Below are 142185 nucleotides of genomic sequence, written 5' to 3' on the forward strand. Positions count from 1 at the left end.
TATTGACCATTTAAAAATGTTCCAAATGTCTTTCAAAAAAAAATGTTCCAAATGTGGAATCTTACCATCTTTAGCAAAAAAAATAATTTTATAATAATAGAAAATAGAGATTAGATATAATATTTTATAAAAATTTACTAAAACTGGTAAGATTCACCTTTTAATTGTGTCAATATTAGACGTCCTCTTATATAAATATTTAAAATTAATGTAATTATTTTAGATTGGTATTTAAATAAGGTAGAATAATATATATTTTCACATATATTTGATTTAAGCTATTATAAAAAAATGATTTAGAAATAAGCTTTAATTTCTTCATTACACAATAACATTTTTTTTTGACACATTCATTACACAATAACATTTATGGAGTTGGACTTTTGCTAATTTTTATTTCATAATTAACATATTTATGTATAATTTTGAGAATGTTGTTTGTTCATTATCTTTTATGTTAAAAGGTTTTCTATAAAAATGATGTTATGTTGATCATGAGGGTCTAGAAATCACTTTTGCTTTTTAATTTTTTTGAAGGGAAAAATCACTTTTTTAATATTAACAAAAAAAGAAAGTAAAGGAAATCACCTTTTAACAAATAGAACTATACAATTTTAATTTCAAACAATAATTACTGTTTAACTTATAAGTCTTTTTTTTTTTACCAAACTTAGAATTTATTTATACCATCCTTAAAAAATTATTTATGTGAGGATATTATTAAGAAAATACTATATATTTATATTACTGTACTATATATTTATATTACTGTAGTAATACATTTTATAAAAACTCATTAGAGAGTCAAAATTACCTTTTAAATTCATCAGCTTGATTTCATTTTAATTTTTTTTTTTTTTACAAATAAACGATATTCATTCATTCAAATTGATAAGGTACACATATACAATACATATTCAAAGTCGCTAAAAATAACATGGATGAACTTCGCGAACAAACTCACATCATCCATGTTAATAGCATAAAACGCCAGAGTACATATGCCTACAAATATGATTATATTTAAGTTACCGAAATACTCATTCTTTCAAAAAAAAAAAAGTTACCGAAATACTCATGTTTTCGGATCTACAAAGTTCACAACGCAAAAATCATTTATTGAATTTGCACTTGATTAAAGTTAATCTTTCAACCTGAATCAAATAAACATTAAACACCATACTAAGACGCGGGAAATAAAAAATACACCGCGCAAAGACGGAAAAGCAAAATAAAGAAAGTCGTATTGCTAGCAAAAGAAATCACTTTTTAACATATAGAATTATACCATTTTAATTTCAAACAATAATTAAAGTTTAACTTATAAGTATTTTTTTTACAAACTGATAAGTTTTTTATACCACATTAAAAAAAATTATTTATGTAAGGATGTTATTAAGAAAATACCACATATTTATATTACTTTAGTAATAGATTTGATAAAAACTCGTTAGAGAGAGAAAATTACCTTTTAAATTCATCAGCTTGATTTCATATTTATTTTTAAAAACAAAGACAAATAAACGATATTCATTCATTAAAATTGATTGAGCACATCGATACAATACATATTCAAAGTCGCTAAAAACAAAAAGGATGAAATATGCGAACTAACTCACAAAATCCATTTTAATAGCATAAAATGACAGAGTACATATGCCTACAAATATGATTATATTCATGCCACCGAAATACTCATGTTTTTGGATCTGCAACGTTGATGACACAAAAGTCATTGATTGAATTTACATTTGAACAAAGCTAATCTTTCAACCTGAATAAAAAAGACATCATAGTAAGCCGGAAAATAAAGAATACACAGTACAAAGACTAGAAACCAAAATAAACAAAGTCGTATTACAAGCAAATTGTGTTGCAAATATACAAATCCTTTTTTTATAAAGAAATCCATATTATTAATTCACCTATTTTGAAACAAAATCGTTTTTGTTTAAATAATTATAGGAAAGGCTATTTGTGAAAGGGGTAATTCTTTTTAATAAATAATTATAATTGATTCAAATAGCCTTGCCTAAGAAATGGAGTGAAGATGCAGAAGTTTTTCTCTTTGGATGTGTTTGTTTCAAGTTTACCAAATTTATTCCTAGGAATAACATTCCTTGGAATATAAAGATGGGAATTTTATTCCAAGGTATTTAGGAAAAATATGTTTGGTTAACTTTATAATATTCCTAGGAACCATAAAAATAGGGATTATAATAGGTAACTACTTATAAATTTATTCCCATCTCCATGGGAACTTTATTCCCACCCTTTTCCTTGGGAAATTTTTTCTATTCCCAGGAACGTTTTATACCCGGGAATAAAATTTAGTAAACTTGTAACAAACATAGGCAAATATATTCCTATCCTTTCATCTCAATTTAAAGGGTATCAAATTATGGTTAAATTACGGTTAAATCACTGCCTTTCTCAATTGCAATCACTGTCATACACTTAGCATAAATTGCCCGTACTGAAGTGAAGAAAATAAAAGATGTAGACACGAATTCGAATAACAAGAATCAATTGCTGAGAAGAAATTGAGTTGAATGGTAAGGCTTCACCGCAGCAGAGATAACAAGAATCAAGTACGGACGAGATATAATGTGGATCTAGTGAATTAATGAGAGCCATTAGATGAAATAAAATAGACGGTTAAGATTCGGTGTCAACGAATCCGTTGACACCTGGTGTCAACGGATCCTGACTCTATATATATATATATATATATATATATATATATATATAGTGAGAATGACATTCTTATGTGAGAATGAGAATACATTATTAGCCCTTCAGATTAAAATAGAGGGCTTAGATTTAATGTACCAATAAAAACATCATGTGGACCATCAATTAAAGATACACGTGCTTCTTCTTCTCTTTCTCTATCCCCTCAAATTCCACAATGATCTATTAATTCGAGAGGTTCAATTTTACCGTCTATTTACGAGAGCCCCGTTAAAAACAAAGCTATGTATAAAGTAACACACCAAAAGAAAATTATATTTTCAAATACAAATAAGTCTCGAGTATTTTGATTGTAATCATAAAGTAATTCATTATATTATATGGTGGACAAAACAGGAAAAAAAAAAGTACAACAATGAGAGTCATCTCTAATGAGAGTTGTAACATATCTAAATTTTATTATGGGGAAAAAAAGTAACGATTCATTAAACCAAAAGGACATAAGATAATCATAATTCATAGGTGAAGCAAGAGATCCAACTGCTCATCATCATTTTCATTTGCATCATCAGCTTCAGTCACTGGGCTTGTAGGAATTGTATCCTTGAAAAGAAGTAGCTCTTTCTTTTCAGTTTGTATTGCTTCAATACAGTTATCAGGGGGAGTCATTGGCCTTCTCCAAACATCAGTGTCTCGAATGTCGAACATATGATGGCTCATTGATGTCTCACGAGCTGAATCCAAATTATCATTACTAGAAGAAAGAAACATGCTCATATCCTCAGTGTTAATAGGACAAAATGGAGGAGTTGTAATTGGTATCGAGCCATCATTCACATGAAATCTACTTGTATCAACACTTGGACGAGGATTGAAGTCATTACTGTTAATAGGACAAAATGGAGGAGGAGTTGATCTATTCCTAGCTTCACTGTCTCGAATGTCGAACACACGATGACTCGTTGATGTATCACGAGTTGAATCCCAATTAGTATTTCTTGAAGAATGAAACATGCTCAAATCACTACTGTTAATAGGACGAAATGGAGGATGAGTTGCACTTGGAATAGAGCCATCATTCACACTGTGAAATCTATTTGTATTACCACTTGGACGAAGGTTGAAATCGTTGGACAAAATAGAATTATTCCTCCGATTTGAACCCTCTCCATATGGAAGATATCGAGAGTTCCTTTGATTCTGAAAAATTGGTCTTGAAGGATTTCGAGACCAATTTGCAGAACCTTGGGAACCAACAACATTGGATGAGAAATTTCGAGCTAAGTTTTCATGATAAGAAGAAAGAAGAGTAGTGTTGGGTGAGCTCATATGTTGTTGTGGGCTACTTGTTAGACCTGAGCCTAAGGGCAGTGCTCTACCATATCGAGATGTTGTTATGAATGATGTAGTATCATTGGCAGAAAAGGGAAAATTCCTCATTGACAGAGTTGCAGCATCAACACTATTATTCCTCTGGTACCTCTCTGCATTTGACATGTCAAACAAACATTAACTTAAAGTCATAATAATAATAATAATAATAATAATAATAATAATAATAATAATAATAATAATAATAATAATAATAATAATAATAATAATAATAATAATAATAAGAACAACAATAAAAAAAATCTATTAGAGAGCCTCAAAGTTCTTTAACTTGCTTTCATACAGCGATTTCGTTCTTTACCTTTTCTTTTTCATGTCATTTTTTTTCTTCGTATTTTGATCGATTTGGTGTGAACTTTCAAAATTCAAATCTATGATTTTATTTTAATATGAGCTTTTGGTGTTTAAATCTCTAGTTCTTCACTTGTGTGTTCACATAAATTGTACACACAAATTTTTATTTTTAAGATATGAAGTTTTGAAAAAAGACATTAATAATAAGATTGATACCTTGGTTGAAATTGTTGACACCCATGAGACGACTATGGGGTCTTTGCAGCATGGTTTGTGGTGTTCTGAGGTAACCATTTGTTGATTGATGGTTACTGTGAGTTTGACCGTCATGCTGCACAGGAAGAGTAAAACCATTTGTTGATTGATTGTTGAGACCCGTTAGATGATGATTTTGGGGTCTTCGCAGCATGGTTTGAGGTGTAGTGAGGTAACCATTTTCTGATTGATGGTTATTAGTTTGAGTATCAGGATGAACATGACGGGTATTTTCATTGTTTTCAGTTATTTCTCTACGCAAAGCCCAAAAGTTATTCACCATGGCTATGAAAAATAATACTCTAAAAAGGTCAAGAAAATTCAGAAGAGACTATTTGGCTATATGATAAAAATTTCATAGTCCAGAGCTCTTTATTTATAATGTTTTGAATAAAGTATACAAGGAAGGTCATATAATATGAATGACTCGATACACGTAACGAGAGTTGGTGACTCGATACACGTAACGAGAGTTGGTCAAAACAATGTATACAAAATTATACATAAGTCAAATCATATTTTACCATTTTACACTGTCATAATATTCTTTGAATAAAACAGTGTATAACTTAGGTATACCGTCTACGGTTTTTGTTTTTATTAAATTTTACTCTGAATCAAGCTTGAGGCTATTAATTACCTTGTGTCATAATTATTATTATTATTTCAAGATAAAAATGCATAAAATAAAAAATAAAAAAGATGGAAAAGAAAAGTCCATGAGCAAATTTAGCAAAATCATATTAAAAAGGAATGATGTAAATGCAATAAGATTTTTTTTTTATTTTTAATTTTACTTCTAGAATTTTGTAATACCTTATACAATTTTAAGTATAGTCGACAGACCCCACAAACCAATACAAAATATTTTAACGTGTTTTGTCCTTACTCGCATGTTTTTCAAGATCCCTCTCATTCCGATGTAAGTTCAGTACCATCGTGTGTGTCTTAGCTTAGAAGCATCCTAAGAGACACTTCAGCTAGGTAGATGTGGGAATGGGCCAGACCGCTCGTCAGGGGCCTATGACCCGACCTACTTAAAGTATGTTCGTTTTAACTCGTTAAGTAAATAGGTTAGGCTCCGGCTTTACAAAAAGCTCATTAATTTAAATAGGTCAGACTAAGGTTTATAGAAAAGCCTACTAAGCATACCAGGTCGACTCATATATGTGTATTTGCATATACTCTATTATATGCATAAATTTTCTTCTTCTTATTATTATTATTATTATTATTATTATTATTATTATTATTATTATTATTATTATTATTATTATTATTATTATTATTATTATTTAAAAAATTAGTCATGTGTACCCGTAAAAAAATGAAAAACAAAATTAATTATACAATCAACACGCCACATCATCATTTTTGCAGGGGGGTGGGGTATTGGAGAATCTTTATTTTACCAGGACGGAATCTAAACAAAAAATTTTACAACGGAAAAACCGCAAATGCCCTATATTATAATGGGGTAAAGCACTATTAACCCAAAAATAAAATATTGAATCCATATAGACCGTACTTAGTTGATTTAAGTTCATAACGACAAATTTTCATAACAAAATGTTATAATTGTGTTGGCGATGTGAATCAAAGTAAAACTGAACCAATATAGATAAAGTTGTGTTGGGATTGAATTTCAATAACTATTTCTGGTATCTTTCCTCTTAATTGTTTGTATACTTTTTAAACTTTAAATATAACGTCGCCCTTCCTTAGGTGTACGTCTCCTGCTAAGGTTAACATCACGAGATCCACAGAACAACTGACTTTTGATGCATCGGTGGAAAAATAGCCGATTGTTTCTATGACATGAGCTCGAAAAGTTATACATAAATATAGACATACCTCTACCCACTATCTCTAAGGCAATTGCATAAAGAGACAGAGGATAATATCATTACAATAAAGGATAGTGTTTCTTTGGTGAAGGATGTGGTAGGGGGAATAATAGGTTGCACGAGGTGGAGGTGAGGGAGCTGAAGGTGTTGTAGGTAAGTGAAGGAGAAAAAAGGGGGTTGTGCAGATAGTGGCTGATTGTGATATAATACGTTGTTACAATAAAAAATTGTAGATGTTGGACTTGCAGACATTCTGATTGTGCCTACGAGTGGAGCAAAGGTCTTCATATCCTTTTCAAGGAGGGTCATGGGAATTGAATTTTTTAGCTCTTTCCTTGAGGAATTTAGTGTTTGGTATCCAACGTTGTCAAATCAGGAGAGATGCATTTGGTTGCGGTTATTTGGGGTTCCTCTGCATGCATGGATAATAACCACAAAAATGTTGTTATTACCTTTTAATATTCCCCTAATTTAATGATGTATTGAGTGATTGCATGACCTAAATCATCTAATATATGTCTATTTAGGATTTTATGAATTTTATTTAGTTTTAGATGTTAGGTAGTTATTTGGAACTAATAATGATTGTTATGGTTGATTTTGTGAAACAAGTTGAGTAATTGTTGTGAAGTTGTAAGAAGATGCAGTGTTGGAGTGTGAGGAGGATGGAAGAGTGAAGGAAGGAGGGAGAACAAGATCCAGTTAGTGGAGGGATATTTAGTGGAGGGATATTTGGTCATTCGTAGAGATGTAAGATTGGAGGGTGGGAAGTTGGTTTGATGCAATGTTTCGCAAATCGAGTGTTAACACTTCGAGTTTACCGAGTTTACGTTTTTAGGTACCAAAATCGTGTTAACTTGGAGGTAAACTCGATTTCTGGTAAAATCGGAAGGTTTGACAATTTTGACCGAGTTAACACTCAGTAAAATCGTGTAAACTCGACCGAGTTTTACGAGTTTACATCTATAAAAAAATTAAAAATAGGCCCTTTTTTTGGGTCCATTTTTTCAAAACTAATTCCTTTTCTAGCCCAAAGACTGAAACGTTTACTGAATAGTTACCTTTACGGTAACATATTTCTGAAATGAAACGTTTCTCTTTCTTTCTTCTCTGAGTTCTCAAACCATGAAGAGGGGAGCACATACCAGTTAGGGTTGCAATTCCATTGTGGAAATTCATATTTCGACGCCGGTGATTGCGACGCCGGTTAAGGTTGCGGTGGTGGTGTTTGTTGACCTTTTGAAGAAATTAACTAGTTTATTTTTTAGATAGTTTATTAACAACTTTAGGAACTTTGAAACTTGATTTTTTGGATGGTTTTATGGATGACTTAAACTTAAAGACTTATGAAACTTTGAGACTTGTGAAACTTTAGATATTTTGTATTTTGATGGTAAGTTGAGCATAATGTTTTATTATGGTAGTTTTGTATAATTTGTCTTTGTAATTAAGTCATATTTTACCCTATTGACTTATTTACAATATTATATTAGCTTATCTATGTTATGCATATAATAAATTTTATATAATTTTAATTTTAGGTAAACTCGTACGAGTTCTCGAGTCGAGTTTACCTAAACAAAACGAGTTGAGGTAAACTCTCAAGTTGCAAAACATTGGTTTGATGAGAGACTAGTGATGGTGGTGGGTGATGGAACCAAGACTTTATTATTGTCAGATGAGTGGTTAGATGGATGTGTGTTGCAAGACAAGTTTAGACGATTATTTGACTTATTTGAGAACCAATCGGTGACGGAGGCTGAGATGTCTTAATTAGGTTGGGGTGTCGGGGAGAATGGTTGGAAGTGGCACCGTAGGCTGTTGGCGTGGGAGGAGGAGCAAGTGGGGTTGGGGGGGGGGGGGGGGGGGGGGGGGGTAGTCTTTTATTGTCTACTATTTTGGTGTCAGGGATGATGGTTGGAAGGGGCACCGTAAGCCAACGATTTATTTAAGTCAACAATATTAAACACAATTTATTTTGAGATCTTTTAACGACGTTCTTGATAATATCCTAAGTTAGAGAGGAAAATAGATTATGATGATTTACTATACAAAAGCTCAATCACAAGTATTACTTTTTTTTTATATTTTTAAATTATGATCTTTATAATTATTTATTAAGATATTTTACATTCATATACCTTTTATTATAAATTTTTTGCTAACATATCTGAGTTGCAACACTCTGCACAAAGATATAAACCGAATATGAAAAGTATGTAAGCAACAATACCAGAAGTAACAACTAATATATTACTGACTATCACAAGGTGTGTAAAGAAGACATCATGCATGTTCCATGAGGGATCTACTGATTTGAGATTATATGATTACTCATATTTGAATGGAAGGTTAATAAATACATTGGCAAAAAAATATTCTTAGTGGTTACTGCAGTAGACAACCCGTGAAAGTGCAATAGTTTCGAAGCTTGCGTCGGAGTTTGGACGCAAGAAATGGTAATTGTACCATGCAGTTCCAAACATCTTGGACATACAGTCATTTTCATTTAATATACTCCAAACATCTGAGTATATCAATCAATTCCACCAAAAAAATTGCTTACTTTAATATTCTCTCATTATAAAATAACGGAACAAATGAAAGTTAATACTCCCTCCGTTTCAAAATGAGTGTCGCTTTAGCAAAAAAAAATTGTTTCAAAATGAGTGTCGCTTTCAGTTTCCAATGTAATAATAACTTTTTCTTTTCAATTGTACCCTCCAATTAATACTTTGCACACTACTTTCAAAGTATTACTTTTAAAACTAATCAATAGTTAATAAGGATAATTTGGTAAAATAATCATTCTCTTTCTTTTAATCATTGCATTTCTTAATATGTGTGTAAACACCTAAAACGACACTCATTTTGAAACGGATGGAATATATGTAATACATTTGAAAATTGGTCAAAGTTTCTCACAAAAAGAACCAAAAAAATTTTTGACACTTGTTTCTTACTCCCTCCGGTCATATTTATAAGAGAAATTTGGGTCAACAAAAGTTGATGTATCTAGTTAAAAATTCAGTCCAAATACATGAACTTTTGTTGACCTAACTTTCTCTTATAAATAGGACCGGAGGGAGTAGTATAATTGAAGACTAGAGGGAGTATGAGCCAGTGTAATTGATTGCAACAATATTGATAAATCACTAAGCTACTTTGGTTCACTAGTTCCCTCGATTGCAAAGCATGCCAATGCAAGAAATCGTTGATACATACTAGCCATCCTCAGCACTTGTAAAAGAAAACAAATTACAATGAAAATTACAATATAGTATACAACAAATAAATGTACCAGATATTATCAAATCAACAAGAGTGAATTTAATCATTTTAGCAAGGCTGGATTAAATCCTGTCACGAATCTGAACAAACTATAATATACCATTCATTGACAATTCCGCCCAGAAATCTAGGGTGTCGGTGATAAACATGGGATTTATAAGCAGATTATGTATGTCTTTGAAGGAGCATTTTTTTCTTCTGAAAAAACTACTCTGCTGGTCAGCCTTGATAGACCTTAAATCAAAATTTTATACACTTTCCACAGAGGAACTTGAGAAATGTCAATTTTTCAACAACTGGGAGTGTTAACGTCTCCATAGAACAAAAGCAAACAAGAAAATGACAGTCAAAATCATCCCCGCATATTTGATCCATTGATCAACACGGTTACGTCTCTCAATTAGCCTCAAAACACGGTTTGATATCCCCGCTGTATTGAGAACATCCAACGCTTTCCTATGCGCACTCTGCACAAAGATATAAACCAAATATGACAGGTATGTTAGTAACAATACCAAAAGTAACACTAGTAGATCATGAGTGTTAACATTAATGCTAATATGGAGAAACATGTAAAAATGCCAAAACCAACTAAGCTGATGAAGAACATAACATCTAAGAATTGAGCAGGGGCGGGGTGTGTAAAGAAGACATCATGCATGTTCCATGAAGGATCTGCAGATTTGAGATTATATGGTTACTCGTTTATGCTCCATCGACAAAAATTATTCCTAGTTGAAAGAAAAGGAAAACAAAATCGAGGAGCTAGTGGTTGTTTGGAACTGCAGTAGACCACCCCTCAAAGGGTGGTGGTTTCAAAGCTTGGGTTAGGAGCAAGAAATGGTAATTGCACCGTGCAGTTCCAAAAATCCTTTTTACATGTTTAAGTTGTCATTACTTTAGAAGCCAGAGCAACAAAACAAGGTAAAGTGAATGTGAGAGAGACATAAGGCAGAGATATCACCAACAATAGAATAGCCACTTATCAATTACAATATACATTTTGCTGGAAAGGACTACTTCAGTTCACCCATAACCCCCAAAAATAACAAACATGAAATATGATCCACCAGTCACAATAGAAACGAGACGACATTATAAGTAAACCTAAACGATAGCATAATGGTGATTATTGCCCTCCTAATCATCAATTCAAGCTATTAAACATATACTTTGTTGCCGAGTGAAAGCAGAAAATAGGAAGATACCTTCAAGCGTTCCCTTTGTCCATGAATAGATGAAAGTATTGTCTCTCCAAGTGCATTAGCATTTTCCAATTCACGTGCAGAATTGCGAACCGACAGCATCGCTTGCGTATCATCGTCGAATATTCTCAAAACATGACTAGGATCCCCGTTCTGTTTCACCATAATTAACAACAAAAATCATGATTTAGCAAAGTAAAAGAAAAAGAAACAGTGAATCGCTAAACAACAATCACATACAACTCTTCCCAGAAGCTCTGCTCTTTCTTTAGCTTCCATCATTCGTTTATGATTCCTTGAGTTATATTTCTCCAAACTCTCTCTTAACGATTCGGCTTCTTCAGCTATTTGTTCCACTTTCCTACACCAAAAACATCACAATTAGAACAGAAACATCCTGACAACTAGAACAACATGCAAATCATATAAAAACAGCTATGAAACACTAACACAAACACAACACTGACATGTTACCATCAGTAATAATTTAAGAAATTAACATAATTCAGTGTCAGACACCAAACACACCTCCAATCTAAAGTGTCGGTATGAAGCACAGATATCGGACACTCGTGTCGACACCAATAATAATTTGAGAAAATGACATGATTCAATGTAATCACATCTGTCAATGTAATGACGTCTGACACTGACACGTGTCATACACCGCCACACCTTCGATGGTGCTATATCTACCTAGAAAAGAATAGTAACTGCATTATACAGACACTCCCAATTTCACTACCGAGAATGGAAATTACAGATTATACACTATTATTTCAATATCCTTGAAATTTAACAAAACATAAGAACTATAAATTCTTCTAAAACATAGAGTCAATTGAAACAACGGCATCATAATTATCAGAGTTAAAACACCAAGATCCTAATAACTAGAATACGTGAATCATATAAAAAATAGCTATGAAGCATTGACACTACACTGACACCTAAAGGCATCATAATTAGAACACCAAGATCCTAACAACTAGAACAACACGTGAATCACTGACAACTCAGCATTAGTGATAACTTGAGAAATTAACACAATTCAGCACGCCTCCAATCTAAATTGTCGGTTCGAAGTACAGACATAGACATGGACACTGACACAACGATACCAATAATAATCTTAGAAATTGACAGGATTCAATGTAATCACATATGTACGTGTCGGTGTCAGACACTTACACGTTCAATAACACACGTGCGGCCGACACATCTTCGAGTAGACGTGTCGGTGCATTATACAGATTCTCAATTTCACTACCGAACATTGAAATCACAGATTATACACACGATTAATTCAATATCCTTGACATTTAACAAAACTTGAGAACTAGAAATTCTTCTAAAACATATAGTGAATCGAAACAACAGCATCATAATTATCATAATGATCAAAACTAAAATCTAACAGAAACGAAAATTTCAGTTAAAATTCCGTTAAGATTAATAATCGATACAGTTAAAGAGACAGAGCAATAGAAAAAGCGAACGATTCGCAAAACCTTTTCCAGAGATCGCGTTGAGATTTGGCGCCAATTGATCGCGAGAGTTGATTCATTTCGACGCATAGAGATTGGATCTGAGTAATGTCTTTGCTAACGGCGAAGGAGAGATCGGAGGAGGAAGAAGATGAGTTGGAATATTCAAGGCGTTCGAGACGTTCGAGTCCGTCGCGTGTTCGGAGAAGAAGCTTTCTGGCGGTTTGGTGAATCTCCGATAGCGTTCCACCGCCAACTTCCATGGTGGTTATCGGAGCAACGAAACAGAGTTCAGTTTTTGGAAAGGAAACGGGGAACGAAACGTGAGAAAATGGTTAATAATGTTTCAAATGAGAAGTTGATTTAACTAATTTCTCATAAAAAGTTACTTTACAATTTATATTTTTGTGTTGTTATCGAATGCCCTGTATCATTCTAAAATAAACAATTATTTTTTTAAAAATTAAATATTTTGATTTCTAATACATCGAATCAAGGTTTTAAATAACGGTCACGGTCAAGATCGCGATCACGTATATGATTTCACGATTTCGACTGTTACGGGTGTTGCGATACCGATTGCAGTTGGCGCGGTGTGAATTAATCACAACATTGCACAACTCTTACATAATGATAGTAATGTAAATAACTTAAACTATAGATAGATTTGGATTCTAAACTAGATAAGGAGATAACATTATGTGATTTATGATTAAATATGTACTAAAAAATATGATTTTCATTTATCTTAATTGAAAAATATTCGGATTCTATGTCTATTGTCATGAAAAACATTTTTTTTACGGCCGTAACGGTGTTTCGTTGTGATTTTTGTTCACTTTGTAAAAATGGTAAAAAAACGGTAACATTGGCTACATATACCTTTTTGCCACGGACTTTTTCTCGGTAACAGACCGTTTTTTAAAACCTTGCATCGAATATACATATTTTTATAAATACTTATTATCCACAAAGAGTGTCCCAATAGCACTCGTTAACATTTTTATTTTACAAAATGAATTTCATTCTTTTGTTATTAACTTTTTTTTTTGTATAACAGAGCAAGTGTGGGTTTGCATGGGGTGGAGGGAGTGGGGCCGAAGGAGGTTGTGGTTGGCGAAGGGGCTACGTTGAGAGGGGTGAGGGAGGGAGAGGTGGTGGTTCGGGTGGGTGTCAAGAAGGGGAAGGGGTCCTGTGTTAGGGTGAGGGGGAGGTTGTGGTGAGAAATGGAGAGGGGGCGGTGGAAGAAGGAAGGGAGACGGGGTTAGCTCGTCCTCGTGACCTTAATGGGGCGCATGTCAAGAATCTGGTGAGAATGTATAGGTCTCATAAGGACGACTTGAAGTGGGCTAGAAATGGTTTGGTGGGAACGGTGATCAAAGAGGTGGCTATACCGCTAATTCAGAGTATAGTGGAGGATGCGGGTTTTAATGACCTCAACATTATTCCTTTGGGAGGGGATAAAGTTTTTGTTCACAGTTTATCGTAGGCGAATGCTATGAAAATAGTGGGTGATGCAAAACAATTCTTTGATCATATTTTTTTCTAATATTGTACGATAGGATAAGAAGGTGATGCCTTTTCAGGGAGGTGCTTGGCTGAGATTGTATGGGTTACCTTTACATGCATGGAATGAAAAATGCTTCGAGCTTTGTGTTCTTGATTGTGGATGTTACTTACGTAGGGACAACTGCTCCTTGGGTAGGAAACTCTTTGATTTTGCTCGGGTATTGATTGCAACGTCTTCTTTGGATTTTGTGAACATGGTTGATAAGATTTTGGTTGATGGCGTGTTAGTGGAGGTTAAAATTATTGAGGAATGGAGATTTAATTTGGGAGAAGATGCTTTCCTGTTTCAAGAGGAGGATGGGTCTAAGTATTCATGCTCAGATCATGCAGAAGTGCAAGGGGATCCTGAAGCTGGTAATCATGTTGATATCTTGGTTGATAAAATTGTGGAAGAGTTAGCGGAGGAGGAACATAAAGACTTGCATAATCTACACGTTGTTCATTATGTGCACGTGGAATCGGAAACTACGGTGCGTAATGATTTCCAAGCTACTCCGGATAGTTCTGAGACCGTGTCGCATATGGCTTCCTCTTTTCCTTTTCCACATGCAGTTCAAGCTAGGGAGGTTGCTCCGCAAGTTCCTAAGAGTACTGCTCGTTGACCGTGTAGTGGTGCTCCAATAGACGGTGATGCAGAAAGGTTATAAGAAGTAGCGGTGCTTGTTTCCGTCGCGAACGTACCTATAGTTAAGGTTTGACTCGGCCGTGAAGAATTCGTACAACTTTATGTCCACCAGGTGTTGCCCGTTCCACTTTGTCTGGTCCATGGAGCATGGAGTGGCTAAATGATCATAATCATGGCGGCACGAGTTTAATTTTTTTCTACTAAAAAGAAGTCTAAGAAGCTTGTGACGTTGGGTGATGGTAAGAGTAAGAGGTATGGTCAAGTTCCTTATCGCAGCAAAGCGGTGGTATGTTGCGGAATTCGGTTCAGAGTCTGAAAAAAGTGGCAAGGTTACTTAGTAAGGATTGCTCGGAGGTTCTGAAAATCCTGAAAAAGAAAGTCCATAAGCGTCAGGGTAAAGATAGATTGAAGTGGTTGGTGGAGGTTGTCAATCAATGTTCATCAGATGAAAACTCTTCAACGTCATTAGTAAATAATGATTGCAAACATTGGGTGGTATTACATGGGAGTGAGAAGGTGGCGGTAGAGGATGTTTGGAGAATATGAAAGGCTATAGGTGTGAAGTTTAATGGAGACACTCATAATATGTTCAATGTGTTGTCTAGAGCGGGGAAGGGTAACATGGAGCTAAAATATGTAGAGGAGAGAGGGGGGGGGGGGGGGGGGGGAGGGGAGCGCGGAGGGGGGAAGAGAGTTAGTGTTGTTGTTCCATGTGGTGTGTGTGTTGTGTGTGTGTGTGTGTGTGGGGGGGGGGGGGGGAGGGTGGTTAATGAAGCTATTATCTTGGAATGTCAGGGGGTTGGGTGGGTTAGAAAAGTGAAGGGAAGTAACAAAGTTGTCTATATGTGATGATTTTTTTGTGTACATCTTTGTGGGGTAATTCGAATTTTAGTTCTCCTTTCGCTCCTATGCAGGGCCGTTAGGGGGTTTATTAACCCAGTGGGATAATTCTGAGGTGGAGGTGTGATCATCTGTTAGCAGTGAGCATGTTCTAATAATTGATACAGTTACTGAGACAGAGCGATGGAAAAAGTGAACAATCCGCAAAACCTTTTCCAGAGATCACGTTGAGATTTGGCGCCAATTGATCGCGAGAGTTGATTCATTTTGACGCATAAAGATTGGATTTGAGTGATGTCTTTTATTACATCGAAAGAGAGATCAAAGGAAGAAGAAGATGAGTTGGAATACTCAAGGCGTTCGTGACGTTCGAGTCTGTCGCATGTTCGGAGAAAAAGCTTTCTGGCGGTTTGGTGAATCTTCGATAGCGTTCCTCCGCCTCCTTCCATGGTGGTTATCGGAGTAACGAAACAGACTTCCGTTTTGGAAACGAAATGTGAGAAATTGGTTAATAAAGTTTCAAATGAGAAATTGATTTAACTAATTTCTCATAAAAAGTTAGTTTACAATTTTTTTTTTTTTTTGACGCAACGAATTTCATTTTTTTTTTCAAAATTGTTTAACATATTCCTTAAAGAAAACTATTCAATATAAAATGTTTTTTTTTTGACAAATATTAACATAAATTGTTATTTTGAGTAGTTTCTCATGAAGAGATTTTTTTTTTAAAAAAAATGTATGTGATTTGAATAACTTTTATCAACAAAAAAAATTGTAAAAACATGTTTTTTGAAAGAAAAAAAAATGATTTTTTTACGTTGAATTTATTTACATTATATATCTAAGCTAGTGAATGACAAAATTCTCACAAATAGCATTTTTAACAATATAAACCAAAAATCATATTATTTAATCTATAAAAAACTAGTTCTAAAATACAAGTGGTAAAAATTTAGCTTTGTAAATTTGAAGACAATTGTAAGTGTTATTTTAAATGATGATAATTTTGTCTCCGTGAGGTTAACTCAGTTTTTTGAATAATTGCACAATATATGTAGGGGCCACTTCTTCTTATTTAATATGTATGAGCTATAGCCAATAGGCCATTTGACACAAAAAAAAAAAAAACAATGATAATTTTCTCCTTCAATTTTTAGAAAAAAATAGCTAGTTGACCATTATTAATATCATTCTAAATCATTTCGATCAATTCAATTCAAAACAAGTAATAAGATTCCTATTAGAAAAATTATACTTGTAAAAAATGCAATTATAGAAATATAATAATAATATTATTAGTATACTAGTAATTGTGAAATCCTCTTAAAAATACTAATAATTGTAAAATATTCATTAATTTTATTTTATTTTGAGAAAAATATTAATTAAATAAGGGTTTGAATTTTTATTATATTTTTCAACTCTTTACTTTATTTATAATCAAAAGAAAAAAGTCTTAAAAAAACACGAGTTAAAGGAAAATTTATAAATTTTAAAAAAATAGGTAATTTATATTATAAGTCAAACTAATATGATATTGACCATTTAAAAATGTTCCAAATGTGGAATCTTACTATCTTTAAGGAAAAAAAAGAATTTTATAATAATAGAATATAGAGATTAGATATAATACTTAATAAAAATATACTAAATAATAGAATTGTGTCAATATCAGAAGTCCTCTTATAGAATTATTTAAAATTAAGGTAATTATTTTAGAGTGGATGTTAAATAAGGTAGAATAATATTTATTTTCACATATATTTGGTTTAAGCTATTATAAAACAAAAATTTAGAAATAAGCTTTAATTTCTTCATTACACAATAACAGTTATGGACTTGGACTATTGCTAATTTTTATTTCATAATTAACATATTTATATATAATATTGAGAATGTTTGTTCATTATTTTTTATGTTAAAAGGTTTTCTATAAAAATGTTGTTATGCTGATCATGATGGTCTAGAAACCACTTTTTTAATATTAACAAAAAAAGAAAGTAAAGGAAATCACCTTTTAACAGATAGATCTATACAATTTTAATTTCAAACAATAATTACTGTTTAACTTATAAGTCTTTTTTTTTTTTTACAAACTTAGAATTTATTTATACCATCCTTAAAAAAATATTTATGGAAGGATATTGTTAAGAAAATGATATATATTTATATTACTGTAGTAATAGATTTTATAAAAACTCATTAGAGAGCGAAAATTACCTTTTAAATTCATCAGCTTGATTTCATTTTAATTGTTTTTTCTAACAAATAAACGATATTAATTCATTCAAATTGATAGGGTACACATATACAATACATATTCAAAGTCGCTAAAAATAAAAAGGATGAAATCTGCGAACGAATTCATATCATCCATGTTAAAAGCATAAAACGCCTGAGTAGATATGTCTACAATATGATTATATTGAAGCCACTGAAATACTCATGTTTGCGGATCTGCAATGTTAACAACGAAAAAGTCATTGATTGAATTTGCACTTGATTAAAGCTAATCTTTCAACTTGAATCAATTAAACACCGTATTAAGACGGGAAATAAAAAATACACCGTACAAAGATGGAAAAGCAAAATAAACAACATCGTATTGCTAGCAAAAGAAAACACTTTTTAACAGATAGAATTATAGCATTTTAATTTCAAACAATAATTAAAGTTTAACTTATAAGATTTTTTTTGACAAACTTATAAGTTATTTATACCATCCTTAAAAAAATATATTTATGTTAGGATATTATAAAGAAAATACTATATATTTATATTACTCTAATAATAGATTTGATAAAAAACTCATTAGAGAGCGAAAATTACCTTTTAAAAAATACACCGTACAAAGATAGGAAATCAAAATAAACAAAGGCATATTACTAGCAAATTGTGTTGCCATTATACAAATCCATTTATTCTTATTTTTTATTATAAAGAAATCCATATATTATTAATTCACCTATTTTGAAACAAAATCATTTTTGTTTAAAACTACCCAAAAACTTTTGTTTTAATTAAAATTATGTTTGCTTGAAAGTATATATATTTTTAAAAAACTCGGCATTGACACAATGATCGATTAATTCGAGGGGTTCAATTTTACCGTCTATTTATGAGAGCCCTGTTTAAAACAAAGCTAAGTATAAAGTAACACACCAAAAGAAAAATATATTTTCAAATACGAGGTAGTTGTGAGTATTTTGATTGTAATCATAAAGAAATTCATTATATTATATGGTGGACAAAACAGAAAAGAAAAAAAAAATACAACAATGCGAGTTGTTACATATCTAAATTTTATTATGAGGAAAAAAAAGTAACGATTCATTAAACCAAAAGGACATAAGATAATCATAATTCAAAGGTGAAGCAAGAGATCCAAATGCTCATCATCATTTTCATTTGCATCATTAGCTTCAGTCATTGAGCTTGTAGGAATTGTATCCTTGAAAAGAAGTAGCTCTTTCTTTTCAGTTTGTATTGCTTCAATACAATTATCAGGGGGAGTCATTGGCCTTCTCCAAACATCAGTGTCTCGAATGTTGAATACATGATGGCTCGTTGATGTCTCACAAGCTGAATCCAAATTATCATTACCAGAAGAGAGAAACATGCTCATATCCTCAGTGTTAATAGGACAAAATGGAGGAGTTGTAATTGGTATCGAGCCATCATTCACATGAAATCTATTTCTATCAACACTTGGACGAGGATTGAAGTCATTACTGTTGATAGGACAAAATGGAGGAGGAGTTGATCTATTCCTAGCCTCACTGTCTCGAATGTGGAACACACGATGACTCGTTAATGTATCACGAGTTGAATCCCAATTAGTATTACCAGAAGAAAGAAACATGCTCAAATCATTATTGTTAATAGGACGAAATGGAGGAAGAGTTGCACTTGGAATAGTGCCATCATTCACATTGTGAAATCTATTCGTATTACCACTTGGACGAAGGTTGAAATCGTTGAACACAATAGAATTATTCCTATGATTTGAACCCTCTCCATATGGAAGATATCGAGAGTTTCTTTGATTCTGAAAAATTGGTCTTGAAGGATTTCGAGACCAATTTGCAGAGCCTTAGGAACCAACAACATTGGATGAGAAATTTCGAGCTAAGTTTTCATGATAAGAAGAAAGAAGAGTAGTGTTGGGTGAGCTCATATGTTGTTGTGGGCTACTTGTTAGACCCGACCCTAAGGGCAGTTCTCGATGTTGTTGATGGCTACTTGTTAGACCCGAGCCTAAGGGTAGTGCTCGATGTTGTTGGTGGCTACTTGTTGGACCCGAACCTAAGGGTATTGCTCGATGTTGTTGTGGGCTACTTGTTAGACATGAGCCTAAAGGGTACTGCTCGATGTTGTTGTTGTCTCGTATGTTGTTGTGGGCTACTTGTTAGACCCGAGCCTAAGGGCACTGCTTGAAGTTGTTGGTGGGTACTTGTTAGACCTGAGCCTAAGGGCAGTGCTCGATGTTGTTGTGGGCTACTTGTTAGACCCAAGCCTAAGGGTTGTACTCGACCATAACAAGATGTTGTTATGAATGATGTACTATCATTGGCAGAAAAGGGAAAATTCGTCATTGACAGAGCTGCAACATCATCACTGTTATTCATGTGATACCTCTCTGCATTTGACATGTGAAACAAATATTAACTTAAAGTAATAATAAAAATAAACACAACAACAACAACAACAACAACAGTAGTAGTAGTAGTAGTAGTAGTTGTAACAGCCCAGGCGGGTCCCGGCTAGGCACTGTACCCCCCGGCACTGTTACTCACAAGCTTAATCACCACCCCTGTAACACCCCGTTTTCCCAACGTAAAAATTTCATAACAATTATCAGAGTTTTTCATCACGAAACGGAATGTCACATATCTTTTCTTAAAAATCATAAATGGAATAAATTAATATTTATCCTTCGAAATTCAATCAACAATTAATTGATACTTTGCAGCGGAATTATTCATCATCTCATAAAAGTCTCATAAATCTTAGTTCAATAATAATTCTTAAACTTCAAAAGCAATACGTAAGGGAACAAAAAATAGTATTAAAATCCCCATCCCGTTACGTATCAGAGCACCTAAGGACACAGTGAGAGATAGTCACCCACGATCGCAACTAATCTTGATTACCTGCAAGTTACCCATACGAAGAGCAACATTTTCAAGCAGAAGGGGTGAGATTTCTCAAACAATAATATTAAGCTCATAAATCATAAATTACATTTAACAATATAAACATCTTATAATTTAACAATTATAATCAAATACATAGACATCATCATTTCATCTTAGCAATATATCATCATATAGCAGTCACAATCATCGTCACATATCATCATACTAAAAGGCATCACAAAGTAATTCGTTAAAACATCACAACTTAACAACTTGACTTGACAATGCATCTAGACTCGACTATGCAACTCTTAACGTCTTAAACCATCTTGAATCATCATGAAAATGCAAATGCATGTGGTACCAATCTAGGGCATAAGCCCTCGTCGCTTATGAGCATAAATATACTCCTAGGGCATAAGCCCTCGTCGCTATTGAGCAAAAGCTCCTAGGGCATGAGCCCTCGTCTCTGGTTGAGCAAAAGCTCCATCATCGTGGTTGAGCAAAAGCTCCATCGTCGTGGTTGAGCAAAAGCTCCAGGGCATGAGCCCTCATCTATAAATGAGTATGCATGGACTCAACATCTTACGTCTTAGAAACTTCATGAACATCTTACAACTCTTTGACTTAGACCGACATTTACATCTTAAATAAGACCAACAACAACATATGCAGTACTTATAAGGTCACATCATAACAACATCGTAACATAAAAGCATCAATGATAATCATAACATCTCAAACATCGTATCAATCATAAGCATCATAAATAATACATATAGTGCATAAATAACAAATCTCACATCATTAATAATCTTAGTCATCTTAACTTAGGCTTCCTGGACAGATTCTAATCATCTAGACATCCTTCCTTTCCTACTACAAGTTCATCTTAAAACTACGCGATCTTTAAATAGTAAAACATCTTTATAAGACTCATCAATTACACATCTTTACATGACACATCTTTAAATCATCTATCTTCAAATAGCACATCTTTATATAACACATCTTTAAATCACACATCTTCAAATATCACATCTTTATATAATTCTCTAGCCAAAATATAAACGAACATGTACATAAATAATATACAGGTAATCAGTCATTAAAAATCAGTACGGCAAAATATCAAATAAGTAACATCACGGTTGATATCGACTTTGGTAAGTAAAATTATACCACATATAAATTATCTTCAATCTTAATGAAGTTAGCAAGTGAAGGACCTGTAGGTATACAAGGCAATGACTCGGCATCTCAAACAAAAAGGACCTTAATTATATATAACCAAAAACATCTTGCTACTAAATATAATCTATCTATTCATAAATAAAAAGGCTGAATATTTTAGGTTTAGGGTCCACGTTCTTTTCAAAGCTTAGTTATGGATAATAAAGTTAAACCAATCAGGAAAACAATTCATAACATATGAAAACTCAATTATATCAAGCAGGGAACACTAATAATATAGCAAGGTTCATGTCAGATATTAATGAAGTAAGTACTTTAATATATCATGCAAGAAAGAATAGTCAAGCAGAGAAACCTAGTATTTCAATGAATAATATAGACTGTTCGTATCAATTATACATAACTCTAGGCATGGTTCAATTAATCCATTGCGACAAAAACAAAATTAAAATAAATAATGAACACTGCCATAAACGAAATAACGAAAGGAAAATCATATCATGAATTAACACAAAACTTCACAATTCAAAAATAAGATCATACTCAAAAGCACAACAAATTAGAACATGAATTTAACATGAATAATGAATTCATCAAAAGATCACAAATACAAGGAAAATAAACACAAACCCTTCACTACTCATACATTCATACAACCCTTATGGTGAATAGAGACTCCCCCCCTTACATCAATTCAACGGTTTTTCATCACCTAATCATCAATTCTCACTCAAACCCTAATTCTCATAATCTTACAAAACTCATCCTAAAACACGTTAGATGCAATCTAATGATCTACAGACTTAATATTAGTGAAAGATAGTCTCACCCTTACCTTAGATTGTTTTTCTGAAATCAAAAGCAGCGTTCTTCGTTCCTAGGGTTCTCTCTCTGAGTTCTCCTCTTTCTCCAAAAAACGGTTTAACGTAAAAACTTTTTCTAACCTTAGCTTCCTTATTTATAATACTAATCACTCTTCCTAAATCTATTTAGGCCCAATAATTTATTATTCTTTCTATTCTAACCTCCAATTCTACTTACACTAATAATTCTCATATTCTAATAAATAATAGAATGATGCCACATAATAAAATACTAACACCTCATATAAATAAATAAATCACATAAATAGACTCTAACTTAATAAAATAATTAAATAAAAAGGAGGGCGTTACAACCCCCCCTAGCTCAATTGGTAGTGGGAATGCATTGAACTAGTACTTAACCCCAGGTACTAGGTTCGATTCCCACGGGAGGCAAAAACACCACTATAGGGGGGGGGGGGGGGGTGGTGATTAAGCTTGTGAGTAACAGTGCCGGGGGGTACAGTGCCTAGCCGGGACCCGCCTGGGCTGTTACAGTAGTAGTACTAATAATAATAAAAATAATAATAATAATAATAATAACGATTTTGTTCTTTATTTTTTTTTCTCGTTATTTTCGTCATTTTGATCAAATTGCATATAAATTGTTAAGATCTGATTTTATATCGATAAGTGCTCTTACTGTTCAAATCTATTGTCCTTAACTCATGTTTTCGTATGAATTTTAGATTTGATCCGTGAAAGTTCACTTGCAAACTGACCAAAATAATACTAATAATATATAGTGGGTTATTCCTTTTACACAAAACCTTATTTCTAAGATATGATATTTTAAAAAAATGACATTAATAACAAGAATGATACCTTGGTTGAAATTGTGGACACCCATTAGATGATGATTTTGGGGTCTTTCTAGCATGGTTTGTGTTGTTGTGAGGTAACCATTTTCTGACTGATGATTATTGCGAGCTTGAGTATCAGGCTAAATAGGACGGGTATTTCCATTGTTTTCAGTTATTTCTCTACGCAAAGCCCAAAAATTATTCACCATGGCTATGAAAAATAATACTCTAAAGTAAGCTCAAGAAAATTCAGAAGAGACTAATCGGCTATATGCTAAAAATTTAATAGTCCTAAATGCTTTATTTATAGGCTAAAGTGCAACTTTGGCCCCCTATCTTTCAAAAAGTTGCGATTTTGGCCCCCTAACTTTGAAAACTACAATTTTGGCCCCCCATGTTTAGGGAAATATGCTCTTTTAACCCCCTAACATAAGGGAAATATGTCTTTTGACCCCTTATCTTTTCAAAATGTTGCGATTATGACCCCTATCTTTTCAAAATGGCCCTTTTTTTTGGACACGTGTTGCCTTCTCAGCAGTTTTCAAAGTTAGGGGGCCAAAATTGTAGTTTTCAAAGTTAGGGGGCCAAAATCGCAACTTTTTGAAAGATAAGGGGCCAAAGTTGCACTTTAGCCTTATTTATAATACTTTAAATAAAGTATACAAGGAAGGTCATATAATATGAATGTCTCGATACACGTAACGAGAGTTGGTGACTCGATACAGGTAACGAATGTTGGTCAAAACAATGTATACAAAATTATACATAAGTCAAATCATATTTTACCATTTTACACTGTCATAATATTCTTTGAATAAAACAGTGTATAACTTAGGTATACCGTCTACGGTTTTTGTTTTTATTAAATTTTTACTCTGAATCAACCTTGAGGCTATTAATTACCTTGTGTCATAATTAATATTTGAAGATAAAAATACATAAAATAAAAAATAAAAAAGATAAAAAATAAAAGTCCATGAGCAAATTTAGCAAAATCATATTAAAAAGGAATGATGTAAATGCAATACGATTTTTTTTTTTTTTAATTTGACTTCTAGAATTTTGTAATACCTTATACGATTTTAAGTACTGTCGAAAGACCCCACAAACCAATACAAATTTTTTCAAAGAGTTTTGTCCTTACTCGCATGTTTTTCAAGAAACTTCCCAAAAAGTCATATATCCAAAATTACTTCAAGTTAAACACGCTTAGTTGTGGAGTTTTTATGATATAGACTATTGAGAGAGAAAAAAAAGTATCGTGTTGGTATAAGTTGTACCAATCAATTTGTATAAATTATCCTTCAATCCAATAATTGCACAAACCTCGAGATCCCTCTCATTCTGATGTAAGTTCAGTACCATTGTGTGTCTCTTAGCTTAGAAGCGTCCTAAGAGACACTTCAACTAGGTAGATGTCGGAATAGGTCAGACCGTTCCTCAGGGGACTATGACCCAACCTACTTAAGGTATGTTCGGTTTAACTCGTTTAGTAAATAGGTTAGGCTCTGGCTTTACAAAAAGCCCATTAATTTAAATAGGTCGGGCTCAGGTTTATAGAAAAGCCTACTAAGCATACCAGGTCGACCCGTATATGTGTATTTGCATATACTATATTATATTAATAAATTTCCGGTTCCTTCAAATTTTCAATACCCCAATTTATTTATTTATTTTGTAATTTTTTTTTCATTCGGGATTTCCAATAAGTTATAAAACTCTTGGTATTACTTTCTTATTCCAATTCCAAAGAGCACAAATATTTTTTTTTGTATTACCCACTTAATCTCTTATTATTGTCATTTCCATCTCATTTCAAATTATAAAGTATGGAACCATATTAATAAAAAAAAAAGGCAATAGGTCATTTGTATGCAGTATATACTTATTAGCCTCTACAAAATGGATGTACACTTTTACAAAATTCTATTGAAATACAAGCAATGTATGCTTATAAAGGGGAAAAAAGGAGGTACAAGCTTTACAAAATTTTATTGACCTATTAGCCTTTTAAATAATATTTGTTTATTAGTCTTTTATAAATAGGCCAAAGGTTTTATTTAAAATCCTTAGCATTAACTTGACTTTTATAATGGCTAATAGGATAGACCGGGCTTAAAGCAAAGCCTTTGATAGACTAATAGGTAAGGTTCAGGCATTAGTTTTTAAAACTAGGTGTAACATATTTAAGAAAAGCTTGGCCTGACCCGACTTATTCCTACCTCTACAACTAATGGTGTTCGCGGTGCGATTTAGATGCTGGATTTACTGACATTCAGATTGTGCATACGAGTGGAGCAAAGGTCTTCATATAATTTTCAAGTAAAGGAGGGGTCATGGGAACTGAATTTTTTAGCTCTTTATTTGAGGAATTTAGTGTTTGGTATCCAACATTCTCATATTAGGAGAGATGAATTTGGTTGCGGTTATTTGGAGTTTCTCTGCATGCATGGACGATAACCACAAAATGTTGGTCATTACCTTTTAATATTCCCCTAATTTAATGATGTATTGAGTGATTTCATGACCTAAATCATCTAACATATGTCTATTTAGGATTTTAGGAATTTATTTAGTTTTATTTGCTAAGTAGTTATTTGGAACTAATAATGATTATTATGGTTGATTTTGTGAAACAAGTTGAGTAATTGTTGTGAAGTTATAAGAAGATGCAGTGTTTGAGTGTAAGGAGGATGGCATGGTGAAAGAGGGAGGGAGAATAAGATCTAGTTAGTGGAGGGATATTTTGGCCATTTGTAGAGGTGTAAGATTGGAGGGTGGGAAGTTGGTTTGATGAGAGACTAGTGAGGGTGGTGGGTAATGGGACCAAGACTTTATTCTGGTCAGATCAGTGGTTAGAGGGATGTGTGTTGCAAGACAAGTTTAGACGATTATTTGACTTATTTGAGAACCAATCGATGATGGAGGCTGAGATGTCTTCATTAGGTTGCGATGTCGGGGAGGATGGTTGGAAGTGGCACTGTATGCTGTTGGCGCAGGAGGAGGAGAAAATGGGGGCTGTGTAGTCTTTTGTTTTCTAATATTTTCTAGCAGGATTGTGTGAAACTGAATGCTGCAAGTCTCAGAAAATGCTACAAGAAAAGAATAAATGATGAGCCGTTTCCACTTCCCTACACCCGGTCACACAAACTTGCGCCTCCTGAGAAAGAATCCCACGAGCCACAAAATTTGCCATAGTTGGCAACCAGTTACGGAGAAGTCTCCATGCGAGAATAAAGACATCACTTTTTTATTATTAAAAAAAAGAAAGAAAAATAAATCACTTTTTTTAGCAAATAAAATTATACCGTTTTATTTTCAAACAATAATTAAAGTTTAACTTATAAGTTGTTTATGAAATTTTATTTATATAAGGATATTATTAAGAATTATGAACTATATATAATTTAATTTAAATTTTTTTAAAAGTCATTCATGTTATATATGTTAAAACAATGACGTGCTTTTAGTAAATTACTATCTTTCAATACGTTATTTTTTGATACTATTTTTTTTTTTTTTTTTGTGGTGGTCGGGGTTCGAACCCCGGACCTTGCATATATTATGCATTGTCCCTACAAACTAAACTAAGCTCACGAGGACATTTTATTGTTGATACTATCTTTCAATACGTTATATTGACTCTAATAGTATATTTTATATTAGAGAGTGAAAATTACCTTTTAAATTCATCAGCTTAATTTCATTTTAAAAATATTACTACCAAATTGTTTTGTCACTCGGTACAAATCCATATATTATTAATTCAACTATTTTGAGACAAAATCATTTCTGTTTAAAAGTACACACACTTTTGTTTTCATTAAAATTATGCTTGCTTGAAAGTATATAGTTTTAAAACTCGGTATATGGTCTAATGACCGATTCATTTGAGAAGTTCAATCTCATCGTCTATTTGCGAGAACCTCATTTAAAACAAAATTTTGTATAGACTAACTCACCGAAAGAAAAATATATTTTTGTATACTAATAAACCATGAGTATTTCTTTTGTAATCATAAAGTAATTCATTATGTTGTATGGTGGACAAAGCTACAAATACAACAATGAGAGCCATGTCTAATGAGAGTTGCAACATATCTAAAATTTATTATGAGAAAAAAAGTAACGATTCATTAAACCAAAAGGACATAAAATGTTCATTCACCATTCAAAGGTGAAGCAAGAGATCCAAATGCTCATCATCCTCATTTTCATTTGCATCATCTGCTTTAGTCACTGGGCTTGTAGGAATTGTATCCTTGAAAAGAAGTAGCTCTTTCGTTTCAGTTTGTATGGCTTCAAAACCATTATTAGGGGGGATCATCAATCTATTCCTAGCTTCACTGTCTCGAATATCGAACACACGATGACTCATTGATGTATCACGAGATGAATTCCAATTAGCATTTCCAGAAGAAACAGACCTGCTCAAATCATTATTGTTAATAGGACGAAATGGAGGAGGAGTTGCACTTGGAATAGAGCCATCATTCACAATGTGAAATCTATTCGTATTACCACTTGGACGAAGGTTGAAATTGTTGAATAAAAAAGAATTATTCCTACGATTTGAACCCTCTCCATATGGAAGATATCGAGAGTTCCTTTGATTCTGAAAAATTGGTCTTGAAGGATTCCGAGACCAATTTGCAGAACCTTGGGAACCAACAACATTGGATGAGAAATTTCGAGCTAAGTTTTCATGATAAGAAGAAAGAAGAGTAGTGTTGGGTGAGCTCATATGTTGTTGTGGGCTACTTGTTAGACCCGAGCCTAAGGGCAGTGCTTGATGTTGTTGTGGGATACTTGTTAGACCTGAGCCTAAGGGCAATGCTCGATGTTGTTGTCTCATATGTTGTTGTGGGATACTTGTTAGACCTGAGCCTAAGGGCAGTGCTCGATGTTGTTGGTAGCTACTTGTTAGACCCAAGCCTAAGGGCAGTGCTTGATGTTGTTGTGTGCTACTTGTTAGACCTGGGCCTAAGGGCAGTGCTCGATGTTGTTGTCTCATATGTTGTTGTGGGATACTTAATAGACCCGAGCCTAAGGGCAGTGCTCGATGTTGTTGTGGGCTACTTGTTAGACCTGAGCCTAAGGGCAGTGCTCGATGTTGTTGTGGGATACTTGTTAGACCTGAGCCTAAGGGCAGTGCTCGATGTTGTTGTCTCATATGTTGTTGTGGGCTACTTGTTAGACCCGAGCCTAAAGGCACTGCTCGATGTTGTTGGTGGCTACTTGTTAGACCCGAGCCTAAGGGCAGTGCTTGAGGTTGTTGCGGGATACTTGTTAGACCTGAGCTTAAGGGAAGTGCTCGACCATAACGAGTTGCTGTTATGAATGATGTACTATCATTGGCAGAAAAGGGAAAATTCGCCATTGACAGAGTTGTAGCATCAACACTGTTATTCATGTGGTACCTCTCTGCAGTTGACATGTGAAACAAATATTAAGTTAAATTAGTAGTAGTAGTAGTAATATTAATAATAATAATAATAATATTAATAATATTAATAGTAATAATAATAATAATAATAATAATAATAATAATAATAATAATAATAATAATAATAATAATAATAATAATAATAATAATAATAATAACAACGATTTCATTCTTTATTTTTTTACGTTATTTTCATAATTTTGATCAACTTGCACATAAATTCTTAAGATTCGATTTTATATCGATAAGAGCTATTACTGTTCAAATCTATTGTCCTTCACTCACGTCCTTCAAATGGACCAAAATAATACTAATAATTCATAGTGGGTTATTCCTTTGACACAAAACCATATTTTTAAGATATGACATTTAAAAAAAGGACATTAATAACAAGAATGATACCTTGGTTGAAATTGTTGACATCCATTAGATGATGATTTTGGGGTCTTTCTAGCATGGTTTGTGGTGTTGTGAGGTAAGCATTTTCTGATTGATGGTTATTGCGAGTTTGAGTATGAGGCTGAACAGGACGGGTATTGCCATTGTTTTCAGTTATTTCTCTACGCAATGCCCAAAAATTATTCACCATGGCTATGAAAAACAATACTCTAAAGTAAGCTCAAGAAAATTCAGAAGAGACTAGTTGGCTATATGATAAAAATTTTATAGTCCTGAACTCTTTATTTATAATGTTTTAAATAAAGTATACAAGGAAGGTCATATAATATGAATGTTGGTCAAAACAATGTATGAAAAATTATACATAAGTCAAATCATATTTTACCATTTTACACTGTCATAATATTCTTTGAATAAAACAGTGTATAACTTAGGAATACCGTCTACGGTTTTTGTTTTTATTAAATTTATACTCTGAATCAACCTTTAGGCTATTAATTACCTTGTGTCATAATTAATATTTCAAGATAAAAATACATAAAATAAAAAATAAAAAAGATGGAAAATAAAAGTCCATTTGAAAATTTAGCAAAATCATTTAAAAGGAATGATGTAAATGCAATAAGAATGATTTTTTTTTTTTTTAATTTTATTTCAAGAATTTTGTAATACCTTATACGATTTTAAGTATTGTCGACATATCCCACAAACCAATACAATTTTTTTAACGTGTTTTGTCCTTACTCGCATGTTTTTGAAGAAACTTCTCAAAAAGTCATATATCCAAAATTACTTCAAGTTAAACACGCTTAGCTGTAGAGTTCTTATGATATAAAATATCGAGAGAAAAAAAGTATCGTTTTGGTATAAGTTGTACCAATCAATTTGTATAATTTATCCTTCAAACCAATAGAGATCCCTCTCATTCCGATGTAAGTTCAGTACCATTGTGTGTCTCTTAGCTTAGAAGCATCCCAAGAGACACTTCAACCTGGTGGTAGATGTGGGAATAGGTCAGGCCGCTCGTCAGGGGCCAATGACCCGACCTACTTAAAGTCGTTTAGTAAATAGGTTAGGCTCTGGCTTTGCAAAAAGCCATTAATTTAAATAGGTCAACTTAAGGTTTATAGAAAAGCCTGCTAATGATACCTGGTCGACCCATATATGTGTATTTACATATACTCTATTATATTAATAAATTTTCGGTTCCTTCAAATTTTCAATACCGCAATTTATTTATTTATTTTGTAATGTTTTTTTGTCATTCTGGCTTTCCAATAAGTTATAAAACTCATGGTATTACTCTCTTATTCCAATTCCAAAGAGCACACACATATTTTTTTTTTTTTTTTTTGCATTACCCACTTAATCTCTTACTATTGTCATTTCCATCTCATTTCAAATTATAAAGTATGGAACCATATTAATAAAAAAAAAAGCAAAAGGTCAATTGTATGTAGTATATACTTATTAGCCTCTACAAAATGGATGTACACTTTTACAAAATTCTATTGAATATACAAGCAATGTATGCTTATAAAGGGGAAAAGTGGAGGTACAAGCTTTACAAAATTTTATTTGCCTATTAGCCTTTTAAATAAAATTTGTTTATTAGTCTTTTTTATAAATAGGCCAAAGGTTTTATTTAAAATCCTTAGCATTAACTAGACTTTTATAATGGCTAATAGGATAGACCGGGCTTAAAGCAAAGCCTTTGATAGACTAATAGATAAGGTTTAGGCTTTAGTTTTTAAAACTAGGTATGACATATTTAAGAAAATCCAGAATGATTCTCTTAAAGTGGCACCCAATCAAGTGTTTTAGCTGGAACTTGTGATTTTCCCTTAACAACCTTCTCTCTATTAACTATGATTTCCTTCCTGGGGTACAACCAATGACAATTAGTAACATCATGACCAAGGTTCTGACAATGGGAGCAGAAATCCGGAAGCCATTCATAGGCCACCTCCACACAAAAAGAGAAATCATCTCTCTCGACCATAATCTCATGAAACAGCTTCTTTGAAAAATCCATGTCGACTAAAACCCTCACATAGTGGCCGAAATTTCTCTTGGACGTAGGAGTATCAATGACCAGTGGAGTGCCAACCGCACTTGCGATTTCCCGGAGTGTACATTCCATCCAATATTCTTGCGGCAGTTCCAATAACCGAATCCATACTTGTGCATGAGTGTTTCTTTGGTTATGCAAATTGAAGTCATTTATCCATTCAAAAAGTCGTAAGACCCCCGTTTCAGATTAATTGTTCCCATTGCCCAAACAATGTGTAAATCAGTTTCGGAAGCGAAAAAGAATTCATAATAATTGAAATTCTAGCACGCAACAAAGATGTTGAACGCGATGTTAAGACATACAAGATGTCAAGGAATACGTCAAGACATCATGACAACACAGGTTATAAACAACAACGATTAAAAAATAAAGACAGAAGGTAAACAACACAAGTTGTTTGTTAACCCAGTTCGGTGCAACGTCACCTACGTCTGGAGGCTACCAAGCTAGGAAGGAAATCTAGTATCAATTCAAATCATACATAAAAACTATCTCTAGTCTACTAGCTTCTCACTTAATCACTACCCGTGCAATTTTTTATCTAAGACTCTTCCTAGATATGAAATCCCCTACTCACTTCCTCTCAATCACAATCCTAGTGATCAACTTAACAGAATAACTAACTTGGAGACATACTTCTTTACAGACGAATTCACTCGTGCTTACAAGCTTATGAGTGATTTACAATTTACAACTCAACTAATAGTCCAACTCTAATATCAACAAGATACAATAGTAGCTGTAACACCCATACCAGACGTATCTAGAAAGTCTGGCACGTGCGTTAATATTAGTACTGGATACATTAAAATATACAACAATTAAAAACTTCGAATGAATAATATTTACATCAAGTTACGTTCGTATAAATAATAATACAACACAACTCATCCATACATAAAAATACATCCTTGATGTCCATAACGTCCTGCAGCTTTACGAACGAACCCTTGAAGTAATATCCATTCGGCTCCGAACATGCATAAACGTCCTGCTTATCTGAAACAAATAAGGATTGGGATGAGACATAATGTCTCAGTGAGTTCCCCTAAATCCTAGGCTATAGGCAACCTCAAGGGGAAACCTACGGTCACCACGTGTCTACATTACAACCTGACGGTTGATTATTCGTGTGTGGGGACTTGCATACTTAGACGGTAGTGCATACTAGAGCCGTCATAGTCTTATCTTAACTTGTTATAGGCTTCTCATCTATACATGTCATGGCGGTTGAGGGAACCTAAACCGCATTGCTAAGCATACGTTTTACGTAACAAGGCCTAAACATAAATAACATAACATACTCATGACATGATTCTAAACCGGACGATTAGGGAAACCTAAGGTCGTCACAGACATAGTTTTCTTCACTTGCTCTATACATAACTTACTCTCGTCTAATAGCATTTCATGCTCTTGTTCTTGTTCTTAAACATAATCATACATGGGCTCGATCATGAGCATAAACATAACATAATCATAATAAACATAATCGTATCTAAGTTCATTCATTAGGTTAGCGTTGAACAAACAGTTATTATCTTGATTCATTTTACGGATAGTCCCGGGTGGAGTAACCCCGAGATCAATCCCATACATGACTGATGTACGTACATCGGACTCCCTCGGTGTCATGCGGGTCCCTTGCGGCTTAAACCATTCCCCTTAGGTCGAGAACCTCCCGTATCCCCCTGGCGTGGATAACGAGAGACACGAGCACCTACGTCTTGTTACTCAGTGACATGCGGGTCCCTTACGGCTTGAATCGTTCTCATCATGAGAACCCCTTGTATCCCCCTGATGTGGATATCAAGAGACATGTCACCTACACTTATTAGTCATAGTCTTGTCGTGCATATAAGTTAAACATATACATACTTGCTTATTACCTCGGAACCTTAATCGATCCGATTAACGGTAACTTATCATTCTAGGTCATGCTTGCACAAACTTAATCATGGTGGAGAGAAATAACTTATCAATCCACGACTTATACTTGTTCATGTGCGAAGAGAATATACTTCGCGTCTTATTATTCTAGAAATTCTTGCTATCTTTCTAGTTCTCGACTAGCTAAGCCGAGGCTCTACATTCATGCCTTTCCTTAGTTCATTACTACCCCATCATACGTAAACTCTCTTGTGCCATTATTGTTGTACATGCTAAGATTGCCACGATTAATGATGCAAGGATCAATTGGCGATGCGTGCAAAGTTTCATTAATTACTAGAGACCGAAAATGCCATAAACCTAAGTTTCAAGCCGTTTATAAATTCTATGATTTGATAAAGCCAAACTTGTTCCAGTAGAAAAATAAGTGAAAACAGTGAAAGAACACTTCGAAACGATCGCTACGGACCCCCACACGACTGCCCCCAAGCACCCGAACGCAGAACAACGCGGAGGTTGTCCTGTCTGGGGCGCCTGGCGCCAGGAGTGGGGCGCCTAGCGCTGGCTCCCTGTGTGTTGGCGCCTAGCGCCCTTGTACAGGCGCAGCGCTGCGATTGTTGCGTTTTCGGTGTTTTCGGCTACGGGTTTTCGCCATTTTCGACCCAAAACTCGTCCAATTCGACCCTGTAATGCATCAAACTCATACAACAACATGTATAGCATCATTTAAACATAACTCATGGCAATTTTTAACATATAATCAACTAGAATTGGCTTGGGGTACTAAAGTTTCATAAAAACTAAACTTAACATAAATCATTATCCTTCACAAGATTAAACAACCCCAAAGGTGGGTAATTGATGTAAGTTTTTCCTACATGTTATATAACTATGTACACGTGAGTATATATAGGATCGTTTCCACAGGGAGTTACGTTAATTATAAGCATTTTCACAATAGTTCACATTAAGGGTTTGGATATAATTTGTTTGTTTGTAACACTATATCCACAGATGACATAAAAGTAAAAACGAGAGGGTATCGAACTATTTCGCTTGCTGTATAAGATAACGAGCAAGCATAACAGCAGCAATCTCTCAATCGATTAACAGATTCTAGCTTTATAACCAATACTATTACAATCATTTCTACAACATCCTTCGTGTCCAAAGCGACATCGTTATTTCTAAGTTAGCGTTTAAACATTCGTGTCCAAATCCCTTAAACAATAACAAAGTCGATCGGATAACTTAATCGACCGTGTCCAGCCTGATTAAGTATCCGAAAGCATTAAAATCTTGATTAAAAGTAATTATCAAAGGTTTACAAACTTGTCAAGAGTGATATAACATAAGATAGATTGTTATTCTAGTTCTAGATTCAAGAGTTTGTGTCCAAATCATCTTGAATCTCTTTGAAAGCATTAAAAGCAAGAATAACAACAATATTGAATCATTAAGCTAGAACCTTATATATTAAAAGATCAAAAGATTACATAATAGCTTGATTGTTACCTCAATACTACAAAGAAGGTGATAGTTACACATAGACATGTAAACTAATGCAAGGAATGAAGGAAAGATGAAGATTCCATGCCAAGATCCTTGATGTCTCAATGAATCTAGGGTTGAATCTACTCCTTAATCACTTGCTTTGTGTTTCTCTCTTGGAAATAGCTCTAACCTCTCTCTAGAAATGTATAAAATGTTTTAATGGAATAGTGAATAGTCTAGAGAGAGGGAAAACTTGTATTTAAATGGGCTGAAAACGTGTAATCTCGCTTAAGCGAGATACATCTCGCTCAAGCGAGAAGCCTAAATATCCAACCATGGCCAATGAAGTCTTGCCACGTAGCCATGCTCCTTGATGAAGTTGCATCTCGCGTAAGCAAGTTATAACTCGCGTAAGCGAGGTTGCTTGAAACTTAAACCGCCTTAGAATCCTGCTTGAGCGATTTGGAAGCGAGATGGGAGCGAAATTTACAATTGTTCCCTGGAGAAATCTCGCGTAAGTGAGATGATCTCGCGTAAGCGAGATTCTAAAATCCACAAGCGACCCTGGAAGCGAGATGCAAGCGAAGGTTGAGCTTCTCCCTGGAGGAATCTCGCTTAAGCGAGATGACCTCGCGTAAGCGAGATTTGCTTGGTTCACATACTTGAGTTTTGGTCCTTGCTTGTCATTTCCTGCATAAATTGGGTAGAATTAGGCATATAAAGCATAAATGGTATAATTACAACAATTGATTGCTTTTCCGTAGATAACTTGCATAACAAGTCACTAAAAATGCCTCTTTTAACACATGAAATATATTACTTTTGAGCACTTATCAGTAATCTATCTATGGAACTCACCTCTAATGTTTGCACTTGATTCCCAAAGCCTCCAAGCCAAAGCAAACAAAACCCTAGCTTTGATTCAACAAACATCCAAGCCTTAACTCATCATCCCATCTTCAAATCATCTTTCTCTTTGTTTCTTGATCATGAAGAATCATGGCTCAACATAGCTCAACCTCCATTCCAACCCAAACCCTAACTTGTAGAGCACATACCTTAAGAAGCAAAGTGGAAAGCAAGCTTAATCCAAGTCATTTTAAGCTCCCAATATCTTGTGGGATCCATAACCTTTGATTATTCATTCATGGGAGAAGTTTGAGAAGTAGTGATGGAGTGGGAGAAAGAGAGGAATGGCGTGAGAGAAGGGAAGAGAGGAGGAGGAGAAGATATTTCTCAAGCTAAGAGAGAGAAAAGAATAAGAATTATGAGATAATTCTTGCCCAAAATCAAATAAATATCTTCTGGCGTGCAATTACCCTTTTACCCTTGCCTCAAACGTGTTTAATCTGACACTGATACTTTATCCGTAATATGCTGACATGTCATAAAATATTTACATCACCCTTATCTTCCATGAATTTAATTCCTCTGACACGATCAACGGGTATTATACCGATACTGACAAGCGGGATGTTACATTAACTCACAAATAACAAGGACATACTAAAAACCCTAATTGACTCTTTTGTGAATTGCGGCTTCAGTAGTAAATTAGGTCTCGAGTCTTCCTTTATATAGCCTGATTGCAGAATGGGCTTGATGCATTAATCGGGCCAGACATCCAGCTGAATCACAAAACTTCAGCACAAATATTCTAAAGCAGATAAGATCTTTCCTTAAATGTTGCAACAACATTCTTAATAAACACACTAAGTACAATCCGCCTTACTCTGCTTCTAGAACCTACACGCTTCTTGGTTAACTCTTCGCACAAAACAAATCTTCAGAGAATCTTGAGGAATATCATGGTTAAAATTAGTTTCCAAGAAAACGGAACAAGGCACGCTTTGATGTCGTACTAACATCTTGTCCGACATATTGCTAGAACTCTTGTTTTAACAAAATGCAGCCAATGCATGTCTATAGACCTAACAATAACCCGACAACGGTGTCTAAGGTCCTACATTCTTCCAATGTTTTTGAAGCTTGAGCTGAACGTCCTTTGCACTGTACAATTTATCCCCCTTACTGAAGACTAGTCTCCCATGAAGGTTCTACTTCGACCCTCTTCTCATATGGTGCTTGAGAAATTCGAATACTTACTGCCTCTCCTCGGATTGATGGTTGTGATAAATTATCATTCTTTGAGGCACTACGTGAAGCGGTTAGGGCCTGAGCAAAGGTAATCGGTGCAGTTGCATTTGAAATCATGACATATGAAGGCTGCACACGAGCGGCTATGGACAAGACGTGCCGGTGCTGAAGTCTCCGCCTGCCAATCAAATGGCATGACAGAAGTGTGCAAAAATCCCACCACAAACTCAATAATTCAATTGATGTAATCCACGAGTGGACTTAGTACACATGATTGCACTTCAATCTAGCAATATACACGGCTGATTGTTGAATTAAAACCAACACCCAATTCCAAAAAAAAGTCCAAAGAGCAAGCACGACGTGGAATTCCACAAGGGGATTGAATCACACCCCAAATGAAAACACAAGTGCTTAAAGTTTAAGCACTTGTGTTTTCATTAAACTGCTTTGACGTGAGAAGTTAATGGAATTGAGATTTGAGATGAAGAGTATTTGAAAGGTTGATAATTGTTAATCCACGTTAAGACGGTGAATCTAGATTAGAAATTAGGGTTACATAAAATTAGGGTTTAAGCTTGGTTTGTTTAGGATTATGTCATTTAGACTCCCCAACAATCCTAAGATGAAGAAGTCTACTCACTCATGTTCATCGTAGACATGGGGGAAGAAGAGAGAAAATAACAGTAAAGTAAAATTGCGAGAAAGAAAGTAAAGAAATAAAGACTTTTATTGAAAATAGAAATATTCTAAGCAAAAGTAAGGTGAATGTTTATGGTGGAGAGCTACTCTATTTATAGCTTTACAATCGACTTAGAAACTAAGCAACTAAAAGGATAAAACGGTAAAGCTGCAACAGGGTAACTTGGGCTTGAAGAAAAGCAACAAAAGTGGACTCTGGGGACGGGCACGGCCGTGCCACATGTTGGCACGGGCCGTGCCAAGCTTCTGGTAAAGGGGATTTGTATTTTTGCCCCGTATCTTCGTATTCTTGTGCTGTATTTGCTCCAGTCCTCTTTCTTTTGCTCCAAGGCACCTTCCACCATATATTCATTCCTAAAATAAAATAAAAAGCAATTTAAAGTAAAATATTCTAAAAGGAAATAAAATGCAATAAAATAAAACTAAATCTTTAATAAAACTAAACTAAATAATGCATTAAATTAGACTAATCTATGACTCATCAAAGGTTCAAAGCGGCACTCATGCTAGGTGAAGAACCCTAGTAGAGCGTTTGGATCAAGTCACCCGACACAAAAAGTTAAATACTTGCGGTTCCGTTCGGGTTGGATGGCTTCTAGAAAAATGTTAAATACTTGCGGTTCCGTTCAGGTTGGATGGCTTCTAGAAAAATATTTGATCTGATCCAATTTTATGTGATTTATTTGGATCAACTTTTTTTTTTGAGGGTTGATCAACTTTTGGATATCCAACTTACAATTTTGTTAAAAGACCTATTAAAATTAATATTATTAACACACGAAAAAATCATATGTTTAATGAAGATAATCGATTATGTTTGAAACATATGAAATAGTAAAAAAAAATATTAAATTTAACTAATAAGTATTATTAAAAAATAGAAATCAATAAATAATAGATTGATGCAATATATTATACAAGTTAAAAATACATCACTATCAAATTTTTTTTAAGGATCACTATCAATATTTATGTTTACGGTTTTTATGTTTACGGTTTGTTTTGGAAAATGAAACAAAAATCCAATCGGATTCAAGTGGTTGTTACAAAAGCGCATCCAAACACATCCAATAAATTTTGGTTTTGTCCGGTTTTCGATTTTTTGATTGGTTTGGAGTCTTATTTTTTATCGTTTTAGATGTGAACACCCATACTTTCAACATACTTTGTGCTCCAATGTTCACTCCCCACTCTGCCCAGGCTCCACATGTTCACCAACTTCCGCTTGATTTGTACCCTAACCACATCGTATTGGGAGAGGTCTTCTCTGACACCACATGTAACATCTATACAAATTTAAGCATTATCGACTAACTCCAAAAGGCAACACAAGTCTTTTTCAGCATGTTTTGTCTACACTCGCACACTTTCCTAGAAACTTTCTAAAAGGCCATCTATCTCAAAATTGCTTGAAGTCAAACATGCTTAACTGTTAAGTTCTTATGGTTTTATCTTCCAAAAAGAAGATGCATATATCTTGTTGATATAATTGCACACAGTAAAGATCCCTCTTATTCTGATGTGAATTCAGTTCATTCATGTCTTCCTTTTTCTATAAGCATCCCAATAGTCGGTGTGTGGCGTATGAGCGTAGTTGTGAAAGATTATTAGTCCACAAGACATGTCCAAATCATGGATCTTGGGACATTTCTAGGCAAAACGACACATGGATGAATCGAGATCACGTCGGTATGGGAGGAATTCTAAAGGTGTGCATGTATGAAACTAAATGGTTGAAGGATGACTTATAAAAATATATTGTTACTAAATATACTGATAAAATGACATTATTTTCGATAGCCCATTAAGCAAGAACTTCACATTAAGCATGCCTCACTTATATCAATTTAAGATGGATGACCATTTGAGAAGTCTTCCGAAAAGCATGTCAATGAGGAAAAGCATGCTGGAAAGACTTTTTATGTTTTATGGAAAATATCTTGGCAGCCATGTACCTCGAAGGAGAAGTACCCCCTAAGTTAACCATGATGATTGTGTTGAAAAACCCCTCAAATCCACTTGGTATCTAGTAAGTTATACGAAGTTGCAACTCTCTGCATCTTTGCAAACCATGTTCATAACTCATTCATTGTTCTCAATCACATTTTATCATTGGAGATCTTTAAGAGTTTCTTTGTTTACACAAATTTTATTGCTTTCAAACTTGATTTTAAGTGTTAATACTTTGATTGATTTATTTTATTTTTACGCAAACAAGTTTTTGAATCGAAATGGTGCAGAAGGCTACATCGCCTCAATTTTTGTAGGTTCGATTTTTTCTTATACTTTTACTTAAGACAGTTATACTTGCACTAGTTGAACTCAGAAAATATAGTAGTATTATCAGTGCTACTTCCGGTACAATAAAAACTCAACAATTAAGCACAACTTAGATCAATTTTAGGATGGGTAACCTTCTTGATTGTGTCCTAAAAAGCATACGAGTAAAAACAGAACACATTAAAGAGACCCATATTGATTTGTATGGTCACTTGACAATACTTGAATTTGTCTAAGATGTTATAGGGTGGATCTCCATTTATTTAGTAGTGTCTCGGTCCACAAACATTTTTTTTTTGAAGGATGGTCCACAAACATGTTTTTTTTTTCTTTCAATTTTATTCTACTTAATATTTTATTCTTAATATGAATATTAAAAATTCAGTACCCGTGAACTTAACTCAGTTGGCAGGGACATTGCATAATTTATGCAGGGGCAGAAGTTCGAACTCATGACATCCCATTTATCAACATTTAAGATGTGTGAGCTTCGACCACTGAACTACTTGACAAAAAAAAAAAATTCATTAATCTATACTTTTATACCATTATACAGAGACAACGCAAAAGATACAGGGACAACGCAAAAGTTAACTAATTTTTGGCCAGACCCTTTTGTGCACAAATTTACCCTTAGGAACTCAATTTATTTGAAATATATATTAAAATTCAATTTTTTTCCGGTAGATATTAAAATTCAAATCTATACCATAATTATAGAAAATTTGAAAACTAACTAACTATTTTAGTTGTAATTTTTTTTAAAATCAAATTTTAAAAACATAAATTTAATAATAAATTTAAATAAATTATACTATTTTGAAAGGCAAAGAAAAAATAAATATAAAATGAAAGGCAAATAGAAACGAAAATTTAAATAAATTAGTTTTTGATTTTAAAAAGTGTGGCTGCTGGGATTCGAGCTCCATTTAAATAAATTATATAACAAAGGTAATATTAAAAAAACTAATTAAACTGAGTATATTATCAAATATGTATACGACCAAATAAATTTTTCAAAATAAATGTCATTTTCAATTTTTAATGTAATATTAATTACTTTTTTCAATAGTACCTTTTAATTATTATTATGCACACTACTTTCAAAGTACCACAACAATTCTACTTTAATTTATAATGATGGAAAATACACCAATAGTTAACAAGGCTATTTTCGAAAAAAATATTATGTCTATAGACAACATTATTGTATTTTAATTTCTTAATATGTATGTAACAACTTTAAACGACAATCATTTTAAAACAGAAAGAGTACAATAAAAAAACAGTTAAATGGACAAATTTGCTATTGTCTTTCGCTAATATTACATACGACATAGATAATAATACTTTTTATAATTTACTAATTACCAATTACATGATCGAGTCCCCTCAAAAAAAAAAAAATTACATGATCGAGTAAATATATCTAAGTTTAGTCTATATGATCGTGATGTATGTTAATATCTGTTGATTCAATAATTAGATTTATTTTTCCGTAAAAAATAAATTTATTGAAACCATATTACATTTCATCCGGAGCAACATGATTTTCAAAATAATAATAATAGTTTTAGTAAAAAAAATAAAATATAAATAGTTAATGCTCATAAAATGCAAAAATGATTTTTTGTGTTAATGTAATTTTTTTTGGGTATTATATTTTTTAATGTTAATTTTTTGAGGGGCATAAATTTTTATTTTTTTTGAAAGGAGAGGGGCATTTATGTTTTTTTTTTGAAAGATGTATTATATGATCGACTTTTCATCCAAGATATAATTTGCGGTTATAATGAAATAATTTCTTAGACATATGCTTGTTTGTTACGTCATAAAAGAAGTTTATTTGTTTGTTATAACCGGGAACGGATTTTCTCCATTTCTTTTTGAAAGGACATTGTTTTTAAGAGAAATGTTAACCGGTGCCCTCAGACACCGGTTAAGGATACGAAAAAAAAGAAATTTTTTAATTATGCATCCACTTCATTCTAAAGTTGCATGGAAACAGTTCAATGTTATAATTTAGAGATATTTTTTTTTTGCCTTTTGCCTTTTTATCATAAATTTCAAGGTGCAAAGGTAAACTCCCATTTGAGATGAAAAACTTAAAACCCTAAGACATCAAAAAATCTTTTGCTACCCGTAATTGAATTGGGTGGGGGGATTAGTTTACTTCAAAATATGCATACACTCCATTGACGTGACAACTTTCAAGGTTAACGACCACATCATATCCTCAAACTGAGAAAACTAACAAAGGGACTAAAGTGACGGACACTTAACAACTTCAAGTCTTTCCTTTTGAGGGATATGATTGCCTATTCACTCAATCTTCTTATGTATGCGTAGTTGAATTTTCACAGTTATGCTTTGGAGATATCAAATGGTTTTTTGTTTGGTTAGTTAAAGAAATGTAAGGATTGATCAGTTAGCAGAGCATTTAATCAGATGCATTGCTGAATTGAGAGATAGAAAATAGTAAATTGGAGTTGAAGTTTCTTAGTGCATGAAATAACAGTGGTGGGATGGGCAAGTGAAAGGATGTACATTACATAGTTGGTGAAACAGAGAAGAACGGAATCAGAAGAACATAGAAATGTGGTTTGTTTTGGAAGGTGCCACCAGCTCAGAATATTATGTGACTTGACAAATTTTGGATTACATAGATGTAGATACAGAATAAAGATTAAATTGAACTAATTAATGTACATAAAGAATAGGGATATTAAAAAACAGAACTAACATATTTATACAATATAAGTTCAGATCCACAATTGATCCAAACATGTTCTTTTCTGCTCTGTCACATTTTCCAGTACACATCATCTATGTTTTTACCCAGAGGGAAAGGACACAGAGACAAGGTGACCTGAACATCAGCATAACCTATATTTACCTTAACAAAAAAAATTCACTGCCTCTTCGCTAATGTCTTCATTAGCCCTTTGATAATCTTTGAAAACCAAATCAAGTTCATAACTGACAGCACCACTGGTACAACAACAACTAGTATTTGCCCAAAGGGGTGCATCTGCTGAACCTGTTATATCATTGAATATTGGCATTAGACCCTCAGATTTACCATGCAGATTTTGCTTGACCGGAAATTACAAAAGAAATGAATGAATCATTATTCCAAATCCCAAACAAAAGAGTACAAGTCTACAGTATTTTATCACAAACATGTTACAAAAAAAGACCACATTTGACTTGAGTATAGTTAGAAAACATATACAAATATTTATCAAATGGTGGTCAGAGGATAAAATACGAACTATATGTATGTATGGTGAAGATCAAAGTATATAGTCATGTGACTTACCACTAATCTCTAATCCATGCATGTAAAATCCAACATTCAAGATTCACTCCTACCACATCTCAAAAAAACCAAATGGACAAAATATACTACTAAACTAAATGCTGTCCTTTGCACCTAAAACTTGTAGGCCAAGATCACCTAAAATTTGTAGGCCATGATCCCACTTTCTTCCCCACATGAAAACAACAAATTACTCCCCTATAGCAAGTACATCATAGAAATAGATGTTGAGAAAGTGATCTTGTAGGCAAAAAATGGATGCATGTTTTGTCAATTATCATAGAAGTAAATATGAAGTTACATTAACAGACCAAAATTTCAGAATAAAGAGTTGTCTGCTACAAAAGCACCAGAGACACAAGACAATTCTTAAACTCGGTGTGTCGGTAGTTATTACCTGATCAAAGTGCAAGTAAGCATGATAAAACATGTACACGAACAAAAGTATTCTGGCAACCTGCAGATAGTTTCGGTAAGCATGTGCCAGAGCGGAAGAATGAGAACTCAACATGAAATTTGATTCACAAATATGTTTCAATCTGCAATGACTTGACCTACCAGCCAAGCAATGAATATCACAACCCCATTGATGAGATAAGCTTTTGACCTTTTCATTCCAGCTACATCAAGATACCTTCATGAACAAAATACGGAAATCATCAACAAATAAAAGAAAAATCACGACATAATGGGAGTTCAAATTTCAGTGCAAGATTACCATCTCAAGTTGATTCCAGGAGTTGTTGTCTCAGAGATGAGAACCATGTATGTGTACAGCTGCCCTTCTCCACTCAACATTGAATAGGCTACTGCTACTAAAGAAAAGAGATGATGAATCACCTGAACCAAATATGAAGTCACATTAAATCATCTCCAGATGGGTTGCTATCAAGTGAACAATCTTAAATTCAAATAAGAGTCTTCAGCTAAATAAATTATGTTCATCGAAAGACATGATCCTTACATACTCATATCCACCAAGAGCAGGAAAAAACCAAAATATCATCCCCAAGTCAGCCATGAAGTAACCAACAGAAACCTGTTGCAATAAATAAAATAAAACGTAAGTAATACAGACTTCATGACCAGATGAAAAAAAAGTGTTTCCAATAAAAATATGAGCTACAATTCTTAACACATTAATTAAGTTTTTCTACAGTGGCTCTATTAGCAAAATGAAGGTAGTGATAAGTCCATATTTGATTTAAATAATTACTAACAGATAGAAAGAATTACTAAAAAAGGAAATTTTAGCAGAAAATATGGATATTAAGACAATGAGAACTACTACTATTTAAGTAGTCGTTATATGACCTTAAAATCGTGCATAGGAATAAAAATAATATGATACATTTGTAATAACATTTGATATTGCTTTTACAAACTACAATGAGACACCAGTATAATGAAAAACTGATAACAGCCTTTCATTCTAAAACAACTAGTAAATCAATTTCATTCATCACACATTCTGGATTCATATGGTTCACATTATATTAGTCTGGTTTGTTCTTCAGCATGAACCTTATTGGTCGATTGTTTTGCATTTATTAGTTGGTTTATCCAAGATATCTTTTTGGGTCTAATTATGTTAAATGTGATATTCTCTCTTTCAATTGTTGTAACTGCAACAAAGTTAAAGCTTAGTAAGCTTTAGCTTGAGGAGGAGTGTTACAATATAAGAAAATATCTTATAATATATTTGATATTATGTTAGAGTAGTTTACTTCCCAAGTTTAGTTTCTATATTAGAGTATTTTAGCTTATCACTTAGAATTAGTTTTCATATTACTTGGTTATTACTATGCTTCATTTCCTTATTTCCCTATTTGTTTAGATTGTGAGTTCATGTATTCCTAAAAGTAGGGGCTAGTGTGTAGTCTTTTGTACCAAGTCAGTGACTTGACAGTATCAAATATTAGGGGACGTAAACCTGGTTTGATGGCTGGGGTGGAGGAGTTAAGAGCAGCGTGATAAGGAGGTCGAGGGTTCGATCCCAACTCCCCGTGTAATGTTAACAATTACTAATAATACTGACATTGAACGTTTAAAAAAAGAGTCAGCATCAAGTTGATTATCAATGATATTTCATCATGGTCGTATTTCTTCTTATTATCCCCCCTAATTTATCTAAACTCATAACTTCAAATGTTGAAATCCCCTCCTCATTATATGTGATTACTACTATTGTTTACAAAATCGAGTCTTGCAAGAGATAAAGAAAAGGTAAACAAAATAAAAAAATACCAAGACCATTCTTACCCCCAGAGCAAACGTAGACAACGCAGAACTCCGTTCTGTAAGAAGTTCAGCTGACTCGCTATCAGAATATAGATTTGAGCAAAACACCAAGTACAAAGACATTGTTGTTATAAAAATGGAATGGATAGTTGACATAGCACTGCGCAGAAAATAGAAAAATAAATCATTAAAAAACTATGTCATCAAAAACAAAAGAAGATATTTTCTACTAAATGAAAAAACTCACTCACCGGTTATTCCACTCAATACGTTGGATTCTAGTGAGGCTGGAATAGCTCTTAAAATGGATAGTGCTAAAGAGCTGAGTAAGATCATAGACCTGGAAAAATAGAAAATTTAGATTTTTTTTTTTGGCTAATGAATATTTTGAGATATATGTAACGATAATAACAAATAAAATAATGATAGTAACCTTAAATTATCTTAGGAAAATACTACATAAAATAGAATAGTAATAGTGCGATACAACATACCATCTTGCAAGCAAAAATGCCACCAATAATGGAAGTATATGGAATCAGAGGGTCTGCTAATAAATATTCCTTCACAAACAAATTAGCCTGGTTCTGGTATGATTTGAATTTCATAATTTCTTTAGAAGCCAACATTGCGACACTATCCTTTTAACGAGAAATATCGTGATGTTTGTTCGCGCTTTGCACCTTTTCACCACTCACCTGTTATATATGAATAATTACAAGATTGAACCTCGATGTCAACCAGAGATGAACACAACTTGATTTCCTATGAAAACAACTTTCAAGTATAACAATAACTACTACAGAAGTTAAATAACAGGTAGAAAAGAGTCATATGAAATAAAATACATGTCAATTGTGTGACAAATAGGCAATGGCAATAAGTAACTGATTACGACTTTCTTATAGACAAAGCAAGAATATTCACAGAAGAAAACAAAAGAAATGCAGGTAATTTGATGATGAGATATTCCTTGCAGAAAAGGACATCATGATTCATGATCTAGAATAGAAGTTCACATCCAAAGTTAAATAATAAAACTATTGAAAGTGATCCTAATCCCAAATCAACTCTAAAAGGTTAACAACTTCCCAGAAAAAATCCAAACCTTCTACACCAAACAAAGATACTAAAAAGTTTATTTACATTAAAACACACATCTTTGCCCATTACAACACTCCTTCCTTCCTCTCAACTTAAACCTCTGTAACACCAACACTTGCAAAGGAGTGTCCAGTGTCCGACACGTGTAAGAGTCCACACCAATGTGATTACATTTAATTATATTAGTTTTTGAAATTATTAACGTGCCAGTGTCATTTCCGGTGTCTGTGTCAATGCTGCATAGGTCAAAACCTCTGAAATTAGTCAAAAGGATAAAAAATGCTTGACGCCCTTTCTACATACCGAAATTTCACCAACAACCCTAAAAACTCCATCCTAGATTCCAAATGTATATACCAAGCAATGTAAACAAAAAGTAGCAAGCAAGCAAGCAACATTACCACAGATCCACCAACTAAACCAACAGAAATAAAATTATCAATATCAGAAATGAAAAAATCACTCGTATCGAGACGGTACACGACAAAAAGAATATACCAATCAGTAATTAACGGTTTGTTCATTAAAATGAATCAAGCTTCAACAGTTATCAGTTACAGATTACGATTCACTATGATCAATATATTTAGCAATAATAACAGAATAACAAGGAAGTTACTATTGTTAATATGAATATGAGTAACAATTACGAAAATCAATGAAAAAGTTGAGATTAAAGTATGATTAGAAAAACGGAATCGTTTAAGGTATGAGAGTAGTGAGAAGATGAAGGAAAAGAGAAACGTACCGATCGCAGTGAGGATATGTGAAAACCCTAAATCGATGGGATTGGGATTTTGGGAATGGGAAGAAGTGAGGTATGGTGGAGGAGGAAGATAACAATAGCAACAGAAAACCCACAAACTATGATGTTTCGCAACCGCGTCTCTCTTTCTTTTACACTCTCATTATAGTAATAGTTTTCTATATATAATATTCATATTTAATTTCTATATATAATATTCATATTTAATATTTGAAAATAAAATTTAATTTATATGCACGGTCGATATAAAATTATGTGTCGTAATATTAATTAATAAATATGAGAATGCATATGTTTATAAATAAATTAAACGACATGACAACACAACACATTGTGTAAAATAATTTTACACTGATATTGTATATCAATTTAATTTTTTTATAATATTGGCAAAAATTAATATTTGATAATAATATAATAACATTTTGGATTTTATACCATTTTTTGTCAAAATCGGTTCAACTGTTACGTAAAAATAGTAGCTTTCGTATTCGGCAATTAATCTAATTTATTGCATTCATTTTCAATATATGATAATGTTTTGCTATTTTGGATTTTCCCTTTAGTTTAAAATTAATTAAAAAAGAGAAAGTGTCATTTTCTTTTAAATCCATCCATAAAATATTTGAGCCATACATAAGGTTTAACTTAGCTGATAATCATCAATATTGTTATGTTGAACATTTTGGTCCAATTTAAACTCTAAACTTTACAGTTGATTGACACTTCCTCTCCAACACAAATAACTGAGAAAAAATATATAGTCTATAAATTAAATATAGATTGATAAGATGGATTCAGGTGATTGAGAAAGGGATATAAAAGTCACATGATAAGAAGCCAAAGGAGGTTATATAAAAACTACATTGTTGTATATTACTGGCTTGATCTGAAAGTCAAGCATCAAGATTTGGAAAAAATATTCGAACTTCTGTCATCGATCTATACAATATTAACTTGGCTCTTCTTAATTCAAAGATGTTTTCCAAATATAAATATTCAAAATAATAATTATATTAAAATAACTAAGTAAAAATAACGAGTTTCAAAATTTGTTGTCACTCTATTTGAGCTTTGACTAGTTTTTTGAAACATTTGAAGAATTTTTTGAGCTTTGAAGAGTCATTTAAGAATGATAGTGACATGTTTATATATATTTTTGATAAATAGATTAAATCATAATAACTATTGAAAATTCATACAAATAGATGATCTAGATTTTGAATCCCAATCACACGTTAACAATTTCGATATTTTAAAATATAGAAAATTCTTGTGGCTTTAAAATGTGGTTGGAAGTAAAACTAATTAAAGAATTAAATTAACTATTAAATAATTAAACATAAAAAATTACGTGACACTAAATGAATAGTTGATGAGTTTTGTTGCAACTTGCAATGGATCCGAAAATCCGATAAAAAGGATTTTGAGTACTTGTTGAAGTAAAGAAAAGTAAAATCAGCGAAGAAGGGGGAATCTGTTGTTGAATTGCAACAGAAAAGAGTGTTTCATGCTTTAAATGTGACGGTGTACGTTTGTGCTTACAGCTTATGCAATCCTATAGCTTCTTTATCACGTGATGCTTGTGGTGACGACGAATGATCGCAAAAAAAACTAAGATTGGGAAATACATCATCAACATTTTATTCCAAACATAACAACTTCATAAAAAAAAATCTCATTACACCGGTGTAAACAAAACTAAACAAACTTTAGACATAAAAGCATGCGAGTTTAACTGGTACTGAAATTTCATTGTATATGAAGGCCAGGTGAGTTCTAAAAATTTTCATGCACTGGGCAAATTAATAAAGTTATACCTTTTTAAATATTCAAATGTCTTTTTTTCTTATATTTTTGTACTGAGAATAGCATAAACAAATATAAAATATATAATAAATAAACTATGATATCTTAATTTGTTGTTTTATGAGATTTAGTCTGGAGTTGTTGCAGTAAAAATAAGCTGTCTGGTGTGATGCGACACAACTTTATAATAGACATGCTTGCCCTGTGAATGTGATGCGATGCATCCTTATAAATGTGAAATCTTTTATAATAGACATGTTTTTGCCCTTACACCAGGGTCTAGAACAAGTGGTTGATGTGCAATGATGGTTGTGTTCTTTCATTTTACAAGGATCAGAATAGGAAACTTGGCTCAAAAAGAAGTGCATTGCCACAGTCTACTCAATTGTTTTCTCAGAGTAAATACAATTGAAAACTTTGTTCCTCTACATCTGTTGTTGATACATTTGACATAAGAGGAACCAAGGTTTAGATTTAGATCCACAAATATTTCCTCACTCCTTGTACTACTCTTCTCATTTGGACTTACCATGTAACATGTCTAGGAATAGACATAAATCATGTTATGTAGTGATCTAAACAGCTGCATAATGTTGACCTTATGTATCTGTAATGTTGATATTCAATACTAACATATAGAATAGACACAAACTTTGGTAGTCATACACGTGATGGGGAGTCTGAGGGAGCAGAGGAAGCAATGAAGCGCAAATGACAAGCACCCCGAGAAACCTTGACATCAAATCCTGAATCTTTTGGGTGGAGCTGTGGTATCCAGATCTCTCAGTGATCCATATCCTTAGTCTGTTGTGGCTCGTGACGCTCCTCCGAACTTCCTAACAACCCTCTAGCATAGAATATTGAGTTAGGAAAAACTAGGATCACATGAAATGCAGGAAGATTACTGCAAGCAATAAACACTAAAACCTCAATTTATAACCTGTATGCGGCATATTAATCACATTACATGACGTTTATGAGGATGATCCACAGGACCACAACAAACTCTAGTGTATCAAAAATCAAAGACAGCGAGTTCTATGTAGCACCGACACATGATGTGGTTACATTCACTTATTCCTTTTCTCAAATTATTACAAGTATTAATGTGTCAATGTTAGTATCATGTTTGATGTCCGTGTTTGTGTCATTGCTACATAGTGAGTTACACAAATATGCATGCCCAAGCACACACACACAAAGTGAAGGAAGCACAAGTATATTACTATCAAGTCGTTGAACCCCAACAAGTTCAATACTCCTTAAAGGGAATATACATCACTCTTAATTTCATCACAAATTATTTTGAATTCTCCTAAGCACAACCTGACCATAAAATTGTCTTGTCCTCAAAAACAAACATAAAGCTGTCAAAGAACCAACAATAGTAGCAGAAGCCATAATGAGAAAAGAAAGCATAAAACAATGAGTCCCAACACATATATTTCCTTCTTCTGATGCTTCTTTATCATAAATGTACCCAAGTACTCTTACAGAGAATATATAAGATCCCACTGGACTTGCTATAGTAATGGTGTTGAATATGCTACCCATATGTCCTACACCAAATATCTCAGAAGTGATTGTAGGCATTAAGGACCACTGAGAACCATAACAAATACCGACTAATATCGAACCGACATATAGAGCGCCCGGAAGTCCATAAGCAATCACTACATGACCGATGCTCATGGTCATCAAAGTGATCACCATAAAAAATGGTCTTGCCCATCCTCTTGTGTGTAAAAAATAATCCGAGACATAACCACCTCCGAAACGGCCGAGAAAATTCCATATGCTCCATAAAGCAACCAAAGAACCTGTTTCAAGAGTTGAATAGCCAAGGGATTCCCCTATTTGGCTCATATTATTAACCGTTGCCAGTCCTGATCCCATTCCACATGCCATAGAAACAAACAAAATCCAAAAGTTCAACGTTTTCATTGCTTGGAAAAGATTTAGATTTCCTCCTTGTTGCAAAGTCCTTTGGCTGTTAGTATCATCAGCTGGTAAAGGGTTGTTGGAGGAATCTTCTCTTGCAATTAAGTTGGACCCTTCAGCAAGAAAACTTTCTGAAGCGCTATTGGAAAAGTTATTTTCGTGTGCTTTAAATGTGATGCAAAGAAGTGAGGCAAGCAACACCATAAGAACAACAAATGTAAATATGCGAATCGATAATTGTAGAGTGAGGATATTCTCTAGGATTATCACAATCATAAGATATGCAGCAATAACTAGAGCCATCACAGAAAATATGTTGAGATACTTCTTTTCCGACTCTCCCTCATGATGAGTGTCGTGGATTCTTACAAACCACATAAGGATCAAAGTGTTAATAGGTGGTAAGAGTGATAGCATCAGCAGATATGACACAGGCTTGTTGTTGAATACTGTTCGATACACTTGAATTAATATTGCTCCACTTAGGCCTAGAAATCCCTACAATAAAGACATCAAATGCCTGAATATGAACATGATGCAATACCAGACACTAAACATTGAAAGCTATATGCTAAACAGTCTCATAAAGGCATTAGTTAAGAAAATGATGTAGAATATTTTCGTGATCCTAAAACTTCAATTATATCAAAAAAAACTAACTCAATGGTAATACCCATTATTAAGCAATCATAAAACTAAACACCCATCATCAACACCCAACTATTTATGCAACTTGATGTTGCTTATTTCCGCATTTCGTCAACATTGCATTTATTAAAATCATGAAATATAAGAAGCAAATTGAAAATAGATATTCAAGCATGTATATATATATGCAGCATATAATAGTAGTTCAATGAAACCTAAAAGAGCGAACACCATCATGTTGGTGTTGCGGGAGTTGGTAACACGAGTATCCCCTTAAAAAGAAGGTGAATTCTATTCATGGAGTCTCGCTGTTTGGGAAGCCACCCAACCCATAAAAAATCGTTTGTTCCGCTGCTGACATATGATCAGTCTTATAGTGGACCCCTTGAGGTGCCTACTGGGTTAAAGATTCTATGGTGGGTCAAAAACAAAAGAGTAAGGCCACCCAATTTGGTTTTCAAAATTTTGATACGGTAAATTAGTCCCGAAATTGAAGACCTCAATTAATTAGTTTCTATGTCATCTAATAGGGTCAACAATGCTAAGTTACCACAATATTTAGGATAAGCTTAGTTGTAAAAGGTTTCTAAAAATTGGTTTAGAACTTGTATTGAGCTCTATTTCTTAGTCCAAATTCATCAAAATGTTAAACAATTACTTTGCCATTTCTTAAATGTGGAGACTAACTGGTCATGACTCACTTCAAACTAGAGCTTCTATTTATATCAAAAACACAAAAGTTAACACTTGGATAAAATCTTAAGACATCTTTTCCATCTTAACAAAGATCTTGGATTCAAATCCAGCTTAGCCGGGATTAGTCTCTGCGATTGCGTGATGAGGATACCCGGTTAAAAAAAAAACACAAAAGTAATTTGTAAAAGTACTAATACTACACTAATAATCAGTAAACTAAACACCATCTACCAAAAAAAAAAAACCTATGATCATCAACACCCAAAAGAATTATGAGAAAAAGAGAACACCTTCAAGATACCAACAATGGTTCCACTATAATTAGGAAAGTTACGAACACCAGTAACAACGTTAGAAGTATTAAAGTAACTCTGAGCATGAGCAGCCACAAACATAAACAGACACATGACCGGCACCGGCACCGGCGGAAGGAGACCGGAGACAGCAGCCCACATAAGAAAATAGCCCAAGAAGCATTGGGCCGAGCCCAACAAATGAACAACCCACGGCCCAGTTCTTGTTCTCGTGGCAAGAAAATCGTATATGAGACCAGACAAGACACCGATGTTTGCTCCAATGTCTTTGGAAACAGAAACTATGTCGAGTGTTGACTGATCGTAGTGTTGCGTTGACTTGAGTGTTTGTGAGTAGATTGAGAAAGTGTAGAGTGATCCACTGGTGCATTGAATCCATATGCTTGCTACTGTTGATACCCACTTTGAGTTTTTAAGGTAGATATTCTGATCCATTGTTGTTTAAGGTTGTTCAAAATCAAATTTAACATGCATGACGATGCATCACTTTCCCTTTTCCTTATTAAGGTTTTGTTTTCTTATCTGAGTTTTGGATTTGTTTGTGTCGTGTCATGACACGTGTAATTTTGATACTATTCATTGGCCACCTGTACTAGTTGGTGTTGGATTTATATCAGATGCAGTGTGACGGAATGTAATACGTATTAAACAATATATTATGTCTCAAGGGAATGATAATTATTTACCCAGAACCCCAGAATAGTGTTTCAAGCAGCAGTTAATTCGGCTTATATATTTTTCTTTGATTGGTTAACTGTGATTTCTCTGTTTTGCTTTATGGTTATACAATTTCCACACTTATTACAATACCTTCATTTTCATATGCATTCTAACATAGGTTTTTGTTCTGATATATGTTTATCTTCTGAGACAATCTTTTAAGGGATCGAGATTTTGAGATGATTTGTGGTTGAAAAGTGTGAAAATTGCTCTTCTTTCAAACACTTTTGCTCGATCCTACTTCAAACTACAAAAATAACCCTAACGTGAGTTAAATCACGTTCCGAACACTAGCGTACGCTGGTAACATATTCTCTTTCAATCACTTTTCCATTCCCATACATTTTGGCTAATGCACATGATATTGACACACATCCCACTCCCACTTCATAAGCGGGTTATAATCTTCTTAGGAAGATGGCAAAATAGATCTAATCCAAACAAGACCAAGACAAAGACTTTCGGTATATGCTTGAAGTGGGAGTGAGATGTGTGTCAATGTCATGTGCACTAGTCAAGATGTGTGGAAATGGAAAAGTGATTGAAAGAGAATATGTTACCAACGTGAATTAACTCACGTTGGTGTTCGGATTTAATTCACGTTGGAGTTATTTTTGGTAGTTTGAGATGGGAATGAGCAAAAGTGTGACAGACTTGGCCAGGCCCAATTTAAATTGGACTCACACAGGGAACACACACAAAGGCCCTGCTCAACATACCTCCCTAGCTGGCAAACACCAGGTGATTTATAGTATCACACAATGATTGGTAGACAACACCGAGACTCGCGTCGCAATTCCCTCAATGGGATCACCATAAGGTACACACATTTTTTCCTCATAAACCTCTCACTCTACTTAATTATCATACACTAATTTGAGCATCGGAATGTTTGCGTGTACATCACTCCTTTTTATTGAGTCCGGATCTCTAACTACATTTTACAGAACTAAAAAATAAACAAAAACATAGGAGTATATTCTAAGAATCTAGAATCATAAGAGTGCACTCTAGAGGATATCATCACTTAAAAAATTCGGTCTGCAAAGCTCCAAAACGATCCAAAATATAATTGAAAAAGGAGGCAGCCTGCACTCCTTTTGTTCTTAGTCATACACATATGCTTACAAACCACATTAAGAATTATTGAATATAATTTTCCACAGTCCATACATGCACGATAATATAAAGACAACATTTCAACATCATTCCACAAAGTTCTCATCACATGCCATCCAGCAAAGCCATGACGTCACTTCTAAAATTCCTTTGACCAAATCACAACACAGATGTCATTTTTTCTAGGGTTAATTATGTTTTTGGTCCCTACAAAATGGCGACCTTGTAAGTTTAGTCCTTACTTAATTTTAATAGCATTTTTAATCCCTACAAAAAATTTCTGCACTCAATATTAGTCCTTACTCAATCCAAATTTGTCTAATTTATGCTTAAACTCTTAAGTTTTTCAACAATTTTTTACAGGCGTGTTAAGAACGTTATTAAAAGGTCATCCGAAAAAAATATCGCAAAAATTTGATTTCTACGTCCATATTTTTGTTACTTATATCTTAAACTTTTGCCGTTTTAAAAAATTCATATTTAATTTATTTCATGTTAAAAAATTATAGATTTTAGTAAATGAACCTTTCATAGTGTTCTAAACTTGTATAAAAAGAATCGTTAAAAAATTTAAGAGTTTAAGGATAATTAAACAAAATTTATTTTAGCAGGGACTAAAATTATAAGTAAATTTTTTTTGTAAGGATTAAAAATGCTATTAAAATTAAGTAAGGACTAAATTTACAAGGTTGCAATTTTGTAGGGACCAAAAACATAATTAACCCTTTTGTCTAAAGTATGTTTTTGGTTTTAAATCACAGTTCAACAGCCTGCACACTTGTAAAACCTTAATTTTACCGGACTTATCATCTATCTAAACATACACTTAAGTTAATTAAATCTCTTCTCTTCTCCCAAAAGTGATTTCAAAAGTATTATTATTTTTTTATTTCCAAATAGTCTAGTGACCAAATTCATATCCACTAAATATTGAAAAATAGACAATTGCTTATTCGAATTTACACCCCAGTACGTCAACTATTCTTCTGTCTTTTTACCACATGAACAATACTTACTGTATCGATTCTATCCATTCTATCCATCCATATTTAGAAAGTATGACAGTGATACGTCGATAAAAAAAGAAAGTTTGACAACGATACGTTGATAATAATTTAAAAGAAAAATGTAAGCTATCAAATGTAATGTAAACCATATATATAAGTAATGCTGTCATGACACGCCTTCAATATTCTTACCGATTTTCTAGAATCTCTACACTAATCAGTCCTACTGAATTTGGAGGTTTCCTATTCCTATTTCCTATATAAGTAAACAAGTATATCAAAGAACAATTAAAAAAAAAAAAAGTTACACAGAGTAAGTGTATATACTTTGCTTCAAGATGAAGAAAGCACAAGTGGTGTTTATCCCTTTTCCTGGTGTGAGCCATCTAGTTTCCACCCTTGAGTTCGCGAAGCTTCTAATCAATCGTGATAACCGTCTCCGAGTAACTGTTTTAGTTATCAAATTCCCACACATAACAGAAAATGATGTCAGCACTAAATTCCTTCCTATCTCAGATTCTCTCAACATCATCAACCTTCCAGAAGTTTCTCTTCCCCCAAACACCAATCCAGGTTTCGCTGCCATGCCTGCTCTCCTCGAAGCTAATAAGCCAAATGTCAAACAAGCCGTCTCTAACCTCACCAACGGAGGAGGAGAAAACGGAGTCCTTGCCACCATCGTTGTTGACATGTTCTGCACCACCATGATTGATATTGCCAAAGAATTTTCAGTTCCTATGCTCGTCTTCTTCACTTCTGGCGTTGCTTCCCTTGGTTTGAATCTTCATATTCATACCCTCCGTGAACGAGACAACGTTGATTCAATTCAGTTGCAACAGCAGAAAGAGTTAGTCATCCCGACTTTCGCCAACTTGTTTCCTTCAAGCTCATTGCCTGGTTCCGTCCTAAGCAAGGAATGGGAACCGTTTTTCACGAGCTTCGTAAAAGGCCTCAAGAATGCCGATGGCATTATAGTAAATTCATTTGAAGAGCTAGAATCACACGCGATTCACTCCTTTTTCTCTCATCCAGAATTAACAAGTTTACCAATTATATATCCGGTAGGACCTATATTAAGTTCTGAGCCCAAAACCAAGGAAGTCGTTGGTTCTGATATCATCAAGTGGCTTGATGATCAACCTCTTTCTTCGGTTGTTTTCCTCTGCTTCGGGAGCAGGGGCTGTTTCGATGAGGATCAGGTTAAGGAGATCGCACATGCTATTGAGAATAGTGGGGCGCACTTCGTATGGTCTCTCCGTAAACCAGCACCAAAGGGCGCCATGGCTGCACCCTCTAATTACACTCTTTCTGATTTGTGTTCGGTTTTACCCGAAGGATTCTTAGATCGAACAGAAGAGATTGGAAGGGTGATTGGTTGGGCACCACAAGCCCAAATACTAGCCCATCCAGCCATAGGAGGATTTGTTTCACATTGCGGCTGGAATTCCACACTCGAGAGCATATATTTTGGTGTGCCCATTGCAACATGGCCGCTCTTTGCTGAACAACAGGTTAATGCTTTTGAATTGGTGTGTGAGTTGAAGATTGCCGTGGAGATTGCGTTAGATTATAGGGTGGAGTATAACACTGGGCCTAACTATCTTTTGACTGCTGACAAGATTGAGAATGGAATAAGGAGTGTGTTGGATAAAGATGGAGAGTTCAGGAAAAACGTGAAAGAGATGAGTGAAAAGAGTAAGAAGACTTTGTTAGAGGGTGGATCTTCCTCCGCTTATTTAGGTCGTTTAATTGATTATATTATGAACCAGGTATGAAATCAAATTATCCTAGTACCCCACTTACAAAAAGGTCAGAGGCGCACATGTTATTTTTGTGTCCGGTGTACTCATCCTTATATATTGTAATAACTTCTACTCAATGAATGAAGCTTGTGCACAAATTGTAACAAAAAAACTTAAAATAACTAGTTTGTTATAAACATCTAACTTAAAAGATTGCAGGAGGTATTTGGCCTTTAATTTTTGTATGTAAAGACAATTTGGTTAAGAATAAAAATGTAACAGTAACACAGAAGAAGAGTAAATTTTATCAACACCGCTTTTCTTAATGATCCAAAAGATTTCATTAAAGACCTGCACAAATTGAGTACAAGATGTTCTCAATCCCACTAAAAAAGATGTACTATCAGATAAAACCAAGGTAATGCAAAACAGAGAAATTCTGAAATCAGAAACCAAAGATCCTCCCTCTAATAGAGTCTTCTTACATGTTTCACTTATCTCTTGCACTTTCTTCCTTACATCTCCATCCTAATACAACACACTCTTTATTCCTCTCTCAATCTTGTCGGCAGTTAAAAGTAAATCCTGACATTTATGAACTTCATTTTACAGAACTAAAAAAAACAAGAACATTTATTATTATAAGAAGCTAGAGCCATGAGATTGCGGTCAAGAAGAAATTATTGTAAAATATTCAATCCACAAAGCTCCAAACCAATCCAAAATATTATAGAAAAAAGAGGCAGCCTGCACTGCACTGCATTGTCCTTAGTCAAACACATGCCCACAAACCACATAGTATGAATTATTGTATGATTTTCCATGGTCAATACATGCACTTTAATTGTAGATGCTAAAATAACCAATAGCTGCTACCCATCTATCCATTGAATAATTTAAAGACAAACATTTAAATCTCACTTGACTTTCATTCCAGCCAGCAAAGCCATGACATCACTACCAGCCAGCAAGCTACTATTGATAATGTTGTTTTAGATTAAAAACTAAAATGTGAAAAAAATTCCAACAAGATAAATTATACTAATTCTTTTTCAGCACATAATTTTTCACGATCCATATACACATGACATATATAAATGATGATAAATGATACTGATTCTTTTTTTGGTAAATAAATGATGCTAATTCTGTACACTAATTCATCTTGTTCCTATGTAATAAAACATTTATATCAAATATCAAATTCATAGAATCACACACACACACACACTTCTACCACCAAAAAATAGAGAGTCACTCACAACATGAAGAAAGCAGAAGTGGTGTTTATCCCTTCTCCTGGTGTTGGCCATTTAGTTTCCACCCTTGAGTTCGCCAAACTTCTAATCAACCGTGATAGCCGTCTCCGAATAACTGTTTTAGTCATCAAATTCCCACACGCCACTGAAATTGATGTATACACTAAATCCCTTCCAATCTCCGATTCACTCCGCGTCATCAACCTTCCAGAATGCTCTCTTCCCCCAAACACTAATCCAGTTTCCTCCATGTCCGCTCACCTTGAAGCTCAGAAACCAAACGTCAAACAAGCCGTATCTAACCTCATTACTGGAGAAGAAAGCGGAGTCCTTGCTGCTTTCGTTGTTGACATGTCCTGCACAGCCATGATTGATGTTGCCAAAGAGTTCTCCATCCCTACACTCGTCTTCTTCACTTCCAGTGTTGCTTTCCTTGGTTTGACTCTTTATCTTCACAATCTGTTTGAACAAATAGATTCAACTCAGTTGCTGCAGCAGAACGAGTTAGCCATCCCGACTTTCGCCAATTTGTTTCCTTCAAACTCATTGCCTCGTTCCCTGCTAAGCAAGGAATGGGAATCGGTTTTCAAGAGCTCTGCAAGAGGCCTCAAGAATGCCGATGGAATCATAGTAAATTCATTTGAAGATCTAGAATCACATGCGGTTCAGTCCTCTTTCTCTCATCCTGAATTAACAAGTTTACCGATTATATATCCGGTAGGACCCATATTAGGTCCTGAGCCCAAAACCAAGGACATTGTTGGTTCTGATATCATCAAGTGGCTTGATGATCAACCTCTTTCCTCGGTAGTTTTCCTTTGCTTCGGAAGCAAAGGTTGTTTTGATGAGGATCAGGTTAAGGAGATCGCATATGCTATTGAGAATAGTAAGGCCCACTTCATATGGTCTCTCCGTAAACCTGCACCGAAGGGTGCCAGGGCTGCACCTTCTGATTACACTCTTTCTGATTTGTGTTCGATTTTACCTGAAGGATTCTTAGATCGTACGGCAGAGATTGGAAGGGTGATTGGTTGGGCTCCACAAACCCAAATACTATCCCATCCAGCCACAGGAGGATTTGTTTCACATTGTGGTTGGAATTCCACTCTCGAGAGCATATACTTTGGTGTGCCCATTGCAACATGGCCACTCTTTGCTGAAGAGCAGGTTACTGCTTTTGAATTGGTGTGTGAGCTGAAGATTGCTGTGGAGATTGCACTAGATTGTAGAGTGGAGTATAGTAGTGGGCCTAACTATCTTTTAACTTCGGACAAGATTGAGAAAGGAATAAGGAGTGTGTTGGATAAGGATGGAGAGTTCAGGAAAAAAGTGAAAGAGATGAGTGAAAAGAGTAAGAAGACTTTGTTAGAGGGAGGATCTTCTTCCAATTATTTAGGTCGTTTAATTGATTATATTATGAACCAGGTATCAAATTAAATTGTCCAAGTACCCACATACAAAAAGGTCAGAGTTGCACATATTTAGTTCCCGACAATCTCTCGAATAAAGAGCTGTTTAATGTGGTAAATATGCATCTATGTTTCACTTTTTATATTCTATTATGTTTGCATGTTTGGTTTAAAGTTGGTAATGTACATTTAAAGTAAAATTATATTTTGATAGAAAAATAGACTTTTACTTCATGTTTGATGCATTCCTTTGATCTGTTTGAAAACCAAATTAGACTTACATAATAACTTCTTCAGTTATGGAAATAGTTATGTAGGTTGATTGGATGACATAGTTTAGCATCCACCGATGAAATCTTGCATAATAATATTTTTTCTGCTCAATGGTACATTTACATCATAATTCATAAATATATATATGTTACAATTGAAGTAGCACACCTTCATCTAAGATATGGAAGTGGCACAAACCAGTATGAAAGTTCTTCTCCAAATTGAAGATGAAAGTAGCACAAATAGATGCACTTATTATAGACACAAAAGTGTGGCTTATTTTTCTATGAACTTATATTGTACTATGACCTGTTATTTTTGTGTACAGTGTTTCCTTCTATATTGTATTAACTTATTTTAATTTTTGTATGTAAACACAATTTGGTTAAGAATAAAAATGTAACAGTAACATAGAAGAGTCAATTTCATCAACACTGCTTTTCTTAATGATCCAAAAAGATTTAGTACACAATAAAACCAATGTAATACAAAACAGAAAAATCCTCAAACCAGAAACCAAAGAGCAATCTCAAACAGAGCTACAAACTTGCCTCCTGCATATACAAAACACAACAATTTCTAAGTTTGATTTTTGATTGTCAAAAACAAACATTATCATCAGCAGTTACACATTGCAACAGTGATTAGTCATTGGTTGTTAGATTGATTTATGTTGATAATTAAAACATAGCCTCTACCCTTTTTGAAAGTGGGTACTAGCATAATTTAATCTGATACCTGATTCATAATATAATCGACCAAACGACCTAGATAAGTGTAAGAAGATCCTCCCTCTAGCAGTGTCTTTTTACTTGTTTCACTCATCTCTTTCACTTTCTTCCTTACTTCTCCATCCTTATCCAACACACTCCTTATTCCTCTCTCAATCTTGTCGGCAGTTAAAAGATAGATAGACTCACCATTAAACTCTAACCTATAATCTAATGCGATCTCCACAGCCATCTTCAGCTCACATACCAATTCAAAAGCATTTGTTTGTTGATCAGCAAAGAGCGGCCATGTGGCAACGAGCACACCAAAATATATGCTCTCCAGTGTGGAATTCCAGCCACAATGAGAAACAAATCCTCCCGTGGCTGGGTGGGCTAGTATCTGCGTCTGTGGGGCCCATCCAATAACCCTTCCAATCTCTGCTGTCCTATCTAAGAATCCTTCTGGTAAAACCGAACTCAAATCAGAAAGAGTGTAATCAGATGGTGCATTCATTGTGTCCTTAGGTGGTGATTTACGTAGAGACCACACAAATCGGACCCCAGTATTCTCTACAGCAAGTGCGATTTCCTTTACCTGATCCTCATCGAAAAAACCCCTGCTCCCAAAGCAGAGGAAAACCACCGAGGAAGGAGGTTGATCATCAAGCCACTTGACAATATTGTCAGAATCAACCGTGCCCTTGGTTTTGGTCTCGGGGTTTAATATTGGTCCTACCGGAAATATGGGTAAACCTGCTAGATCAGGATGAGAGACAAAGGAGTGAACGGCATAGGATTCTAGCTCTTCAAATGAATTGACAATAATGGCATCAGCATTCTTGAGGCCTTTTGCATAGCTCATGAAGAAGGACTCCCATTCCTTGCGTAGCACTGAACTGGGCAAAGTGTTTAAAGGAACTGAGTTAGCGAAACTTGGGATGGCCAACTCAGTTTGCTGCAGCAACTGAGTGGAATCAACATTGTCTCGTTCAAACATATTGTGAATATGAAGATTCAAACCAAGGAAAGCAACACCAGAAGTGAAGAAGACGAGCGTAGGGACAGAAAATTCTTTTGCAACATCAATCATGGTGGTGCAGAACATGTCAACAATGAATGCAGCGAGTACTCCATTTTCTGCTGCTTTAGTGAGGTTGGAGACGGCTCTTTTGACGTTTGGTTTCTGAGCTTTGAGGAGATCCACCATGCCGGAAGTTATATTGGAGTTCGGGGGAAGAGAACATTCTGGAAGATCGATGACGTTAAGAGAATCATTGATGGGAAGGGATTTAGTGTAGACATCGGTTTCAGTTGTGTGTGGAAATTTCATGACCAAGACAGTTATTCTGAGACGGTTATCACGGTTGATTAGAAGCTTTGCGAACTCGAGGGTGGAAACTAGATGACCAACACCAGGTGAAGGGATAATCACCACTTCAGTTTTTTTCATCCTGGATATGCACTTACTCAGTGTGAGTGACCGTGTTTTCTATTGTTCTTTGATGTTTCTTTTTGTTGCATAGAAATAGAAATAATGTAGAGAATCATTAGTGTGATTATTGGTGTTTGATCATGTATGTCCTTGTCAAACAGTACACTATTTAAAATATACATGGTTTACATTGCATTACTTTGTTTTTTCAATTATCATTGTGTCGTGTCTTTGTATGTATTATAACCTTTTAATTAAGGATGAATAAAATGGATACAACTAAATTCACTTTTGAAGATTATTAAGTGCATGTTTAGATTAACAACGAGTTTGATGGAATTACACTGTGCGACTTTAACTTTAACATGAAATACACTTTAAAGTTTCAACAAAATTAATTGCGGTGTGATGATTTTGTCAATTCAGCCTAGGAGTGATGTCATGGCATTGCTGACTGGTCTAGGATGGCAATTATGTGGAATAAAAGTGAGGTGAGATTGAAAAGCTTTTGTCATAGACATAGTGGGAGATAGGTAGGATTGGTAGTAAATATTTACTGCTCACTAGCTTTATATATGGACCGTGCAATTTTTCATGGTGAACAAGGATTTGTAAAATTGAATTGTCACACTTTAATTTTTCATGGGGAACAAGGATTTTGAGATGATTTGTAGTTGAAAAGTGTTCCAAAACAATCCAAAATAAAAAGGGGCAGCCTGCTCTGCATTGTCCTTAGTCAAACACATGCCCACAAACCACATATTATGATTTATTGAATAATTTTCCACAGTCAATACATGAAAATAGCCAATAGCCGCCACCCATGCATCCATTGTCCCCATAATATAAAGACAAACATGTGAATCTCACGTGACTTTCATTCCACATAAATTGACATCTTATACCAGCCAGCAAAGCCATGACATCACTTCCAACTCTTAGATTCCTTACTTAGTCTTTTCTTGTTTGAAACTTCAATGAAGTTGACAAAATCAAAATACAAAATGGTTTTTGTTTAAATAGTACGTGGTGATTATACAAAACTCACCGTCAATTTAAACATGTATTTAAATTAGTGATTTCGGTTGTATTCATTCTATTCATCCTTAATTAGAAGGTGTGACAGTTATATACGTAGCATCGATAATAATTATAAATAATGTAATGTAATGTAAACCATATAGTATAGTACTAATGGTGACAACACAATTCATATAAAAAAAGAAAAGTAATGATGTCTTAACACACGCCTCTAAAATTTCTACACTGACTAATCCTACTGCTGCACTCCTATTTCCTATATAAATAAAGGAAAAAGATTGGTGAACCACTCTTTTGGTACACCCTTTTGGTACACCCGCTGATGTGGCAGGGGTGGTTTGGTAAATTCACGTGATAAGGGATAGTTTGGTAGTTTCCTTCACATAAGCTCATTCTTCTCCTCTTTCTATCTCTCTAAGCTCACTCTTCCATCTCTCCTTTTCCCTCAACAACTACGACCTCCTCCCACCGCCGCCTCTCTTGTCTGTCATTGTCTCCTCACAACCACCGTAGGCTCACACTCACGGCTGCATCATAATCTTCGTGTGACCCTGTTCCCTCTATCTGTCATGACCCTATTCTATCATCGTTGGAGATCACATCGTCGGAATCCGGTCGGAAACTGAATCTCTATGTTGAAGGTGAACTTTATCTTAATTTTTTTTATTCCATTTTATGATGTGGCTTTGTATTTAAGGTTTGTGGATTTTGGTGATTGCTCTCAAAAATTGGATAAACACTGATAAGTAATTAATAGTTATGAATTTAGTAAATTTTGATTTTGAATGTTTTATATTGTTAAGACCGATATCGGTAACACTAATAGGAAGATGAGTTTTATATGAATTATGGGGTAAAGCAAAAGAAGATGTGGTCGAAGATGTCTCTAGTCATGAAACACCAACCACAAAGATTTTTCCAAAATTGAAATTTGTTTTGAAATTAGTTGTTAAACCCTATACCCAAACCTGGTAAAGACCGAAATTTGCTTTGAAATAAGTTTACAAATTTTGGAAAGGTGACTCTGAAGCCTATTATATTCTTTCAGAGTTGGAGAATCGGTATAGTGTAGTTGCATTTATGTATGTGGATTTTGCACACATTTTAACCATGTTCCTGATTCTTGTTTTTTGTTGTATAAATTTTGATATGCAGGTATCCTATTTTTCTTTCTTGGAAATTGCCTTAATTTCATTTCCTTTGGCTATGCTGCTCAGGTATGTTTCCACGATACTTATTGGATATTTTTCCCAACATATGTAATTTTATGATTGTAGTGTGCAGTAGTTTTACATTATTTTGTTTTGTTGAAATATATTTAATGAAACTTTAAAACTTTGTAGCACCGAATCTTATGATCGAAGGCATGTTCAGTGACACGACACTGACACATGTGATTACATTCAGATTCAGTTATGTCATTTTCTTAAAATACTATGGTGTCGACGTGTCATTGTCGTGTCCGATGTCCGTGTCAGTGCTTCATAGCGTTAAAAAAAAGTTCATTTGATGCATGCAATGTAATGCCTTTCCTTCTGATTACCTATTCTTCTATCTTCTCCGCAGTCGCTTCTTGCAGCTCTGGGATCTGTTCAGTTTGTATCTAACCTCGCATTCGCTTACTTTGTGTTGAACAAAATGGTGACAGTCAAGTATGTCAAATTTGAATTGAGATTACTGTTTCATTTTTCCTTTTCACCAAAATTGTTCTACCAATGTAAGTTCTTGTGGCTTAAATTAATAATTGTCTTTTAGACAGGGTTTTGGTTGCCACAACTTTCATTGTTCTTTGAAATGTTTTTCTAGTTGCGTTTGGAAATCACCAATCACCTGGTATGTAACATATTTCATAGTTCAGTCAAAACATTGATTCTATGTTTCCTTGTGAAATCAATGTTCATATGTTAATTAAGCTGGTAGCCATATTAAGCTTCAGAGAAAATGTCAATATTATTAAGCGAAAAAATGTTCATTTCAATGGTGCAAACTAATTAATGTGACGGTCTGCTTGTGTTTCAGTATATACTCCAGAGCAGCTGACAGAGAAATATACCAATGTCGCGTTCCTTCTGTAGTCTTGCATCACACCGTTTACAAGTAATGACTAAGATTTAATTATTTGTTATTAGTTCAATTAAACAATTTCTTTCTTTTTGATTAAAATGTGAAATTTTCAGGCGAGGTGAACTTCTGCTTGCTATTTCAGGACATGACCTCAAACCCATTTGGGGTATGCTATTGCCATTTTCATATGTTGTGGTTTCAGGGGCTATAGGTTCATGCTCAGTGTTGTTCGCCAAATCGATGTAAGTCTGCTACTCTGAGACGTTGTCATGCTTCATGACCTTTGCAGTACTGACACTTTCGATGGAAAGTGTGTCCGGTGTCCGACACGTTTACACGACACCGACACGTGATTACATTTAATTCATTAATTTTTCAAATTTTTACGGATGTGTCAGTGTCTTGGTGTCCGTGTCAGTGCTTAGTAGTTCATGACACAATAACAATGACTGTGTACTTTATTCCTAATGGCAACTTCATTTTGGCAGTTCTAACCTCTTACGACTGGCTATGTCCAATGGCTATCAGCTGCACAGCTGGTTCACGTATTCCATGCTTCTTTTATTTCTCAGTACTGCTGGATTTTGGGTAAGGACTGATGGTAATTTCACGTCTATTTATACATATACATGTATTGCCTCTCCTTGCCACTGAGACTCGAAGAAGTTAAAATCAAACTATCGCTGAAAATTTATGAAAAATCTACATCTACTTTGATGAAATGGTGAAAATAATGACGTGGTGAAAATAATGACGTGGATGAGAAGGAGACTAATTGGAATGAAGAAGTTTGTCAAATATAGAAAATTATTCACATATAACTCATGTTATAAGTACTACATGTATGTTTTAGAGGATTTCAGTTTTCCTATTTCTGCAATTGATGATCATTGGTATGAAATTGAATAGCAGTTTCTATAAGTTTCTTGGAACAAGGTACATATATTAATGTGATTGTTGTTGGTATAAATTGGACCCGTATGTAATTTTTCATTTTTGGAGTTGTTTTGTGGCATATTTTATTTTGCATTTGATAATGATTAGTAATGTGTTTGTTGTTTGGGATCAAAAAAATTAGTTGATTGCAAGAAGACTCAATAACTAACACTTCAGGTTTTTAATGATGACATTGAGCAATATAAACGATTGGGAATGGAATTATAATATTACCCCTTGATCTGGAAGTACAAACTGAAAAGAAGCTTCAATTTAGGTTGTTGTTAATTGTCATGACTTGATATACCCAAGGTGAAAGATAAGAAAGATCTTGGAATCATGAAAGTCAAGGTCTTGTATTACCAGTTTAACAAAGAGGAGGGATTGGTTGTACTAGAAGAAAAGATGAAAAGTGTATGGGAAGGACCATAACATGATATAATGGCTCAAGAAAGAATGAGTGATTCTTTGATAATTGACAGATTTCTTTGTAATGTATTGACTTGGATGTGTAATATTAAGGTATTGTAAACATTCCTTATTTATTGTAAATCAATGGGAAATTTATCACTGAAATATCAAAAGATATAGATTCTATGTTTCTTGAACTCTTAATATCATGTGAAATAGTGATAAAGACAATTTGGTCATGAAAATAAAATGTGGTTACACCTTTGTTAAAAAATGGTTAAACGCAGATCATTTTTGGATAGTTTTCCTAAAGTCTGTCAAACAATGAAGATCATTCACCTCACTTTATTATCATTAAACAATGAGTAAATAGTTTAGACTCGAATACATATATCGCCTTAAAATGCCTTAAAATGATATTGTTTTCACTACATTTTATCACTTTTGATATTTCAGTGATAACTCGCCTTAAAATAATATTGTTTTCACAGGAAAATTATGTATAACCAAATATTTGAAGTGTGTAACCACAATTTTACAAAGGCGTAACCATGTTTTTTTTTCTTTCATGTGTTTAAAACTAGTCGTGAGACATACTAATTTACGAAAAAATGGTTACGCCTTTGACAAATTATGGTTATATTGTTCGTTTATTTGGTTATCTGTAACTTACATGTGCAAAAAAAAAAAAAAGCAATTCAAGCCAATAGTCAGTGAGACATTCTAATTTACGAAAAAATAGTGGTCACGCATATGTAAAAATGTGGTCATACAGACCATATATTTGGCTAGTTTTTCTTTCCCAGGTGTAAATAATATCGTTTTAGGCGAATCGAACGCATAATCTCATTTGATCACTGCACTAAAAGCATTTCCAACCATAAATAACCTGTTTTACAATCGGCAAGTTTATCACGCCTAAGGACGGACAAGTTCTAATTTATGAAAAAATAGTGGTCACGTATTTGTAAAAATGTGGTCATACATATCATATATTTGGCTAGTTTATATTACCCAGATGTAAATAATTTCGTTTTAGGCGAATAGAACGCATGATCTCATTTGATCACTACATTAAAAGCCTTTCAAACGATAAATAACTTCTTTTACAATCTGCAAGTTTATCACGCCTAAAGACGGACAAATTCTAATTTCTGAAAAAATAGTGGTCACACACCTTAAAATATGTGGTCACACAAAACATATATTTGGCTAGTTTATATTTTCCATGTATAAATAATCTTGTTTTATGCGAATCAAACACATAATCTAATTTGATCACTACACTAAAAGCAATTCCAACAATAAATAACTTATTTTACAATTTACGAGTTTATCACGCCTAAAGACGGACAAGTTCTAATTTCTGAATATTTCCCAGATGTAAATAATTTCGTTTTTGGCGAATCGAACGCATAATCTTATTTGATCACTGCACTAAAAGCATTTACAACCATAAATAACCTGTTTTACAATCGGCGAGTTTATCACGCCTAAAGACGGACAAGTTCCAATTTATGAAAAAATAGTGGTCACGTATTTGTAAAAATGTGGTCATACAGACCATATATTTGGCTAGTTTTTCTTTCCCAGATGTAAATAATACCGTTTTAGGCGAATCGAACACATGATCTCATTTGATCACTGCACTAAAAGCATTTCCAACCATAAATAACCTGTTTTACAATCGGCAAGTTTATCACGCCTAAGGACGGACAAGTTCTAATTTAGGAAAAAATAGTGGTCACGTATTTGTAAAAATGTGGTCATACAGACCATATATTTGGTTAGTTTATATTTCCCAGATGTAAATAATTTCGTTCAAAAGAGATAACTCATGGGACAATTATTGATGTCTTAATTTTTATTAAAAGCAATTAACTCCTTCAAAATAAGCTATAATCAGTTGATTGAAAATAACTTAAATGCTAATGACTTAAATTAATCCATATTTGTTCAGATGCTGCAAAATATAAAGACATCAAGTGTAATGAACTTAAAATTGCAGTGAAAAGTTTCAATAATGTTGATGTGAAAGAAGATCTCTAATGGATCAATTACACAGAATGAAGATAACAGAAACGTACAGAAAGAAAATTTCATGTACTCAAAATATCATAAGAATGAATCATGACAAAGGACAAGTAACCCAACCTTACAATCAATCCATGTACTCAAAATTTCATAAGAATGAATGATGTCATCTCTTGTTGAATATTTCCCTAAGTCAAGACTTAATATCATATCACCCACTATTGCCGTGAACTTTACTTTGTCGATTAAAAACTGAAGACAATTGTGTGATACTATCAAGAAGATGAGTGTTTAAATGATTATCCATGTGAGTACAACTAACATTGTAATTGAGCATTCCATACAAGAGAAGTGCAGACTTACACCATCCATTGTTAGACCAGTGGTATCAACACCTGAATGAAGTCCCATCATATATGGTGTAGGAGCATCAATATATTCTACTCCACAGTAAAACAGCAATGGAATGTATACATGCTTGAGAGAAAGGAAAAAAACAAACATTAGAAGCAGGTCAACAAAAGGTGTCAGCATTTTAGGAAAATAGCATGATAAATTACAATCAAATGTGATATGCATAAAGAAGCGGAATAGAAAATTTTAAGTGGGACTGCTAAACAGACATTTATCCACGCGATAAAAAATTTACTGGGGAAGGGGGGCCATAATTTATCTATTTGAGGACGTTTGCTTAAACATTTAGTTAGATATAGTGATTAAAGGAAGAAAAAAAAGACCATGAGCAATCAGTCATAACATTAAAGGTGGTGTTGCGATAAAAACAGGAGAGAACTGGAACTCCAGACTGGAGTACAGAAGTAAAGGATTGAATACCTGCCATCGGAATGGATAGATTAGGTGACAAATGGCCTCTGATGCAAGAGTTAGAAGTGAATACCTGCCACAAGAAAATACAGACTAAACAACCATTTTACAACTGAGTTGAATATACAGTCTAAATGACAAATCACCGAACAACTGAGATAAAATTGAGTAACACCAAGAGACTATCACTACTGGAAATTCACTTATCCTTTCATAACTTGTACGTTACTAATTTTCCTCTGGTAAAATTCCCATCAATAACAACACACTTCATGGCTATTTACTGTTGAATTCATTCATTGCAAAATATATCAAACAAACAACCTGATTATTTTAAGCTATCGTGAACATGTCAACTAATACCACACTTCTCAGTATAAGAATGGATCAATATACTAACAATCTCTAATCATACAATAACCGTATACCATGACCTCGTTCCTAAGGTTCACGACCAAGTAACTAGGTGTCTGCTTGAATTGGCTTATTGGAGCTTATCTGCTGGTATAAGCATTTGTCAGACTCTTTGAGATAGCTTGTGAAAACTACTTGACACAGCTTATTTCTATAAAAACTCCAGGATAACTTATGAAAACAACTACTTAGCTTATAAGATATTGGTTTGACTTTATCTTATCAATTGTTATAGAAATAGCTTATACACAAGTGTTTATGCTATAAACACTTAATTAAGTTGGTTATCCATAATCCAGATAGGGCCTAAGTTATTTAAACCATTTAATCTATGCAGAAAGCTTCTATAAACAATGTCTAACTTCCACATACACCAAAATCAAGTAGCAATTTAAGTTGAATAGAAAATGCAAGTACAGAATCATACCGGTCAAAACAATAGGATAACTCCGCGGAAACGTGGAAGGATCGTTCGGATCAAATCCTGAAGCATGGAACTCAACACCAGCCGGAAGAACACACTACAATCAACAATCACTCGCATTATTACATCATCTAAACTCGAAAAAGTGAAAGCATAGGAAGAAGATGTTTACAGTTGGAAGCTGAGGAGGTGGAGGAGGATAGAGAGAGTGAGTAGAAGGTGGAAATTGATCGAGAAGAAAAGGAAGATACATCCAACCAGGGCCATGGTAGCCTTTGTTTCCATCAATGGATCGAATCTCAGGACCGATTCCGCATACAACGAAGTATTCAAAGATTTTAGGTGCTGAAGCTTTTTCTTTCCGATGAGGGATTGAATTGAATGGAAGGAATAGATGTGAAATAAAATTTGTGTTTGTGCAAGAAATTGTTACAAAAGAAATATGTGTAATAATGATTTCACCCTGCATCAGCAGGAGAGGATTCGGTGGTGGTGGCAGACGTGAAAGAAAGAGGGAGTGGTGGTGGTTAAGAGGAGTGTGGTGGTGAGATAGAGAGAAGTGAGAGAGATCGATGGAAAAGGAAAAGAGAAGAGAGGGATGAAGGAAAAGAGAAGAGAGGGACAATTAGTGGATTGTGGGGCCCACTATACCACATGTCATTTTTTCATGTGGGTGTAGGAGTGGTATGCCACCTATGGTGGTATGTGTATCACCACTCATAATCAACAAGTATATCAAAGAACAATTCAAAAAACAGTAACTTACATAGAGTAAGGGTATATATCCTATGCTCCAAGATGAAGAAAGCAGAAGTTGTGTTTGTCCCTTTTCCCGGTCCAAGCCATCTAGATTCCACCCTTGAGTTTGCCAAGCTTCTAACCAACCGTGATAACCGCCTCCGAATAACTGTCTTAGTCATGAAACTCCCATACACAACACAATCCGATGTTAACACTAAATCCCTTCCCACCTCCGATTCTCTCAACATCATCAACCTTCCAGAAGTTTCTCTTCCCCCAAACATCGAACCAAGTTCCAGAATGATGGCTTTCCTCGAAGCACAGAAACCAAACGTCAAACAAGCCGTCTCTAATCTCACTAGTAGAGAACAACATGGAACCCTCGCTGCCTTTGTTGTTGACATGTTCTGCACCAATATGATTGATATTGCCAAAGAATTTTCAGTCCCTTCGCTTGTCTTCTTCACTTCCGGTGTTGCTTCCCTTGGTTCAAATCTTCATATTCACACTCTCCGTGAAAGAGACAATGTAGATTCGAATCAGTTGCAGCAGCAGACTGAATTGGCCATACCAACTTTCGCCAACTCGGTTCCTATATACTCCCTGCCCAGTTCCATGCTAAACAAGGAATGGGAATCCTTTTTTATGAACTATGCTGGTGGCCTCAAGAAAGCAAATGGCATTATAGTAAATTCATTTGAAGAGCTAGAATCCCATGCGGTTCAATCCTTTTTCTCTCACCCTGATCTAGCTAGTTTACCGATTATTTATCCTGCCGGACCCATTATAAACCCTGAGCCCAAAACCAAGGGAACAGTTGGTTCAGATGATATCATCAAGTGGCTTGATGACCAACCTCTTTCCTCTGTAGTTTTCCTCTGCTTTGGGACTAGGGGTACTTTCGATGAGGATCAGATTAAGGAGATCACACGTGCTATTGAGGATAGTGGTGTCCATTTCATATGGTCTCTTCGTAAACCCAAACCAAAGGGCGTCGCCATGGTTGCACCCTCTGATTACTCTCTTACTGAATTGGGCTTGGTTTTACCCGAAGGGTTCTTAGATCGGACAGCAGGGATTGGAAGGGTCATTGGATGGGCTCCGCAGACTCAAATATTGGCCCACCCAGCCACGGGAGGATTTGTTTCCCATTGTGGCTGGAATTCAATACTTGAGAGCATATATTTTGGTGTGCCCATTGCCACGTGGCCGCTCTTTGCTGAACAACAGACTAATGCTTTTCAATTGGTGTGTGAGCTGAAGATGGCTGTGGAGATTGTGTTAGATTATAGAGTGGAGTACAATGGTGAGCCTAACTATCTTGTAACTGCTGACAAGATTGAGAGAGGAATAAGGAATGTGTTGGAAAAGGATGGAGAGGTCAGAAAGAAAGTGAAAGAGATGAGTGAAAAGAGTAGGAAAACTTTGTTAGAGGGTGGATCTTCTTACAGTCATTTAGGTCGTTTAATAGATTTTATTGTGAATCAAATATGAAATAAATTATCCTAGTATCCACTTGCGAAAATGGTGAGAGGATATTGGTTTAATTTTCAATAATAATCGTCAATAAAACAATGATTAATCACTTTTCTCGGTGACGAGAAGGCTTGGTTATTCGCCTCTTTGCTTTATAAAACTTAGGGTTAATAGGTCTTTATCCCCTGTAATATAGGTCATTTCCGGTTTTCCGCTGTAAATTTTTTTTTATTTACCCCTGTAAAAAAAATTTGTTTTGATTTACCCCTAATAGGCCAAACAAAAACGAAAATTTCTTGAAAAAAAATTGGTTTTTGTTTGGCCTAGTAGGGAGGTAAATCAAAACAAAAAAATTTACAGGGGTAAATAAAAAAAAAAAATTTACAGGGGGGAAAACCAGAAATGACCTATATTACATGGGGTAAAGACCTATCAACCCTAAAACTTATGAATTGTGCACTGTTCCCTTCAATTGTTCCACTTGTGATAACGTTCCATTATTTGAATTCTGTAATTGTAAGGCCTTAAACTATACATGATTGATGTTCATAAAGGATATTCAAATGATGATATAATGGTGATTTTAAATTGCACCAATTTCGATCAGTCACATCGGCGACGGCTTGGCCTGCACACTGCAGATCATATTGCAGCTTCTTGATGAAGAACACTCTGAAAAATTCACATTAATATTTTACAGAATTCTTATTTAATGTCATCTTTGAATGGCACACTTGAGAGGCTGGAGTTGGGGTTTTCATTCCTTCTCCACAGCACCATTATACTAGATACCATGGTTGCAGTCATTGCGGTTGTGGATATTGCAGTCGCTATGACGCGCATTGCGGCGTGAAATAAGTTTACATTTACACAAACTATAAAAATATCTATTTTAGTATAATTCTTTACATATACCTTTAATTTACGGTGTTGGTAGGGAGGGGCTTGACATGTACTATTGTGAGGCTTTAAGGTCAGATTTTTCTTTAGATCGGAAGTAGATTTTGGATTTTTTATTTGAACGAACATGGCCAAGGCGAGTCGTTTGTGAGTCAATTTGGCTGCCGCAGTAGCTAAAATGGTCCGATGTGGTGCCTGAGGCCTTCATAACACATGATTGAAGATCAACCTGCTATTGCTGTGCGATGTTGTTGCAGAGGCTATTGCAACAGCAATATTGCAGCCGCAATTGTGGATGTGAACAATTTGAAACCATGCTAGATATTATACAATCTGATGTATACGCAACATTTTTAAGATGATGACTGCAAAACATGAGTTCAAATATATATTTTCCCTATGCAATTTTTGGATTTCCATTTCAAAAATCTTGATTAGAATTGCCTCAAAATGAAAAATAAGGCATCAAATAGTGTTTCAAGCAGCAGTTTCACTCTAACCTATATATTTTCTTTGATGAGTTAACAGTTAGTTGCAGATTTGTAGCTAAAGACCTAATATTTTTGGAGTTCATTCTATGACTAAATTTTCTGAATTATATTTTGAATATAAAACTATGTGTGCAGTAGTCTCTGTAGATAAAATTTCGAAATGGTTGATGAATAGTTTCTGACTTACTAGTATAAGGACCACTTGCTACCAAAATTTTAAGTTGTTGATTTGATTGTATCTGTTTACTATACTTGTGAACGTGTGTGTCAAGTATGTGTTTTGCATTATTGAGTATTATTAACTCGGAATCCATTGCAGATTATATATAATCAGCAAACACCAAAATAATATAGACACAAAATAGTACAAAACTTCTGCACCAAACTGAAGGTCGTTGATTGTCTTTGTACTATGATCTGTTATTTTTGTGTATGATGTACTTGATCCTTCTATATTGTACTAAATTCTACTCATTGAATGAAAGAATGTGCATACTCAACTTATTTCAATTTTTGCATGTAAACTCAATTTGCTGAAGACTAAAAATGTAACAGTAAATAGAAGAGTCAATTTTATCAATACTAATGATCTGAAAAGCTTCATTAAAGAGCAGCACAAGTTGAGGACAACATGTTCTCAATCCTACTAAAAAGATGTAGTACAAGAAAAGAAAGAACAAAAATTTGATTGATTGACTTATGTTGATAATTAAACCAATAGCCTCTAACCTGTTTTAAATTGGGTAGAAGGATGGTTAAATTTCATACCTCATTCATAATATAATCAATCAAACGACCTAAATAAGCGTAAGAAGATCCTCCCTCTAACAAAGTCTTCTTACTTTTTTCGCTCATCTCTTTCACTTTCTTCCTTACATCTCCATCCTTATCCAACACACTCCTTATTCCTCTCTCAATCTTATCAGCACTTACAAGATAGTTAGGACCACCATTTAACTCTACTCTATAATCCAATGAAATCTCCACGGCCATCTTTAACTCACACACCAGTTCAAAAGCATTTGTCTGTTGTTCAGCAAAGATCGGCCAAGTGGCAAGGGGAACACCAAAATATATGCTCTCCAGTGTTGAATTCCAGCCACAATGTGAAACAAATCCTCCCGTTGCCGGGTGGGCTAGTATTTGGGCCTGTGGAGCCCAACCAATCACCCTTCCGATCTCTACAGTCCGATCTAAGAATTTTTCGGGTAAAACGGAACCTAAATCAGAAAGAGGGTAATCAGATGGCGCAATCATGGCGCCCTTTGGTGGGGGTTTACGTAGAGACCACACAAAGCGAGCACCACTGTTCTCAACAGCAAGTGCAATCTCCTTGACCTGATCCTCGTCGAAAGAACCCCTGCTCCCGAAGCAGAGGAAAACTACCGATGAAGGAGGTTGATCATCGAGCCACTTGATGATATGATCATAATCAACGGGGTCCTTGGTTTTGGGCTCTGGGTTTAATATGGGTCCCACCGAATATATCGGTAAACCAGCTAGAATAGGATCGGATAAAAATGAGTGAACTGCATGGGATTCTAGCTCTTCGAATGAATTTACTATCACACCATCAGCATTCTTGAGGCCTTTTGCATATCTCATGAAAAACGACTCGGATTCCTTGCGTAGCACTGCACTGGGCAACGATTTTGTAGGAACGGAGTTAGCGAAACTTGGGAGAGACAATTCAGTCAGTTGCTCCAACTGAGTTGAATCAACGTTTTCTCGTTCAAACAAAGTGTGAATATGAAGATTCAAACCAAGGAAAGCAACACTCGAAGTGAAGAACACAAACGCAGGGACGGAAAATTCCTTGGCAACATCAATCATGTTGGTGCAGAACATGTCAACAATGAAGGCGGTGACATTGAGGTTAGAGACGGCTTGTTTGACGTTTGGTTTGTGAGCATCAAGGATAGCGTTCATAGCGGAACCTGGATCGGAGGTTTGGGGAAGAGAAACTTCTGGAAGGTTGATGACATTGAGAGAATCAGATATGGGAATGGATTTAGTGTAGACATCGGATTCTGCGGTTTGTGGGAATTTGATGACTAAGATGGTTATTCGAAGACGGTTATCACGGTTGATTAGAAGCTTCGCGAACTCTACGACAGAAACTAGATGACCTACAGCGGGAAAAGGGATAAACACTACTTCTGCTTTCTTCATCTTGAAGCACAGGACATGCACTTACTCAGTTTGAGTTAATGTTTTTCTGAATTGATCTTTGATATATCTGTTTTTTAAATTTTAATATAGGAACAAAAATAGATGAAACAGTATCATAGTAAAAGGAATCTTTGTGAGTGATGTCATGGCTTTGCTGGTTGGGTTGGGATGACAACTTTTGTAGCATGAAAGTGAGGTGAGATTGAAATGTTTGTCTTTTTATTATGCTAACTTTTTTGGTGAACAGAGATTTGTAAAACTGAATTGTTATTATCTAGTTGGAATTATTCAATAATATGCAGTGCAGGCTATAACTTTTTTTATTATATATGGGCATGGTAATGGATATGGACTGTTTTGGAGCTTTGTAGACCTGTATTTTTTTTACATGGTCCCCTAGACTGCAATTTTATGGTTCTAGATTGTTATAGTACATACAATTTTATTTTTCAAGTTCTGTAAAGTGATGTTCATAGATGGTCAGATTTAGTGGAGTTAGCAAAAATGCTGTGTCCATACTTATTTTATATATATTTGGCTTTTCAAAATCATTTTGTGTTTTCACATAGCTACTATTGATAATGTTGTGAAATTTTATCTAAGTTGAGTAATTGTGTAAGGTAGTTTTTTTTAGACGTAAAAACGCTGCTATCCATAATTTAGTGGGGTTAGCAAAGAAATTTGTTAGTTTTCTCAACACTAGAACTATTGATAGAAACTAAAATGTGAGAAAAAATTGATACGGATGAAATCACAAAATGATTCCAAAAGGCCAAATATATAAATTAGTATATTATCAGAGACTAAAAACTCATTAAAGATGAAAAAGAGGTAGCCTGCAATGTACTGCTTTTGTCATACGTATGCCCACAAACAGACTACATTTTATGAATCCTTGTTCACCACATAATTTCTCATCATCTATATACACACAACATATATTTTTATGTTCAATTTTTTACTGTGTCAAGTCACACACTGCAACAATGATTAGTCATTGCTTGAAAGCGTTGAAATATAATCTTTAATAAAAGAAAACAACAGAAAGAACAACAACTTGTTGGATTAATTTATGTTGATAATTAAGCCAATAGCCTCTAACGTTTCTGTATTTGGGTACAAGGATGGTTGAATTTCATACCTCGTGCATAATATAATCAATCAAACGACCTAAGTATTTGTAGGAAGATCCACCCTCTAACAAAGTCTTCTTACTCTTTTCACTCACCTCTTTCACTTTTTTCCTGAATTCTCCATCTTTATCCAACACACTCCTTATTCCTTTCTCAATCTTATCCGCAGTTACAAGATAGTTAGGCTCGCCAAGAAACTCCACTCTGTAATCCAATGAAATCTCCACAGCCATCTTCAACTCACACACCAATTCAAAAGCATTTGTCTGTTGTTCAGCAAAGAGCGGCCATGTGGCAATGGGCACACCAAAATATATGCTCTCCAGTGTGGAGTTCCAGCCGCAATGTGAAACAAATCCTCCCGTGGCTGGGTGGGCTAGTATTTGGGCTTGTGGAGCCCATCCAATTACCCTTCCTATCTCCGTTGTCCGATCTAAGAACCCTTCAGGTAAAACCGAAGCCAAATCAGAAAGAGGGTAATCAGATGGCGCAATCTTGGTGCCCTTCGGTGGGGGTTTACGTAGAGACCACACAAAGCGTACCCCACTGTTCTCAATAGCAAATGCAATCTCCTTAATCTGATCCTCATCGAAAGACCCCCTGCTCCCAAAGCAGAGGAAAACTACGGACGAAGGAGGTTGATCATCAAGCCACTTTATGATATCATTATAATCAATGGTGCCCTCGGTTTTGGGCTCTAGGTTTAATATGGGTCCTACTGGATATATGGGTACACCAGCTAGTTCAGGATGAGAGAAAAAGGAGTGAACCGCATAGGATTCTAGCTCTTCAAAAGAATTGACAATAATGCCATCAGCATTCTTGAGGCCTTTGGCGAAGCTCGTGAAGAAGGATTTGTATTCCTTGCGTAGCACTGCACTGGGCAACGAGTTTGAAGGAACCGGATTAGCAAAACTCGGAATGGACAGCTCTGTGAGTTGCATCAACTGTGTCGAATCAATGCTGTCTCGTTCAAACAGATTGTGAATATAGAGATTCAAACCAAGGAAAGCTACGCCGGAGGTGAAGAACACAAACACAGGGACGGAAAATTCTTTGGCAACATCAATCATGTTTGTGCAGAACATGTCAACAATGACAGTGGCGAGGGGTCCATGTTGTTCTCCAGTAGTGAGGTTGGAGATAGCTTGTTTGACATTTGCTTTATGAGCATCAAGGAGAGCGTTCATATCTGAACCTGGATCGGAAGTTGTGGGAACAGAACATTCTGGAAGGTTGATGACATGGAGAGAATCAGAGATGGGAATGGATTTAGCGTAGACATCGGATTCTGCAGTGTGTGGGAATTTCATGACCAAGACAGTTATTCGGAGGCGGTTATCATGGTTGATTAGAAGCTTCGCGAACTGTACGGCAGAAACTAGATGACCTACAGCGGGAAAAGGGATAAATACCACTTCCACATTCTTCATGTTGGAGCCCAAGACACACACTTACTCAGTGTGAGTTACTGTTTTCCTGAATACCTGTTTTTTCTTTCTTTTTCTTCCTTTCTTTAGGAACAGGAATCGATGAATTTGTGTAGAGATTTAGTACCATAATAAAAGAAATCTTTGTGAGTGATGTCATGGCTTTGCTGGATGGCATGATATGAGAACTTTATGGTATGAGATTGAAATGTTTGTCTTTATATTATTTATGGGATAATTGATGGACGGTGAAGGCTGTTTACTACTACCTATATGGACCATGCAAGTTTTTGTGGTGTACAAGAATACGTAAAAATTATCTGAAAAAAGAAAAAAAAATGTAAAACTGGATTGTTGTTATTATCTTGTTGGAATTATTATTCGATAATATGTGTGGTGTGTGGGCATGCGTATGACAAAGGACAATGCAGTGCAGGCTACCTCTTGTTTTTACTGTATATGGATATGGACTGTTTTGGAGCTTTGTAGACCTGTATTTTTGACATGTTCCTCTAGACTGCAATTTTATGGTTCTTATATAGATATGGATATGTGTGTTATTTTCCAAATATGTAAGGTCTTTGGCTACAAATTTGCAACTAACAGATTAATTGAAAATATATCAAAACAAGGACCTATATTAAAATGCACGTGAAAATGGAAGTTTTATAATAATAAGTGTGCAAACTGTATAATTATTTACTCCATTGTAAACACTGTTGCAGTTTTGGATGAAACACAAGATGTTTCCAAAAAGACAAAGAAAATTGCTATTTCAAGCGAAACGTTATCTCGCGAATACATCGCAAGTGTGTATTCCACCCAGCACCTTTTATTGACTTCCTCCTTTTCCAATTGACTTAACGTGAATTGTGGAAAATTCCAAGTTTTCATTGTTCCTTTTTAATTTGCTATGCTCTCGTGATGGTGTTGTTCGCTTTATATAGCAATGCTGAAAGACAAAATATATATAAAAATAAGTATACTATCGAGATTAAAACGCATCAAAAACATATTGCAAGCTCCTGAGACAATCTTTTCAAGGAATTAAGAATTTGAAATGATTTGCAGTTGAAAAATAAATCCTGACCCGTGACTATCTATGAATCAATTTACAAACTAGAAAAATAAAACCATGTTTTATAAGAAACTATAACTGTTCCACTGCACCAAAAAGTTCTATATCGTTTCAAAATTGAGACTAAGAGTAGTTTATAACAACAGCTCACACAAAACAAAACTCAAAACAAACAATACTTCTAAAATGCCATGTTGGAGACTTAGTCCAAAGGATCTTGTAAAGAAGACTGGTATACAAAGCTCCAAAACAACCCAAAATCTCATTGAAAAAAGAGGTAGCCTGCAATGTCTTCGTCCTACATAGTTTTTAACGATCCCTATCGACACGACATATATAAATGATAAATGATGCTGATTCTTTTTTTGGGTAAATAAATGATACTAATTATGTACACTAATTCATATTGATCCTATATGATAAAACATGTATATCTGTCAAACATAGTCACATAGTCACTCACACACTTCTAACACAAAAAAATAAAATAGAGTCACTCACAGTAAGTGTATATCCATTATCATGTGCTCCAAGATGAAGAAAGCAGAAGTGGTGTTTGTCCCTTTTCCGGCTGCGGGTCATCTAGTTTCTGCCCTTGAGTTCGCGAAGCTTCTAATCAACCGTGATAATCGTCTCCGAGTAACTGTTTTAGTTATCAAATTCCCACACACCACAGAAACCGATGTCTACGCTAAATCCCTTCCTATCTCCGATTCACTCCAGGTCATCAACCTTCCAGAATGTTCTCTTCCCCCAAACACTGATTCAGGTTCCTCCATGACTGCGCTAGTCGAAGCTCAGAAACCAAACGTCAAACAAGCCGTATCTAACCTCACTACCAGATCAGAAAATGGAGTCCTTGCCGCTTTTGTTGTTGACATGTTCTGCACAAACATGATTGATGTTGCCAAAGAGTTCTCCGTCCCTACACTTGTCTTCTTCATTTCCGGTGTTGCGTTCCTTGGTTTAAGTTTTCATCTTTACGCTATTCGTCAACGAGATAATGTCTATTCAACTAAGTTGTTACAACTCACGGACTTGGCTGTCCCGAGTTTCGCTAACTTGGTTCCATCAAAAGCGTTGCCCAGTGCTGTGCTAAGCAAAGAATGGGAATCGTTTATGATGGGTTATTGGAAAGGCCTAAAGAATGCTGATGGCTTTATAGTAAATTCATTTGAAGAGCTAGAATCCCATGCAGTTCACTCTATTTCATCTGATCCTGGTCTAGCTGGTTTACCTATATATCCGGTAGGACCCATACTGAACCTGGAGCCCAAAACCAAGGGCACCGTTGATTCCGATGACATCATCAAGTGGCTTGATGATCAACCTCCTTCCTCGGTAGCTTTCCTCTGCTTCGGGAGTATGGGTTCTTTCGATGAGGATCAGGTTAAGCAGATTGCACGCGCTATTGAGAATAGTGGGGCCCGGTTTATATGGTCTCTTCGTAAACCTCCACCAGAGGGCACCATGGCCGCGCCCTCTGATTACCCTCTTTTTGATTTGGGTTCAAGTTTACCCGAAGGATTTTTAGAGCGGACAGCAGAGATTGGAAGGGTCGTTGGATGGGCCCCACAAGTCCAAATACTAGCCCACCCAGCCATTGGAGGATTTGCTTCGCATTGTGGTTGGAATTCAGTACTTGAGAGCATTTATTTTGGTGTGCCTATAGCCACATGGCCGCTTTATGCAGAACAACAGACTAATGCTTTTGAATTGGTGTGTGAGTTGAAAATGGGAGTCGAAATTGCGTTGGATTATAGGGCGGAGTTTAATGGTGTGCCTAACTATCTTGTAACAGCCGATAAGATTGAGAGAGGAATAAGGAGTGTGTTGGATAAGGATGGAGATGTAAGGAAGAAAGTGAAAGAGATGAGTGAAAAAAGTAAGAAAACATTGTTAGAAGGTGGGTCTTCTTACGCTTATTTAGGTCGTTTGGTTGATTATATTATGAATCAGGTATGAAGTAAAAGGATATTGCTATGCGAGCAAGCCTTTTTTACCATTTTTTATAAGGGCAGACTTAATTGTAGCAGGCTGCAGTTGATCCCATAGCTTCTTTTGAGCAACAAAACTCATTGATCTTTTAAGTTTACTTTTTGGAATATCATTGTTAAATACAATTTTTTTGTTTTGTATAGCAGTTTCCAAATGATTCTGTCGATTTCAATCTATACATATGTCTCAGAGAAATACTCAATAACAGACTATATGGTTCCATCTCATTCTCGTCCACAGGAATCTAAAATTATTGAAAAGTTAAAAATAAGTCAACAAAGAAGTTCTGTACTGCATTGAAAAAATATACATTACTACTATTACTACTACTCTCTTCAACTCTCTGGTAGCCTGTGAATTCAAACCAGAGAGATGTGATGTTTTCTTCTCATCTGTAACCTAACTCTCTGGTGTTTTCTTCAACTCTCTGGTACCTTGTTATATTAATTTGACACAAATTTGACATTAAAATTCGACAATAACTTAGATGATTAAATACATGATTTTTAGGTGCTCAAATTCACTTGATATTCATTAACCACAATTTAGGTTCAAGTATACATTTGAAAATCGTAGTTTCTGACCTTCAAAATTGTGGTTAATTTCATTGAGTGGATATTACATTCATTAACCATCCATTGAACGTAATTAAACAAATATTTTAATTACGTTAACCATTTAATTGTTGTCGACTTTTACTTTCAAATTGTGTGTCGAAATACCATTTCTCCAGGGTTCGGTGCTCATTCTCATTTTCATTTCTTTTAATCAAAGTACAGATATTTCTCACCTGATGACTGCTCTGGACAACGTGGCTCGAACACAACCTTGAATTATTACATTGGTGCTTACCTGTTATCATATGTAATCTAATCTGCATTGGATTCAAAGTTTATGATATATAATTATTATCAATTAGATTAGATTGACACATAAGAATGAGAACTTGTGTAAAACAAATACAAGTTCATATGATAAATCAGTAAGGAGTATCAAATGCCATAAATTTGCATCAAAAGAATATCAATGCATGATACACCATTTCAGAGAAACAACTGATAACATAATTTTCTCTACGTAATTGACGGAGAAATTTTTTCAACAATTATTTCATTTTGCTTCTCTCAGCATCAAGACAAAATATCTTTTTTTAATATTGACATGCATTCCCACTATCAGCATGGAAAACCTTTTATTATTAATAAAATAAAGAATTTTGGTTTCTCTAACAGCCTCACTATTCTTTCCTATGATACAAAGACAAAAAAAATTCTATCTCACCTCACTTTCGTTCACATAGTTTTTGTCCCAAACCAGCCAGCAAAGCCATGACATCACTCCCAAGATTCCTCTTGCATGGTTCTTTTTTGGAATTAGACTTGAAATTGACAAAGTTATGACACGGCGGTAATTTTTTTGCTAAAATTATGGTGGCACAGTGTAATTCTATCAAACTAGCCACTGATCTAAATATACACTTAATTAATTAAGCCTCCTCTTTTCCTCGAAAGTAATTTTAGTGGTATCCATTTTATTCATCCTTAATTAGAAGGTTATGATACACATACACAAGACACGACGATGACACCTAGACACAAATAATAATTGAAAAAAATAAAATAAAATAAAATAAAGTAATGAAATGTAAACAATGTATATAAGTAATGGTGGTGCCTGACAAGGACATACATCAAACAGCCCTGGTATAATACTCCCTCCGGACCTTATTGTAAGAAACAATTGATTTTTTTGGTTCATAGAATAATTAATGTATCTTGTTATAAATATAAACTAGATACATCACTTACACAATGAACCTAAAAAATCAACTTTTTCTTATAATAAGGACCGGAGGGAGTATAATCATACTAGTTCACTATGAAAAATTGCACGGTCCATATATAAAGCTAGTGAGCAGTAAATATTTACTACCAATCCCACCTACCTACTGATATGTAGATATGAATAATAATTGAAAAAACAAAATAATGCAATGAAAACCATGTATATTTCTAATAGTGTACTGTTTCACAAGGACATATATTAAACACCAATAATCATACTAATAATTCTCTACATTATTTCTATTTCTATGGAACAAAAAGAAACATCAAAGAACAATAGAAAACACAGTCACTCACACTGAGTAAGTGCATATCCAGGATGAAGAAAGCAGAAGTGGTGATTATCCCTTCACCTGGTGTTGGTCATCTAGTTTCCACCCTTGAATTCGCGAAGCTTCTAATCAACCGTGATAACCGTCTCCGAATAACTGTCTTGGTCATTAAATTTCCACACACAACAGAAACAGATGTCTACACTAAATCCCTTCCTATCGACGATTCTCTTAACATCATCGACCTTCCAGAATGTTCTCTTCCCCCAAACTCCGATCTAGGTTCCGCCATGAATGCTCTCCTCGAAGCTCAGAAACCAAACGTAAAACAAGCTGTCTCCAACCTCACTACTAGACAAGGACAACATGGACACCTCGCCGCCTTCGTTGTTGACATGTTCTGCACCACCATGATTGATGTTGCCAATGAGTTCAATGTCCCTACGCTCGTTTTCTTCACTTCCGGTGTTGCTTCCCTTGGTTTGAATCTTTATTTTCACACTCTTCGCGAACGAGACAATGTTGATTCGACTCAGCTGCTGCAGCAGAATGAGGTAGCCATCCCGAGTTTCGCCAACCCCATTCCTTTAAAATCATTGCCTAGTTTTGTGCTAAACAAAGAATGGGAGCCGTTTTTCATGAGCCTTGCAAGTGGCCTAAAGAAAGTAAATGGCATTATAGTAAATTCATTTGAAGAGCTAGAATCACACGCAGTTTACTCTTTTTTCACTCATCCAGATCTATCAGATATACCGATATATCCGGTGGGACCTCTATTAAACCATGAGCCCAAAACTAAGGGCACTGTTGACGCTGATTCTGATGATATCATGAAGTGGCTTGATGATCAACCTCCTTCCTCCGTAGTTTTCCTCTGCTTCGGGAGTAGGGGTTATTTTGATGAAGATCAGGTTAAGGAGATCGCACATGCTGTTGAGAATAGTAGGGCACGCTTCGTGTGGTCTCTGCGTAAACCTCCAGCAAAGGGCACCATGGCTGCACCCTCTGATTACCCTCTTTATGATTTAGGTTTGGTTTTACCTGAAGGATTCTTAGATCGAACTGCCAAGGTTGGAAGGATAATTGGATGGGCCCAGCAGGCCCAGATACTAGCCCACCCAGCCATAGGAGGATTTGTTTCACATTGTGGTTGGAATTCAACACTCGAGAGCATATACTTTGGGGTGCCTATTGCTGCATGGCCACTCTTTGCTGAACAACAGACTAATGCTTTTGAATTGGTGTGTGAGCTGCAGATAGGTGTGGATATTGCATTGGATTATAGGATGGAGTTTAGTGGTGAGTCTAACTATCTTGTAAGTGCTGCTAAGATTGAGAGAGGAATAAGGAGTGTGTTGGATAAGGCTGGAGAGGTAAAGAAGAAAGTGAAAGAAATGAGTGAAAAGAGTAAGAAGACTTTGTTAGAGGGTGGATCTTCCTACACTTATTTAGGTCATCTGATTGATTATATTATGAATCAGGTATCAAATTAAATTATCCTAGTATATAAGGTTGGAGGGTATTGGTTTTTTTCTGTATTGTATTCCTTTGGATTTTTTGTTTTATCTGGTACTACACCTTTTTAGTAGGATTGAGCATGTTCTGTACTCAAGTTCTGCTGGTCTTTATGATTTTTTTGGATCATTAAGAAAAGCAGTACTGACAAAATTGAATCTGCTTCTTTTTTGTTGCTGCTGTTACTGCGATAAACAGCTTATTTGCAGCTTATAGCACAAGTGCTTGTCATGATATAAGCTATTTTTTTAAATTATGTTAGAGGACTTCTGAAAATAAGCAGAAAAAAAACTTTTGAAATTTGTCATCAGCTGTGTATGAATATAGGAGATATTCATTAACCACAATTTGGATTCAAACGTGCATTTGAAAATCGTGGTTAATTGTGTTAAATGGATGATTAATGAGTTGTGACAAATTATGTATCAAAATATCACTTCTCCTATGGATATTTCTCATTTTCATTTCTTTTAAGCAAAATATCTCAAAGATTTCAACTAAATTAAATGAATGTTCTATGAAACTGCCAAATGCAGGTAAGCATGGTATACAACATTAAAACAAAGGAGCATGCATAATTAAATCAAAATACAGTTTACATTAACCTTAAACCATTTGACAAGGGGATCAACTATTACCTTATGAGATCCTCCTTATGTCAGAGGCTTTGGTTAGTCAAGCTGAGAAGCTTAAGGAAATTGTTGACACCTTTTCCAACTGCTCTGGACAATGCGGCTCGAAGGCTTCCTTGAAATATTACTTTGGTGCTTACCAGTTACCATATGTAATCTAATCTGAATCTGAATTGGATTTGACGTTAATGATATACAATACAATCATAATCAATTAGATTAGATAGACACACAAGAATAAGAAAGGAATCTGACTTGTGTAAAACAAATAAAAGTTCTTATAATAAATCAGTAAGGAGTATAATATGCCATAAATTTGCATCAAAAGAATATAAATGCATGATAAACCATATTAGAGAAACAACTGAAAAATTAATTTTCTTTAAAAATCAAAAATTATTTCATTTTCCTTCTCTCAGCATCAAGACAAAACATCTTTTTTGAATATTGACATGCAGTGCACTACCACTGTCAGCATGGAAAACCTTTTATTATTAATAAAGTAAAGTAATTTTGGTTTCTGTGAAACCACATATTAGGAATTATTAAATAATACCAGTGAGGAAAGATAATTAGGCAAAAAAACCGACCTCCCACTATCCATCCTTTCTCCAATGATACAGACAAACTTTTCAATCTCACCTCACTTTCATTCTACATAATTGTCAATTGTCATCCAATACTAGCCAGCAAAGCCATGACATCACTCCTAAAATAAAGTGATGGAATCTAAACCATGTATATTACTAATGGTGGTGTCTGACAAGGACTTATATCAATTCTCTACACTATTCCTAGTCATATATAAAAAACTCAGGAATATCAAACAATTCAAAAAACAGTCACTCACAAAGTGTATTATCCAAGATGAAGAAAGCAGAAGTAGTGTTTATCCCTTCTCCTGGAGTTGGTCATTTAGTTTCCACCCTCGAGTTTGCAAAGCTTCTAATCAACCGTGATAACCGCCTCCGAATAACTGTCTTAGTCATAAAATTCCCACACACCACAGATGACGATGTCGATGTCTACACAAAATCCCTTCCCATTTCAAATTCTCTCCAGGTCATCAACCTTCCAGAATGTTCTCTTCCCCCAAACACTGAACCACGTTCTGTCATGAACGCTCTCCTTGAAGCTCAGAAACCAAACGTCAAACAAGCCGTCTCCAACCTCACTACTAGAGAAGGACATGGACACCTCGCTGCCTTCGTTGTTGACATGTTCTGCACCACCATGATTGATATTGCCAAAGAATTTTCCGTCCCTGCGCTCATCTTCTTCACTTCCGGTGTTGCTTTCCTTGGTATGATGCTCCATATTCACACTCTGCTTGAACGAGACAACATTGATTCAACTAAGTTGCTGCAGCAGAATGAGGTAGCCATCCCAAGTTTTGCAAACCCGATTCCAATTAACTCGTTGCCCAGTTTCATGCTACAAAAGGAATTGGAATCATTTTTCATGAACTTTGCCAGTGGCGTCAAGAAAGCAAATGCCATTATAGTAAATTCATTTGAAGAGTTAGAATCGCATGCGGTTCAATCCTTTTTCTCTCATCCTGATCTAGCAGAATTACTGGTATATCCAGTGGGACCCTTATTAAACCCCGAGCCCAAAACTGGCACCATTGAGTCTGATGACATCATCAAGTGGCTTGATGATCAACCTCCTTCCTCGGTGGTTTTTCTCTGCTTCGGGAGCAGGGGCTCGTTCAATGAGGATCAGGTTAAAGAGATTGCACATGCTATTGAGAATTGTGGTGCCCGTTTTGTGTGGTCTCTGCGTAAACCCTCACCGAAGGGCCCCATGGTTTCACCCTCTGATTACCCTCTTTCTGATTTGGAATCAATTTTACCTGAAGGATTCTTAGATCGAACGACGGGGATTGGAAGGGTTATTGGATGGGCCCAACAGGCCCAAATACTAGCTCATCCAGCCACTGGAGGATTTGTTTCGCATTGTGGTTGGAATTCAACACTCGAGAGCATATATTTTGGTGTGCCTATTGCCGCGTGGCCACTCTATGCTGAGCAACAGGCTAATGCTTTTGAATTGGTGTGTGAGCTGAAAATAGGTGTGGAGATTGCTTTGGATTATAAGGTGGGGTTTAATGAAGGGCCTAACTATCTTGTAACTGCCAATAAGATTGAGAGAGGAATAAGGAATGTGTTGGATAAGGATGGAGAGTTCAGGAAAAAAGTGAAAGTGATGAGTGAAAAGAGTAAGAAAACTTTGTTAGAAGGAGGATCTTCCTCCACTTATTTAGGTCGTTTGATTGATTATATTATGAATCAGGTATCAGATTAAATTATCCTAGTACCTACATACAAAAAGGTTGGAGGGTATTGGTTTAATTTTCAACATTAATCAATGTAACAAGGATTAATCAAATTTCACTTGGCTGAATATCTTGGTTGTTCACTTTTTTGCTGTTATAGAACTGGTGATTTATGCACTTGTTCACTTTAACTGTTCCTCTTACTGATAATGTTCCATAAGCTATTTGAATCCTGTAATTGTAAGCCTTAAACTATACATGATTGAAGTTCTTTAAAGGGGATTCAATGATGATAAAAGGGTTCAATCATTCACTCAGCAACCGATTTGAGTATAGTATAAAACTGAAACTATTTCATTTTGTTGTTCTAGTTGTATATTAGTCTTAAGAGATTTGACTTGTAACCTCAAAAGACGAAGTTCAAATTTCTTTGTAAAATAACTATTAGTGTCACTCTAATTGATAATAATTTTTCTATTTCCATTTTTCAAAAAGTTTTGTTTCATATATGCAGGGGGCAAGTTTGCAGCTCTGTTTCAGTTTTTGGTTTGGAAATTTGTTTTGTTTTGTATTACATTTGTTTTAACTTGTACTGCATATTTTTTAGCAGAATTGAGCACATTTTGTACTCAAATTTCTGATGGCCTTTAATCAAGTATTTTGGATCATTAAGAAAAGCAATATTGACAAAATTGACTCTGCTTCTTCTTTGATACTGCTAAATTTCTATTCTTAACCAAATTGAGTTTGCATAAACTGAATGTGCACAAGCTTCATTCATTGAGTATAAATTAATACAATATAGAAGGATCAAGTACACCGTACACAAAAATAAGCATGTCCATCTTAGATGCATCTATTTGTGCTACTTCCATCTTCAACAACCTTCAATTGAGTGGAGAAGTTTCAGACTGTTAGTGCCACTTACATCCTATATGAAGGTTTGCCACTTCAGTTGGATCTGTCACTTTGTCAGGATCACCATGAACACCACCACCATCCTGAAATGGGTCCACTTCATTGAATGGTGCTCCCTCAATCATGATAGAAAAGAGAAAAAATTAGTACCACCAATAATTCTCAAAAAAAGACTTTTGATCATTTGCACATATAGATAGCATTTATGTTGTTATCATTGTGCAGGAAAAAAAATATTATTGTGAACCACAATATTTTTATATAGCACTTTCCACATGATCCTATATAGAATTCAAGCTATCCATATGTCTCAGTGGGTTGACTAGTATTTAGAAGTTTCAAAATGGTAAACAATGCCTATATGATATAAATTATTGACACTCAATTAAGACTAGTTCAGAGACTCTTAGGTAAGTGAGGATATAAATCATAACTGGCAATTTCACTATCCCAATTCCCTACTGTCCAATGTGACTCAAAGGCTTCCTTCAAATATTATTTTGGTGTTGCTAACCATATATAATCTGCATTGGATTCAAAGATTATGATATACAATTATTATCAATTTAATAGACACAAAAGAATATGATGTATAGATGAAAATTGCTCACATTTAGACCTTGGAGGAGAAATGAATTTTGTTTCTCACAAGTAGTTCGCATACATCATATATAATGAGGAATATGCAATAAATTCAAACAACAAAAACAATCTAACATGAGTAATGAGGATTATATGCAGCTGGTAGCAATAAATAAAAAGGGATATGCGGTGAATTACAGATTCACCAAATCTGAAAACAGAAGGAAAAATCGTTCCACAGAAGAAGAAAATATTGAAGCCTGAAGTGATGTACAGTAATAGGTAATTAGGGAAGTTGACCTATCGTTGAAAATTTAAAGCTTGGTTTTGATATTGCTTTGTCGTGGAAGCTTCAATTTGTGGCTTTGAAGTGAACTCGCATTTGGGGCTAGATGCACGATATAGGGATTCACATTTGCATTTATCCAAACATCAAAGGAATTGATGAAATCATGTTTCAGGACGTGCTCAATCCTGACAGAAGCTCAGACCTTGACCGTGTCTCAAGGACTGCAGGGTATGCAAGGTATGGAGTATCTCACTTTTTTTGTATCTTCTTTTTGTAACCATCAAGAGGAACAGACATGTTTATCTACAATTTTTAACTAACTTTCTTCGCCGTTTCCCCAGTGGTTGGTTGGTTGGTTTGATTCACTTACAACCTACCGAGACTGGGTTCGAGACAGGCGACTGTGATTGCACCCTTGATTAATTGAGGTATTCCAAAATACCTCTTTTTTGTCATTGATATTCTTTTACATTTACTTTTTCGTCAACGCCTCTTAAATTTCTTCTTTTTCAACTAAACTAAAATGACACTAAGTTTGTTGTGTATTCAATATGCACATTTTTAATGGGAAATAGATTAACAGGACCGACCAATATTACAACCCTAAAAAAACGTTATCGTGGAGGATAGTGTTTTTCCCTTTTCAATTAACCCTATCTTTATAGTAAAAATATCTGTTTATTTTTCTTAACTGATGTAGAGATTTGAGTTTCAAACTTTCAATAGCTTTGTGTGGAGAGATACCTGAATCTTTTGTATCTGTTTGTGCCCCTTCCATCGTAGACGAAGGTGTGCCACTTCAAATGTGTATGTCGCTCTGCTAGGATCAACATGAACACCGCCACCATCCTGAAATGGGTCCTTCTTTGAATGGTGCTCCCTCAACCTTGATAGAAAAAGGAGAAAATTAGTACCACTAATAATTTTCATTAACATAAAGATACATTTATGATGCAACACATTTTAAATGCATGTTTAGAATATCATTGCCAAAGACAATTTTTTTTGTATAGCAAATGTTCCAGAGAAAGACTCAATAACAGATTGTATGATTCTCATTGCATTACTTTCACACAAAGTGGTATCATGGTGCTGTCAAACTATGTCATCGAATCAACTTGCATAGCTATTTCCATGTGTGATGAGGTAGAGAAGTTATTATGCAAAGATTTAATCTACTAGGAACTACTTCTCAAGTCAAGAAATGTCTTTCTAATTCTATATTTGGTCTACCAATTTGGAAGTCTAAAATAAATATGAGGGTGAAATAAGATTCAGAAGTCTCATAATGGTAAATAATCGTTACATGATGAGAAATCTAAGACCAAGTCAAAGAGACTCTTTGGGTGAGGATCATGGGACCAAGATGTTATTGTAGCAACCTCACTAGCCCAATTCCTCACTGTTCAATCTGGTTCAAATTCAAAGGCTTCCTTGAGATATGTACTTTGGTGTTGACCATATAAATGGACTCAAACTAACTATTTTTATATAGTTTTTTTTTAACCGGGTATCATTTACGCGCAAGTGCACATACTAATTCCTTAACTGATTATGACCACAATGGATGAAGAGGTTCTATCTCAAGTAATTTAACATTGCTGCATTCTCATAGTTGACATAAGTTTGCATCAAAAGAATATAAATGCATACAAAACCATTTGAGAGAAACAAAATAAACTGAAAACATTGTTTTCTATCTGTAATTGTCTAATTGACGGAAAAAATTATTCTACAAAATTAACAATTATTGCATTATCCATTTCTTAGCATCAAGACAAACCATCTTTTCTGAATATTGAAATGCACAACCAAAATGTAACCATAGAAAATGCGTGTCCAACAGAAAGTTTATCGGATATACATGCAATTTTAGAAATTTCCAAAACCTTTCATAAATCACAAGTTCCTTTCAAAACAAACAAATAAAAAAAAAAAAAAACATATTTATCTATATTTATTTGAAGCAAGTAGTAAGAAACAATTGAAGGAAAGAAGATGGAGAAAGTGAAAGTGGGGGTGATAATAGCAATGAAAGGGCATCCGGGAACTGGAAAAAGCACATTAGCAAAATCAATAGCATCATCTCTCAAAATCCCTCTAATCGACAAAGACGACATCAAAGACTGTATTACCACCCCCCTTCTTCCAACTACACCCCCTTCTCTTCTCAACGAACTATCATACTCCACCATCTTTCAAATCGCTTCTACTCAACTCCGTGTTGGTCTCAGCCTCATCATCGACTCTCCTCTCTCTCGTAGGTCCCACCTCGACCGACTTCGAAGCCTCGCCGATGAGTATGGCGCAAGGGTTGTGGTTATTGAGTGTAGGCCGGGAGATAAGGGTATGTGGAGGAGGAGGGTGGAGGAAAGAGGGGGAGGTGGTGGACATAAGCCAGCGACGTGGGAGGAGTTGGAGAAGATTGTGGAAGGATATGGGGGGTGTAATGAGTATGATGTGGGGGGTGTGCCGAAGTTGGTGGTGGATACGACGGAGGATGTGGATTTGGAAGAGCTGTGTTCTCGTGCTTTGGAGTTTATCGAAGATCATGAGGTTAAGTCCTTGTGATTTAGCCACGTGTCTTTCGTCGTTGATGATGATAGTTATATTTATGAATGAAGGGATTGTTGAAGATATGAAGATAATAGTAGTGAGTAAGTAAATTTCTTCAAAAAAAAGTAGCAATATTTGATAGGAATATTGAGTAAGTAGTATTTTTAATACGACTGAAAATTTATGTAAATAAATATGTATATTCTTGCCTCAAAAGAAGAAAAAAAAATGTATATTTTGTATCCTTAAAAAAAAGGAGCCTGACTTTGCTCTATTTAACAACCCTCCATTTTTCTTGAAAACAATTTTTTTTTAAAAGGTGAAAATAATGGTGGGATTTAGTATGGGAAAGGAGAGTTGTTTCCCACCATGGGAAACACAAGATCAACGGTTAGATTGTACACATCTATTAAATCTTATCATGTTCTTCCACACCTGATTTTAATGGTTTCTCATTCCAAACTTTTCTCATCTTCCTCCCGCATACCTCTACGTCCAATCACTCGTTGGATCTAAAAAAATATAAAATAAGATTTGAGCAAGCTTCATCTCTTCAAAATGACTTCTCCCTAATCACCAATGGAAGCTTTGAGCAAGCTTAGATCTAAAAAAAGACATATATGAAAAAGCATAAAATAGATCTAGATTTTTTTTAGTTTGTTGCTTTCTATTTGTTCTAAGTGATTAAATATACAGTGATGAAAATTGAAATCATACGAACAACATAGTCACAGACCTCTTTATGAAAATGAAAGAGAAAAAGGATTAACAAGCATATTGAAAAGAGGGAGACGAATATGAAGAACTTCCCAGTATTATTACTTGGTTTCATTCTCCAAATGTAATTTCCTTTCCATTTTCTTGACATATTTCCTTTTTCAAGATCTGATTTTGTTTATTTGAGTTGTTTGATTTTAATTTGGTTTCCTGATTATAGATGATGAAGAGTTTTTAACTTCTGTAATTGTAGAATTTAATTTTGTGAGTTGAAGATTGAATGTGGAATGGCCATTGAAAGAGAGAGACAGTGTTGGAAGATGATGGAAAAATAATCTAGTATTGTTAGTATACAATAAGACAATGTTCTCTACTTAATCTAGTGGTCATAAACTAACTTTCCCATGGTGGGAAAAAACAAGTCTTTCCCATACTAAATCCCACCGAAAATAATAGGTTTGTTCTTTGTCTATATCGTAAAATTTACATAATAATAATGTTTGGGTGAACTATAAAGTAGTTAAGTAAATGAAAGTTCAGTTGGTAAACTCATTCAAGATTAGAAGTTCAACTCTTGCTATAATTTTATTTGATTGTAGTTTTGTATATACCTATACTACTGAAAATTTATGTAGATAGATAAATATGTTGTCAACATGTCCTGAGGTACCTGCTAAAAAAGCTTAACTTATTAGAGCTGATGTCATGACCCCGACTCCTATATTTATGTGTGAGATTTTAGTAGTTATTATCATTTTATCTAGCTAAAAATTAAAATGCATATTTTGCAATGTTTGCTTTGTTTTCTTGAAAATAATAATTTTATTTTTGAAAGGTGAAAATAATAAGTTTTTTCTAATAAAAAATTAAGTTCATTCTTTGTACGTAATATATCACTATATTGCGAAAGAAAAATAGTAATGTTTGTTTTGTCAAAAAATAATAGTAATGTTTGTGTTAAATATAGTTAAGTTTAAATGTCAAACCATTTTTTTATTGTTAAATAGTTTAATGATCAAAACTTCACCTTCTAAAATGAATTAGTGCAAAATCTCATAGTATTCAAAATTTTTGCCTCTGCATATATGTTATGTCTTTGTCCGTGTATCAAATTTACAATGTTATGTCTTTGTCCGTGTATCAAATTTACAAATATGCAAAAACAACCTCAAAATTGAGACATTATCGGTTTAGTCCTTATTATGCTAACACACTTCACACACACGTAGCATCTCGTCTTTAACACGTAGAGACAAAATTGAACCACTAGATTGTTGTCTTGTTTTTTTCTTACGCGGTTCATCCTATTCTTTGTTTCACCACTTTTTTCTGTGTGCTTCCTTTTTTAGGCGAGCCCCTCTTTTAAGCGTTTAATTTTCACGTCAACGTTACTAACAATGTTAAGTAACTAAAACTAAAGAGATTCTTAATTATAAGCACAAATTAAAGTTGCTTGGATACCTTCATCATACGGACTATTTCATTTTTTATGAGTATAATCCAAAGTTGTTTTAACACGTCTCATGTATTTGTGCATATAGTTCTCATTTCATCCTTTGACATTGGAGATTTGGGGGTGACATTTTATTTTGAGAAAAATATATAGAGTAATATATTGGGTTACATAAAGTCTCAAGAAGTAGTTATAAAGCAACATGACATCAGTGAGGAGGATCATCTCATAATAATCAAATAATTACGATTTTTTTGGAGGATTTTGTCATTCTCTTTCTTGAATTTTTTTTTATACCAAACCCATTGATTAGTCCCGTGGATGGATCATGACATGACATCAGTGACTTTACATTTATGTAAAATGTCACATGTTTTATGATTTCCTAGTAGTAGTAATTTTCATGTGGAACATTATTACTGCACTAGCGTTGAAATTGAAAAGTTTTCCGAGAATCGGATGCTTCTAATTGCAAGTAAATCCGAACAATACTAACGGTTCAGAATCAGACATGTTCCTTATCTGTAGAACAAAAATGTCCGCAATATTCAATATTCTTCTTTTCTTTTTGACTCAAACAATATTCAGTATTCCTTTCAAATTTGTTATTTGCACGTTCATTTTACTACATTGATGATGCAGAATAGTGCTTTTTTTCCTGCTAAAAATAGTAGTGCGTACAAATTTAAAATGCTTTCGTTTTGTTCACATATCTTATAAAAATGATTCATTGCAAACTAATTTTTAACCACATAAACCAAATTCATGATAGTAATAACAAAAAATTTATGCTATCTATCAAAAAAATAAATAACAATTTATGCTGGCCACATAATCGATTTGCTTTTAGAAAAATACCTCCATAAGATTCAATTCTTGTGCCAGTGAAAGACATCAACATTTTTGAAGAATCATCCAATCAATTTTATTTTTACATCGGAGAATCATCAAACATATTTTTCAAAAGAGCATCTTGACATAACTAGACGAGCAAACGGAACAATAATGTTCTTTCTTTAACATGATAATTCATATATTGATTAATTCTTTCTAAAAAAAAATTGATTAATTCACTGTGACAATTTTTTCTCTTAAGAGTATATTTTGATAGAAGTTTTTGGAAGGTTGAGGAGAACTTATTTTCCTTTTTTACTTTTAAAGATAAATTAAAGTGTTATGGAGATGACATATGATCATCGATAGCCATTTTTTGTGTTAGACCTTTTACAAATAAGTTTTCTTTTTCCCTTAAATATATATGCTAAAATATATATTTAGCTCTCCAAAATTCTCTTCTCTAAAACTGAAATTTTTTACATAAGAAAACTCAAAGCACACATTTGCAATCGATGTGAATCCCTCTCAGCCCACAAACATCAAAAGCTCGAGCTTAAATTTGAAACCATGGTGTGAGTCCCTTCGAGTATGCAACAATCAAAAGTTTGAATTTGTAACTTTAGTATATTTGCGCTAAAATAGCACTCAGAAATGGAACGCGAATTCAAACACAAATTTAATTTGAAGTTTTAGTCATAAGAAAGCAAGAATTATAACTACAACGCAAATTTAAACATGAATTTGGAATCCCTACTATAAGGAGATCTTGTATTCACGTAGTCGAGACATCAATAGTCGATTTTAATCAAGAGAAATAGTCGATTTTAGTTATAAGAGCCGGTTCACCTGAACACAAGTTTTATTATTGTTTTTTTTTTTTTATCAATATCTGAAAACAAGCTAATATAAATTATCAAGTATTTGTGTTTTCATTTTCATACCCATAGAAGACAAACAAAGACATTGAGAATAATTTTTTCCAAATATGATAGGTAAATAAAGTGACATTACATTAAATAACATTTTCCCGTACACTAATAGATTTAGCTTTTTATGCTCAGATTCATTCACCATTTCTTCCCCTTTTCCAATCACATAGTATACATAAAAATATTTGGTAATTATACTTGTGTACGGTCACAACCATATCATTGCATGCAATCAATAACATCTAAACCGTTTAATCAAAATCTAATCATTTAAATTTTAAATTCAATGTTCTTAATTTAAAAAAACCAAATCTAGACCGTTCAATATCAATTGAACAACCTAGATATAACTAAGTGCATGCAATCAATCATTATTAAACATACATGAGAAAATTGTGAGAATAATAAATAAAATAAAACACATATATAGTTCCAAGTTTTCTTTCCCTTTCAAGTAAACCCATTAGACTCAGTTACCAACATCATTGGCCAAACAATCTCTCTCATCATTTTGTTGGGTCAACCTTAGTTCATTGTCTCACTTTCTCTTTCCTTTCTTGGTCATGGCTTCTTTGGTTGAATGGACTTAGAACCCCTTAAGCATTCTTGGTGCAAAACTATCCATATATTTCTATCTTTGTATAAGTCTTTTATAAGCTTCAGAGTCAACTTGTTACTGTTCATCAAGATTTGTTCTCTTTGATTCTCTCACAAGCTTGCTATTTTGAGTGGTTTCATCTTCAATCTCAAATCAAAGGGTGACCATGTATGTAGTTTTTCTTTTAATCTCTTACCAAGGTCATTAAATTTCATTTAAGTGCTTAAAGTCCAAACTTTTTAATTCTTAATCTTGAATATATTTAATGGGTCATCAAATGGACCAAAATGGTATAAGAAAATCTTAGTTTTTGTTTCATGGAATGATGGAATCTGACTTTTGTTGCTTGAAGTACAAGTGATTGTGGAGAAAGTTTTTTAGAAAAAAAGTTTGTTCTTTTGAGCTTTGTTTAGCTAGAAGAATTAGAATATGTTGGTTATAGCTTTTGCATTGAGTTGTGTCCTTAGAGGGGTATGAATCTGATTTCTTGTTTTTTGGTTCTAGATTAAGTCAACTAATCCATTGACTCAATTGAAGACTTTGATTTACTTGAGGTCATGGATAATAATTCAAATGAAGCATCATCATCCTTGAGTTTTGTATCATCTCAATTATCAAATGCTTCAAGTAATAATCACAACATAACTTCCTCAACCAACAATGAACATGTGGCAATGGCAAATACTGAAATTGTGAGTTTGAATAAGCTCAGTGGAAGCCTTGAGAAGTTATTGAGTGATGTTGATTATGATTATTGTGATGCTGAGATTCTTGTTGAAGAAATTCCTGTTGGTATTCATCGATGTATATTGGCTTCGCGAAGTCAATTTTTTCATGAACTTTTTAAGAAAGGAAAAGATGAAGAAGTTAAGGATGGAAAGGGAAAGCCAAGGTATCTCATGAAAGATTTGGTGCCTTGTGGTAGTGTTGGATATGAAGCTTTCGTTGTTTTCTTGCATTATTTGTATACTGGAAAGTTAAAGGCTCCACCACCAGAAGTGACAACATGTGTTGATGAAGCATGTATTCATGATTCATGTCGCCCTGCTATCAATTTTGCTTTGGAACTTATGTATGCGTCTTCAACTTTTCAGATGAAAGAGCTTGCTTTAGTTTTTCAGGTATAAATACTATAATTCCTTAAGCGTCATTTTCTTGTGCCTTCTCCTTTATTTTTATTGCTCATTTTTTGTGTAGAAGAGAGCAAATCTGACAAGTTCAGGGTCCATATTGTGAAATGGACCGTAAAATGTAAATCCTAAGCTTGAATATTAGAAAGGTACTGCAGCCGCTCTGCAGTCGGATACCTAGGCATTTTGGCTGAATTCTGTGATCAAATCTTGTGTGTTCTCTGTTTGCATTTTTCGTATGTTTACTTTTGATCTAGGGTTGTTGCTCTAACAAAAGACCTACAAAACTACGTAAAATATTCACTATTTGAGTAGTTCCAAAACTTAGCTTAGACTAATAAGCAACATCAGATTGGCATTTTATTTATACATTTTGCAGGTTTTGGAATCTGTTCATCACCTCATCTATGTTCCAAGTGAATAAAATTTGAAATAGATGTACACCTAATAAGCATGTTTGTCTACCTTCATATAAATTTGATGTGCTGACGGCGTGAATGCATGAGATGGTGACTGCAGGCAATCCAAATCTGTTTTCCTGTGTTGGTGTATTTATCAAGATTTGATACTATAATTTTCAAAAGAAATCTCTTTCTTTTCCTTTGTGCTATATGGAATAGGCCGGAAGAAAAAAAAAACTTGAGCCTTTTTTGAAATGAGCTAATGTAAATATCTTTTTACTGATGCAGAGGTTTCTCCTAAATTTTGTTGACAAGGCTCTTGTAGAAGATGTCATTCCAATTTTAATGGCTGCACATCACTGCAAACAAGACCAGCTTCTCTCTCATTGCATTCAGAGAGTCGTAAGGTCTGACATGGACATCATATATTTGGAAAGAGAACTTCCTCATGAAGTTATGACTGAAATCAAATCCCTCCGAGTCCAATCTCTGCCGGAATCAACACCAGATGCAATGGAAGTGGAACCTGTGACTGTGAATGATAAGAGTGTCAGGAAAATCCTTAAGGCATTGGACTCTGACGACGTCGAGTTACTGAATCTTCTTTTAGAGGAATCTAGTGTGACTCTTGATGATGCCTATGCACTACACTATGCTTGTGCATATTGTGATTCTAAGGTTGTTCAAGAAGTTCTTACTCTTGGATTGGCTGATATTCTCCTTAAGAATCCTCGTGGATACACGGTTCTTCACGTTGCCGCAAGACGAAAGGATCCATCCATCTTGGTTGCACTATTGAAAAACGGAGCTTGTGCATCAGAAACCACTCTTGATGGACAAACTGCTCTTTCAATTTGTCAGAGATTGACGAGGCGAAAGGATTATCATGAAAAAACGGTGCAGGGGAAGGAGTCTCACAAGGATAGGCTTTGTGTTGATGTACTTGAGAGAGAGATGAGAAGAAGTTCTATGTCAGTGAACATGGAAGTTTTGTCACAATTAACTGCTGATGATTTACACATGAGACTGGATTACCTTGAAAATAGAGGTACTTGTCTTGTTAACATTCTTTCAATTATATTCATGCCTTTAGAATTGATTCTAGAGGTGTAGAATTAATTTTGACTTGTTTCTCTCTACAATTGATTTTTAGCATCAAATTTAATATGCAATTCACTTTTACATAAATTTATCTAAAATTAAATCACTTTACATTTAACTCAATTTTAGCCAGAATCAATTCATTAAGTATTAATTTTTTGTCACTTGCTATTATACTTTAGGAATATCCAAGAACCTCACCAAAATATTTTCATGAAACTTTTGAATTTGGAAGCTTATTATGGACAAGAAAATAACATTCTTCATATGTTGCAGTTGCATTTGCTAGGCTGTTCTTTCCTGCTGAGGCAAGGGTAGCCATAGAGAATGCTGGGGCAGATTCAACACCACGCTATGCAAGTTCAACAGCTTTGAAGGGCAATATAAAAGAAGTAGATCTAAATGAAACTCCTTCTGTTAGAACAAGAAAACTCCAATTAAGATTACAATCCCTTGTAAAAACAGGTATGATCAAAAGCATTTTTCATTATCTTGCTTATAATAGTTTATGCATAATCTTTATACGAACATCAAATGGTTTTGTAGTTACTAAAACTCCTCCAATTAAATTGTGTACAGTTGAGAATGGTAGGCGCTTTTTCCCGCATTGTTCTGAGGTGCTTGATAAGTATCTAGACGATGATATGCCGGATGTTTTTGTCCTAGAGAAGGGAACGGAAGAAGAGCAGAGAACGAAGAAAGCACGGTTCATGGAACTTAAAGATGAGGTGCAGAAGGCATTTCACAAGGATATGGCTGAAAATAACCAAGCAGGTTTTTCATCTGCATTGTCTTCTACATCATCGGCAAGTCGTAGGGAAAGTCTTAACCACAAAGTGAGGAGAAAATGAAGTCCATTTTGTTCAAGAGTAGTTGCTATATAAGTTTTGGCCTTTTGATGTAGTGTTGTAACTTGCATGTAGCAACAGTAGCATGTTTTGCCAATAAGATGCTATGTTGCTTTAGCTGTTTTACAAAATGCACATGAGATATTTTTACTAAGTCAATGTACTTGCTTATAACCATGTAATATAATTAAGGAACTTGATTACCTAGAAACCATGTCAAACAATTTTAGTTGCAAATGGAAACAACTAAGAATTTGCCTGTAATTTCTCCCAATGGACTATAGAAACTTCATTGCAATTACAAGGATCGTCACTAGGCCTTGTTTGGTTGTTAATAAATAAACTAATAATTTCCATGAAGATTCGTAACAAAAGTTAAAAAAGTGTTTGTTTGTGAGGTCAGCTGATTGCGGACTCATCTCCATTACTTAGAAAAAGGGAAGAAAAAAAATGCTCAAGTTTTCTAATTTGGTAGATTAACTGAATCATGCAGAATTATTTGTCAAATAGTCTATATAAAAAATCATAAAATATTGTGTAAGATTTGTTATCCATAGAACAAGTTGGATCCACCTACCTTACTGGAAGGTTTTTTAATTACCAACATGCAACAGCTGATTGTGTGCTGCCATTAGAAAGGGACAGAAAATAAAGTATTATGATGGAGTCCAAGGACAAGAGTGGGGTACACTCACATTCACATTTCACACATCTCTATCTATCTACAAAGAAAAGTAACATAACAAACAAAATCCCACATACGCACACAACCATACACATGGTATAGGACAGTTAAATCTGAATCCAAAATAATTATTTTTTTATCTAACAGTTGTACAGTATATTGTACTATTGTAGATGATCTGAATCCATCTTGTCATCCAATTCAAAATTTGACTGAAACAATTATTGATTAACTTTTACTTATTTTTTCATCGAATTTTAGATTATCAGAGTCTCTTTTCACTTAATCAGAGAATTAATACCGAAAAAAACCCTACTAAGGAAGGAGTACCAAAGGAAAAACCTACTTCATATAATGAATGATGAATGTGTTATACTCTTCAATACATGTTAGTTACCTGAGATGTATGTAATCATAACTCAAAAAAAGTATAGACATCGTAACTCTATATCTTAAATCTATATTTTCAAACAAAAAAGTAGCACTTGCTAATCATAGACACATTATTAAAATAGGCATCATCTCATAAACAATTTGGTTAACTTTTTAGGACCTAAAAGTGCAGTTCCATAAGCAGCTGGTAGTGATAATAGCTTATTGACTTTTCCAACATAAGCCCTTTTTGTGAAGTTATTATAATCATTGGCTTCAATAGAATCTAATATCTGCCTATATAACAACAATGCTGCCCACACAGGCCATCTACTAGCAGAACTGAGCTCTGAGACACCCTTTTCTGCTTCATCAAAGAACATTCTTGCCCTTTTTATTTGTCCCTTCATGAAATTTCTCCATTTGTCTGTTACTTTTCCACGCATAATGTCTTCATCTGATAGGCCAGCTTGTGCTAGCTCATCTTGAGGGAGATACACTCTTCCTCTTCTAGCACTATCATAATCAACAAGAAGAAGCAATTAGAATAATGCACAATTGAAATTAAATAGTTTAATACTTTGAACTATTTGAGAATTCTAATTAGACTAAAAAAAAAGTTTGTAATTAGATATTTGAACTTGTCAATAATCATTGATTACAAATTATTTAAAAGTTTATGAACCTAATTAAAGTCATTGGGAAAATTATAATGTATTGACAAATTCATGGATTTAATTATAAAAAAAAAGGGTTAATTATGTTTCTAGTCCCTATAAAATAGCGACCTTGTAAGTTTAGTCCCTACTTAATTTTAATAGCATTTTTAGTCCCTAATTTTGTTTTTCTGCACTGAGTATTAGTCCCTACTCAATTCAAATTTGTTTAATTTATGCTTAAACTCTTAAATTTTTGAACAATTTTTTGCAGACATGTTTAGAACATTACTAAAAGTTCGTCCGCAAAAAATTGTTGCAAAATTTGATTTCTACATCCAGATTTTATTACTTTTTATCTTTAACTTTTGTCGTTTTAAAAAATTCATATTTAATTCATTTCATGTCAGAAAATTCTAAATTTTAGTAAACGAACCTTTCATAGTGTTCTAATCTTGTCTCAAAAAAATCGTTCAAAAGTTTAAGAGTTTAAGGATAATTAATCAAACTTTGTTTTAGCAGGGACTAAGATTATAAGTAAATTTTTTTTTATAGGGACTAAAAATGCTATTAAAATTAAGTAAGGACTAAACTTACAAGGTCGCTATTTTATAGGGACTAGAAACATAATTAACCCAAAAAAAAAATGTTCAAAGACTTATTTAATTTCTTTCAAATAGTTTAAGTACCGATCGCGAGAATGAAAACCTTTTTATTTAACTATTGTTATTTATTTCTATTAATAAAAGAAATTCAAAGTGTGAGAAGCCCTTTAGTTAGAAGGTATTAAGAAACCAACATGATGTTCGGGGAGTTGGTAACACTCTTCCCCAAGAAAGGAATTTAATTTCAATTCCTGAAGTTCATCAGAGAGGTAGTTCAATCCCGTATTAAATAAAAAGAGAAATCAATGTCTCACAGCCGACTCAAAGATTAGTCTCATAGTGGGCTCAAAAGACGTGAGTTGTCCGCATAGATTAAGGCGCCTATGGCGGTATAAGACCCTAGTTTCGGTGGGTTAGAAAGAAATGAAAGTGAGAATTATTTTGAAATAGTATATAGTTTTTGGCTCAATTATATGATATTTATGAGTTCAAAGAACTTACTCTTCTCCAACATCTCTGAGTATATTGGTGAGTTGATTTGCAATGCCTAGTGCCAATGCAGCATTATAAATGCTCTCTGTAGAAGCCTTGGATTCAGGTGCTATTCCCATTACAGGAACACTCATAAGACCTACTGTCCCAGCAACATAGTAACAATAAAGGTAGAGCTCATCAAAGTTGTTGTATCTTGACTTTCTCAAATCCATCCTCATCCCTTCTATCATGTCCTTGAATGGCTATTTCAAATAAACATTCCAATGTCAATAAGATCAATTTTAGCTAGCACATAAAAATAAGATTCAAGTTTTCTTCTTTTGTCATTTATTTTGTGTATCTAAATTATTAAAAGTAAGACAATCGTGTAGTCCGTAAGGCCTAACTCAACAGACAATATCGATAATGTTAAGTTGGACACTTTCGTCCGAACTCAAATCCGGAATCTCACAATTAAGTGTGTGAATTTCGGCGGTGCTCGCCACTTCGTCTACATATAACAAAGAAAAACCTAAAAAAAACAATTGTGTGTGGTCTTCTCCTTTTTCGTGGGTGAAATTAATTGTACGCCTCTAAAATCAACTTTGATTTTTCGTGGGTGAAATTAATTGTACGCCTCTAAAATCAACTTTGACGTTTTTAAAAGTGAATTTTTTTAGTTTTTGGTGGTGGCCGGGGTTTGAACCTCAGACCTTTCATATATTATGCATTATCCTTACCAACTGAGCTAAGCTCACGAGAACAAGTGAAACTAAGCATACACTTAGTTGTGGTCTCTAGATTGAACTTGTTATTATATTATATATGAAACATGTAATGTAAGGTTGAGATTTAAATTTTAGGCATGTGATGTGAAGTACCTGAATATCAACAGGGTACTTAGAGACAGTGTGTGAGAGAGCAGCATCAAACATATCATATGGTCGACATTCAAAAACATCAGTTAACCGTTGCTCCCATCTGTCCAAGGCTGCTGGTGTGATGTGTGAAGCATTTGGGCCATCTACTAGTTCATCAGTTCTTCTACACCATACTGCAATGCACAATGAAATTGTCAATTCCAAACCAAAAAAAAAAGGACTTAATAGTTATTAGAATGTTATTTTTATTTTTTTGGTTGATGATGATATCATAATTTGGAATATTAATCTAATCTACATAGTACATACCATAGATTGCCCATATAGCTTTTCGGCGTTCTTGTGTCATCAATTGTGTACCTAAATTGTACAATTGAAAGATGAGTCAAATCAACAACAAATATAGTACTTATCATTAGACAATTCTAAACCCAAATCCATCCAAAAAATATACTCCAAAATACTAACGATCTAACCAACCACTTAATTGCTTGCCCCTAACATCAAAATACATTATTGAAGGGTCTATATCAATTGGTGATTGCCTAACTTAATTGCTTTCCTAACTTAATTGAAATAACTTCAAAAATGATTTGATTATATAAATTATATAAAAGTGCAGATATTAAATATATATTAGTAATTGGTGATTTTTTAAAAATATTTTGTTGTGTTTAATGGAGGAAATTTTAAGTATTGGTTAAAGAAATATATAGAAAATAAAACTTCTATCTGGTTGAAGAGTTGATAGAAAACGATGATGGTACAAAATGAGTAAAATGAATTCCCTCTGTTATCTAATGCATTATAGAATAATCCTCTCATAATCACTCCATGAAAAAATAAACATTTTCAATGGAGACACTAAGACCTCACCATTGGGGATGGTCTAAGTGATTGTTATCAACTTTCTTAATGAGAAGCTATTTTGAGTAGTATTTTTTAATAAAATTAAATATTGCAATATAAACCAATAAATAATAAGTAAAATTTTTGATTAATAAGTAAATTTTTTGTTGATATACTAATAAGTAATTTTTGTATAACAAGAATAATAAGTAAATTTTAGATATGCCTTTAACTTCCATTGACTCATTCTCCCAATAACTTTCATAGTCTCAGTAAAATATTTAGATTTTCTCTCCATTCAATTAAGTGTAAAATAATTGATAAAAATATAATAATTGATAAAACAAGAGTACATCAACAAAAAAAATAACTAATGCAATATTAGTTTTTAAAACATGTAAATAGAAACAATTTTTCAAAAAAATAAGATTAGAAATTAGATAATGATTCTTCATTCTTGAATATGTGTGGCTGATATGAAGCCCCCAATGAAACTTACGAAAATGGATTAAATTCAATTGAATATTGAAAATTCTGAATATTGTGGCATAGAAATGAGAATGAATATTGTACCAAAAAAAAAAAAAAAAGAAATGAGAATGAATAAGAAAGAAAGAAAAATACCTAGGTAAAAAGTCTTGGCATATTCAGCACAAACTTCACCACACCGATCATAAGCAGAATTCAATAAATCTCCATTGCTAAAATCACCTTCAATTGTTTTCTCAAAATCAAATTCTATATTTGCACCCCTCCTATCTTCTCTCACCAAACCTGCTTGCTTCAAAACTACTTCATACACCCTCTCCTCTGACTTCTTGAAGGTTCTGCTACCACTGCACCCCCACTTCCAAACCTTATCCTAGAACCCATTCTTACACTCTTTTCTCTTCTTCCAATTCTAGAAATACCCACCAATGATTTTGCATCACAATTCACCCTAACAACAATACTAGACATCTCTAGGAATTTGTTCTTGAAATGAAGAGTTTTTTAGTGGACACTATAAAAAAGAGAGGGAGAAAATGAGTTAGGAAACTTCGTAAAGTCTTTTTCAGAAGTTGCACTTTTTTTTTAATCTCGGTGGTTCTCAATGATATATAGGAAAAGAAAAAAAAAGTGATTGTAAGGCTTTTATGCGTTCATTATTTTTTTTTATATAAGCTTTTATTTTATGTGTTCAATTGTAGCATATACGTGTGAAAATGTATGGACAGTGGTGTTGTAATCTTGAACTTGATCAACTTGTTTGTTTTTATGTCTCAATTTAGGGTATTTTCTATTATTTTTTATTTTACATTGACTCTGAAAAAAGGGTTACCTTGCATCTGCATGTGGTCCAATATTTTCCTATTGAAAAGATGTGGTCATGCTTTGATGGCTTCAATTGATGTCATTCTGGTATATGCATTAATTGCATGGCGTACATATGTTTAGATTCAGAGTCGTAAACTTTTATGTACTTGTTAAATTCATCATCACACGGTGAAATGTTGGGACTCATATTCCCTTTGATCACACTACAAGATGCTTGAAGTTAAACTGCTATAAATTTTGAATGCTAATTTGAAATGAGTCGTATAATATTTATCGGATTATTAAAATTATAGTTCTGACAATTTGTGACTATGGTATTTTGTTTTTGTAGGTTTCTTTCACATGAAGTAATCATCATATTTGAAGCGTGTTGAACAATAAATATGAGTACCTCTTCTAGTTATATTATTGATTCATTATGTAGTAGAAGTCTAATTCTTTTCACTAATTCAACTATGATGGTTGACTTTCCAATATATTTTCAAATTACTACACTATGGTCTAAAAGGATTTCATTCCAATATTCTATGGTTATAACTCACATGACAAAATTTGACTTGTATTCCTAAAATAAATTTCTTTAAAGAATTCTCTTATGACACTTATTAACATTCTTATACATCATTGCCAATTCATTATATTATATTCTACACAAAATAATTAACTTGTGAAATAATAAGCTACCATGACGTATAGTTTCTAAAAGAAAACTTATAATTGTGGAAAGAGCTAGCTAGTTAGAAATGTTAGAGAAGTCGTTGCAGAATGAATGACGAATAAAACTTTGGCTAGAATGTGGTAGTACTGCATTGTACTCCATATACATGGATATACTCCTAAGCATTTATGAAACATGGAATTGAGCGTAGTTTAAATTTTTTAATGTCCGTGCTATTAGGGTTTCCATGATTGTGTCGTAAATTTTCATTTTCCACATCCACGATCTTTAGAATTCAAACAGAAAAAAACATTGTTGTTCTAGATTTATCTATATGAAGGGGTGTGATTTTTAAACAAACGATCGGAGTAGAAGTTTTGTTGTGTCATTTGTGCGCATTTTCTTCAAAATCATGATTATTCTTACTTTGTAAAAGGTGGTTGGTTAGCTCAACTCATAAATACTAAAGGTTAGTTTATAAGTCCTAGCTCAACTGTCAAATGCCGAAATTGCAAGGTCGGACGTCGCGATCCGGGTTCGAACCCGGGACCTCACAGTTGTGTGTGAGTTTTAATTTCAGTGATTACCACTTCATCTATGACCGGAAAAATAAATACTAAAGGTTATAGAGGGAATGCAAATCAAAAGAGTGAATAAATATTAATCTAACAACTCACTACTAATATTCATCTTTAAAAATAAATCTTGATTTGTAAAAGCCTAAGCTCTTTTATCCTAAAAGGACATTTTTGAACCATTCAACTTGAACACATGGGGGCAACTAGGTGATCAGGGAAAGGCCACGATTCCAATTTCTAGCTAATATGGCTGTTATTTTTTTTGTTTTGAAAGAAGCTTTATACACGTCGTAAACTCAATTTTATGAATCAATTTTATGTACAAAAGTCAAATCCCTTCAACAAAAACAAATGTACAAAAGTTTAAAATTGACTTAAAAACACGTAGGATTAGCCATTAGCCACACCCATGCGTAGGTTAGATAATTTAACTAATTTAAACTAAGAGAAATGCTAATATCACACTCTCTAACACACTTCTACAACACACTCGTTAACATTTCTCATATATATTTTTTAGGCAAAATAGAAATTAAATAAAATAAAAAGGAGATACAAAGACTGAGGGGACATTAGACCTAACCCAAGAATAACCCATAAGGGAATACATCGTGATAAAACAGTTCAGATGGAACAACTTTAATCTATTCTAACAAAAAATCACTAATCACATGCGCAACCCAACGAACCCGCGTACGGGCGCGAAACCAAGTTACAAAAAAGTATGAAAAGTGAACATCTGCAGAACAATTAGAGTATAAAAATGGCGAATGGATCAACCGCCAACACGGTAACAAAATCCAAGTGCCAGCCGCTCCATGATCAACATCAAGCATAAAATGCCCTTTCGAGCAAAACAACGCGTAAGAACTCAGATCGAGGGATGAGTCCAATACGTTAGTAACCACAGACCCTTTCGGGTTTTTGAGACTGTACCGGCACGGAGGTGATGAAGTATTTTTAGCATCAAACGAGATAAGTATTTGTATCGTCTCCACAGGGATTAGTGCGACATCACGGATAGATTAACATCAAATATCATTCTAAGTTAAAAGGGGGTGATTGTTTGTTTAATTTACAATTATGGTAACTAAATTGCAAAAGTAAAAAGATGAGATTAATAAGGATTGAAACTTGTTAGGAGTAGCGTTCCTTAACCAAGCGTCACATGTAACCTAATGATCCATACGAATTCTAGCTTTATAAACAACATTATCACAATCAATTCTAAACTATCCTTCGTGTCCAAAGTGATATAATTAACTCTAAGGTATCGTTTAAACATTCATGTCCAAATCCCTTAAACGATAACAAAGTCGATCGAATAACCTAATCGACCGTGTCCAGCCTGATTAAATATCCGAAAGCATTTAACTCTTGATTATGGTGATTATCACAAGATTAACAAAGATGTCAAGTAAGTTAACCTAAGATATATTGCTACTCTAGCTCTAGATTCAAGAGTTTGTGTCCAAAGCATCTTGAATCTCATTGAAAGCATTAACACAAGAATAACAACAATATTGAATATAAATTGCTAGAACCATATTTTGCAAAATCAAAAGGATTACATGTTTAGCAAGATCAAGTACCTCTCATCCCAACAAAGAGTATTTAGCTACACATCATCATGGAAGCCTTGCAAGGATGGCTTGAAAAGGAAGGATTCATTCTCCTAGTGATGTCTCAACAAAGGAATAAAATCCAACTTCCAAAATCACTCTCACTCTATATGCTCTTGCCCTATTTCTCTCTATGATATTATCTATGAAAGCTTAGAGAAAACTAAGAGAAAACTATGAGATATTCCTAAGACTAATATATATTATCTCTCTAATGAACTTCTAATATATATAATATATCAAGCCCAAAATATCTAAAAATAATATCTAACATAATATCTAACATAATATCTAAATAATATCTAACAAAAGCAAGTGGGCCACTTGAATTGAGCAAACCGCCTAACTCACGCTAATAGCGCCAAAATCGCTAATAGCGAAATTTCTTTAAGCTCCAGATACGCCAATAGCGTATCTCTCTGGACTTTGACACTTCTTTGAACACGCTAATAGCGTAGAACACGCTATTAGCGCCATTTCTTCAAGCTTGTTGGACAGCTTTTACCATTTCGCACTTTTTCATGATAAATTGGTCTTTGATCAGTGTCTTGAGGCTAATTCCTGCACAAAAGGATAGAGTAATGATAAGTAAAGCGTAATAAGGCATTTAACGCTTATTTCTCGGCTTTTCCTTCAATAACTTACAGAACAAGTAACAAAAAGTGCTTAAAATATAACATGAATTTAACACTTTTATGACACTCATCACTCTCTCCAACTTAACTCTTTGTTTGTCCTCAAACAAAGGATCGAAAATCAAACAAGTTAATGACAAGACACAAGTACAAAAGGCTTTGAAAATTCTTTCAGATGAATGATTTAAAAGTGAATGCGCGGGCAAGCTTAAGTTTCCAACTAATTTAGAATTCTACTACTAATATGAGATGAATCCTAAGTACAAAGTTCATGTCAAATATTTCAAGACAATGATATATTTACTTACTGATAAGTCATAAACTAGTCTATTTTAATGCTTTATTTAGTACCGTTTTATTTAGATTTAGTTTTATTTTATTTTAGTTTTATTTCCTTTTTGAATATTTTACTTTAAATTGCATTTTATTTTATTTCAGGAAAGAATATATGATGGAAGGTGTCTTGGAGCAAAAGAAAGAGGACTGGAGCAAATACAGTACAAGAATACGAAGATACGAGACAAAAAATATGTCTCTACCAAGTCAGAAACTTGGCACGGCCCGTGCCAACATGTGGCACGGCCGTGCCACCCTCCAGGATACTCTTTTGCTGCTTTTCTTCAAGCCCAAGTTACTCTGTTGTAGTTTTACTGCTTTGCCCTTATAGTTGCTTAGATTTTAAGTCAATTGTAAATCTATAAATAGAGTAGCACTCCATCATAAACATTCATCTTTTGTTCTTGGAATAAAAGTTCACTTTTATATTATTGTTCTTTTACTTTATTGCTTTCTCTCTTCTTCCCCCATGTCTACAATGAACGTTAGTGAGTAGACTCTTCTTTGTCTTGGGATTGTTGGATAAGTCTAATGACGTAATCCGGATCAAGCCAAGCCTTAAACCCTAATTATATGTTACCTTAATTCCTAATCTAAATTCACCGTTTTAACATGAATTAATTATTATCAAACTGTGGAAGCGAACGCGGAGGGTTTGATAATGGTTAATTCATCATCACAGATATCAATTCATAAAGCGAACGCGGAGCTTTGATATCCGAACAAGTGAATATTAGACAAGGTTTGCGAAACATGAGAATAGTCTAGCAAACCTTGGGACACATAAAGTTTCGATCTTCAAGGGTCCCAAAGGCAATCACCCATGAGAATAGGTGTGGTTGTTGGAGGGATACACTCACTGACTTCGAGAGAAGCTGTGATATGCTAAAGAGAAACTTGTCCTTAGAAATTAAGATTAACGCATAATTATAAGTTTAAGGCTTGCTTGTGAAAAGATTCGTTGTTATGATGAACCAATAATCCCAAGGCTCTTTTATTTTTATTGTTATTTACCTTCAGCAATTAACCCCCTATTTTATAATCTTTCTCCTCTTCTAATCATTCTCTAAAAAGTTAATTGAATTCACAACTCCCTAGCGGAACGATACTCTTTCTTACTACTATTACTTCGATAGGCCGTGCACTTGCGGTTTGGCCCTATCAAGTTTTTGGCGCCGTTGCCGGGGAGTTGTTGTAATTTGATTAACTTTTTAATAGTGATTAGACTAAAAAAAAAAAAAAACTTTTTCGTTGTTTTATTTTATTTTATTTTATTTATTTTATATTTCTTTCTAAAAAAAAATATATTTTGCTTTATTTTATTTTATATATTTCTTTCTAAAAAAAAAAATCTTTTGCTTTATTTTATTCTATTTTATTTTATATTTATATCAAAAAAAAAAAATCTTTTTCTATTTCTTCTTTTTCCTCTAACTTCTTGGGAAGACAATAACGATATGGCTAAGGAACGCTCTCTCAACGAGTATGCAATCCCATCTTCAAATGAGTCATACGATGCTATTGTGTACCCAACGGTTGAGGACAATTTTGAAATAGAACCTGCACTTATTGAGTTAGTGCAGCAAAATCAATTTTTCGGATCACCCACTGAGGATCCGAATCTTCATGTTTCAATTTTTTTAAGACTCAGTGGAACCTTGAATGCAAACCAAGAGGCCGTAAGGCTGCACCTCTTTCCTTTCTCCTTAGGGGGTAGAGCTAGTGCTTGGTTTCATTCATTGGAAATTGGTTCTATCTTTTCATGGCAACAAATGAAGCAAGTTTTTCTTGCCCGATTCTTTCCCCATTCTAAAACCGTCCAATTAAGGATTCAAATCACACAATTCACTCAAAAAGATGGAGAATCTCTTTACGATGCGTGGGAGCGTTTCAAAGAAATGCTTAGACTTTGTCCCCATCATGGTTTAAAGAACTGGCTTATTATTCACACTTTTTATAATGGTCTTTTGTATCCCACAAAAATTTATGTTGATGCAGCTGCAGGTGGAGCTTTGATGAACAAAACATACACAGAAGCATATGCTTTGATCGAGGACATGGCACAAAACCACTATCAGTGGACCTACAGAAGGGACACCACTAATGTTGCTCCTTCACCCTCTCAGAAAGAGGTAGGTATGTATGAAAATTCTTCCCTTGATCATCTAGCTGCTAAAGTTGACGCACTCACACAAAAATTTGATAAAATAAATACTAGTGCTGTCACACTTGCCCCTGTATCACCTCTTTGTGAAGTTTGTGGTGTATTTGGCCATATTGGCATTGATTGCCAGCTAGGTAGTGTTGTTAGAAGTCATGAGCAAGTAAACTATGCTCAATATAATCAAGGGTTTAAAAACAATCAATTTTTTTTTCAAACCCCTCCAAATCTTTTTGGACAACAAACAACACCACCCGGTTATGCAAACAACCAAGGAGTTCCTCAAAAATCCAGCTTGGAAATTTTACTAGAAAAATGTGTTATTGATCAATCCAAGCAGCTCCAAGAGCTTAAAAATCAAACTGAATTTTTGAAGGACTCTCTTGCCAAACGTACATCGAACGTAGACTCCATAGTTACTCACAGTAAGATGATAGAGACTCAGACTTCTCAAGTGCCCCAACAGGTGGCTACTCCCTCTCATACCTCCGAAGTCCTTCTAGGCCAAACCAAAACCAACCCCAAAGACCATGTAAGTGTTATTATTTTTAGGGATGGTAACCAATTAGAGGACCCCGTTGTGAAAATTAAGAACAATGAAGGAGAGATAGGAAGTGAAAAGCCTCAAAGTGAGAAAGCTATAGGAGAGAATGACAAGCCATTTGTTTCACCATCTCATGAGCCTAAAAGTCCTTTAACACAAGAGTTTGCTAAACCCAAGTTAGATGAGCAGTTTAGAAATTTTATTGAAATACTTCCAAACAAATTACCACCTAAACTTAAGGATCCAAAGAGATTTTCCATACCTTGTGTCATAGGATATAAAACATTTGAGAAAGCCATGTGTGATTTGGGAGAGAATGTTAGTTTGTTGCCATTATCCCTTAGTGAGAGATTGGGTATAAGATAGTTAAAACCACTTTCTAACCGTCAAGCTAGTGACTCTAAACAAGCGCTTCGTGGGAGGCAACCCTTGAATTTTATTGCTTTTATTTTTGTTTTGTGTTCTTTTAATTTGTTTTGTAGGTAATTGTCCAAATATGATGTCAAAAGGGAGGAAAGAAAGTTGAAGCCATTGACCTGAAACCAAAAAAAAAAAAAAGTTTTTCAAAAAAAAAAAATTATTTAAAAAAAAAAAAAAAAAAAATTCTCCTCTCCACTCCAGAAGCTTGGCACGGCCCGTGCCGGTGGTGGCACGGCCGTGCCAACTTTTCAGCAAAAAAAAAAAAAAAAAAAAAATTTAAAAAAAAAAATTTAAAAAAAAAAAAAAATTATTTTTTTTTCTCATTCAAAATAACCTCTTTCATCCTTTATTCATAACCAAATTCATACACCATTAAACCATAACCCAAAAACCAAAACTTCTTCACCAATCTCCATCCTTCAACTCTTAAACTTCACTTAAACCACAACCTCATCACTAAACCAACTCTTCCCAACCAAAACCTTGCCTAACCCTAACCTTCACCCAAAATCCACACCAAGTCAATTTAAGGTCAATGGCATGAATGAAGAAAGTAAGAAGATGGAAGCCTCTGGAGGTGGTGCAAGCAAGAAGCAATCATCAGCCCGCAATCATGGGATCCAATTCAAGGATTCTGAGCAATTAAATAGGTACCTTCGAAGGGTTATGACTTGCACCATATAGAGTAGGAAAGAGGTAGGAATGATGATCTGTTTATGTTGTGGGCTATGCTTTATAACCATCCTATTAACCTTCATTATTATTTGCTTGATTATCTTGTTACAATTGTTAAAAAGAAACTGGATCATAAGGGTGTAATAATGGTAGGTTGAATCATCACTTTTATTGCTAGGAAGTTTGGGGTGAGTATGAATCAAGGGATCAAGAGGATAGAGGGGAACTATTATCTAGACTTATATACTCTCACTACTTTGTCCTTACTTAGAACCCATGACCCTACTCATAATTACCAATATGAATGGAAAATTATTAGAGCTTATTGTTTGATTATTCTATCTAATCCGGACTTAACTAATCTGGAGGAGGTGGAAAATTTGTTTTATGTTGGTACTAACCCACAGGTACAAGAGGATGGTGATGATGGTGGTGATAAAGAGGAGGTAGGTGCAAACTTGCACTATGTACAAGAAGCCGGTGGAAGCTATAAAGATGAACGGAGGGCATGGATGCAAACCAAAGTTCAAAGAATAAGCACCGAGCAACAAAGACAAGGTGTTGCAATGAAAAAAAAATGTCCAAAGGAGCAATCGAATAAATGAAGAAAACAATCAAATGCTCCAAAATATGATGCAACACCTTCACCTCCAAAGTCCACCTTATGGACCTCAATAAAATTGTGAGCTTTCCTCTTCCTCTACTTTTCTCTCTTCTACTTATTCTTCTTCTTCTTCTTCTTCTCCTCCTTCTTCTTTTTCTTCTTCTCTCTTCTTTTCTTTTCTTTTCTTTTCTTTTCTTTTCTTTTCTTTTGAATCATTGAGGACAATGCTTCTCCTAAGTGTGGGGGGAGCCTAATAAAGTGTCTAGAGTCGTAGTGTTCCAAACTCCCTTGAACTTTATTCTTTTGTTTTGTTTTTATAGCGAAAGGCATGATTAAGTAGCTTGTTTTTAATGAAAATCATATGGCATAAATTTTTTTGTTGTCTTCTCTTAAAAAAGGTTGTTTCTTGTGCATCAAAGCAATTTCTTGTGTTTTTAAAGTGTTCTTGCTATACCCACATCATGTTTTTTGTGAAAAATTCTCCAATGAGAAAAGCACTCAGTTGCAATCTTTGAGCAAGTGTATGAATAGGTATTTTAAGGAACTCGTTCTATCTTTAGTGTTAACTTAGACCCTTAAAAGTCTTTAGAGTAAAAGTAGTATAAGTTTGTGTGGGAAAATAATTAATTGAGCTTTATTGTTATATTCTAAATTGTTAAAGTTAAAATGGGGCGGGAGAATGGCACCAACATGTGGGGGAAAGGACAATCCCTAACTTCCTAATTGTGGTGGTGACTCCCTAATTTGAGCTTAAGTTCCAAATCCCTCAAATGAGGAAAATAAATTCATCAATGCTAGGGGGAAAGGACAATTACATCCAAAAAGACTTCCTACGCGGAGATGAAATAAAATTTTTGCAGCACTGCTTAGGGTGATTTTGAATCTAGGGGGAAAGGACAATTACATCCAGAAAGACTTCCTATGAGGATAGATAGCCCCTAAGCACCTGCAGCCCCTTGTGCTTAATTTGTTTATCTAAAATTTAATTTTAACTAAATTCCCATCACTCTTATATGAAATGAAGAAAGGACTTTTCTCGGTTACTTTAGCATTAGGGATAGAATTTGTTCCTCATAATATCAATCTTATACAGGAGCAAGAAAAAGGTTGGACTGCACATACACACACTCACTTAAGACTTGTTGTTGGGTTGAATAAGTTCACAAAGAATACTTGAAGCCGTGATTAGTGCACTTGAAACAAAACCTTAGGAGAGACTTGTGTTTTTAATTGTGATGCCATGGTTTAATCTTTTTGTTGCTACTATGTCTATTGCCTTTTGCTTGAGAAAAAGCAAAGACTCAAGTGTGGGGGAGTTTGATGAGTCATAAACTAGTCTATTTTAATGCTTTATTTAGTACCGTTTTATTTAGATTTAGTTTTATTTTATTTTAGTTTTATTTCCTTTTTGAATATTTTACTTTAAATTGCATTTTATTTTATTTCAGGAAAGAATATATGATGGAATGTGTCTTGGAGCAAAAGAAAGAGGACTGGAGCAAATACAGTACAAGAATACGAAGATACGAGACAAAAAATATGTCTCTACCAAGTCAGAAACTTGGCACGGCCCGTGCCAACATGTGGCACGGCCGTGCCACCCTCCAGGATACTCTTTTGCTGCTTTTCTTCAAGTCCAAGTTACTCTGTTGTAGTTTTACTGCTTTGCCCTTATAGTTGCTTAGATTTTAAGTCAATTGTAAATCTATAAATAGAGTAGCACTCCATCATAAACATTCATCTTTTGTTCTTGGAATAAAAGTTCACTTTTATATTATTGTTCTTTTACTTTATTGCTTTCTCTCTTCTTCCCCCATGTCTACAATGAACGTTAGTGAGTAGACTCTTCTTTGTCTTGGGATTGTTGGATAAGTCTAATGACGTAATCCGGATCAAGCCAAGCCTTAAACCCTAATTATATGTTACCTTAATTCCTAATCTAAATTCACCGTTTTAACATGAATTAATTATTATCAAACTGTGGAAGCGAACGCGGAGGGTTTGATAATGGTTAATTCATCATCACAGATATCAATTCATAAAGCGAACGCGGAGCTTTGATATCCGAACAAGTGAATATTAGACAAGGTTTGCGAAACATGAGAATAGTCTAGCAAACCTTGGGACACATAAAGTTTCGATCTTCAAGGGTCCCAAAGGCAATCACCCATGAGAATAGGTGTGGTTGTTGGAGGGATACACTCACTGACTTCGAGAGAAGCTGTGATATGCTAAAGAGAAACTTGTCCTAAGAAATTAAGATTAACGCATAATTATAAGTTTAAGGCTTGCTTGTGAAAAGATTCGTTGTTATGATGAACCAATAATCCCAAGGCTCTTTTATTTTTATTGTTATTTACCTTCAGCAATTAACCCCCTATTTTATAATCTTTCTCCTCTTCTAATCATTCTCTAAAAAGTTAATTGAATTCACAACTCCCTAGCGGAACGATACTCTTTCTTACTACTATTACTTCGATAGGCCGTGCACTTGCGGTTTGGCCCTATCACTTACGAACCACACCTAACACACTTCTATGAAAGTAGATAAACAATTGAAATCAAATGAATGAGGATTATGAACACACATCCGGCAATCAAGTTAACATTCCAATCAAGTTATGTGTCCATCCAAATATCGTTTCAAAAGGCATAAAAACATGGATCGAAAGGTCTTTGAGGGTTATAACTTGGCTTGGCTACAAAAGAAATGTCATATGTGGGGCAAATGAAATCAAAAAGCCTATCAAAGAGGAACATTCCTTGTATCAACCATTAAAATTCACAACCTTCCCTACCAATTATTACAAACCCTTGGTGTTTAAATGAGATACACTTTGATCTTGACAACTTATTCTATTTTTGGATTTTTCTTTCTTTTTCTCTTTTTCTATTTTTCTTTTCATGTACACATTGTTTTCTTTTCTTTTTGTATTTACAACAACACGTTGTCTTGATCAAAGATAAAATTACACCATTATACTTGACATAAGATTTACATCTACCTTCTCTCCCCAACTTGAATCAATATACCCTATTTGAATGTTCCTTTACTCTTAAGGCAAAAGGGACAATAAAACAATGAAATTTTAGGGTTCAACAATTAAAAACATATCAGAGTCTTAAAGTGCGTCAAAAATGAACTGGATATTGAAAAGTTTTAAAGGCAAATTCATCAATCATTGTGCTTATGAATTGACAGTTCATAATTGAGGACTCCGATTCATTTGGCTCAAGTGGGTTAGCAAATACTCGCTCTTCTCACAAGGTAGTCTATTTGTGGTCAAGTATGTTTCACTCAATAACAAAAAGGTGCCTTGATCATATCCATGCCTTCACACAATTCAAACCAATTATTGGATTTAACATAACACAACCGAGTTAAACAATGAAAGCCGGTCTCCTTGCATATGTACAAACATTTGAGGTTTCCTCACTTTTAGCTAGTACTAAGTGGTTCACAACAAACACATTATTGCGAAGAACTAAATGAAATGAAATTTACACAAAGTACTCGTTCCATATTCGAGTAAAAACCTAGAAAAACTGGAAACTTGTACCTTGGCTTTGCGCTTTAATCACAACTATGAATCATTATCAATCATCTGAGATTTGAGATTTAAGCAAGAGCGATATAGAGGAAACTTCCACAATGTTCAAATTAAAACAAAATGAAGTACTTAAAAATTGCTAACACATTATTTTAACAGTAAAAGAACTTACCAAGTTGGGTTGCCTCCCAACAAGCGCTTGTTTAACGTCGTTAGCTCGACGCCTTTTTCGTTAGGGTGGCCAAAATGAGACGGAAAATACATCATCCTTTGTATTCCTTCTTTCCGGGAGGAATTCCATGAACTTTAGATACAGATGATGTGGAGTCCATGTCCTCCTTAACTTTGATTTGAACAAGGTGCAAATTTCATCAATGACCCGGTCAATTTTAGCCTTGCTCACTTTCTTCCCCTTTTGTTCAAATGTTTCTTCCTTGCTAAGTAACCGTTCCTTTTTCTCTACCACCTCTATCACTTCTCCATTATCAACAGTTTTAGCCTTTTCAGAATCTGACCGTTCTTGAGGAAGTTCTTTTTCAAGTGGTGTCTCTATTTCTTTCATTATATCTTCCTCAAGTTCAACAACACCTTCTCCAACAATCTCTCCGTCATGAGTGGATTGAATGTTGGCTTTGTTATCCATGATTTGAGCTTGAATCATCTCCAACTGAATTGATAAATTCCTCAATCTTTGGTTGGTATTTTGCATGTTTATCATGGATTGTTGCATGAAGATGTTCAAAGTATTTTCCACATTGGTCATTCGTTCCTCTTCATAAGGATATTGTTGATACTGTTGATATGGTCCATACTCGGGTGGAGTATAGAAGTTGCTATAACCATGATCAGCCATGATTTTGTCTAGGTGATGATCCTGAAACGAAAATAACTAACAAGAAACTTTTCTTTGTTTATCAAAGAGGGGTTAGTACAAATAACTATAAAGTAAAGACAAATATTTACGGATTATGTACGAATACTTAAAACGATAAATCAATCGTACTATCTATGATATCTAAACACCAATCCCCGGCAACGGCGCCATTTTGATGAAGTATTTTTAGCATCAAACGAGATAAGTATTTGTATCGTCTCCACAGGGATTAGTGCGACATCACGGATAGATTAACATCAAATATCATTCTAAGTTAAAAGGGGGTGATTGTTTGTTTAATTTACAACTATGGTAACTAAATTGCAAAAGTAAAAAGATGAGATTAATAAGGATTGAAACTTGTTAGGAATAGCGTTCCTTAACCAAGCGTCACATGTAACCTAATGATCCATACGAATTCTAGCTTTATAAACAACATTATCACAATCAATTCTAAACTATCCTTCGTGTCCAAAGTGATATAATTAACTCTAAGGTATCGTTTAAACATTCATGTCCAAATCCCTTAAACGATAACAAAGTCGATCGAATAACCTAATCGACCGTGTCCAGCCTGATTAAATATCCGAAAGCATTTAACTCTTGATTATGGTGATTATCACAAGATTAACAAAGATGTCAAGTAAGTTAACCTAAGATATATTGCTACTCTAGCTCTAGATTCAAGAGTTTGTGTCCAAAGCATCTTGAATCTCATTGAAAGCATTAACACAAGAATAACAACAATATTGAATATAAATTGCTAGAACCATATTTTGCAAAATCAAAAGGATTACATGTTTAGCAAGATCAAGTACCTCTCATCCCAACAAAGAGTATTTAGCTACACATCATCATGGAAGCCTTGCAAGGATGGCTTGAAAAGGAAGGATTCATTCTCCTAGTGATGTCTCAACAAAGGAATAAAATCCAACTTCCAAAATCACTCTCACTCTATATGCTCTTGCCCTATTTCTCTCTATGATATTATCTATGAAAGCTTAGAGAAAACTAAGAGAAAACTATGAGATATTCCTAAGACTAATATATATTATCTCTCTAATGAACTTCTAATATATAATATATCAAGCCCAAAATATCTAAAAATAATATCTAACATAATATCTAAATAATATCTAACAAAAGCAAGTGGGCCACTTGAATTGAGCAAACCGCCTAACTCACGCTAATAGCGCCAAAATCGCTAATAGCGAAATTTCTTTAAGCTCCAGATACGCCAATAGCGTATCTCTCTGGACTTTGACATTTCTTTGAACACGCTAATAGCGTAGAACACGCTATTAGCGCCATTTCTTCAAGCTTGCTGGACAGCTTTTACCATTTCGCACTTTTTCATGATAAATTGGTCTTTGATCAGTGTCTTGAGGCTAATTCCTGCATAAAAGGATAGAGTAATGATAAGTAAAGCGTAATAATGCATTTAACGCTTATTTCTCGGCTTTTCCTTCAATGACTTGCAGAACAAGTAACAAAAAGTGCTTAAAATATAACATGAATTTAACACTTTTATGACACTCATCAGGAGGCAGACCTGGCGCATTGAGACCTGCAGATCTCAACAGACCTGAACCATCAGAGAAACAAGCAGGGACCACCAACACAACCGATTTCAGACGCGTTTCTTACCCGTTAAAAACCAAACCACACCCTTTTCAGGTTTAACATGAACCACCACAAAACAGGTCACAACTAATGCCCTCCAATCTCATATCAGAAACATAAAACAAAACGATACAACACAATACAAACAGAGCAAACAAAAACAAAATCACAAACAACAACACGAAAGCATCAGAAAACAAAAACAAAAAACAGCACGACAGAGAACCATCGACGCCAAAAAAAGGAGCTAGAACCACCGGTCTTGGAAGGAAGAGGCTCGAGATCGATAAACCCGCAAAAGAACCAATCGGAACCGGACCTGAAACGAGCAGCAAAAATGAACCTAGATCAAGAACATCTGACCCCCACCATGTCTCTAAGGAACAACAACGGAGGTTAGCTACAGCCACCGGAGAAAAAGGCCCAAAAACCGACGTCGAAGGACAAGAAGGTGGTGCGGAGTCGGATCTCGTCGCACCACCTGAGATCTTATCTACATCTTGGTTAAAGGTTTGGATAAAAGGGGAGGTGGAGGAAGGTGGTTAGCGGTGGTTTTTCAGAAAGAGAAGAGAGTGTTTTGCTGAAGAGAGAGAACCAAAGCTCTAAAAAAAAATAAGTATTTTCATTTCCAATATACAAATCATCAAAATGAAAATATTAAAACATAATGTAATATGCTACTGTGTCGCAGGAACTCTTCCCAATCTCCTCCATTATTACATGAAGGCTCCTTGAGCCTCTCTCTTGATATGTTGCACAACATTAGAGAATTCTCAAGTCTTCAGAGTTGGAGCAGATATGATTGGATGCGTGAGAATGGATGCACAAGCACGCAATCCAAAAGATACTAGACCGTGCGAGGTATGCATTTGATCCATCAAGAGTAAAGGCATATGTCTTCAAACGAGCATGTGTTGCAATGCTGATGATAATGGTAGAAAAATATATGAGCGTTGTTATATATCACGACGGCAGTTTCACGAATACTTAACGAAAGCCTTGTCACCGTTAGATCTTCTCTTTGGCACGATACATGAGTGGGTCCCTATCTAGAAAGCTTTCTAACGTGACTGTTTGCCGCCTCTACTTCAAACATTTCTCTGCACCACTGAACAAGAAGAAGGAAAAGTTAACAAAACTAGTACAAAACAATATATCCATTCATCATTATCCTTTGAAGGTGAGAAAAACACAAGAAGGGGGGTTGAATTGTGTTTTGAAAAATTCTTCGTTTCTCTAAATAACTGAATACACTGATCAGAAGCTAAGTGAGACAGCTTCTGAAGTGATGATCAGAATCTAAATGCAGCGGAATAAAACAGAGAGAGAGAAGAAGAACGACACAAAGCAATTATACTGGTTCCTTCCACAATCCGGAAGTAGTCCAGTCCCCCTTGCACTTCCAAGGAGATTTCACTATGAGTAATATCTGATTACAAATGCTCAAGCACACAAGCAAGAGACTTCCAATGCTCAAGCACACAAGCAAGAGACTTCCTTTGCTCAAGAACACAATCAAGAGACTTCCTGCTCAAGCACAACTGCAAGAGACTTCCTAACTAAACAAAATTACACAGAAAATTGTTTAAGGTTGAACACTTGATATACAATCAGAGGTGCTCACAATACAAATCAGATACAGACTCAATGGACTTAAGAATTTCTAAGATATGACTTTGAGACACAGAAATTCTAAGTGAATGCAGAACAATTTCAGCAGAGGTTTGGTACTTGTGAGAATCTTGTGAGTCTTTCGTTCAGCGTTCTTGCATTACCAATTCTCTAGGTCTTCACTCCTTTATATAGAGGTGTGAAAGAGACGTTGTGAAATTGCCAGCACACCAAAGAGTCGTTGTTGAAGCTTGATCTTTCACCAATGATCTTTTGCCTGATTTGGTTGTTGTCCTATGAAGAACAAATTTGAAATCCATTCCTTATCCAAAGGAACATCTATGCAGGCGAGACCGTATTCTGGAGCTGTTTTCTTGTCTTGAAGCGCAGACACAAAACAGAGTAGTGGAGAACGTGGTTGTACAATTCGTACAAAGTACAATGTCAACGCTTTCGTCCAAATTGCAAACACACGCCTTCAAACATCTTTGAAATGACCGTTGCAAATTCCACTAATCCTTTGTTTGTGTTTTCGAATCCAATAGACAGCTTTTGCATTGATAATTCTTCAATTCTTGATTCTTTGCAAATCCAGTTGATACTCAGCTTCTGGTGAAATGGCTTCTGATGAGGCAGCTTCTGATGATGCAGCTTCTGATGGTTCAGCTTCTGATGAGATGACTTCTGCAGCTTCTGATGATGCGGCTTCTGATACTGTGGCTTCTGGACCTCTTGTCTTCAGAAACACTATTCTTCAGGAGCAGCTTACTTCAGGAGCGGCTTGACTTCAGGAGCGCTTTTTCTTCAGGAGCAGCTTGACTTCAGGAGCGCTTAAGCTTCAAATTTTTGTTGTTTCCATAGCTCTTTATTTGCTCATTTAGAACCAATGATGATGTAACTTTATAATTATGGTCCTGTACACTTGAACAAATATTAGCTAGTCCAATTTACAATTTTTAATACCTTGTTATCATCAAAACTCTTTAAGGTTTATTGTTAAACACATTTTGTTCCAACAATCTCCCCCTTTTTGATGATGACAAACAAAAGTATTTAAAATTGATCAATTGTTGTTAATCTAATTAACAAGTTGACTTTGGGGTTCTGAGGTTTGTAAGCTCAGAATCTGAGGTTTGTAAGCTCAAACTCCCCCTGAGTCTGATAGACTTTAAGGTGAGGTTTGTAAGCTCCCCCTAAGTTCTATCCAGGTTAATTAAATTCATTTTTCGCACAATAATATTATCAGAGCTTAAAAACAAAATTGAATCATTGAAAGAATTAATTTATAGATAAGAAGAATGGTTCAATTAATTTTGCTTGAATTTTGATACTCCTTCGTTCGTTCATAGCTTATACCAATAAGGTAAAAAGATAGAAGTTTTTCAAAAATTTCAAATGCCATTAATGGGGCTCAGAGCCTTTAAATACTAGTCACATATACTCCCCCTTTTGTCATTATCAAAAAAAATTAAAATAAATCTAAGCACAAAAGACAAAAAGATATGAGAAAAACTCAAACGTGAGAGAGTATACTAAGCAATGAACTAAATAAATCAGAGCAAAAAAAAATGTATATTCAATTGTCAGAAGCAGCTAAATAGTCAGAATCAGTAAGCATTCAGAAGCAAAGAGAATTAAAACAGAATGGTTTCAGAAGCAAGGACTAGGAATTCAAAACAAACAACAAACAAAAAGAAAAACACAAGGGTGTGCAACTAAGTGTTGGTTTGTTGTTGTTTCTTCATCTCTTCCATTTCTTCAATCTTCTTCTTCAACAATTCTTCAAGTTGTTGTTGCCTCTGAAGAAGAGCTTGTTCCCTTTCTTTGGCTTCTTGCTGCTGTTGTGCCATCTGTTTCTTCAGAAGCTTACACAACCTTGCTTCTCTGGTCAAGTAATCTGTTTCAAAGAAGAAAGGCTGGTTTGCCAGGAGCAGTGTAGAGCTTCTTACTCTCAGACTCTGATTCACATGCTCCATTACCCTTCTGACTGAAGCTTGCTTGACTCTGATGCATTTGGCCCTTATACTTTCAATTAGCTCAGTTGCCCGGTTCTGAAGAGATGCCCAGGAGTCTTCATATGCACCTGTGAGATCAATTGTCCTTCTTTGATCCACCAGATTGTGCATCTGACTCAAGATTGTCAGAAGCTCAGAATTGATATATCCAGATTCCAGGATGTTTGTGGGTGGATGTTCAAGGATTTCGAGATCAGAATCACTGATTTCTAAATCTTGAATAGGGTTAGGAGCTGGAGTGGTAAGGTGTGTTTGTGTGTTAGAAGATGAGGGCTGGTCAGAATCAATGTGTGAGGTGGAGGTTGAGGCTTGAACATTGACTAGAGAGATGTCAACATCCATGGGAGTTGGTTCAGGAGAGTGTTCAGGTAAAGATTGAAGTTCGGTTTCAGTTGATGGTTGATGTGGTGAAGTTGTTGTTTGATTGTTGAGTTGGGGGTCAATGATAGCTATTGGTGATTGAGGGGGTGTTGTGGGTTTATGTGGTTCAGGTGTTTGTTGATGGGGGTTTTCTGAAACAACGTTTTCAGAAGCAGCTGCTTCTGGAGTTGCTTCAGAGGCTTTTTCTGAGGTGGACTCAACATTTTCAGGAGGAATCATGTTGAGAGGTTGAATGCAAAGGGGTTGAGGGTTAAGGCGAAAGATAGAATCAATGACTCTTTCTCTTTGCACAGCCAGTTCAGCTAACTTCTCATTAACTATGTGGCCAACTGGTTCATAAGAAGTTGACGAAGAGGGCTTATCGTTGGTTTTGGTTGATGTTGATTGGCTTTTTACTGGTTTTTGAAAAAGTTGAGCTAAGGGTACATCATCATCAGAATCATCAGAATCTGATAATGATGCGGATGCGGAATCTGAAGATATATTAATTACCTTTTCTGGTTCAGGATCAGAATCCTCTTTAGCAGATTCACTGGACACCTGCAACAGTTGCTTGGCTTCTGAAACTACAGACTCTCGTAGTTCAGCAGCAATTTCCAGAACCTTTTCAGCGGCTGCTTTCTTCTCTTGTAACTCTTTTAACTTCAAATCAGAAGCAGCTTGAGCTCTTAAGGTGATATGAGGAAAATCCTTGGTTCTCCTCAAGGCTGGCTTTCTCTTCCTCTTTGGTATAGCAGGTTGATCAAGAGGAATGTCAACACCCATGATCATCCTGGAGTCCATGTCTTCAATGGCTTCTTCAATAGAAGATGCTGATGAACTACCAATCTTGAGCTTGTCAGCAGCAACTTTTGCCTTTTTAGTAGTTTGTTCAACCTTTAGATATTGCTCTGCAGTCATCTTCCTTTTTGACTTTCTGCCTCTGGCTCGTGGCAGAGCACCACCATACATTTCCTCTGGAATATCTTCCAATCTGATTTTCTCATTGGTTGCCTCAAAATGTTCCTTGATATAGTACAATTGCACTTCAATGGGATCCTTCTTGCAGATGGGTGGAAAGTCCTTCATAAGATCAGACATAACAAGTGATTCACTTAAATCAGTTTGAAGTTTGGTGACTTCACTGATTAGCTTCATATTCAATAGAGTATGAGCATTAATGAATTTTCCAGTTTTTGTGTCAAGTAGCTGATCTGTGAAGCCTTGAGATTGACTGAGACTGTTCAAGATACCTCCTTGATAGAATATCTCTGAGAGGAGTCTTCCATAAGGTACCCAGGGTTTATCCAGTAGCTGACTCTGCTTCAAACACTCTACCAAGTACTTGAACACGTATTTGGGCACATTCACCTTTTCCTTCTTGATGAAGTGCTGGAGAAGGACCTTCTGAGCTAGGTTTGGTTTCACACAGTCACCACTTGGAAACAGGGTCTCATTCTGAATCTTCAGAAGCATCTTGGTTTCCATGCTCAATTCAGCATATTTCTTCTCCTTCTCAGAATTGTAAATCACCAAGTTTGCTTGCTTTTTCCAAATGCGTTTTTCAGCAGCATCTGAAAGATCAATTCCAGAGTAGTATCCAGAGGCTGCAGCCTTGAGAACATACTCTATGTGCCATTGTGCAATTCTTATTGGAATACCACAGATGCTGGATCTGATTTCATCTTCAACAAATGGCGCAAGACCCATTTCTTCTCTTGTTTTCCCTTCTAATTCAGGATACATTAGCACCATTTGACTTTCCTCAGATAAGGATGCCGCTTTGTTGTAAAATTTTGCTCTTACCCAGAAGTGTCTAACCAGAGCTTCATATGTTGGTCCATTCAACATTCTGAAATAATCCATGAGTCCTTGCTCTTCATAGTAGCTTCTGATAGAACACCTATGAAAATTCAGAGAATCAAAGTCCACTGGATTCTCTATCTGAACTTGCAAATCCCATTCTTCCAATTTCATGCTTCTTCCTCTGTAGTCATATTCAGGGACCATTCTTGAAGTAGATACTGAATCTTTTCGTTGCGAGCTTGATGATGCCATTTGATGATTGACGAAGATTTGAAGAAGATGAAGATTTTAGGGTTCTAAGGTTGAGAGAATGCGCTTACTTCGCAAACGGTTTGAGAGCAAATGTGTTTGTTGTGAGTGAGTAGTGTGTGAATTGACAAAGTGTTAAAAGTAAAACGATTGCAATTCAAAAGAGACAAACAAACATAACATTAATGACAAAATTGGGGGCGCGTGAAAAGTACTTTCAAAGCTTTTAAATCATCATTGCCCTTTTAGTTATACACCAACACATACAGGCCACGTAAGAAGTTCACAGAGTAACTACCAAGTTAGTGGGCCAGAAGTTACTTTAAAAAGTAACTCCCAACGTTTCCACTAATTCAACTATTCAGAAGCAACAAATCCAGCTTCTGGACTTCAGATGCTGATGTCATCATCAGAAGCGAGTTTTCCTCAGAACCTCAATAAAGAGCTTCTGATGGACTACCGCTTCTGAACTAACTTCAGAACCTAAAATCCTATTCAGGAGCAAGCAAACATTTAATCAGACACGAAGTGCATGTTCAAATTTTTCTTTATAAAATCAAATCTTTCAACAGTTAAAGGCTTAGTAAATATATCAGCCCATTGATTTTCAGTATCAATGAATTGTATATCTAAAATTCCTTTTTGAACATAATCTCTGATAAAATGGTGTTTGATTTCAATGTGCTTAGCTCTTGAATGCAAAATTGGATTTTTAGACAAACAAATAGCAGCAGTATTATCACAATAAATGGGAATACTGTTAGCAGTTATCTGATAATCTTCCAACTGATGTTTCATCCAAAGTAGTTGTGTACAACAACTTGCAGCTGAAATGTATTCTGCTTCTGCTGTAGACATAGCAATAGTTGTTTGTCTTTTGCTAGCCCAGGATATAAGATTATCACCCAGAAATTGACAATTGCCACTGGTTGATTTTCTTTCAATCCTATCACCAGCATAATCAGCATCACAGAATCCAATTAGCTTATAATCTAAGGATTTCCTATAAAGGAGTCCAAGATTAGTTGTTCCCTTCAAATACCTGAAGATTCTCTTGACAGCAGTCATATGAGATTCTCTAGGATCTGATTGGAATCTTGCACACAAGCATACACTGAATAAAATATCTGGCCTAGATGCAGTGAGGTATAACAAAGAACCAATCATACCTCTATACAGCTTCTGATCTACCTTAGCTCCTTCATCTTCTTTGCTCAGGTTGCACGTAGGATGCATTGGAGTGTTCATCACTTTACAATCTTCAAGTTTGAACTTCTTCAGAAGCTCCTTTGTGTACTTTGATTGATGAACATAGACTCCATCTTTGCATTGATTGATTTGAATGCCAAGGAAGAACTTCAGCTCTCCCATCATGCTCATTTCAAATTCATCCTGCATTAACTCAGAAAATTCCTTGCAAAGAGATGCATTAGTAGAACCAAATATTATATCATCAACATATATTTGCACAACAAGAATATCTTTCCCAAGGGTCCTTCTGAAGAGTGTAGTGTCAACCTGTCCTCTCTTAAAATCATTTTTGATTAAGAAATTACTTAGTCTATCATACCAAGCTCTGGGAGCTTGTTTCAAGCCATATAGTGATTTCTTCAGTTTAAAAACATGGTCAGGATATTTAATATCCTCAAATCCAGGAGGTTGCTTAACATACACTTCTTCTTCTATGACACCATTGAGAAATGCACTCTTGACATCCATCTGATATAATATTATGCCATGATTAACTGCATAGGAAAGAAGTAACCTGATTGCTTCCAATCTTGCAACTGGAGCAAACGTTTCAGTGTAATCAATGCCTTCTTGTTGACTGTACCCTTGTGCAACAAGTCTGGCTTTGTTTCTTGTTACTTCACCTTGCTCATTCAGCTTGTTTCTGAATACCCATTTTGTTCCAATAATGTTCTTGTGCTGAGGTTTGGGTACCAGATCCCACACATCATTTCTTTGAAATTGATTCAACTCTTCTTGCATAGCTAGGATCCATCCATCATCTGAAAGTGCTTCATCAACTGTTGTAGGTTCAATCATTGAGATTAGTCCAATCATTGACTCTTCTTGTCTGAAATGTGATCTTGTTCTTCTTGGACTATCTTTGTTTCCAATGATTAGCTCTTCAGGATGTGAAGACTTGTGTTTGAATGTGTTTCTGGGAGGATCTTCTTGATGTGAGCCATCTTGTGCTTCATCAGAAGCAGTTTCATCTTGCGCTTCTGATGTGGGTTCAGCTTCTGGACTATCTTCAGACTCAGCTGTCTGATCAGGTTCTGGAGTAGCTTCAGGAACCTGTATCTCTGCAAAACTTTCACCTTGCTTTGAAGTTTTATCTTCAAGCTCCTTGTCATCAAATTTAACGTGCATAGATTCTTCAACACAGAGTGTTTCTGAATTATACACTCTGTATGCCTTTGACCTTTCAGAGTAACCTAAAAAGATTCCTCTTTGGGCCTTGGCATCAAATTTCTTTAGGTAGAGCTTGTTGTTCAGAATGTAACAAGTACATCCAAATTGATGAAAGTAAGAGATATTGGGTTTTCTTCCTTTAAAGAGTTCATATGCTGTTTTCTCCAAAATAGGTCTAATATAGATCCTGTTTTGAACATAGCATGCTGTATTCACTGCTTCTGCCCAAAAATGTTTTGGTAAATTGTTTTCATGAATCATGGTTCTGGCCATTTCTTGTAAAGTTCTATTCTTTCTCTCTACAACCCCATTTTGTTGTGGTGTTCTAGGAGAAGAGAATTCATGGAAAATTCCATGTTTTTCACAAAAAGCTTCAAATGGCTCATTTTCAAATTCTCCACCATGATCACTTCTGACTTTCAAAATTTTTGACTCTTTTTCAGATTGAATTTGAGTGCAGAAGCTACTGAATACATCACACGCAACATCTTTACTCTTTATGAATTTCACCCAAGTCCATCTGCTGTAATCATCAACAATGACTAATCCATATCTACTTCCATATAAGGATGCAGTACTCACTGGTCCAAATAAATCAATATGGAGTAATTCTAAAGGTCTTGAGGTTGAGACAATGTCTTTGGTTTTAAAAGATGATTTCACAATTTTCCCTCTCTGAAATGCACCACAAAGTGCATCTGAATGATAGTCAATGTCTGGTAGCCCTTTAACAAGTTGTAACTTACTAAGCTTAGAGATTAACCTCCAGTTAGCATGTCCCAACCTTCTGTGCCACATCCATTTCTTATCATTCACTGATAGTAGGCAAACCACCTTCTGATCAGCCAGTTCAGAAAAATTGATTTTATAGACATTGTCAACTCTCTTTCCTTTGAACACAATGGATTTGTCTTCCTTGTTGATTACTGTACAGTTGGGTTTTTCAAAAAGCACATCATAACCATTATCACAAAATTGACTAATGCTCAAAAGGTTATGTTCAAGACCATCTACCAACCATACATTATTAATTGAGGTAGAGGAATTACCAATAGTTCCTGTACCTATGATCCTGCCTGACTGGTTGCCTCCAAATTTCACATTTCCTCCCTCTTTCATTGTTAGGCTGAGGAACATGGACTTGTCTCCTGTCATGTGTCTTGAGCAACCGCTGTCTAGGTACCATGATCTTTGCTTTGGCACTGCTCTTAGACATACCTGCATTATTGACATTTTTAGATTTAGGTACCCATTGTTCTATGGGTCCTGGAAGGTTAGTACTTAAGGCTTTACTCTTCACTTCTTGTACCTTGTGCTGTGAGTTGGGTTGCTTCTGATTAGCCATCACCTTAGGTTTTGGTACTTCAGAAGCAGTAACTGTCTTCTTCTGAAACTTAGACTTCAGAACCCCAGATTTTGGTTTCACCAGACTCTGAGGAATAGGTTCTGATCTTTTCAGGATCCTAACCTTTGAAGTTTTGGAATCAGATTTGATCATAGCCTTTGACTTAGAGTTCTTTGGCTTTGAAGTAATCTTAGCCTTAGAACTAGAAGCTTCAGGTTCTGATTGAACAACAGTTTCCAACTCAGCTCCTTCTGGTACAAAGAATGTTTTCAGACCTTCCTTGATGCATTCGCAACAAGACTTTAGATTGGTTTTCTCCAGTTTCACTTCTGGAAAGCCAATTCCTCTGCCATTGTTCTTGTAAATGCTATAAATCATAGAAGCCACTCTGCTTCTGTCAATGCCAGATATAATGAAGTCTTCAAGAGCAATTTCATGATTACTTAAAGGTTTTTCATTACACTTTTCTTGTAGCTTCTGACATAAGAACCTGAGCTGGTCTTCATATGTTTTACACATGAAGTCAAAGCCCCTAAGTCCTTGTTCAGAAGCTTTCAGATCCAATAGAGTTGATTTTTGCTGTTGTACCAAATCAGCATATTTTTCTTTTAAATCCTTCAACTCATTGGTTCTTACTTCAAAATGTGTAAGAAGTTCTTTAAGTGACTCAACAAGTTCATCTCTGGGAATTTTGGAATATACCTCATTTTCATCTTCTGAGTCTGAATCTGATCCAGCTTCTGAAGTTGCTGTTGCTACCAACCCAACAGCTACCTTTGCATCTTCATCAGCTTCCTCTTTATCAGATCCAGATTCACTACCCAAATCATCCCAGGTTGCCATTAAACTCTGCTTAATCTGCTTCTTGAATTTGCTTGGTTTGAATGAAGACCTCTTTGACTTGTCCTTTGACTTTTCTCTTTGAAGATCAGGGCATTCAGCAATGAAGTGACCTGGCTTCTTACAGTTGAAGCATCCCTTCTGATCTTCTTTCCTTGAGCTTCTGGAGTTACCCCTTCTGGAGAGAAACTTTCTGTTCTTCTTGGCCAGATATTGAAGTCTGTTTGAGAGCATGGCCATTTCAGCAGCATCTGGTTCAGAGTCTGAACTTGACTGTTCTTCCTCTTCAGATTCAACCACTTTGAGAGCTTTTGATGACTTGCCTTTGGATGGAAGAGCTATTGATTTACTCTTCTTAGTAGACTCATGTTCATTAAGACTTAACTCATGAACTTTGAGAGAACTAACAAGATCTTCGACACTTAAAGTGTTTAAATCTTTAGCTTCCTCAATGGCAGTCACTTTTGGTCTCCATCTGGCAGGTAAGCTTCTGAGTATCTTGCTTACATGATCAGAAGCAACATAGCTCTTCTTTAGAATCTGTAGACCAGAAACTAAGGTTTGAAACCTTGAGTACATCTCCTCAATAGTTTCATCATCCTTCATTTTAAATAACTCATACTGATGTACAAGCAGGAGAGCCTTTGCTTCTTTGACCTTCTTGCTCCCTTCATAATTTGAACAGAGAGAAGCAAACATAGCTTTAGCAGTGGATTTGTCACTCATCTTCATGTATTCTGCTTTGGGTATGGCAGTGACAAGAGCTCCTCTGATAATATGATGCTTCTTGTAAAGTTTCCTCAGTTCTGGAGTATGTTTCTTTCTATCCACAGCAGCTCCTTCTTCATCAAGGACTAAACCACCAACGCCGTCTTCCAGAATATCCCACAATTCTTCATCTAGGCTCATGATGTAACTGTAAAAATTGGTCTTCCACCAAGAGAACTCTTCAGCATCTCCATTGAACTTTGGAACTTTTCCAACACTGGTTTTCTTACTATCACTATAATCATGTGAGACATTTTTATAGCTAGTATCACCATCAGGAGGAGGAGTAGTCATGTTTTTCTCAGATCTTTGACTGTTGCACGGTTAAGTGATACACAACAGACCAAGGCTCTAGATACCAATTGAAGGTGAGAAAAACACAAGAAGGGGGGTTGAATTGTGTTTTGAAAAATTCTTCGTTTCTCTAAATAACTGAATACACTGATCAGAAGCTAAGTGAGACAGCTTCTGAAGTGATGATCAGAATCTAAATGCAGCGGAATAAAACAGAGAGAGAGAAGAAGAACGACACAAAGCAATTATACTGGTTCCTTCCACAATCCGGAAGTAGTCCAGTCCCCCTTGCACTTCCAAGGAGATTTCACTATGAGTAATATCTGATTACAAATGCTCAAGCACACAAGCAAGAGACTTCCAATGCTCAAGCACACAAGCAAGAGACTTCCTTTGCTCAAGAACACAATCAAGAGACTTCCTGCTCAAGCACAACTGCAAGAGACTTCCTAACTAAACAAAATTACACAGAAAATTGTTTAAGGTTGAACACTTGATATACAATCAGAGGTGCTCACAATACAAATCAGATACAGACTCAATGGACTTAAGAATTTCTAAGATATGACTTTGAGACACAGAAATTCTAAGTGAATGCAGAACAATTTCAGCAGAGGTTTGGTACTTGTGAGAATCTTGTGAGTCTTTCGTTCAGCGTTCTTGCATTACCAATTCTCTAGGTCTTCACTCCTTTATATAGAGGTGTGAAAGAGACGTTGTGAAATTGCCAGCACACCAAAGAGTCGTTGTTGAAGCTTGATCTTTCACCAATGATCTTTTGCCTGATTTGGTTGTTGTCCTATGAAGAACAAATTTGAAATCCATTCCTTATCCAAAGGAACATCTATGCAGGCGAGACCGTATTCTGGAGCTGTTTTCTTGTCTTGAAGCGCAGACACAAAACAGAGTAGTGGAGAACGTGGTTGTACAATTCGTACAAAGTACAATGTCAACGCTTTCGTCCAAATTGCAAACACACGCCTTCAAACATCTTTGAAATGACCGTTGCAAATTCCACTAATCCTTTGTTTGTGTTTTCGAATCCAATAGACAGCTTTTGCATTGATAATTCTTCAATTCTTGATTCTTTGCAAATCCAGTTGATACTCAGCTTCTGGTGAAATGGCTTCTGATGAGGCAGCTTCTGATGATGCAGCTTCTGATGGTTCAGCTTCTGATGAGATGACTTCTGCAGCTTCTGATGATGCGGCTTCTGATACTGTGGCTTCTGGACCTCTTGTCTTCAGAAACACTATTCTTCGGGAGCAGCTTACTTCAGGAGCGGCTTGACTTCAGGAGCGCTTTTTCTTCAGGAGCAGCTTGACTTCAGGAGCGCTTAAGCTTCAAATTTTTGTTGTTTCCATAGCTCTTTATTTGCTCATTTAGAACCAATGATGATGTAACTTTATAATTATGGTCCTGTACACTTGAACAAATATTAGCTAGTCCAATTTACAATTTTTAATACCTTGTTATCATCAAAACTCTTTAAGGTTTATTGTTAAACACATTTTGTTCCAACATCCTTCTATTCATCTTGTACCAAAACAATCAACCTCTATCATCAATACAAAACAACACCAAGTCAAGCTCCAATTCAAAACAACATAAAATTCAATATTTCATTTCATAGTCCATTCTATTTCATTCCACAGATTGAGAATGATAATAAAAAAAACTATCAAAATTAAAGAATTGGTTTAGTAGGAAGCAGTGCAATTTAGTAGGAAGGAAAATACATCTCATCCTTAAACCCAATCAAACTCAGAGACTCGACGAGCTCCGACTCGACACTAACAAAGGTACAACCGATGAAACAGAGTTTGCTGGATTGAAGGCAACAAGAGAGATGACTATCTTCCTTCCCTGTCCTTTTATGCACTCTTCTAATTCATGGTGATGAGGAAAAGATACTTGTTTTAGACGTTTTTCCCTTTGCCAGCCTATTCGTGTTTTTTCACGAAATAATGTTTCGCGACATTAAGCATTTTCCGTTTTTTTTATGTAAAATAAAAAATAAAAACTTAAGGCAAGTCTCAGAAGAAAAAATTGAATAAGCTTAAGGCAAGTTATCAAACCCGTTCACAGGGTCCTCTTCCAACCTCTAAATGAAGATTATTTTTTGGAACATTAGGGGGATCAGTAACAATGATTCCCGGACAATTTTTAAAGATATGTGTCATTTTATTCCGGATACTACTTGGTTTCACATTCTACCAGTTTCTCTATCGGTTGATTTTGCTAGAGATAGAAAGGGGCTGCCCAACTTTAGATTACCGTAGCCTTTTCTGTCTATTTATCTGTTTTTGTTTTTCTGCTTTGGTTTGAGGGTATTGGCATAGTCCCCCCCTCTTTTGTATAGATTTTCCCCTTTTTTAATAATATACTACGTATTAGGGAGGTGGTAGAGGATGAGAGTTGTTCTTGGGTGCCAACCTAGTTGGGATGCTTAAGCCTCTCCCTGATGCCTAACCTTTCTATTTGCCTATCAAAAAAATGTAAAAAAAAATAAAAAACTTTTTTTTTTAAGAAAAAAAACTCTTTAACATTTTTTTTTTGAAAGATAAAAGAAAAATTGTTTAACGTAAAATGTTATTTTGAGCAGCTTCGCATATATTTTTTTTGAACAAATCAAAATGGGAATATATTACTAAACCACCGATGATCACCCCGCACAAGGTGTGCAAAAAGGTATCATCGAAGAAATATGTACAAAGTTAAGATGCCAAAACAAAGCACCAATAAACCAAACTAATTACAACAGGACACCCATACAAGGAATAGGGTGTTTCCACCAATCGTGATATGAATACCCAAAAGCCACCTGTTTAGACCTCAACCATAAGTAAGAATTACACTTAACTAATTCTATAAGATTTGTAGGATCGGATATGGTATTTTGGAAAACCCGGTGGTTCCTATCCTTCCAAATCACCCAAACAGTAGCAAACCATATAATATTGAAATATAACCGAGTAAAAAGAGGCATTCCCGCCATCTTAGTGAACTGAATATAGTGATTTCGAAGCTCACCAGCAAGCACAAAAGAAATACCTAACCATTTGCAGACAAGAGCCCACATTTTGTTGGCCATAGTACAATGAAGGAAAAGATGCTCCGCCGACTCACTGGAAGCACACCCGTACACACAGGACGTGTCAGCAAAAGATAAAACGCCCCGATGCTCCAAGTTATCTTTAGTTGGAATGCGATTACGGAGTAGGCGCCAAACCAACAAAGACACCTTTGAGGGTATATGCTTATGCCAAACATCATCAACAGTAGACCTGTCCACCATAATGCCATTGCTTGTCAGAAAGGTGTAAGCTCCTTTCACCGTGTAACCATGAATGGGATCTAGCATCCACCGCCACTTGTCATTAATATTATCCTGCAAAGAAATGTTATGTAATAGCAAAGAACACTCCCTCACCGACTCTTCCTCCCATGCAAACAACCGTCGTCTCCACACCCAAGCCCTACCTTCAAACCCCCAACCTCGCCTCTCCATATCCCTCACCGTACTCTCCTTTTCCACCGCCAAATCAAAAAGGCGCGGGAACTTCATCCGCAACGGAATATTCCCAATCCACTTATCAGACCAAAATAAAGTATTCCGCCCATCCCCTACCACCCTACTCACATTACTTTCGAACCAGTTTCCCACCCCCACACCTAACCCTTCACGAATCTGACACACCATCCTCCACCATGCCGACGAAAGTCTACCCCCCTCCCTAATACGACCACCCTCTTCACCATACCTAGCTTTCAACACTCTATACCACAATCCCTCCCTGTCTGTCAACATCCGCCAACACCATTTACCCAACAAAGAAATATTAAAAGCTCCCATCCTCCTGACCCCCAACCCCCCTTCTGCCTTAGGTAAACAAATCGTATCCCAGTTAATCCAAGCTATTTTCCTATTACCCTCACCACCACCCCAAAAAAATCTTTTAAAAATAGATTCAATAGAAGAAATTATACCTGCAGGGGCTTTGAAAAAGGAAAGAAAGTAAACCGGTAAAGAGGACAAGACAGCTTTTAGAAGAACCAGACGGCCACCCAAAGATAGAAATTTGTTATTCCACGACGACAGACGCCCCACAATACGATCAATGACAGGTTTCCAAAAGATCAATTTTCGCGGATCCCCACCAACAGGAACTCCCAAATAAGCAAAAGGAAGATTACCTCTACGACAATTCATCAACAATGATGCCTCCATCAACCAAGAATCAGAAATGTTCACTCCCGTTAACATACTTTTGTGAAAATTAACTTTGAGACCTGATATCTCCTCAAACAAAAGCAGAACCGCCCTCATTGTTCGCACGTTCAGCCAACTTTTTTCACCAATTATAAGAGTATCATCCGCAAACTGAAGGTGTGTTACATGCACCTCACTCCCATTTCCAACCCCAAAACCGTGATACATATTTGCCTCCACCACCGCATTCATTAAAATATTAAATCCTTCGGCCGCCAATAAAAATAAAAAAGGCGATAAAGGATCCCCTTGACGAAGACCACGCTCAATCGGAAATTCCTCCATCGGACTCCCATTTACAAGAATTGAAGCCATTGCTGTCCCAACACACTCCTTTATCCATTTCCGCCAAAGTGTTGGAAAATTCATATTCACCATTACCGCATCAAGATAATTTAAGTCCACCGAGTCATAAGCCTTCTCGAAATCAACTTTAAACATGAGAAGCTCCTTATTAGTTCTTCTGGCCTCATCAACAACCTCATTGGCTATCAAAATCCCATCTAAGATTTGTTTCCCTTTGACAAAGGCCGACTGAGAATCTGAAACCACACTTCCAATAACAGAACGGAGACGGTTTGCTAAGACTTTTGCTACCACCTTATACATGCATCCCACCAAAGAAATCGGACGAAAATCATTAAGAAATTGGGGACTCTGCACCTTAGGAATCAAAGCAATAAACGTTGAATTAATTCCTTTAGCCAGTTTTCCATTACGGTGAAATTCCGTCAGAAAAGACATAAAATCCTCCTTTAAAATGTCCCAAAATTGTTTGATGAAGTCAAAACTTATACCATCTGGCCCCGGACTCTTAAAACCATCACAATCCCACACTGCACACTTCACTTCTTCCATCGAGAATGGTTTAGTAAGATTGCCTGCTTCGATGTAAGATAATTTTCTAAAATTAAGACCCTCCAAACTCGGCCTATCCTCACCCACGGATTTGAAATGAGTAGAAAAGTGTTGGAAGACTGCTTCTCTGATATTTTGAACCCCTTCAACAGTACCCCCACCAACGGACAAAATATTAATAGAATTATGTCGTCGACGATAAGACATCATACCATGAAAAAATTTGGAATTTGCATCCCCATTCTGTAGCCAATTCATTCTTGATTTCTGCCAATTTATACTTGTCTGAGCCCGAGCCAATGAATGAAGATTAATAGATAAAGCATGAAGCTCCGCTATCTCATCATCAAGTAACGCTGACAACTCACCCTTTTCATCCAAAACAGAAATACGATTTTTTACCGTGTCAATCTTGGCATTTAAATTTTGAGAATGTTGTTGATGCCACACCTTCAGACTTGATTTCAATAATTTCAACTTCTTTCTGAGCACAAAACCGCTCCATCCAACAATATTCAAGGAACCCCAAGTATTGCGAACATAATCCTCATACCCTGGAAAATCAGCCCAGCACTTAAGCATACGCAACGGACGCGGTCCCCAATTCGCTTCATCATCAAATAACATTACCGGAACGTGATCAGAAAGACCCCGTTGTTGAGCAACTTGAATACAATTTGGCCAAGCTTCGCACCACTTGTCAGATAATAAGAACCGGTCCAACCTACTCATAGACACCCCATCACCTCGGAACCAAGTAAACAGACGCAAACATATAGGCAAATCAATCAAAGAGTTATCGTCGACGAAAGTATTAAAAAGATCTGCATCCACCTGCCTGAAAACCGATCCTCTACCCTTTTTCTCCTCAAAACTACGCACGGAATTGAAATCACCACAAACACACAAACACATATCATTACAGTTAGCGATTACTGACGTCAAACTATCCCACACAGTTGGTGACTGTGTGGGATTCATCATGTATTAATGTTTGGTCGTCAATGAATTATGGTCATGTTTTAGTCATTAAAGGCACTGTTATTCGTTCAGCTGAGGATTTTGTTATTATGAATGTGTATGCTCCATGTGATTCGACGGCAGCTTCGCATATATATATATATATATATATATATATATATATATATATATATATATATATATATATATAGTATGTGATTTTCATTATGTGGAACTTTTAATAATGAATACTAATATACGAAAGTATGTGATTTTTTTTTTGAAAAAGTATGCAACAAAAAAAAGTTTTAAAAAACGTTCCACATGCAAGGTAAGGACAATGCATAATACATGCAAATGTCTGGAATTCAAACGTTGGACACCACAATTTTTTTTCATAAATATTGTTTTTATAAATACGAAGTAAAAAACACTTATTTTTAAATACATCAATTTTTTTTTTTGATAGGCCATGAGAAAAATGACATAAAAACTAGTGCCCAAATAAGTTAGACTATGTGCAATGGTGCTGTTGAACCTGACATTAAACAAGCAAAAGCACTGCAATGGCATGTTGAAACTGTGTTGAATGAACTGCTGGACGAGAGAGAGGATTAACGGATTCAACACCAATTAATCTGCCACAGGATGCCACGTGGCGGCGTGCAATTGGCGTGCAAATAGGATGCTCGCCATTTCACATGGCATGCAAAAAAAAATTAAAAAAAAAAAACAAATAGGATGCTCGCCATTTCACATGGCATGCAAAAAAAAAAAAAAAAAAAAACAAATATTATGCTCGCCATTTCACATGGCAAACAAAAAAAAATAGTAAAAAAAAAACAACAAATGGCGCCATTTGATATGTTAAACATGGAAAAAAAAAATTAAATACTTAAATATACATGCTCGCCAAATAAAATTACAAACACACACAAAAGTTTGGAATGTTTCGTGATTGAAGATGATTTGTATCGTACTAAATAAATTGCTTGTGTGTTGTGTGCTTTTTTTTTCTTGCATTTTAAGTTATTTGTGTGTTGCGTGCTTAGTTTGTTGTATTGCATTTTAAGTTAAGAAAATAAAAATAAATTATTTAAATAAATTTTGTTTTTACAAAAAAAAATGTTAAGTGTTTCTTTATTTTAATTTAATTATAATCGATAATTGTAATTTTATGTAATTATAAAAACAAAAATATAAAATTAAATAAGAATAAGAAATAAAAGGTGGTGGGGTAGAGTGTTGAATGAAAAAAAACCATTGGAGAGGTTAAAGTTGAATGAGTGTTGAATTAAGAGAGAGAAGATGATGTGGAGTGTTGGGAATTGAAAAAGTGGATGTTGAAGGGTGTTTAATGTTGGTGACCATTGTAAATGGTCTTAGAATCCCACTCTAATCTGATGCCAATTGCCAAAATACATGAAATTGACTCAAAAAATAATTTTTTAATGTGTTTGTTAAAACTCTGGTTTAAAAAGGGTTTTTATAGTGTATCATTTCTTTCTTATAACTCTTCTAAAAATAGTTATTTAGAAAGAAAATTAAATTAAATGAAATTTTTTGTTATAATAGTTGCTTATAAAAAATTATTTTAAATATCTTATTCTTTTGCTACAACATTTTTGGATAGTTAATTTCAATGAATAATTAAATTAAAAAACCATTTTGAATTACTTTTATAAAAAAAATGTAAAAACATATGTTCTTTGAAAAAATAAATTATATTTTATGTTAAATTTATTTACATTATATATCTAAGTTAGTGAATGACAAAATTCTCAAAATATCATTTTTAACAATATAAACCAAAAATTATTTCTTCAAAAAAAAAAAAACCAAAAATCATATTTTTTTTAATCTATAAAAAACGAGTCCTAAAATACCAGTGGTAAATATTTAATTTGAAAATTCTAAAACGATTGTAAATGTTATTTTAAATGATAATTGTTTCCTCCTTCTTCAATTTTTAGAAAAAAATAGCTAGTTGACCATTATTAATATCATTCTAAATCCTTCCGATTAATTCAATTCAAAACCATTAATAAGATTCCTTAGAGAAATTATATTTGTGAAAAAAGGTAATTATTTCTTCAAAAAAAATTAATTATAGCAATATAATAATATATTTAGTATACTAGTAATTGTGAAATCCTCTTAAATATACTAATAATTGCAAATTTTTCATTAATTTTATTTTATTTTGAGAAAAAAATTATAAATTATATAGAAATGTATAGTTTAAGAAGAAATGCTAAATAAGGGTTTTGATTTTTAATTATCTTTTTCAATTCTTTACTTTATAATTAAAAGAAAAAAGTCTTAAAAAATGAGTTAAAGGAAAATTTATAAATTTAAAATAAAAAGTAAGTAATTTTTTTTTTGAAAGAAGCAAGTAATTTTTATGAGTCAAGCTAATATGATATTGACCATTTAAAAATGTTCCAAATGTGGAATCTTACTATCTTTAACAAAAATAGAATTTTATAATAATAGGAAATAGAGATTAGATATAATATTTTATTAAAATTTACTAAAACTAGTAAGATTCACCTTTGAACTGTGTCAATACCAGACGTCCTCCTATAGAATTATTTAAAATTAAGGTAATTATATCAGTTTGGATGTTTTTTTTTTAAAGATAGTTTGGATGTTAAATAAGGTAGAATAATATATATTTTCACATATATTTGATTTAAACTATTATAAAAAAAGATTTAGAAATAAGCTTTAATTTCTTCATTACACAATAACATTTCTGGACTTGCACTTTTGCTAATTTTTATTTCATAATTAATTTATTTATATATAATTTTGAGAATGTTTGTTCATTATTTTTTATGTTAAAAGGTTTTTATACGTTAAAAGGTTTTCTATAAAAATGTTGTTATGTTGATTATGAGGGTCTAGCAATCACCTTTTTTAATTTTTTTAAAGGAAAAAATCACTTTTTTTATATTAAAAAAAAAGAAAGTAAAAGAAGTCACTTTTTAACAGATAGAATTATACCATTTTAATTTCAAATAATAATTAAAGTTTAACTTATAAGTTTTTTTTTGACAAATTTATATTTATTCCATCCTTAAAAAAAATTATGTAAGGATATTATTATTAAAATACTCTATATTTATATTACTCTAGTAATAGATTTTATTAAAACCCATTTGAGAGCGAAAATTACCTTTTAAATTCATCAGCTTGATTTCATTTTAATATTTTTTTTTACAAATAAACGATATTTATTCATTCAAATCGATAGGGTATACATACTTATAAAATATATATTTAAAATCGCTAAAAACAAAAAGGATGAATATGCGAATAAACTCAAATCATCCAGTTTAACAGTATAAAACCGCAGGGTACATATGCCTACAAATATGATTATATTCAAGCCACCGAA

The 142185-nt window shown here is 34.7% G+C and overlaps 17 protein-coding genes, 4 long non-coding RNA genes, 1 other non-coding gene and 1 pseudogene across 23 annotated transcripts; 8 read left to right on the forward strand and 15 right to left on the reverse strand.

Moving 5' to 3' along the window:
* Window positions 1-3102: 3102 nt before the first annotated feature.
* LOC146924774 (uncharacterized) lies at window positions 3103-5535 on the reverse strand. Its single transcript, XM_085710961.1, has 2 exons — window positions 4597-5535; window positions 3103-4178 (listed from the first exon to the last, which is right to left on the reverse strand). Exons 1-2 carry the CDS (start codon window positions 4916-4918, stop codon window positions 3211-3213), a joined length of 1290 nt encoding a protein of 429 aa, XP_085567087.1. The 5' UTR covers window positions 4919-5535; the 3' UTR covers window positions 3103-3210.
* A 4076-nt stretch (window positions 5536-9611) lies between these two features.
* Window positions 9612-12802, reverse strand: LOC146924775 (membrin-11-like). The gene is made up of 4 exons (XM_085709732.1): window positions 12490-12802; window positions 11219-11339; window positions 10982-11131; window positions 9612-10240 (listed from the first exon to the last, which is right to left on the reverse strand). Exons 1-4 carry the CDS (start codon window positions 12726-12728, stop codon window positions 10079-10081), a joined length of 672 nt encoding a protein of 223 aa, XP_085565858.1. The 5' UTR covers window positions 12729-12802; the 3' UTR covers window positions 9612-10078.
* Window positions 12803-18863: 6061 nt separating this feature from the next.
* Window positions 18864-23706, reverse strand: LOC146924776 (uncharacterized; annotated as a pseudogene).
* Window positions 23707-27615: 3909 nt separating this feature from the next.
* On the reverse strand, window positions 27616-29532 carry LOC146924777 (uncharacterized). The gene is made up of 2 exons (XM_085710962.1): window positions 29346-29532; window positions 27616-28921 (listed from the first exon to the last, which is right to left on the reverse strand). The coding sequence occupies exons 1-2, from the start codon at window positions 29530-29532 to the stop codon at window positions 27669-27671; spliced, it is 1440 nt and encodes a 479-aa protein (XP_085567088.1). The 3' UTR covers window positions 27616-27668.
* Window positions 29533-32217: 2685 nt separating this feature from the next.
* LOC146924778 (uncharacterized) lies at window positions 32218-36069 on the reverse strand. Its single transcript, XR_015010258.1, has 2 exons — window positions 35659-36069; window positions 32218-32415 (listed from the first exon to the last, which is right to left on the reverse strand). It is a non-coding gene; the product is annotated as an uncharacterized LOC146924778 (long non-coding RNA).
* A 6479-nt stretch (window positions 36070-42548) lies between these two features.
* Window positions 42549-47447, reverse strand: LOC146924779 (uncharacterized). Its single transcript, XM_085709734.1, has 9 exons — window positions 47295-47447; window positions 45937-46140; window positions 45694-45782; window positions 45464-45602; window positions 44166-44240; window positions 43920-44041; window positions 43760-43835; window positions 43599-43658; window positions 42549-42919 (listed from the first exon to the last, which is right to left on the reverse strand). Exons 2-9 carry the CDS (start codon window positions 46069-46071, stop codon window positions 42791-42793), a joined length of 825 nt encoding a protein of 274 aa, XP_085565860.1. The 5' UTR covers window positions 46072-46140; window positions 47295-47447; the 3' UTR covers window positions 42549-42790.
* Window positions 47448-50026: 2579 nt separating this feature from the next.
* LOC146924780 (protein NUCLEAR FUSION DEFECTIVE 4-like) lies at window positions 50027-53379 on the reverse strand. Its single transcript, XM_085709735.1, has 2 exons — window positions 52697-53379; window positions 50027-51560 (listed from the first exon to the last, which is right to left on the reverse strand). The coding sequence occupies exons 1-2, from the start codon at window positions 53153-53155 to the stop codon at window positions 50415-50417; spliced, it is 1605 nt and encodes a 534-aa protein (XP_085565861.1). The 5' UTR covers window positions 53156-53379; the 3' UTR covers window positions 50027-50414.
* A 2300-nt stretch (window positions 53380-55679) lies between these two features.
* On the forward strand, window positions 55680-57656 carry LOC146924781 (anthocyanidin 3-O-glucosyltransferase 2-like). Its single transcript, XM_085709738.1, has one exon. It carries the CDS (start codon window positions 55905-55907, stop codon window positions 57339-57341), a length of 1437 nt encoding a protein of 478 aa, XP_085565864.1. The 5' UTR covers window positions 55680-55904; the 3' UTR covers window positions 57342-57656.
* Window positions 57657-58326: 670 nt separating this feature from the next.
* Window positions 58327-62587, forward strand: LOC146924782 (anthocyanidin 3-O-glucosyltransferase 6-like). Its single transcript, XM_085709739.1, has one exon. It carries the CDS (start codon window positions 58574-58576, stop codon window positions 60002-60004), a length of 1431 nt encoding a protein of 476 aa, XP_085565865.1. The 5' UTR covers window positions 58327-58573; the 3' UTR covers window positions 60005-62587.
* On the reverse strand, window positions 60673-62500 carry LOC146924783 (putative UDP-glucose flavonoid 3-O-glucosyltransferase 3). Of its 2 annotated transcripts, XM_085709736.1 has the most exons (2): window positions 60988-62500; window positions 60673-60803 (listed from the first exon to the last, which is right to left on the reverse strand). In XM_085709736.1, the coding sequence occupies exons 1-2, from the start codon at window positions 62410-62412 to the stop codon at window positions 60789-60791; spliced, it is 1440 nt and encodes a 479-aa protein (XP_085565862.1). In that variant the 5' UTR covers window positions 62413-62500; the 3' UTR covers window positions 60673-60788. The 2 variants fall into 2 exon arrangements, with proteins under 2 accessions (XP_085565862.1, XP_085565863.1); XM_085709737.1 differs by lacking the exon at window positions 60673-60803 and having other exon boundaries at window positions 60809-62412.
* Window positions 62588-62858: 271 nt separating the features above from the next.
* On the forward strand, window positions 62859-67036 carry LOC146924784 (putative magnesium transporter NIPA8). The gene is made up of 8 exons (XM_085711893.1): window positions 62859-62885; window positions 64436-64496; window positions 64591-64652; window positions 65002-65087; window positions 65191-65268; window positions 65455-65532; window positions 65613-65741; window positions 65988-67036. The coding sequence occupies exons 1-8, from the start codon at window positions 62859-62861 to the stop codon at window positions 66151-66153; spliced, it is 687 nt and encodes a 228-aa protein (XP_085568019.1). The 3' UTR covers window positions 66154-67036.
* A 1842-nt stretch (window positions 67037-68878) lies between these two features.
* Window positions 68879-71117, reverse strand: LOC146924785 (uncharacterized). Its single transcript, XR_015010260.1, has 4 exons — window positions 70716-71117; window positions 70547-70640; window positions 69715-69778; window positions 68879-69357 (listed from the first exon to the last, which is right to left on the reverse strand). It is a non-coding gene; the product is annotated as an uncharacterized LOC146924785 (long non-coding RNA).
* A 165-nt stretch (window positions 71118-71282) lies between these two features.
* LOC146924786 (anthocyanidin 3-O-glucosyltransferase 6-like) lies at window positions 71283-72869 on the forward strand. Its single transcript, XM_085709745.1, has one exon. It carries the CDS (start codon window positions 71342-71344, stop codon window positions 72776-72778), a length of 1437 nt encoding a protein of 478 aa, XP_085565871.1. The 5' UTR covers window positions 71283-71341; the 3' UTR covers window positions 72779-72869.
* Window positions 72870-74722: 1853 nt separating this feature from the next.
* Window positions 74723-76323, reverse strand: LOC146924788 (anthocyanidin 3-O-glucosyltransferase 2-like). Its single transcript, XM_085709744.1, has one exon. The coding sequence runs from the start codon at window positions 76321-76323 to the stop codon at window positions 74914-74916; it is 1410 nt and encodes a 469-aa protein (XP_085565870.1). The 3' UTR covers window positions 74723-74913.
* Window positions 74723-79232, reverse strand: LOC146924787 (anthocyanidin 3-O-glucosyltransferase 2-like). Its single transcript, XM_085709742.1, has one exon. It carries the CDS (start codon window positions 78887-78889, stop codon window positions 77459-77461), a length of 1431 nt encoding a protein of 476 aa, XP_085565868.1. The 5' UTR covers window positions 78890-79232; the 3' UTR covers window positions 74723-77458.
* Window positions 79233-80320: 1088 nt separating this feature from the next.
* On the forward strand, window positions 80321-82100 carry LOC146924789 (anthocyanidin 3-O-glucosyltransferase 2-like). Its single transcript, XM_085709743.1, has one exon. The coding sequence runs from the start codon at window positions 80487-80489 to the stop codon at window positions 81927-81929; it is 1443 nt and encodes a 480-aa protein (XP_085565869.1). The 5' UTR covers window positions 80321-80486; the 3' UTR covers window positions 81930-82100.
* Window positions 82101-82191: 91 nt separating this feature from the next.
* On the reverse strand, window positions 82192-86368 carry LOC146924790 (uncharacterized). Its single transcript, XR_015010262.1, has 3 exons — window positions 86232-86368; window positions 82753-82836; window positions 82192-82206 (listed from the first exon to the last, which is right to left on the reverse strand). It is a non-coding gene; the product is annotated as an uncharacterized LOC146924790 (long non-coding RNA).
* Window positions 83955-88631, forward strand: LOC146924791 (putative UDP-glucose flavonoid 3-O-glucosyltransferase 3). The gene has a single exon (XM_085709740.1). It carries the CDS (start codon window positions 84126-84128, stop codon window positions 85569-85571), a length of 1446 nt encoding a protein of 481 aa, XP_085565866.1. The 5' UTR covers window positions 83955-84125; the 3' UTR covers window positions 85572-88631.
* On the forward strand, window positions 87059-88631 carry LOC146924792 (anthocyanidin 3-O-glucosyltransferase 2-like). Its single transcript, XM_085709741.1, has one exon. It carries the CDS (start codon window positions 87093-87095, stop codon window positions 88530-88532), a length of 1440 nt encoding a protein of 479 aa, XP_085565867.1. The 5' UTR covers window positions 87059-87092; the 3' UTR covers window positions 88533-88631.
* Window positions 88632-89249: 618 nt separating this feature from the next.
* On the reverse strand, window positions 89250-92070 carry LOC146924793 (uncharacterized). The gene is made up of 3 exons (XR_015010261.1): window positions 91599-92070; window positions 91037-91178; window positions 89250-89537 (listed from the first exon to the last, which is right to left on the reverse strand). It is a non-coding gene; the product is annotated as an uncharacterized LOC146924793 (long non-coding RNA).
* A 5166-nt stretch (window positions 92071-97236) lies between these two features.
* LOC146924794 (BTB/POZ domain and ankyrin repeat-containing protein NPR1-like) lies at window positions 97237-101126 on the forward strand. Its single transcript, XM_085709747.1, has 5 exons — window positions 97237-97550; window positions 97887-98503; window positions 99202-99961; window positions 100291-100479; window positions 100594-101126. Exons 2-5 carry the CDS (start codon window positions 97940-97942, stop codon window positions 100863-100865), a joined length of 1785 nt encoding a protein of 594 aa, XP_085565873.1. The 5' UTR covers window positions 97237-97550; window positions 97887-97939; the 3' UTR covers window positions 100866-101126.
* A 748-nt stretch (window positions 101127-101874) lies between these two features.
* On the reverse strand, window positions 101875-106455 carry LOC146924795 (phytoene synthase 2, chloroplastic-like). Its single transcript, XM_085709748.1, has 5 exons — window positions 106009-106455; window positions 104845-104895; window positions 104536-104708; window positions 103682-103917; window positions 101875-102435 (listed from the first exon to the last, which is right to left on the reverse strand). The coding sequence occupies exons 2-5, from the start codon at window positions 104882-104884 to the stop codon at window positions 102066-102068; spliced, it is 819 nt and encodes a 272-aa protein (XP_085565874.1). The 5' UTR covers window positions 104885-104895; window positions 106009-106455; the 3' UTR covers window positions 101875-102065.
* Window positions 106456-112350: 5895 nt separating this feature from the next.
* Window positions 112351-112457, reverse strand: LOC146924796 (small nucleolar RNA R71). Its single transcript, XR_015012981.1, has one exon. It is a non-coding gene; the product is annotated as a small nucleolar RNA R71 (small nucleolar RNA).
* Window positions 112458-142185: the final 29728 nt, after the last annotated feature.

This window comes from Medicago sativa, chromosome 5 (genome assembly GCF_051527215.1).
Source record: "Medicago sativa cultivar Bolivia chromosome 5, Bolivia_mono, whole genome shotgun sequence".
Lineage (NCBI taxonomy): Eukaryota > Viridiplantae > Streptophyta > Magnoliopsida > Fabales > Fabaceae > Medicago > Medicago sativa.

What these genes read in the sequence shown, in the direction of transcription:
- LOC146924788 (XM_085709744.1), bottom strand. Translation starts at nt 76,323, where the DNA reads ATGAAGAAAGCAGAAGTAGTGTTTATCCCTTTTCCCGCTGTAGGTCAT.
- LOC146924777 (XM_085710962.1), bottom strand. Translation starts at nt 29,532, where the DNA reads ATGGTGAATAATTTTTGGGCATTGCGTAGAGAAATAACTGAAAACAAT. An exon ending in TGTCAACAATTTCAACCAAG is followed by an intron (nt 28,922 to 29,345) that starts GTATCATTCTTG and finishes TGTCAACTGCAG; the next exon opens with AGAGGTACCACATGAATAAC.
- LOC146924779 (XM_085709734.1), bottom strand. Translation starts at nt 46,071, where the DNA reads ATGTTGGCTTCTAAAGAAATTATGAAATTCAAATCATACCAGAACCAG. An exon ending in GCATTTTTGCTTGCAAGATG is followed by an intron (nt 45,783 to 45,936) that starts GTATGTTGTATC and finishes CTATTTTTCCAG; the next exon opens with GTCTATGATCTTACTCAGCT. An exon ending in CTCTTGGTGGATATGAGTAT is followed by an intron (nt 44,042 to 44,165) that starts GTAAGGATCATG and finishes TATTTGGTTCAG; the next exon opens with GTGATTCATCATCTCTTTTC.
- LOC146924795 (XM_085709748.1), bottom strand. Translation starts at nt 104,884, where the DNA reads ATGACACAAGAACGCCGAAAAGCTATATGGGCAATCTATG. An exon ending in AGCTATATGGGCAATCTATG is followed by an intron (nt 104,709 to 104,844) that starts GTATGTACTATG and finishes TGTGCATTGCAG; the next exon opens with TATGGTGTAGAAGAACTGAT. An exon ending in AGTACCCTGTTGATATTCAG is followed by an intron (nt 103,918 to 104,535) that starts GTACTTCACATC and finishes TATTTGAAATAG; the next exon opens with CCATTCAAGGACATGATAGA.
- LOC146924775 (XM_085709732.1), bottom strand. Translation starts at nt 12,728, where the DNA reads ATGGAAGTTGGCGGTGGAACGCTATCGGAGATTCACCAAACCGCCAGA. An exon ending in CAACGCGATCTCTGGAAAAG is followed by an intron (nt 11,340 to 12,489) that starts GTTTTGCGAATC and finishes TTTTTGGTGTAG; the next exon opens with GAAAGTGGAACAAATAGCTG. An exon ending in GACAAAGGGAACGCTTGAAG is followed by an intron (nt 10,241 to 10,981) that starts GTATCTTCCTAT and finishes ATCTTTGTGCAG; the next exon opens with AGTGCGCATAGGAAAGCGTT.
- LOC146924792 (XM_085709741.1), top strand. Translation starts at nt 87,093, where the DNA reads ATGAAGAAAGCAGAAGTAGTGTTTATCCCTTCTCCTGGAGTTGGTCAT.
- LOC146924782 (XM_085709739.1), top strand. Translation starts at nt 58,574, where the DNA reads ATGAAGAAAGCAGAAGTGGTGTTTATCCCTTCTCCTGGTGTTGGCCAT.
- LOC146924791 (XM_085709740.1), top strand. Translation starts at nt 84,126, where the DNA reads ATGAAGAAAGCAGAAGTGGTGATTATCCCTTCACCTGGTGTTGGTCAT.
- LOC146924794 (XM_085709747.1), top strand. Translation starts at nt 97,940, where the DNA reads ATGGATAATAATTCAAATGAAGCATCATCATCCTTGAGTTTTGTATCA. An exon ending in AGCTTGCTTTAGTTTTTCAG is followed by an intron (nt 98,504 to 99,201) that starts GTATAAATACTA and finishes TTACTGATGCAG; the next exon opens with AGGTTTCTCCTAAATTTTGT. An exon ending in ACAATCCCTTGTAAAAACAG is followed by an intron (nt 100,480 to 100,593) that starts GTATGATCAAAA and finishes AATTGTGTACAG; the next exon opens with TTGAGAATGGTAGGCGCTTT.
- LOC146924784 (XM_085711893.1), top strand. Translation starts at nt 62,859, where the DNA reads ATGGCAATTATGTGGAATAAAAGTGAG. An exon ending in TTATGTGGAATAAAAGTGAG is followed by an intron (nt 62,886 to 64,435) that starts GTGAGATTGAAA and finishes CTTTGAAATAAG; the next exon opens with TTTACAAATTTTGGAAAGGT. An exon ending in CCTTTGGCTATGCTGCTCAG is followed by an intron (nt 64,653 to 65,001) that starts GTATGTTTCCAC and finishes TCTTCTCCGCAG; the next exon opens with TCGCTTCTTGCAGCTCTGGG.
- LOC146924774 (XM_085710961.1), bottom strand. Translation starts at nt 4,918, where the DNA reads ATGGTGAATAACTTTTGGGCTTTGCGTAGAGAAATAACTGAAAACAAT. An exon ending in TGTCAACAATTTCAACCAAG is followed by an intron (nt 4,179 to 4,596) that starts GTATCAATCTTA and finishes TGTCAAATGCAG; the next exon opens with AGAGGTACCAGAGGAATAAT.
- LOC146924780 (XM_085709735.1), bottom strand. Translation starts at nt 53,155, where the DNA reads ATGGATCAGAATATCTACCTTAAAAACTCAAAGTGGGTATCAACAGTA. An exon ending in CCATTGTTGGTATCTTGAAG is followed by an intron (nt 51,561 to 52,696) that starts GTGTTCTCTTTT and finishes TCTTTATTGTAG; the next exon opens with GGATTTCTAGGCCTAAGTGG.
- LOC146924781 (XM_085709738.1), top strand. Translation starts at nt 55,905, where the DNA reads ATGAAGAAAGCACAAGTGGTGTTTATCCCTTTTCCTGGTGTGAGCCAT.
- LOC146924787 (XM_085709742.1), bottom strand. Translation starts at nt 78,889, where the DNA reads ATGAAGAATGTGGAAGTGGTATTTATCCCTTTTCCCGCTGTAGGTCAT.
- LOC146924783 (XM_085709736.1), bottom strand. Translation starts at nt 62,412, where the DNA reads ATGAAAAAAACTGAAGTGGTGATTATCCCTTCACCTGGTGTTGGTCAT.
- LOC146924786 (XM_085709745.1), top strand. Translation starts at nt 71,342, where the DNA reads ATGAAGAAAGCAGAAGTTGTGTTTGTCCCTTTTCCCGGTCCAAGCCAT.
- LOC146924789 (XM_085709743.1), top strand. Translation starts at nt 80,487, where the DNA reads ATGTGCTCCAAGATGAAGAAAGCAGAAGTGGTGTTTGTCCCTTTTCCG.